This window comes from Bos mutus, chromosome 19, assembly GCF_027580195.1.
Source record: "Bos mutus isolate GX-2022 chromosome 19, NWIPB_WYAK_1.1, whole genome shotgun sequence".
Classification (NCBI taxonomy): domain Eukaryota; kingdom Metazoa; phylum Chordata; class Mammalia; order Artiodactyla; family Bovidae; genus Bos; species Bos mutus.
This window is the reverse complement of record NC_091635.1, coordinates 24,157,053-24,278,830: the sequence shown is the minus strand read 5'-3', so window position 1 is coordinate 24,278,830 and position 121,778 is coordinate 24,157,053. Positions and strand designations below refer to the sequence as shown.

At 44.3% G+C, this 121,778-nt stretch overlaps 1 protein-coding gene and 1 non-coding gene across 2 annotated transcripts; one reads left to right on the top strand and one right to left on the bottom strand.

The window, feature by feature from the left end:
- Nucleotides 1-40,338: 40,338 nt before the first annotated feature.
- On the top strand, nucleotides 40,339-113,950 carry B4GALNT2 (beta-1,4-N-acetyl-galactosaminyltransferase 2 (SID blood group)). The gene is made up of 11 exons (XM_005890348.3): nucleotides 40,339-40,419; nucleotides 74,374-74,574; nucleotides 75,904-76,041; nucleotides 95,449-95,555; nucleotides 96,704-96,741; nucleotides 101,063-101,243; nucleotides 102,218-102,304; nucleotides 109,849-110,036; nucleotides 110,789-110,929; nucleotides 112,603-112,822; nucleotides 113,371-113,950. Exons 1-11 carry the CDS (start codon nucleotides 40,403-40,405, stop codon nucleotides 113,574-113,576), a joined length of 1,524 nt encoding a protein of 507 aa, XP_005890410.2. The 5' UTR covers nucleotides 40,339-40,402; the 3' UTR covers nucleotides 113,577-113,950.
- LOC138984004 (small nucleolar RNA SNORA3/SNORA45 family) lies at nucleotides 49,696-49,821 on the bottom strand. Its single transcript, XR_011461365.1, has one exon. It is a non-coding gene; the product is annotated as a small nucleolar RNA SNORA3/SNORA45 family (small nucleolar RNA).
- Nucleotides 113,951-121,778: the final 7,828 nt, after the last annotated feature.

The following is a 121,778-nucleotide window of genomic DNA, read 5'->3' as shown; positions in this document are numbered from 1 at the left end:
TTACTTTCTTCCCATGACGTTCCTTTGTAGACCCCAGAACTGTCTGCCCCAAAGAGGAGGAAGCAGGAAAGCCTTTAGAGATGATACCAGGCCAGTTTAATTAAGCTTCCCACCTGTCCAAACCACAGAAAAGGGTCTCCCAACTTATATTTCTGGCTCTATATGCTTTATTCCAAAATGAAGCAGATAACTTCAGACATCGGCCATTTAGTGATTTAAGGTGAATTTCCAGCAGCAAGCATGCTTTGATATCTGGTTCAAAACTGCCATCAGAATAAAACCCCCCACAGTACCTGAAATGGGATTGTTGCAGTGTTCAGTTTCCTTGGGATCCTGCTCCCATCACACCTGCAGCCCACATCCTTTCCCTCTGGCTGGTTCAGCTCCCAGAAGAGACCAGGAGTGTGGCAAGGGACTGTCAAACCTGGATTCGGCATGGCTGATATTTGCCCAGCAGGAAAATTGTGCAAGTTACGCTACCGGAAAACAAAGGAATATGGTTTGGTGGTTAAGGTTTAGCAGGATAAAGGGCTTGTCTTGGTGGTTCCACCTTTGACCTCTGGGCAAGGTCTTGGGGCAACTCCGCCCCCTGCACATCACCTCCATTTCCCCATCCTTGGTGAGATAACAAGTTAATGTGAAATGCACTTGAGAGATTTGGATGATCTGAAAAGAGTGACTTTTAAAAAACAACTTCTGTGCTCTGATATGTGTGTGAGCTACATATATATTTTTAAGAAAAGACCATCACTTTTAGGATGTATTTTTTAATTCTGTGGAACACATGAAAAAACCAAAATGGTTTGATTCCCTGACTTTGAAGCTGCATCTGACAGTGACACCCAATGGCCCGTGAGGGTCTGGTTGCCTTTTGCGGTTTGGGTTGTGGACTTGGCTCCTCAGAGGGGCCTGGGGAGGAGAGAGCCGTTTTTAGGGACAGGGAGTTTCATCACCTTCTACTCTTTCCTGCGCTCCTCTCGGTCCTTTCTCAGTCTTCTTTTCCTTTACCCTGAGCTCTCCGCTTCTGGGACCGGTGGGGGCTATTCTGTTAAGTTATGCCTCACGATTGGCAGAAGAGACCCCATGTAAAACCCAGAGAACACTGGAGGGGAGCCCTCCAGTTGGTTCTGTGTGTCCATTTTCCCCTGTGCCAAAGACAGGCTGTGAGAGACGCCATCTCTGAATCAAAGCAATAACCATCCTTTGAACCCGTACCTGGGCTGTCTGAGAGGGGGAGAGGTCCTGGGAACTGTATGGGCTAAAAGACCCGGCCCTTCCCTTCTGAGGCTCCTGGGGGATGTGGGGGCGGTACGTGCCAAGGCACAGGGAGCTGAGAAGGGGTCCACTGGCTCCGGTTGCACTTTGGGGAAGGAGAGGGGTTTGGGGCTCCTCCCTGTGAGGCTGCGCTCCATCCCTCGCCCCCACTGCAGAGACAGCACCGCGAGTTCTCTTCAGGCCTGGCAGACTGGCAACGAGGAGGGGCCTCAGTTAACTCTCCAGGGTGCCTTCCCCTCCTCCCACCCCAGACATGCTCTCTGCCACACTGGGAACAGCGGTGCCGCGTAACTACCTCACAGAGCCCCCAGGGACCGCCGAGCTTCTGCCTCTACTCCACCTTCCCTCCTTTCTCTCACTCAAGGGTGGGGGTCCTCCTTCCCCTGAAGTGTTGATGCGGAGATCCTAGAGGCTTTGATGTTCAAAACATGCCTATTTGTTGAAAACCGGTAGGAGGAAAACAGCACAGCCTGCCCCTGTAACTGCAGGAAGATGGAAGAAGGATCCTCGGTGCCAGGGGACATAAAGCCATTTCCCTTCCAAACTCTTGGCGATTTAGAGGCAGGGCTTTTCTCTTGTATTCAGACTTAGGGCAACACCAGCTGAAAACTGCAGTTTCTTTCTTTTGGATACATAAGGCTTCTCTATTGGGGTACAGGACAGGGAGGAGGCCTCATGACTGAAGGTGGATTCAGAGGGTGAGGGCCGGAGCCCCAGCCCTGACCCTCAGCCCTGTGCACCTCCTTGGGGGCACAGTCTGATGGCACCATTACTGGTGCCTTAGTCTGGTTGAATCTGGATGGACGAGACAAAAGAATTTTTTTCTTAAGTGAAATAGCAGGAAGCTCCTCGGGGCATGTGTTTTGAGTAACCACAGATGATGGATGCTACAGTATAAATGGATTAACTACCTCAATCCTCACAGTGAGATTAGAACGAGGGCTGGGACTGGTGAGTGAGGGGGTGGATCCCAGCCAGGAGGAGTGAGCTGAGGCTTGTGCCACAGAAGGTTTGTCCTTGAGGAATAGGCATACCTGCTAGATACTCATTGGTTGGGTTGAGAGGACTGGTCATTAGGCCCCCCTTTCTGCCTTCTTCGGCCTGGGGACCCTTGCTTCACCTCTTCCCTGCAGCCTGCCCTGCTCTCACCTGCCATATCTTGCTGGACCAGAGGGGGCGGAGAGGACGGGCGTCCTGTCTCCTACCAGAGCGGGGCAGCCTCCTGTCTTCTACCGGAGGAGGCTGCCAGGAGGTGTGATGTGGGGCCTGGCCTGGAACCCGCCACTCAGCCCCACAGCCAGGAAGCCTGGGGAAGCCGAAGTTAAGACGTCTTCAACAGGGTTTCTCTGAGATTCTCCACCTCTCTACCCCTTCCCAGTGTTCACAGGGACGGTGGGCTCTGGAGGTGGAGCAGGATCCCTTATCCTGAGAGGCCGAGGGCCTGTCCTCTGGTCGTCAGGAGCCTTTGTAGTCGGGGAGTTCCACTGGGCGATCCCAGCCCCTCCCCACCCTCTAATGGACCTCCTCATAGAAGCCCCATTTCACTTTTGTTTTATCTACCTCTTAGCAAGACAATAGAGAGAAATTAGGTAGTGGCAACTCCACTTGCTTAGATTAGGGGGGGAAAAAGATTTCTTTTTCCAAAGGAAAAAAAATATTACCTTAAAAATACTTTCCAAAAAATTAAAAAAAAAAAAAAGCCAAAAAAAAAAGTTCTTAAGAGGGAGACATTTTCCAGTGACCGCTGGATTGTTTTAATTCCCTAAACATTTCTCTTTTTTTCCCCCACAAATAAGTTTCACTCTTTGGCAATTTTCTGCACCTGGTCTAAGATAATGTGCTATTCTAACAGGTATAGCTTCTGCAGTCTGCCCCCCTGGCTTGCCCCACCCCGCACCTCATTCCTGTCAGTGAGTTCCTGTCTGTGCTCTCCCTGTTGCTTCTCAGCCAGGTGACTTCACTCAGCCCCACGGAACAAAGGCTTTGTGTGTGTGGCGGTGCTGAAGTCTGGACTCACCGTTTCAACCTGTGGAGGGTGGGGGCGAGGGCGGGGGGCACTTGCAACCCTTTTGTGTCAAGTTTCTGTAACCTACTGCAGTGTAAAGGTGTTCAGAATGAATTTCAGCAGATAATGAGTTAGCAGGAGGAATAAACATTCTCTACCACCACTTGAATCCTCCCCTTACTCCAACATGTTGATCCTGATCCCAGGAACCAGAATAAGAGAGTCCCTTCTCCTGAGGCAAAGTGAATCATGTTCAGTCCTGAGACATCACTTAGGAAAGTGGAAAGTGATTTTTATGAAGGCAAAACTTGGTGGGGACTGGAGGGGACTTGTGCCTGTGATTGTGTGACCCTGTTCTGTAACTGCGGCCACTTTGAAAATTGTACTTTGCTGGGGATCGGCCAGCCGTCACCACCAAATTTTGATTGTACCCTTTCTCCCACTCTTTAATCTGCCCTGTGCTTGGTCTGGGAAGATGGGGCGGCTGGCTCAGACTTTTTGGAGTTTGTTCTTTTGCTGGATGAGCACTCCAGTTTTCTTTCCCATGAAAGTTGTTTCTGCTACAAATCACTTGATTCCGCTGTTTCAATTTCAAAATAAAAGGAAACTTATATTGAAAGCTGTGAGAGAGTCTATGTCTCAGGGAGGGTTTGGGGGATCTGGTTGCTGAGATGGTCAGACCTCTGGGGGTGGAGTCTTGCTTTCCAGGGACCAGAGTCACTCAGATTTGAAGTAGGCATTTTTCTTAAATTTATAGGATAGTAAAACAAGAGTGGCTTTTAAATGATGCCTTGCCCTTTATTCCCTTGGCATGTTGGTATAAGGCCTTCACTATTAAAAATGTTGGGTAACGTCTGCAGAGGAGTTGCAGCTGTTCTTCCTGATACCTACCGTAAGAAAAATGATGCCGATGGCCTTGAGAGGGGAGGGTTCGTGGAAGGGAGCTCAGTCACCATCTACTGTGACCTTGCCCTCTCTTTTTTTCCTTTCTGAAGACTAGATGGGTGGAGGGACACCCTTGTGCAAGACAACCTGGACCCTGACTTGGCTCTCCTGATTCTTGGTCCAGCCTTTTCCTTAAAAGAGGAACAGCTCCCCATTTAAAGTGTCATGTCATTCCAGGTTATCTTGGGCTTCCCTGGTGGCACAGAAGGTAAAGAATCTGCCTGCAATGCAGGAGACTGGGGTTCCATCCCAGGGTTGGAAAGATCTCTTGGAGAAGGGAATGGCTATTCATTCCAGTATTCTTGCCTGGAGAATACCATAGACTGAGGAGCTTGGTGGGCAACAGTCCACAGGGCTGCAAAGAGTTGGACATTACTGAGCGACTAAGCACACAAGCAGGTTATCTTCTGAGTGGACAGATGTGGCTACCCTTAGAAGTCTGGGGTAGAATGAACACACTAAGAACTGTCCCTCCCACTTTTTTAAGCAGCCCCAGATACCGAGCAGATCAGTGAAACCTTGACTTCCACAGGGGACAGTGGGGAGTATTTACTAAGTATACTGACACCACACCTACTCTCGTCCTCTGCATAGTGATTCTGGATGGGGTGGGATGAGGTCACTGGACTAGTTTCAGTGTTGCTGTTATAGTGCCTTCCCAAATAATTGGGTAGATATTGGGGCATGATTCTCAAGCCTTAGGGGAAGCTCTATATAGCAGTGAAAGTGACTGAAAGTCACTCAGTTGTGTCCAACTCTTTGTGACCCCATGGACTGTATAGTCCTTGGAATTCTCTAGGCCAGAATACTGGAGTGGGTAGCCTATCCTTTCTCCAGGGGATCTTCCTGAACCAGGATTTGAACCAGGGTCTCCTGCATTGCAGGCGGATTCTTTACCAACTGAGCTATGAGGGAAGCCCAAGCAGAGTAGTATTTATTTGTTCCCTGACTTGTTTCAGGAATAATTAAGGTAGGAAAGGGAAAAAAAAAAAAAGCTTTAGGGAATTCCTTGGCAGTCGAGTGGTTAGGACTTGGTGCTTTCACTGCCCGGACCCAGGTTCAATCCTTGGTGGTGGAACAAAGATTCTACAAGCCACATGTAGCACAGCCCCACCCTCCCCTGCCAAAAAAGGAATAACTAAGGTGGTTTAACATGGGAACGAAACCCTGTGGATATTTCCTAATGGTGGCTAATACTTGTTGTGATAAATATTGTGCTTGATAAGGCATTAGAGTCTATATGAGGTATTATTTATTTAACTCTGACAACAATCCTAAAGTGAAAGTTATTCCTATCTTATAAATGAAGCAATTGAAGTTTAGAGGTTATGTTACTAGAGTCACATAGACATTTAATTCTAGAAACTATCTTTCATAAGGCTGACTGGCACCTCTGCAAGAGAAGTCTTCATTGCTGACTATGAGACAAGATGAGTTTTACTGGAAAACCTTTTTCTTCTTTTCACCATCCATGTAAGTAATAAACTATACATTTCTTTCTATCTTTGCTGGTCAAATCAGTCAGACCTTGGCCTTGGCCCTTCTTCGTCATGGGTACATGAGTGTGACAAATTTGGTGCCCAGCATGGGGCTCATAAAGTGCCCTTGAAAGAAGACTGGAGGGGGTGGGAGGGAGGTTCAAGAGGGAGGGGCAATATGTATACTTATGGCTGACTCACGTTGTATGGCAGAAACCAACATAACATTGTAAAGCAATTATCTTCCAATTAAAAAAAAAAGACTGGAGTATGTGTGGACAGGATAGAGAATAATATATGTGCCCCAGGATCTGGTAATTCAGTGGTGGGCAAGAGGGTAGAGGTCCTTCTATTCAGGGGCTGCATGCTTCATGGGACAGGACTTCCAGGGACCTGATAGCTGTTGCCACTTGATAAACGTTGAAGGTCAAGCAGCTAGAGGTAGGATTGGTGCTTTCAGGTGTTAAAAGTGAGTTTGAGGCTGAATTAATGGCCACTTAAAACCCAAAGTAAGTGCAGAGCTGCTTATTGGTGCAAGTTGCTCACTCAGCTTTCAGCTATTCCTGTGTTTCCTTGAGAAAGCACCTACTAGAGTTTGGGCAAAAAAGTAAAGAGAGGGAAAAAAGAACAAAAGTAACTTTGCAGGTGAAGGGTCCAACCCATTCACTGTATAAATGTGTAGCTGGTATTGAAATGTGTCACCTATTTGAATTGTGACTGCGTGAAGTATTAGAAAATTCCTCTGGTGTCCAAAATTTTCACTCAATACTGATGTCTTGTTTGGCAAGTTAAATGTCTCCTCCTGAGTGGCCTTGGATGCCTGCCAGTGGTGGCAACCACAACCCTTGAGCCTCATTGAGACGCAGACACGCTTACCAAGTCGTGTCTTGAAACAATGATTTTCTCTGACAGTCAAGAAAAAACTTTTTTTTTTTTTAACGAAACAAGAAACTCTATGTTCCTAATTCTAAACGTAACTCTTGTTAAAAGTTGGTCAGAGTTGGCCTATTCACAGGGGTGGGGGTAGTTACTCCAGGTCTTCATTGCTGCATGCAGGGCTTTCTCTAGTCGCAGTGTATAAGCTTCTGACTGTGAAGCTCTAATGGTGTGATCACTCACCTAGAGCCAGACCTCCTGGAGTGTGAAGTCAAGTGGGCCTTAGGAAGCATCACTATGAACAAAGCTAGTGGAGATGATGGACTTCCAGCTGAGGTATTTCAAATCCTTTGCTGTTAAGGTACTGCACTCAATATGTCAGCAAATTTGGAACACTCAGCAATGGGCAAAGGACTGGAAAAGGTCAGTTTTCATTCCAATCCCAAAGAAAGACATTGCCGAAGAATGTTCAAACTAGTGCACAATTGCACTCATCTCACACACTGGCAAAGTAGTGCTCAAAATTCTCCAAACTAGGTTTCAGTAGTACGTGAACCGAGAAGTTCCAGATTTTCAAGCTGGATTAAGAAAAGACAGAGGAACCAGAGATCAAATTGCCAACATCCGCTGGATCATAGAAAAAGTAAGGTAATTCCACAAAAGCATCTACTTCTGTTTCACTGACTATGCTAAAGCCTTTGACTGTGTGGGTGGATCACAACGAGCTGTGGAAAATTCTTCAAGAGATGGGAATACCAGACCACCTTATCTGCCTCGTGAGAAATCTGTATGCAGGTCAGGAAGCAACAGTTAGAACTGGACATGGAACAGTGGAACATGGAACAACAATTTGGTTCCAAATTGGGAAAGGAGTTCGTCAAGGCTGTATACTGTCACATTGCTTATTTAACTTATATGTAGAGTACATCGTGTGAAACGCTGGGCTGGATGAATCATGAGCTGGAATCAAGATTGCAGGGAGAAATATCAATAACCTCAGAAATGCAGATGACACCACCCTTATGGCAAAAGCGAAGAGGAACTAAAGAGCCTCTTGAAGAAAGTGAAAGAGGAGAGTGAAAAAGCTGGGTTAAAACTCAACATTCAAAAAACGAAGATCATGGCATCTGGTCCCATCCCTTCATGGCAAATAGGTTGGGCAACAATGGAAACAGTGACAGACTTTCTTTTCTTGGGCTCCAAAATCACTGCAGATGGTGACTGCAGCCATGAAATTAAAAGACGCTTGCTCCTTGGAAGAAAAGCTGTGACCAACCAAAAGAGCATATTAAAAAACAGAGACATTATTTTGCCAACAAAAGTCCTTTAGTCAAAACTATAGTTTTTCCAGTAGTCATGTATGGATGTGAGAGGTGGACCATAAAGAAAGCTGAGCATCAAAGAATTGATGCTTTTGACCTGTGGTGTTGGAGAAGGCTCTTGAGGGTCCCTTGGACTGCAGGGAGATCCAACCAATCCATCCTAAAGGAAACCAGTCCTGAATATTCATTAGAAGGACTGATGCTGAAGCTGAAGCTCTAATACTTTGGCCACCTGATATGAAGAACGGACTCATTGGAAAAGACCCTGATGCTGGGAAAGATTGAAGGCAGGAGGAGAAGGGGACGACAGAGGATGAGATGGCTGGATGGCATCACTGACTCAATGGACCTGAGTTTGAGCAAGCTCTGGGAGTTGGTGATGGACAGGGAGGCCTGGTGTGTTGCAGTCCACAGGGTTGCAAAGAGTCAGACACAACTGAGTGAACTGAGGGCATGCAAGCTTCAGTAGTCGCGGCCCCTGGTTTCTGGAGATAGTCTCGGCAGTGGGGCACACAGGCTTAGTTTCCCTACAGCCTGTGGGATCTTCCTGGACCAGGGATCCAACTTGTGTCCCGTGCTTTTGCAGGTGAATTCTTAACCACTGGTACACCAGAGAAGTCCTGGCCTATTCATCTTGCTGTAAATGAGGCCATATTAGTTTCCTTGGATAACTGTAACAATTTACCCCAGAACTGATGGCTTAGAACAAGAAGTCAGCTCAGGCTGTCGCCAGATCTCCTTCTTCCAGAGGCCCTTAGGAACATCTGTCTCATGTCTCTCTTGTAGCTTCTGGTAGTTAATAGCAATCATTGGCCCTCCATGGCTTGAAGACAGATCCCTCCAATCTCTGCCAACATGGTCTTCTCTGTGTCTCTGTTTTTGTGTCTTATAAAGATAATCTTCCCTGGATTTAGGGACCCCCCTCATCTAGGATGATCTCGTGATCCTCTTCAAAGATCCTTATTTCAGTTAAGATCACATTCTAAGGTTTGGGGTGGGCATATGTTTTGTGGGGACACAATGCAACTTGCTATAGAAGCCATACCAGGTGGGTGGGCCCATCTTGTCACTGTAGCCAGTGACAGGCTGGCTACATGGAATTTTTTAATCCTTCTTCCCCTGGAGGTTGATAAGACCACAGTGCCCTTTTGGAAAAAGGCAGCTATGGATCAGGATTCTCAGATGGTGGCACCCTGGTTACTGAAGCATTTGGTGACAGGAGAAAAGTGGCACTTGACTGTTGCCCATGGTTAGAGGATCCTATAACACTAAGAAAAATTAAGCATGGTTGCTGTTCACCCGTCTGCTCCATGGGGAAGCAAAACTGCTTCCTCCCACCTATGGGGGTAACCTGATATAAAATACTCCCTGTGGTCAGGTGCAGTCAGTTCTGCAGAACCGTCCTGCAGTCTGCTCTTACAAAGAGTGGAAGAGGAGGAACATGAGGTTTGGACAAAAGCCCAGTGTCTTAGCTGGGGCTACTATAACAGTTAAGTACCATAGATTGCATGCCTTGCAAACCACAGAAATCTTCTGTGGCTGGGAAGTCCAAGATCAAGTTGCCTACAGATTTTGTGTCTGGTGAGGACCTGCCTTCTGGTTCATAGATGGATGTCTTCCACTGTGTCCTCCCGTCAGATGAAGGGATCTTTATAATGATACTAATCGCGCTCATGAGGACTTCACTCCATGACCTAATCACTGCCCAAAGACTCCTCCTCCAAATACATCACTTGGAAATTAGGTTTCAATATATGGATTTGGGGGACACAAACATTCAATCTATAGCCCCCAATGAAACTAGAGGGATTGGCGCTTTAGCTGTAGTGAAGGAAGAAGCTATACCAGTTGTGTTGGATGAGAAAAAGTAGAAAACATTTGGTTGTCTAATGACTGATGTGGAAGCCTGCCTGGCTGAGGACATGAACACGGGGAAGACCTTGGATGAACATGGAATGGTTTAGGGCAGTTGGTGGGTCTTTACCTCCACAGCGAAACAGTGGCCTACCTCACAGGAGCTTACCTTGTCTGATAAGCATCCGTGGTGCTAGAAGGGGAACCTGTACATTTCCTTAAGGTAACTGTAATTATATGGAAACCATGAGTACCCAGGTGATGAGATAGTCACTCAGGGTCTGACTGGTTTGTTCAGTTGGCACCAATTATCAGGGACAATTAAGTCCAGAAAATTCTTTAACAACTGGGCAACCAGCTCCCCAGAATAGAGGCCTGACACAGGGCAAAGTAAATGCCCTTCAAACTAAAGAGGAGAAAAATGGGTTGAAGATTCGGATGGTAGGACAATATGGACATAGCATTTACACCAGGGAGTTCCCAGACAGGAGATTGGTGACTTGCCCATGAGGGAAATCCTCACTCTCAGGCCAGTAGAAAGCCACAAATGTAAAGATCTGGGCTGTGGCAGGTGAAGATGCCAGGCCAGCTGTGCTGTTTGCTGTGGACAAACAGGAGGGCCGGGAGGGCTGAGAGACCCTGCCGAGGCCTGCGCTGTGCACACTGGGGCTGGTCTGGCGCCTTCACACCACCTGTCTGACCAGACGTCACCCCTTCAAGAACAAATAAGACTGGGGCAGAAGCCAAGCTCCTCTCTTCCCTAAGGAGGGCTGATGGTGCTGGTCAAGGTATGCTGGGGACTTGATGGCAACCAAGGTCACCAAATCTTTTCAGTCCTTTTGGGCACAGAAGTACAAGTCTCTGGTGCCAGGAAATACCCAGGGACATGGCTGGAAAACTACTGCCATTGAATTTGGGACAGACTCTCAGCTTGGACAGTGGACTACTGTAACTCGATGAGTGGGCCCTTTGGGACAATACACACTCAAGTGGCTGTCACTGATACTGCTGCTGACCACAAAGGAGGTTCCCAACGGGAAATGCCACAGCTGGAAAAGTGGTAGTGGAGCAAGTCCACAGTCTTGTTCTCAACAGGCTTCCCAGCCTACTCTTACGACTGAACCAACATACAATGCTGGGGGGTGGGGGTTGGGGGGCAGGGAAGGACAGGATGTCACTAGACCAAGAAGCTAATGGAGGCAGAGATGTTTAAAAAGTGTTATCACCTTATAATAACCCTGTGTGGCCAGTGAAAAAGTCATTGGTTACTGATATCTTCCTGTGGATCCCTACAAACTGAATGTGGCCCAGTGCCCTATTCTGCAGACTGGAGCAGCTTCATACACTGGAGGCCTCACTAACCCTGGCTCCAGCATCTCTCTGCATCCAGATGATCAGAGACAATTTGCCTTCATGTGACTTAGATTAGAATGTGTCACTGGGCTGCTGCTGCAAGGCAACCTAATCTCTCCCATAACTTGTCTCTGATGGGCAGACCGAGACCTCAAGAGGCTGATGTCTCACCATTACCTGGAGACGTTATTCTGGCAGTAAGGGCTACGGCAGCATACTGACTGCCTTAGGTAAGATGGTTCAGTTTCCGAGTGAACAGGGATGGAATATTAACCTCAGCATGAATTGGGACCAGTAACCTAACCAAAGTCCTTGGAAACTGTTATGGTCTGAACTGTGTCCCTTAAAATTCATCTATCAAAACCCTAACCCCCAGAATTCCCTGGCAGTTCAGTGGTTAGGATTCTGTGCTTTCATTGCTCAAGGCCAGGTTCAATCCCTGGTCAGAGCACTAAGATCCTGCACACGATGCGGTGCAGCCAAAACAAAACAAAGCCCCTGAGCCCCAGGACCTCAGGATTAGATTGTGTTTGGAGAGAGGGGCTTTAAAGAGGTTAAATGAGGGTGTTAGAGTAGGTCCTAATCCAGTCTGCCTAGTATCCTTATAAGAAGAGAAATTTGTAGATAACCAACAAGGACCTACTGTATAACACGGGGAACTCTGCTCCATAGTCTGTAATAACCTAAATGAGAAAAAGAATCAGTTCAGTTCAGTTCAGTCGCTGAGTCGTGTCCAACTCTTTACGACCCCATAAATCGCAGCACGCCAGGCCTCCCTGTCCATCACCAACTCCCGGAGTTCACTCAAACTCATGTCCATCAAGTCGGTGATGCCATCCAGCCATCTCATCCTCTGTCGTCCCCTTCTCCTGCCCCCAATCCTTCCCAGCATCAGAGTCTTTTCCAATGAGTTAACCCTTCGCATGAGGTGGCCAAAGTACTGGAGTTTCGGCTTTAGCATCATTCCTTCCAAAGAACACCCAGGACTGATCTCCTTCAGAATGGACTGGTTGGATCTCCTTGCAGTCCAAGGGACTCTCAAGAGTCTTCTCCAACACCACAGTTCAAAAGCATCAATTCTTCGGCACTCAGCCTTCTTCACAGTCCAACTCTCACATCCATACATGACCACTGGAAAAACCATAGCCTTGACTAGACGGACCTTTGTTGGCAAAGTAATGTCTCTGCTTTTGAATATACTATCTAGGTTGGTCATAACTTTCCTTCTAAGGAGTAAGCGTCTTTTAATTTCATGGCTTCAGTCACCATCTGCAGTGATTTTGGAGCCCCCCAAAATAAAGTCTGACACTGTTTCCACTGTTTCCCCATCTATGTCCCATAAAGTGATGGGACCAGATGCCATGATCTTCGTTTTCTGAATGTTGAGCTTTAAGCCACCTTTTTCACTCTCCTCTTCCACTTTCATCAAGAGGCTTTTGAGTTCCTCCTCACTTTCTGCCATAGGGTGGTGTCATCTGCATATCTGAGGTTATTGATATTTCTCCCGGCAGTCTTGATTCCAGCTTGTGCTCTTCCAGTGCTGTCATTAGGGACATTTATTTCAGCCAAGTCTCTTAAGTATTCATGTTATTAGGGAAGGCCTATGCATAGTAGGAATTTTAAACCTTCATCCTAAGCAATATCTTTATCTGCTTACTCTTTCTTTAAATTCTTTATCAGAAGCACTTGCATGTAAGGAACACCGTATTTGTAAAATCATGATTTGGAAGTCTTACTCATACTCTTCCTGTTTTGTGATGGAGATGCTGTGAGAAAGCAGTGGACTGGTTAATCCATGAGCAGAGAGCCTCACACTCTTGAATCCCTGAGAACCAGCTGCGTGCCTCACTCTCAGGGGCTCAGTTTTCCATCTGGTCTCTCTGGGGGCTTTGAACAGGCCATCAAAGGGCCTTGGAAGAGCACTTGTCGGTGCTGGGGGTCCTGGAACCCACCGTTCTCCTCCCCTGGGGAGGTGGTCAGTTGAGCAGACACCTTCTGGTGCCCATGGCTGTTTCCTACCTGAGGACAGTGATGAACAGGAGCACTTGGGCAGCTGAGGATTCTGGGCTGTGAACTCAGTTTGGACACGGATGTGGAGGTGGAAGGGTGTTCTGGCTTCGCCACGTCTCTAGCTGCTAGAGCCATCCCTGGCCTCTTCCTCCAGTCCCCATGGGGGCTCTGCAGCAGCGCTGTGGAAGCAATTACAATGCTTCATCTCGCTCTCACTCTCTCCATTTAGACGCATCTGACCCTCGGGAAGTTCACAGAAACGGTGGAAGCCAAATAGGTGGCTCAGCAGGAAGAGGATGCAGCAATTAACACACAATCAGATGATTAAAAGGCTCATGAGTCTTAGCAAAATATACTTGAAACAATAAAGGGTACAATACAGTAGAAGAAAGAGAACCCAAGCAAACATCAAAGAGGTCGAAGACACAGCTCTTTCTGCAGTCACCTAGGATAGGCTTTCGGAGAAGGCAATGGCACCCCACTCCAGTACTCTTGCCTGGAAAATCCCATGGACGGAGGAGCCTGTTAGGCTGCAGTCCATGGGATCGCTGAGGGTCGGACACGACTGAGCGACTTCACTTTCACTTTTCACTTTCATGCATTGGAGGAGGAAATGGCAACCCACTCCAGTGTTCTTGCCTGGAGAATCCCAGGGACGGGGGAGCCTGGTGGGCTGCCGTTTATGGTGTCGCACAGAGTTGGACACGACTGAAGCGACTTAGCAGCAGCAGCAGGACAAGCTTTAGTGGGGATTCACAAACAGAAAAATAAGATTAAAAAACTGCAGTGCTATGAACTGCTTCAATATCCTTGCCTCGAGAACCCCATGAACAGTATGAAAAGGCAAAATGGCATGACATAGGAAGATGAGCCCTCCAGGTTGGCAGGTATCCAATATGCTACTGGGGAAGAGCGGAAAAACAGCTCCAGAGAGAATGAAGTGGCCGGGCCAAAGAAGAAACGACACTCAGTTGTGAATATGGCTTGTGGTGAACGTAAAGTCCTGAATATTCATTGGAAGGACTGCTGCTGAAAATGAAACTCCAATGTTTTGGCCACCTGATGTGAAGCGCTGACTCATTGGAAAGGACTCTGATGCTAGGAAAGATTGAAGGCAGGAGGAGAAACGAGGGACACAGGATGAGATGATTAGATGGCATCGCTGACTCAGTGGACATGAGTTAGAGCAAACTCTGGGAGATAGTGAATGACAGGGAAGCCTGAGTCAGACAAACTTAGTGACTGAACAACAAGAACAATGGAAGGATTGTGTCCTCTCAAAATTCGTGCACCGAACCCATAGTGTAATGGTATTGGAGATGAGTCCTTTGGGAGGTAATTAGCTTTAGATGAGTTCATGAGGATGGGGGCCCTAAAGAATGAATTAGTGCTCTTACAAGAAGATACACAAGACTCCCCTGACAGTCCAGGGAAGTGGTTAAGAATCGGAGCTTCCACTGCAGGAGGGATGGGTTTGATCCCTGGTTGGGAAACTAAGATCTCACATCACATGTCATGCTATGCTATGCTATGCTATGCTAAGTCGCTTCATTCGTGTCCGACTCCGTGCGACCCCATAAACGGCAGCCCACCGGGCTCCCCTGTCCCTGGGATTCTCCAGGCAAGAACACTGGAGTGGGTTGCCATTTCCTTCTCCAGTGCATGAAAGTGAAAAGTGAAAAAAGTGACTCCTAGCGAAATGGTGACCAGTCATGGGATTCTCCAGGCAGTTGTGTCTGACTCTCCTCTGCACATGCCATGGGATGAGTCAAAAAAAAAAAGATACATAAGAGAACTTCTAATCTCTCTCTCCTCCATATGAGCACATAGCAAGGACGTGGCAGTCTGCAGGCCAGGCAGAGAGCTCTCACCAGAGCCTGACCATGTTGGTACCCTGATGCCAGATTTTCAGCCCACCAGGCTCCACCCATTTTATGGTATTTTGTCAGTGGGTTGTTCCAGAACCAGGAAAGAGTACTGCTGAGTGAGGGTGCCTAATTTGCCAAAACCTTCCACTATGTATCTCTTCATGGGGCTGGTCCTGATTTATATCCTTTATAATAAAACTGTGGGATGAGTTGAAAAAAAAAAGATAACTAATAAGTTGGAGAAACTGGACAGTATTCTGGATTTAAGAAAATGATAGATAGAAGATTTGTATCTAATGTCATGGTCTTGGATTACTCCAGCACTTTGAGTTTGAGCAGAGAGAGAGCCAGTAAAAGAGACTGGAAAGCAGCTGTCAGGATGTAGGAGGGAAACCTGAAAGATGTCATAGGGTGGAAACCAAAAAAAGAATGGGTATCTAGAAAGAGGGAGTGGCCAACTGTGCTCACAGTTCCCAAGAAGGCAAATAGTATGAGTGTAGAGATGGGACCATCATGGCACCATGACATTCTCAGCAAAGTGTTTACCACCTTAATAACCTTCCTGCTAGGATCTACCTCAGTATTCACAAGATCCTTCCTTTCTTATTCTCCTCCTTGGTCACTTTGGAAGCAGGCATTAAAAATATGCCCTCTGTGCTGGTGGAGAAGATTTGTTAGCCTTCTTCTTGTCTTCAGTGTCAACTAAAATAATAATAATAATGCAGGAGCTACAAATAAGCAAAGAATTTATGTATTTATTTGGGATCTTAAGAATTGCAACTGGAGAGGCACAGATTTGAGTAACTCCAAAAGAAAGTTCCAAGCCACTGGGTTGTTAAAAGTTACCTGGTAAGAATTATGATGGACTCTGATGCAAATATTTGATGAAAATATTTGTCCTCAAGGAATCACAAGTTATTTTAGGGTAAGGGTCTGATAATTATCTTGAGCTTCTGGCACATGTTCAGCATGACTTCATCAGGTCAAAAGGTTAGATTCCATCCAGGCTGAGACGTGCATATGTCACACTTCCCTAGTGGCTTCCTGGCTCAATTGTGGAGAGTGCTCTTAGCAGTACAGAGTCCATTTTGATTTTCCTTTCACAGTAGAAACTTGGGGCATCAGAATCCTTTTACATCTCCTGTCTCTTTCAGTCCAAGTTGGGGTCACCTTGCCAACAATTCTACCACAAATGAATGTTTCCTATGTATTTTATTTCAGGCAGCTTCATGGGCTAAAAGCCATGCAAACATTTCTTTTATGCTTCCTCTTAATATCAAATATTTAAGAACAGACATATCAGGCTTCTGTTGGTTTATAGTTAATCATTCCAGGAACACTTTTGTCTAGCTGAATGAATTTATAGGCACTGCCTTTATCTTCTCAAGGGTCATTTACAAAGAGTGTGATAGCCACACCCTTGATTTTTCTTTGTCCTAAAGCCCTGTGGTAGATTGCAATAATGGCCACAAATTGCTGTATTCACACCCCTTTCATTGTGACTGCCAGTCTTTCCATCAAAAAATAGATCGTGTTTTTCACCCTTTTAATCTAGGTTGGGCCAGGTGGTTTGCTTTGTGCAATGGTACGTTAGCAAAAGTGATGAAAGCAGAGGCTTGGGAAGGGTCTGCCCTCTCACTGAACTTCCAGATGATAAAGAATAGCTTGGTGGATTGGTCTGGAAGGAGAAAAATTGAAAGACTAGAGAGAGGAGGTCTAGAGATACGTGTGAACGGACATGGGAGTGGGCATCATTGTGCATATGTTTTCCATCTGCTGCTGCTAAGTCGCTTCAGTCGTGTCCGACTCTGTGCGACCCCATAGACTGCAGCCCACCAGGCTCCCCCGTCCCTGGGATTCTCCAGGCAAGAACACGGGAGTGGGTTGCCATTTCCTTCTCCAATGCATGGAAGTGAAAAGTGAAAGTGAAGTCGCTCAGTAGTGCCCTACTATTAGCGACCCCATGGACTGGAGCCCACCGGGCTCCTCTGCCCATGGGATTTTCCAGGCAGGAGTACTGGAGTGGGTCACCAGTGCCTTCTCCCATGTTTTCCATCAGTAACCTTAAAAGGGCATCCATCTCAGAGGGGCTCAACAACCGGGTAGATACGCTAACTCATTCAATGGATGTCAGCCAGCCTCTCCTTCCCCACCCTCCAGCCCTGCCCAGTGCATGCCAATGTGCCCATGAGCAGTATAGCTATAATGGCAGGGGTGCAGCTAAGCATGGCCCTGTGCGTGGGCTCCCAACTTCAAGGCTGGTCTACTTTCTGCTGCTGTCTTTTGAGTGTCTGACTGGTCAGCAGCAGAAACAATGGCTAAGCTGTCTCCCATTTCTAGGAGACCAACTTGCCACTCAGAGGCAGGTTGATAACAGCAGACCCTTTCTGCTCTGGAAGGTCCTAACTAGGATCAATGTAAATAGCCGGCATGAGGTTGTTTTCCCTGCCTAGCCCCTTAGTGCTTGCTCAGTGGGCCCAGGTACAAAGCAGCCATAATGGAGACATATTCTTCCCTTCCCAAGGGTGAATTGGCTCCTGCCACTGCTGAGCGCCCAGCCTGCCAAAGCAGACTATACTAACCTCCCCAAATTCCCTGGGAATCAGCTGGCTACCTAGAGGCAAGGTGGATGGACTTCGCTCAACCCTTCCCCATAAGGGAGGGCAGTGCTTTGTCCACATGGGGGTAAGATACATTTGGGTACAAATTTGCCTGCCTGCCCTCAGCACTCCTGCCAGAACCCCCTGCATAGAATGCATCATCCATTACCATGATGCCTCTCATAAAATGTGGAATGGCAATCAGGGGACACTTTTTGTGGTGAAGCAAGTATGATAATCTTTTTTTTTTTTTTTGGTGGGATCCCCATTCTCTGGGTGATGGTTATTCAGCAATGAGTTGTAATTTTGGAGTTCTTGCAGGAGAAGATGAGCGCATGTCCTTCTATTCCGTCATCTTGTATGTCAGGAAATTGGGAAAGGAGTACGTCAAGGTTGTATATTGTCACCCTGCTTATTTAACTTCTATACAGAGTAAATCATGCGAAATGCCAGGCTGGATGAAGCACAAGCTGGAATCAAGACTGCTGGGAGAAATAGCAATAAACTCAGATATGCAGATAACACCACCCTTATAGCAGAAAGTGAAGAAGAACTAAAGAGCCTCTTGATGAAAGTGAAAGAGGAGAGTGAAAAAATTGGCTTAAAACTCAACGTTCAGAAAACTAAGATCATGGCATCTGGTCCCATCACTTCATGGCAGATAGATGGGGAAACAATGGAAACAGTGATAACCTTTATTTTTCAGGGCTCCAAAATCACTGCAGATGGTGACTGCAGCCATGAAATTAAAAGACATTTGCTCCTTGGAAGAAAAGCTATGACCAACCTAGACAGCATATTAAAAACCAAAGATATTATTTTGCCAACAAAGGCCCATCTAGTCAAAGCTATGGCTTTTCCAATAATCATGTATGGATGTGAGAGTTGGACTATAAAGAAAGCTGAGCACCGAAGAATTGATGCTTTTGAACTGTGGTGTTGGAGAAGACTCTTGAGAGTCCCTTGGACTGCAAAGAGATCCAACCAGTCCATCCTAAAGGAGATCAGTCCTGGCTGTTCATTGATAGGACTGATGTTGAAGCTGAAACTCTAATACTTTGGCCACCTGCTGCGAAGAACTGACTCACTGTGAAGTGAAAAAGACTCTTCACTTTCTGCCCATTAGGGTGTTATCATCTGCATATCTGAGGTTGTTGATATTTCTCCTGGCAATCTTGATTCCAGCTTCTGATTCATCCAGTCTATCATTTCACATGATGTACTCTGCATGTAAGTTAAATAAGCAGGGTGACAATATACAGCCTTGTACTCTTTTCCCAATTTTGAACCAGTCAGTTGTTCCATGTATGCTTATGTACATGGACATATATGCACACACACACACATACTTATAACCAAAAGGTAGAGAATACACATTCTTTTTTTTTTAATGTCACACACACACTTACAAAATGGATGCTTTACTGTGCCTTCAAAAATCTCCCAAAAGTCACTATGCTATAGACCACATTCTCTAACCACATTGCAGTGCAGTTAGAATTATACACACACATACACAGGCCAAGAAACCTTATTAATTTGGAAACTGACATATACTTCTAAATAGTGTGTGCCTTAAAGAGGAAATCTCAATGGAAATCTCTAAATATTTAGAAATGAACTATGGTGCAGTTCTGGTTTTTACCAATAAGCTGAACTGTGGAGGGAAAATACCATAAAATGGAAAGATTGTGAAAGAATCTAGGGGTTGGGTAATGGGTGGAAGGTATAGGATAGTAGTTTTAGCTCAAGGCTCACTACTGTGGGGTATATAAACTCACACCTCAGAGCTTGTCCAGATTTCCTCAGAATGAAATCAGGGCAGCACAGACAAGTGAAGGGCTAAGGAAAACAGGTCAACCAACCTGGAGAGTCACTTCTGTCCCCAAGCCTCCAGGAGACTGGTTCAGCTTGTAATTCAGTGATGTCATGAGTGTGCATTTCAGTGACAGCATTCCTCCTTGTTCATTCACTAGGACGTTCACATACCCAAACCCAAGGTCATGGGGGATGGAAAAAGATTATTCAAGAAAATTATTATGTGTAATAGTAAGAGGGCTGCTTCATCCATGAAGCATGCTTCTGCAGTCCATGCTTCCAGGCTGAGGGGAAGAAAATAGCATATATTGGCCACAGGTTTAAAGGATATGCTCATTAGACAGAGGCAAAAAGGGGCCCTGACTTGGGCCAAGCACTTCAGAGGCCCCGCTATGTTTCTCCTGTGAGGGGTGTGGGGTCCTCATGATAGGAGGAGTCTGGGCCGAGGGGATGTATCAACCCAGAGCCCACACATACCCAAGCCACTCTCTAGGTGCCCATGACCCTGGAATTCCATGCCCACTTCCAGGATCTGCACAGGCCTCTCCCACAGGCCTGTGTCACCACCGTCAGCATATACATCCCTAGGCTTACGGAGTGGCCAAGGGTTAGTTCTTTGCAGGATGAGCAGATAGCACGTGAGATGTGAAGGCTTAGTTCATGAAAATTTATGAAAATCTGTGGAAAGATGAAGGAAGTGGTTGGAAGGGGAAGGGACTGGACCGTGGGATGCAAGACCAGGCTAGACCGTGGGAACTGGCTTGCCATGCAATACAGGGATGGCAGAACCCTAAGTTCAAAGTTGAGTTTCCTCTGCTAGTTTGTACCTCTTAATCCTCTTTACCTGTTTTTCCCCTCCCTCATCCTTCCCCCTGTAGTAACCACTACTTTGTCTCAGTATCTGTGTCTGTTTTTGTTATATTAATATTTGTTTGTTTTGCTTTTTAGATTCAACATATAAGTGAAAACATATAGTATTTCTCTTGCTCTGTCTGACTTAGTTCATAATACCCACCAGGTCCATCCATGCTGTTGCAAATGGCAAGATTTCATTCATTTTTATCATTAGTATTTCAACGTATTACCATACAACTGGGCTCAATTCACATGCTAGTAAGGTTATACTCAAAATTCTTCAAGCTAGGCTTTAGCAATATGTGAACTGAGAACTTTCAGATGTACAAGATGGGTTTAGAAAAGGCATAGGAACCAGAGATCAAATTGTCAACATTCGTTAGATCATGGAGAAAGCAAGGGAATTCCAGAAAAGCATCTACTTCTGCTTCATTGACTACGCTAAATCCTTTGACTGCATGGATCACAACAAACTGTGGAAAATTCATAAAGAGATGGGAATACCAGACCACCTTACCTGTCTCCTGAGAAACCTGTATGTAGGTCAAGAAGCAACAGTTAGAACCAGACATGGAACAACTGACTGGTTCAAAATTGGGAAAGGAGTATGACAAGGCTGTATATTGTCACCCTGCTTATTTAACTTACATGCAGAGTACATCATGTGAAATGATAGACTGGATGAATCAGAAGCTGGAATCAAGATTGCCAGGAGAAATATCAACAACCTCAGATATGCAGATGATAATACCCTAATGGCAGAAAGTGAAGAGGACCTAAAGAGCCTCTTGATGAGGGTGAAAGAGGAGGGTGAAAAGCTGGCTTAAAACTCAACATTCAAAAAACTAAGATCGTAGCATCCAGTCCCATCACTGTAATGCAAATAGAAGGGGAAAAGTGGAAGCAGTGACAGATTTTATTTTCCTGGGCTCCAAAATCACTGTGGGTGGTGACTGCAGCCATGAAATTAAAAGATGCTTGTTCCTTGGAAGGAAAGCTATGACAAACCTAGATATCACTTTGTTGACAAAGGACTGTATAATCAGAGCTATGGTTTTTCCAGTAGTCATGTATGGTTGTGAGAGCTGGATCATAAAGAAGGCTGAATGCTGAAGAATTGATGCTTTTGAGTTGTGGTGCTGGAGAAGACTCTTGAGAGTCCTTGGACTGCAAGGAGATCCAACCAGTCAATCCTAAAGGAAATCAGTTCTGAATATTCATTGGAAGGACTGTTGCTGAAGCTGAAGCTCCAATACTTTGGCCACCGGATGTGAAGAGCCAACTCACTGGAAAACACTCTGATGCTGGAAAAGATTGAAGGCAAAAGGAGAAGGAGAAGGGAGCGGCAGAGGGTGAGATGGTTGGATAGCATCATGGACTCATTGGACATGATCTGAGCAAACTCCATGAGATAGTGGAGGACAGAGGAGCCTGGTGTGCGACAGTCCATGGGGACCCAAAGAGTCAGACACGACTTAGCAACTGAACAACAACATAACTGATTTACTTTGATGTTCAGCAGAAACTAACACAACACTGTAAATCAACTATACTCCAGTAAAAATAGAGAAAGAAATACTTGTTCTGAATCAGGTTTACATTAATTTGTCACCTGGGAGTTTCCACAAGTAAGCAGTACAGTCAGTGACAGCTATTAATCAAAGAAATTTACACAGTTGGCTTTATAGAAAAAGGATGAGGTTCAAGGCAGGGCTCAAATTCCAGCCCTGCCTTGAACTAACATTAGACATCTTCCATTAGGGTGATTAGGGTAGGCTCCTCTTCTTGGGTGTTGCATGCATATCCAAGTTCAAATGGCAGTCTTCTCTGGGTGTGATAGGAACTGCGGGGTGCTTTCCAATATCCATTCTACCCCTTTTTCTTCATAGTAGAACCTCAGTTGTATTCAGGATGTCAATAAGTTCGGCTGAAAAAAAACCTCCACATTTTCAAGCCTATCTTAAAGTTATGGGTGGTCGTGTGACACAATTCTGGCCAATAAGATGTCAGTGGAAGACACTGGCTTATTAAGGGGGGAAAACCCCACTGGTAGTTTCCGCTTTGTATACTTGGTCCTTCCTTCCCTACTCCCAGGAATGTGGAATTGATGGCTCCAGCCTTAGCAGCCATTATGTGAGCGGAAGGATGAAGACTCACCCCAGGAATAGCAGAGTGGGAACCAGAGGAATCTGGGTTCCTGGTGATGTGAAGCCATCATTCCAGTTCTGGATTACCTTTCTCTGGATTTCTTATTATACAAGGTAAATAAAACTTTTATTTTGTTCAAGCCACACTTTTGAGAGTCTCTTTTTCTTGCAGAAGATTTCAATTCCCAACAGATTCAATGTATTTTCTGCCTGCTGCCTGGCGTATGGACAGCTTGACTGGGGCTCCAGCAGCTTTCTTGTAAGTGACTGAATGCCAGAAGGGGCTTAAGACCTGGAGGATATGTGTGTAAGCAAAAAAAAAGTATATAAAACACCGAATAATTGGATAGCTGAGCCCTGGTTTGGTAATCACAGATAAAGGGGTATGGTCAGAAGTGCCCAGAACTCTTCCTATGCTTAGATTGGAAGACTAAGGCAAAGCTCCCCTCTGGCTTACTACCCCTGTTTGGTATTTCCATTGCTCTCTTAAAGAATCTGCCTGCAATGTGGGAGACCTAGGTTCGATCCCTGGGTTAGGAAGATCCCCTGTAGAAGGGCTTGGCAACCCACTCCAGTGTTCTTGCCTGGAGAATCCCCATGAACAGAGGTGCCTGGCAGGCTACAGTCTATGGGGTTGCAGAGTTGGGCATGACTGAGCAACTAAACACACACACACACACACATACACTGCTCCCAGGCCTGGGACTGCCACAAGGTACCCAACAAAACTCTATGGTAACCTGAGGCTTACATGATGCCATCTGGTTGAGTGAGACACCTTTGTAAGGTGCTCATAAAAAACTGCAAACAATCTCCACCCACTCCTCACCTGGCCATTTGGGTCTCCAAGGGCCTTCTGAGTTAACTGCAGGATGATGCAAATAAGCAGCTTTCCCAAGGATCACAGGTGGAAAATGTCATCAGTTGTCTTTTGAAGTGGGAAATCATTCTGCTCGCACAACTCTGGACAAGTTGAGAGCCTGTGGGGATACACAGAGCAATGAGTGCATGGTTCCAAGCATGAACAAAAGCCTCCTATGAAGCTTCGGTGGGAACTGTGACTGGTTCACCCAGTGCCATGTTCTCTGTATTTGCTCTAGAAACAGAATGCTGGTTCTAGATGATAAAAAACAGTATACCTAAAACATCTCTGCCCTTTTCTGTCTGAGCTTGTGCATGGGGCAGAACAGAGAACTTAAGTGAATCTCAGCTCTAAGAAACCAAGATATTTCCTTAACATGTGTGGGTGATACAAACAGAACCTGGAGTCACTGATATGTGAAGAGTTAAGGATTTATGAATAATGTGGGTATTTAATGAACTTTCCAAATCTAGGCAATGGCATGAAATTCGTGGGCATGATGGCATGAAGACTCTGTGGCCCCATAATACACCTGGAGGTGGGAGGGAGCTGTGGGCACTTGCTGAAGCATCAGTAACAGTGGGTAATAGAGCCAGACAGAAGAGAACACGGGGGTAACCCCATCATAAAATTTGTGCAGCTTCTAACTACAGCTGGGGCATTATTATTGAGTTGTATGTCAGGAAGAAGAGGAAAACCCTGATATTTATGTGCACTCATGATCTCTGATGAAGGTGAAAGAGGAGAGTGAAAAAGTTGGCTTAAAACTCAACATTCAGAAAACGAACATCATGGTACCTGGTCCCATCACTTCATGGGAAATAGATGGGGAAACAGTGGAAACAGTGTCAGACTTTATTTTTGGGGGGCTCCAAAATCACTGCAGATGGTGACTGCAGCCATGAAATTAAAAGACGCTTACTCCTTGGAAGCAAAGTTATGACCAACCTAGATAGCATATTCAAAAGCAGAGACATTACTTTGCCAACAAAAGTCCGTCTAGTCAAGGCTATGGTTTTTCCAGTGGTCATGTATGGATGTGAGAGTTGGACTGTGAAGAAGGCTGAGCACCGAAGAATTGATGCTTTTGAACTGTGGTGTTGGAGAAGACTCTTGAGAGTCCCTTGGACTGCAAGGAGATCCAACCAGTCCATTCTGAAGGAGATCAGCCCTGGGATTTCTTTGGAAGGAATGACGCTAAAGCTGAAACTCCAGTACTTTGGCCACCTCATGCGAAGAGTTGACTCATTGGAAAAGACTCAGATGCTGGGAGGGATTGGGGGCAGGAGGAGAAGGGGACGACAGAGGATGAGATGGCTGGATGGCATCACTGACTTGATGGACGTGAGTCTGAGTGAACTCTGGGAGTTGGTGATGGACAGGGAGGCCTGGCGTGCTGCGATTCATGGGGTTGCAAAGAGTCAGACACGACTGAGTGACTGAACTGAACTGATGATCTCTGACACAAGGATTATAACCCAAGTTGGTTTTTAAATTCATCCAGCCAAGGCAGTCCCCTTCAGAGCTGGACACTTCAAGCCTAGAAAGGGTACCTATTAATATTTATGAACCCAACTCAATTCTTCTTCACATTTTTTCATGGATGTGCCACAGAGATTAGAGAAAGATCATTAAAAAACTACACTAGCTTGGCATTACAAATATAGAATAATATAGAAATAAAAAATTATAGATGACTTAGCTATGAAATATGACTAAAACTACTGCTGCTGATGTAACTTTAGGGCCAGTGTCAAAGAGATACATAACTCAGAAAATAATAGAAATTGTTGGAAGGCATTTTGGAATTTAATAAAGAGCATTTTACTGTTTTTGGAAGTATAGGAAACTCTGTTAATATTTATGGCCATAAGCATTGAACATTAGGAATCTAAGATCATAAATACCAACCAAAAAAATAAGTGGATACCCATTTATACAAAATTGAAACAAAATTTTGTTACTTTAAGTTCCACATGGCAGTTCCTGGACCAAATTGGTTTGATATTTGAAGAGCTCCCACAAGGTCCAACTGACAGATCCCATCCCAAAATCTGACATGGAAATATGAGATCCTCACAAAAATTCCAAGAGCTGACATGTTTTCTTCGTAGAACCTTTCATTCTTCTTTCACTTCAAAGACAAGAGAAATGGAAGAAGAGTCTTAAGACAGCCTCTGGTGAACAGCTTTGATTTCTAGATTGACCAATTTTGAGGCCCATGACTTTTTTGTGGGGAAGGCACAGCATTATCAAGTTGCAACTGCTACAGCAGTGCTGTGTAACAAACAGCCCCTAACCCAGTGGCATGCAGCAGTGCATATTAGCCATCACACTCATGCTTATGGGTCGGTGGGTCAGCTGGAAATGCTCTTCTCATGTATGTTTCAGTTTTCTGGAACCAGGGCATTTTTTCTCCCATAGTGATGGCAGTGGCACAGAGGAAATGCAAAGTCACGCTACAAAAGGCATAAGGAAGGGTGAATAATTGGGAACAATAATGCAATCTACTATATATGGTATGTTCATCAGCAGTTGAAAAAAGGAGGTGTAAATAACCCAATTCTCTAGACTTAGAATTGTGAGGACACTGCTGGGAGATCGAGAAAGATGAGAGCTGAAAAGCATACATTAGGCTTAGCAACATGCAGGCCACTGGTGATATTAACAAAAGCTAATTTTGTGATATTGTGGAGTGGAATCCACAACGGGGAGATAGAGGCATGTGTGGCAGGTGGAAGAATGGTGGTAATGAGTATAGACAACATTTCAGAGATCTAGCTGTGAAGGGAGGAAGGAGACTAGTAGCTGAAGAACAATCTGAGGAGGATTCTTCTTTTTTAATGAAAGAGGCACAAACATGTTAAATGTTGCCTATAAGGGTCCAGTAGAAAGGGAGAAGTTGGAGATATACGAGGTAGAGGAGGTGACTGATAGGGCAAGGCCTGGAAAAGGGGGCATGGAGGGACCCAGGAAACAGGGGAGACTTGCATTATAGGGAGGAGAAGGGACACCACCAGGTCCCACTCGACTCATAATGAACTTAGAGAAGAAACTGACTCCCCCATCTTTTCCACAGCTGGTGTAGTATGCTCTGACTTCCTTTTCCTGCCATGGAGCATCAGTATTTTGGATCTGTGTGCCCCTCTGGATATTTAGTCCCATACATTTCACCAGAATCAACTCAGTCTTCACTAGATTCCCTCAACATTGTTGCTGTGAAAGCAAGCACCACAAGTTCTAGCCTTGGATCAGAAGGTCCAGAATTGTTTGGAGACTGTACTGGTTGGCTTTTTTGCATCAGCATGACTAAGCCATGGGTTGCCCAGATATTTGGTTAAAGTATTATTCTGCATGTGTCTGTGGAGGTGTTTCTGTATAAGATTAACATCTGAATCAGTAGGTTGAGAAAAACAGATTGCTCTCCCCAATGTGGGTGGGCCTCATCTGATCTGTTGAAGTCCAAAGTAGAACAAAAAGGCTGAGTGAGAGAGAATTCTTTCTATCTTCACACTTGGGAAATCCTTTTCTTGGTCTTTCAGACTCAGTCACTGACCTGAACTATTCCATCAGCCCTCTTGGATCTCCAGCTTTCTGATTAAAGATCTTGGGACGTCTTAGTCTCCATAATCACATGAGCCAATCCCTCATAATAAATCTGTCTATTTAGATATAGATATGTAGATACCCTAGGGGTCTTTTGGTTTTGTTTCTCTGGAGAACTCTGACTAATACCAAATCCTTGGAACATCCCCTCTTAGGAAAAAGGCTTGGCCTGGGGCTGGGAAGAAGTTTAGTGGGAGGATGCTGGGGCCTCTGGTGTGAGAGTAATGTAAGTGGGGGGCACCTGCTCCACTCTCCCCATTAGAGGAGCTGCTGCTTTAGTCTTTCCACCATGAAGACAGTACTCTTAGGAACAGTGGAGGATCATGCGTTTGGGACCTCTGTGACACTGGTGAGTCACTGAAAATTCTGAGAAGCAGGCTCTCTTGGCTTCTGGCAAAGAGATGGCCAATGGCCTTGCTTCTTAAGCCCTTTTAGCCAGGTGTTACCTGAGGCTGAAAAAAAAGTCACAGTCTTCATCTTGATATGACCCTGGAGTTTGCCCAGCTGTTAGATTCACATCCATAGGGTGACACACTAGATGTGGAGTAAAGGACAAAAAGGCACTTATAAGGCTCCACAGTGATCGCTGGGGCTATCAGCATCAGCGGGGTGGAGGTGACAGAAAGCTAATCCAAGAGGCAAGAGATCCAGTTCTGAGTAAAGCTCCAGCTGTGCCCTTCCCTGTGTGTCCTTGAGAAGGTCAGGTCACCTCTCTGGGTCTCAGTTTCTACTCTCTTCTTTTGCCCCATCTTGTCCCTATGATATGTAGAGACTCTTAAATTCTCCATCTTCTACTAATACCCAGAATCAGGCTAAGGGAAGAATATTATTTTGCAGGTGATTCAAAGATAAGTGTGTTCAGTCACTCAGTTGTGTCAGACTCTTTGCTACCCATGGACTGTAGCCCACCAGGCTTCTCTGTCCATGGGGATTCTCCAGGCAAGAATACTGGAGTGGGTTGCCATGCCCTCCTCCAGGGGATCTTCCCAACCCAGGAATTGAACCCAGGTCCCCCACACTGCAGGTAGATTCTTTACTGTCTGAGCCACCAGGGAAGCCCTCAGAGATGACAGGTGTAGCTCATATGTTGGTGGTGGTGGCAGCGGTGTAGCTGGTCTACCAGATGACAGGCCCAGTTCACCGCTTCGTTTGGTGTGTATGCTGCTCCCATGCCCGGGTCTGCTATCAGGTACCCAATAAACCCAGTGATATTACAGGTAACCAGAGGCTTATGCAGTTTTACCTGGTTGAGTGAAGCACCCTTGTAAAGTACTCATAAAAAACTACAAACAAGCTCTACCCACTCTGGCCTGGCCATTTGGGTCTCCATGGGGGCCTCTGAGTTAACTACAGGACCGATACAAATAAGCAGTTTTTCCAGGGGAGTCCAATTACAGGTGAACAATGCCATCAGATATCCTTTAGAGTGGGAGGTACTTCAGATATCCCTCTTCCCACCTCGTGTCACTCAGCCTAAGATGGTAACAACTTCTTACTGCTGCTTACTGCCCAAGGGTTTTACCATCTCATTTTGATTTCTTAACCCTACTCACATCTCTGTAAATAGTTCTCAAGTCAAACCCTTTGGACTGAGTCAACAGTGAAGCTGACATGGACAGATGTATATGATTGTTTAAGGAAATTTAAATAATTTTTATTTATTTATTTTTGACTGAGGAGCAGATTCCCCTGGCTTCTGGCAAAGAGATGACCAATGGCCTTACTTCTTCTCGTCTTATTGCTGCACGGGTGGGGTGGGGTGGCTTTCTCTAATTGCGGCAAACAAGGGCTACTCTCTCGTTGCACTGCATGCACGTCTCATTGTGGTGGCTTTTCTTGTTGCAGAGCACAGTATCTAGAGCATGCAAGCTTCAGTAGTTGAGGCACCTGGGCGTGGGCTCTGTAGTTGTTGCACACGGGCTTAGTTGCCCCTCAGCATAAGGAAGTTTAAATATTAATCAGAGTTTCTCTTAAAGCTTAGGATTCAAATATACTGGATTTATTAATAAAAAGTATGTCTTAGTTGACTTTTCTTGCAATACTGCTGTGTAAAAGCCATCCCAGCAATGCTTACAAGCATTTATTCTCATGCTTGTGGGTCCAAAGATCAACTAGATTTCAGCAGACCTAGACTGGGCTCAATAAGCTTTAGACTGCTTGTCAGCTGGCTTGGCTCCTGGCCATGGGTTCAGTTTGAATCCCCTTCCTGGATTTTCTTCTGGAGTCAAGGCTGAAAAGCCATCTGCTACCTGGGGCATGTTCTTCCAAGGAGAGCTTGCTGGAACTAGGGAGAAAAAGGCAATCCATGCATATTTCAGCCTCTGTTAACATCCCCCAGGCTAAAGCGAATGTTTTGGCTGACCCCAAGTTTCAGCTTGGCTCACCTTGTGGCCATGGCAAGCATGTGATATAAAACTCTAGTACAGGGGAGTAAAGTATTGGAACCCATAGTTCATTCCACTACAAAAAATAAGATTTGTTCCTTGAATATGGAGCTTACACTTGTGATTCCACTAAATTCAATATTAACTTGTAAGTCAGAAAGAGAAAGGCAAATACCATGTGATATCACTTACATGTGGAATATGTAAGTGTCATATAAAATATGACACAAATGCATTTATCATGAAACAGAAATAGAATCAGAGAATAGACAGGTAGTTGCCAAGGGGGAAGGGGGTGGGAGAGGGTTGGATTGGGAGTCTGAGATTAGCAGATGCAAATTGGTATATACGGATATGTCAAGTTGCCTTCCGCCATGACTCAAAAACAATTGTGAGCTTTCCTGGGGCTAACTGGATATTGTAGAATCTGGATACCCAACTATGGCCTAATTACCCAGCTATTATATGAAAGCTTAAAGAGATGGGATGATTCAATCCCACTGATGTGGGGATCTCCTCAAAAGGAGACAGAGACTACACTAAAACAATCCTTAACCCAAGCACTTGCCTTAAGGTTGCCAGACCCAAAAAAAGCATTCCAACTATATGTCCATGGAAAGGAAGGAATAGTCTTGGGAGTGTTAACTCAAAGGTTGAGACCTGTGCCCTAGTCAGTAGGTTACTTACCCAAGAGGCTTGACCCAACCGCCCGAGGCTAGCCTCCCTGCCTTAGAAAATTTGCAGCTATTCCAGTCCTGATAGAAGATGCTTTAAGACTTTCTCTTGAGGACAAACTATTTTTACCAGTCACCATGGGAAACAACTCCTGAATGGGAGAGGGCCATTTATGGATGTCTGATCAAAGAATCCTCAAAAAATCCAGGCTTGACTGTATCCCCTTGTGAGCTTCTTAACCCAGCTACCCTCCTGCTTACCCCAGAGGGCTCTCTCTTCTTTCACTCTTGCTTAGAAACTTTGGACCATTGGACAAAACCCCAAGAGGGATTGTCAGAAGATCCTCTGACCAATCCTGAGGAAATCTCGTACACTGATGGGAGCAGCTTTGTCTTAGATGAAAAAAGGAGAGCAGGATATGCAGTAGTCTCTAACTTCAAGACCATAGAGGCTAAACCTTTACCACCAGGCACTTCAGCCCAATTAGCTGAGCTCATAACCCTGACTTGAGCTTTAGAGCTGGGAAAAGGAAAAAGAGTAGCCATTTACACTGACTCCAAGTGTGCCTTGCTGGTGCTACATGCACATGCTGCTATTTGGAAAGAAAGAGGCCACTTGACCACCTGAGAGTTGGTCAAGAGTTGACCATACTTAATTGAGAGTTCCCAATTAAGTATGATGATCAAATTCTCAGGCTCTTGGAGGCAGTCCATTTGCCTGCTGAGGTTTCAGTCTCCCACTGTAAAGGACAGCAAAAAGGGAGCACGGAAGTGGCACGAGGGAACCAGACAGCCGATGAGGCAGCTAAGAGAGCAACATTACAGAACAGTGACCTAATAGGGGTTACCACCCTAGTTCTGCAGACTGATTTGCCAGAAACTCCTTCAAACACTGAAGGTGAGACTCTTAAAGCTAAGAGCGAGGGCTTTCAAGAAGATCATATGGAGAGGTTCCAAAAGGAGGGGCTCCTTTTTCTGCCTGGGAACCTCCAATGGAAGTCGGTTAACTCCTTATATGCCACCACTCATTTAGGTGACAAGGACCTCCAAAGAGTACTAGAAAGGTCCTTCAGAGGAACAGGCCTCCAAATGACTATAAGGCAAGTGGTCCTCTCTTCTCTCACTTGCCAATTAAACAACCCCAAGGAGCTTGGAGACCCCAGCTGGCCCAGCCTATCCAACAGAATGGTACCTATCCAGGAGAGGACTGACAGATGGACTTCACCCAGATGCCAGTTTCTCAAGGATATAAATACCTACCAGTTATGATAGATACCTTCACAGGATGGACTGAAGGTTTTCCCACCTGGACTGAGAAGGTCAAGGAGGTGGTAAAAAAAACTGCTCCATGAAATCATTCCAAGATTTGGCCTGCCCAGGTCACTACAAAGTGATAATGGGACATCATTTACTTCTAAGGTCACCCACGTGGTCTCTAAAGCATTGGGCATTACTTATTAGCTCCATTGTGCCTGAAGACCTCAGTCTTCAGAAAAAGTAGAAAGAACCAACCACATCTTAAAATCAGAGATAAAAAAGATAACCAAGGAGATCTCCCTCTGGTGCAAGGGGGCTTCAACAATAGCTCTCCTCTACACCCGTAGTGCCCCTAAGGAACAGGTCAGTCTTAGCCATTATGAGATGCTATATGGGAGACCTTTTGTTTATATCAATGACCTCTTCCTAGATCCAGAGACTCAGAACCTCCGATCTTACACCATGGCCACTGGGCAATTCCAAGAAGAAATATGCTTATGGGGTGTCAACAAGGATCCAAAAGAGTCTAAAGGGCCACCACTATATGCTCCAGGGACTCAAGTCCCAATTAAGGCCTGGAAAGGCAGGTCCCCAAAGGCTCAACTCCAGCCCACATGGAAGCGCCTCTACCCTGTGATACTTTCTACCCCCACGGCAGTCAAGGTACCAGGGCCTGACTCCTGGATCTACTGCTCATGAGTCAAACTGTGGAAGAAAGCAGATGAGGACACTCAACATACCTGTGAGCCCCTGGGAGATCTCAGATACCTACTCAGGACTACAGATAACTACACACACCATATGATCTCACTAATATCTAGAATCTAAAAAATAAAACAAACAGGCAAGGAAAACAAAAACAGAGTCATAGATACAGAGAACAAATGGGTGATTGCCAGAGGAGAGGGTTTCAGGGGTGTGTGTGAAATAGGTGAACAGAAAATCTCCAGTTATAAATAAATAAGCCAGGGAATGTAATATACAGCAAAAGGAATGTGGCCAATAACACTGTAATATCCTTGTATGCGGGACAGATGATTTCTACACTTACTGCGGCGAGCATTTCATAATGTATGCAGATGTCAAATCACTATGAAGTGGTGCACCTGAAATTAACGTAACACTGTACATCAACTATATTTCAACTGGGAAAAAGAAATCATTTGACTTCTCCCCTGAGCACCCCTCCTCTTGGCTGACTCACTGGACCAGGATGCAGAGTTGGTTTAATCAACCTTCCAAGAACACTTTTCAGGAGGCACCAGGATCTTCTGGATCCATCTCAGACCCAAATAGATAAGCGCTCGATTGTCAAAGAGAAAGAGTTTGTGTATATAACTGCGTCAATTTTCTGTACAACAGTGATTATCACAAGATTATAAATCACCCACATTTCACTAAAAAAGAAAAAAAAAAAAAAGGGTTTAGCCTTTGGCCCAGTGTCACCAGTGATGGTGGTGCATAGATTGGGCACTGGAAGTGGCTGGAATAACCAAGCACAGAGGAGGTCCAAATGACTTAAGAACTTGCTAATTTATCAAAGAGACTGCCAGAAATGGGCCTACAGATAGGGAGAAGTGGAGGTCTTGTCATGGTGGTAAAATAGCAACCCCGGCCACCATGAAAAAGCCTCATGTCATCCTGGGAGAGGCTACCCTCAGGCTAGCCCAGACAGCATGGAGTAAAATGTGCTCAGACCTGGTCACCTGTCAGGGCTCCAGGTAGACTGGAGGAGCTCTTTCTTCACCTCTCAGGGCAGCAGCAAACACTGCTTGGCTCTGGGTCTAGACACCCAAGGGACCACAGCCAGACTTTGCCATGGGGAACTGGTCTTTAAGCCCCTGGCTAAATTAAGCTGAAAAAGAGCAAACATCCTTACTTAGGTAACTTTCCCTTCCTGCCAACCACAGAGAATGTACGCTGGAACCAAAATCACAGGTCGCAATGTTACTGAACAGAAGTTCTTGTGTCCAATGCACAATGAGGCCAAACTGAGACTTTGGAGTTTGGAGAAAAGAAACATTTATTTCAGGGCCAAGCAAGGAGAAAGAGAAGCTCCTGCTCAAAAACTCTGAACTTCCCAAAGGCGTTCAGGGAAAAGTTTTATAGGCAAAATTTGGAGTGAAGGCTGCAGAATTTGTGACTTCTGATTGGCTGGTGGTGAGGTAACAGGTTGGTGTTATAGGAATTGAGAGGCTGGGACTTGGGACCCGGGACCCTTGGCTGCAGGGCTTACACCTCGGCAAATGTCTCAAGCAACAAAATACAAAGAAACTAAATTATAAGAGAATAAAACTAACAGCATGCATGCTTGGGGAGGTTATGGACAACAAGATATAAAAAGAAAAAAAAAAAAGCAAAACCAAAACACCCAACTGCCACTTCTGAAGAACTGGAAGCAAAAGTAGGGTAATGTGCATGCCTTGCACTCAACACTGCCAAAAGGGTGGGCAAACCATCTAAGCCATCCTCAGGCTTGCACCTAGACACACCCCTACCCTCACCCCAAATAAGGAACCAGGTTGTTCCTTATATGGAAGGAGCAAGGTAACTTGTTATTTGTTTTCGATTCTCCCCTACTACAGCAGGGGCCCCAATAAAGCTTTGCCTGAATTTCTTGTCTGATCTTTTATCAATTTCTATTGATAGGAGAAGGTCAAGAACCCTGGAGGACATCAGAATCTTGGGTTCACTCTGAAGTTACCACCTTCACTTGTTCAGTTCAGTTCAGTTCAGTCGCTCAGTTGTGTCCAACTCTTTGCGACCCCAAGCACACCAGGCTTCCATGTCCATCACCAACCCTGGAGTTTACTCAAACTCATGTCCATTGAGTCGGTGATGCCATCCAACCATCTCATCCTCTGTCATTCCCTTCTCTTCCTGCCTTCAATCTTTCCCAGTATCAGGTCTTTTCCAATGAGTCAGTTCTTCACATCAGGTGGCCAAAGTATTGGAGTTTCAGCTTCAGCATCAGTCCTTCCAATGAACATTCAGGACTAATCTCCTTTAGGAAGGACTGGTTGGATTTCCTTGCAGTTCAAGGGACTCTCAAGAGTCTTCTCCAACACCACAGTTCAAAAGCATCAATTCTTGGCACTCAGCCTTCTTCACAGTCCAACTCTCACATCCATACATGACTACTGGAAAAACCATAGCCTTGACTAGATGGACCTTTGTTGGCAAAGTAATGTCTATGCTTTTAATATGCCCTCTAGGTTGGTCAGAACTTTTCTTTTCCAAGGAGTAAGCGTCTTTTTATTTCATGGCTGCAGTCACCATCTGCATCTTCACTTGGGTGGGGCCTTAGTTCCCTTAGAACTCAAAGATAATTGTTATGTATATTCCCAAGGAGGAACCAGGACTTTGCTCATCCAGCACTACAGTTTCTTGATTGTTCCTCCTTTGTTTTTGCATTCCCTATTTCCTCGTTTGAATCTGTCCTTTGGTACTGAGGGAAGATCAAGAGGCTGAAGACTTTATCCTGCAAATAAGAAACAAGGGCCCTGATGAACTATACTCCAATAAAATAAAATAATTACAAATTAAAAAGTAAAGAAAGAAATCAGATCAGATCAGTCACTCAGTCGTGTCCAACTCTTTGCGACCCCATGGACTGCAGCATGCCAGGCCTCCCTGTCCATCACCAACTCCCAGAGTTCACTCAGACTCACGTCCATCAAGTCAGTGATGCCATCCAGCCATCTCATCCTCTGTCGTCCCCTTCTCCTCCTGCCCCAATCCCTCCCAGCATCAGAGTCTTTTCCAGTGAGTCAACTCTTCGCATGAGGTGGCCAAGTACTGGAGTTTCAGCTTTAGCATCATTCCTTCCAAAGAAATCCCAGGGCTGATCTCCTTCAGAATGGACTGGTTGGATCTCCTTGCAGTCCAAGGGACTCTTAAGAGTCTAAATAGACATTTCTCCAAAGAAGACATACAGATGGCTAACAAACACATGAAAAGATGCTCAATATCACTCATTATCAGAGAAATGCAAATCAAAACCACTATGAGGTACCATTTCACGCCAGTCAGACTGGCTGTGATCCAAAAGTCTACAAGCAATAAATGCTGGAGAGGGTGTGGAGAAAAGGGAACCCTCTTAATGCTGGAGAGGGTGTGGAGAAAAGGGAACCCTCTTACACTGTTGGTGGGAATGCAAACTAGTACAGCCACTATGGAGAACAGTGTGGAGATTCCTTTAAAAACTGGAAATAGAACTGCCTTATGATCCAGCAATCCCACTGCTGGGCATACACACTGAGGAAAAACCAGAAGGAAAGAGACACATGTTCATTGCAGCACTGTTTATAATAGCCAGGACATGGAAGCAACCTAGATGCCCATCAGCAGATGAATGGATAAGAAAGCTGTGGTACATATACACAATGGAGTATTACTCAGCCATTAAAAAGAATACATTTGAATCAGTTCTAATGAGATGGATGAAACTGGAACCTATTATACAGAGTGAAGTAAGCCAGAAAGAAAAACACCAATACAGTATACTAACACATATATATGGAATTTAGAAAGATGGTAAATAATAACCCTGTGTATGAGACAGCAAAAGAGACACTGAAGTATAGATCAGTCTTATGGACTCTGTGGGAGAGGGAGAGGATGGGGAGATTTGGGAGAATGGCATTGAAACATGTATAATATCATGTATGAAACGAGTCGCCAGTCCAGGTTCGATGCACGATACTGGATGCTTGGGGCTGGTGCACTGGGACGACCCAGAGGGAGGGTATGGGGAGGGAGGAGGGAGGAGGGTTCAGGATGGGGAACACAGGTATACCTGTGGCAGATTCATTTCAATATTTGGCAAAACTAATACAATATTATAAAGTTTAAAAAAAAAAAAAAAAAGAGTCTTCTCCAACACCACAGTTCAAAAGCATCAATTCTTTGGCACTCAGCCTTCTTCACAGTCCAAATCTCACATCCATACATGACCACTGGAAAAAACCATAGCCTTGACTAGAAGAACCTTTGTTGGCAAAGTAATGTCTCTGCTTTTGAATATGCTATCTAGGTTGGTCATAACTTTCCTTCCAAGAAGTAAGCGTCTTTTAATTTCATGGCTGCAGTCACCATCTGCACTGATTTTGGAGCCCCAAAAAGTAAAGTCTGACACTGTTTCCACTGTTTCCCCATCTATTTCCCATGAAGTGATGGGACCGGATGCCATGATCTTCGTTTTCTGAATGTTGAGCTTTAAGCCAACTTTTTCACTCTCCACTTTCACTTTCATCAAGAGGCTTTTGAGTTCCTCTTCACTTTCTGCCATAAGGGTGGTGTCATCTGCATATCTGAAGTTATTGATATTTCTCCCGGCAATCTTGATTCCAGCTTGTGTTTCTTCCAGTCCAGCGTTTCTCATGATGTACTCTGCATATAAGTTAAATAAACGGGTGACAATATACAGCCTTGACATACTCCTTTTCCTATTTGGAACCAGTCTGTTGTTCCATGTCCAGTTCTAACTGTTGCTTCCTGACCTACATACAGATTTCTCAAGAGGCAGATCAGGTGGTCTGGTGTTCCCATCTCTTTCAGAATTTTCCACAGTTTATTGTGATCCACACAGTCAAAGGCTTTGGCATAGTCAATAAAGCAGAAATAGATGTTTTTCTGGAACTCTCTTGCTTTTTCCATGATCCAGTGGATGTTGGCAATTTGATCTCTGGTTCCTCTTCCTTTTCTAAAACCAGCTTGAACATCAGGAAGTTCACGGTTCACATATTGCTGAAGCCTGGCTTGAGAATTTTGAGCATTACTTTACTAGCGTGTGAGATGAGCGCAGTTGTTCGGTAGTTTGAGCATTCTTTGGCATTGCCTTTCTTTGGGATTGGAATGAAAACTGACCTTTTCCAGTCCTGTGGCCACTGCTGAGTTTTCCCAATTTGCTGGCATATTGAGTGCAGCACTTTCACAGCATCATCTTTCAGGATTTGGAATAGCTCAACTGGAATTCTATCACCTTCACTAGCTTTGTTCGTAGTGATGCTTTCTAAGGCCCACTAGACTTCACATTCCAGGATGTCTGGCTCTAGGTGAGGGATCACACCATCGTGATTATCTGGGTCGTGAAGATCTTTTTGTACAGTTCTTCTGTGTATTCTTGCCATCTTTTCTTAATATCTTCTGCTTCTGTTAGGTCCATACCATTGCTGTCCTTTATCGAGCCCATCTTTGCATGAAATGTTCCTTTGGCATCTCTGATTTTCTTGAAGAGATCTCTAGTCTTTCCCATTCTGTTGTTAAATGGGGACCCCAAAAGGCTTTTGGGCCCAGGAGGATTCCACAGGGTCCTGCTCAGTTTCCACAATACTTCTGTGAGGCAAGAGTCATGGCTAAATAAACCTGGTCCATTCTCCAAGTCGGGCTTCCCTGGTGGCTTAGGTGGTAAAGAATCTGCCAGCAATGCAGGAGACCTGGGTTCGATCCCTAGGTTGGGAAGATCGCCTGGAGAAGGAAATGGCAACGACTCCAGTATTCTTGCCTGGAGAATTTTATGGACAGAGGAGCCTGGCAGACTACAGTCTATGGGCTTGCCAAAGGTCGGAGGTGACTGAACAACTAACACTTTCACTTTCATGTCTAAGTCAGAAGAGCTCCCTCTTAGACACAACTAGGGGGGCAGGTGCGGTACAGCGCACTGATCTTAGAGATACAACTCCAGGTGCAAGTCTTCACTCAGATGCTGGTACGAAAGTTTGAACAAGTCGTGGAATCTGTCCCAGGCTGGGTCTTCACAACTGCAGAGCAGTACATCATGAGAGTTGAGTAGAATTAAGGAGTACAATGTATGTGAAAGCCCTTGGTAAACAATGGGGTGTTTTTACTTCATGTACCTGCAAGCGGTACAATGTCTTGCTGATTACGCTTGTCCAGGAAATCCTAGAATCCGGTTTACAACTATTGCTGCTAACTGAAGCAAACTGACTGAAACTGCCCACCCTGGCCGGGCACCATAGTAACAATATGCATGGGGTATAAGATAGGAGGTTCTAGAAAGGAACGGGGAACTAATAAGCCACCACCAACCAGAAGAGTTCCATAAAGGTAAAAGGAGACACTATATGCCCTGCCACCTCCCAGAGTCCTTTCTAGCACCCATCTTGGCTGAGCAATGCCTGAGCCAATAGGAAGGACTCTGAGTAGGAATGATTGGCCAAAGACAACCGGGAAACTAACCCCCTTACCAAAAACCAAGACTGCAAGCTGAACACCTGCAAGTTGAGCTGCCAGGCAAAGCAGTTCTTCTGTGTTCCCTTATCCTACTGCTCTCCGCCTGGGCGCCTCTTCCCAATAAAGTTTCTTGCTTTGTCAGCATGTACTGTCTCCTCTGACAATTCATTTCCAAGTGTTAGACAAGAGCCCACTTTCGGGCCCTGGAAGGAGCCCCCTTCCTGCAACGTTGGTAGGAAAAGTTATCTGCAAGAGCCACTCCAGAACTCCCTCCAGCAGAGTTTCTCTTTTTTGCTGGCTGATGAGAAGCTCTGAGCTGACTTTGGGACTCAGCTACACCAAGGCTGTAGATCTCTCTGGTTGTAGATCTCATCCCAGACTTTCTGGGTTTCACTGATTGTCTGGGTTTGATTTTATGTCTGTCTTAAATTCCTTTTTGGAACTTATATGGACAGAAAATCTGTCATTTTGCAATGGCATTACTAATGCCATTGTTTTGTCTAGTTTAAAACAAGGTTATGTTCATGATTTAAATACTTGATCATACTAAAATACAATACAATCACACTTGAGGTGAACTACAGGGAGCCGCCCAGCACCGCACCTGGCTGAAAAGGGATGGGCAAACGCTAATTTCACCTGAAATCCACCAGACTCTTCCAGACACAGGCATTTCGTGGCTGTACAAGAGTGTTAGAGGGACTTGACCAACTTCGCCAGAACAGTTCCGGTGGGGCGGGGATGTGGAGTGCGGAGCGCGGTGGAGGTGGGGCAAGACGGATCTCCGCGAACTCAAATGTGAGCTGCGCCGGAGCTTGTGAGGCTCGCGGACGAGTGGATGGATACCGTTTCAACAGAGCGGAAAGTGAGAGGCCGCGGTGGTAGGGAGCCTAGAGGTGGGCGCGGGGATTTTATTCTTTCTGGTGGAGACGGTGCTCCGTTTACCCACCAAGAAGTGTCACAGAGATTGGGAGTGAGAGATTGGGAGTGACGCGGTGCAAGGACGGGCTCCGACAGCCCGGGGCAGGTGACCTAGGCAGGAGAAAGGAAGTGCGGGCGCCACGGGCAAAAAACGTTGAGTCCACGCGGTTCTCCACGGAGAGAACCCCCTCCCCCCGCCCCACTTTTTTTTTTAATCAACTCGGGCCAACAAGAGGAAGTCTGGCCGGCTTGGGGGCTCCGCGTCCAAGGGAGAGAAACTGCACCACTCATCAGGGGCTTCCGAGTCACCCAGACTCCGTTCAAATACCAGCTCTTCCATTCAACTGATCACCCTACTTCGCCTCAGCTTCCCCGTCCTAAAAGTGGGGCTAATAACTGCACTGGTCTCTTAGGGCTGTTGTGACGAATAAATGGTACCACGTAAATAAAGCGTTTGTGCCTAATATCTATCATAGGCAGGGACTATGTCATTACTGTCACCTTGGGAATTCCTTGGTGGTCCAGTGGTTAGGCGGAGAAGGCAATGGCACTCCACTCCAGTACTCTTTTGCCTGGAAAGTCCCATGGACGGAGCAGCCTGGTAGGCTTCAGTCCATGGGGTCGCTAAGAGTTGGACACGACTGAGCGACTTCCCTTTCACTTCTCACTTTCGTGCATTGGAGAAGGAAATGGCAGCCCACTCCAGTGTTCCTGCCTGGAGAATCCCAGGAATGGGGGAGCCTGGTGGGCTGCTGTCTATGGGGTCGCACAGAGTCGGACACGACTGAAGCGACTTAGCAGCAGCAGCCAGTGTTTAGGACTTTGGAGCTTCCGTTGGAAGGGACATTGAGTTCCATCCCTGATCGAGGATCTAAGATCCTAAAAGGTTCAGTTGTCCCCCTAAAGACCACAAAGATGCTGGCGCCAAGCTGTGCTCAGGACAAGACCCAGGAGATGGGCGGGGGTTGGTGGTGAAGTGGGCGGGTTCGACCCAAGCTCTCGCGGCTTTCTCTACCCCGGGTTGGTGCCTAGGGCTGGACAATCGGCTGGGAGGCTGCCGGGCTCCACCAGCCCAGGGCGTCCGAGGCGGCGGGATTCATGATGACTTCGTTCGGGTGAGTGTCTCTAGAGCAGAGGTCAGTCTTGGCCAGCCAGACGCGCCTTCGGAGAGCGGCCAAGTGCGGGGCCCGCGGACGCCAGGGTCAAGGGAGGGGGCAGCCGGTCTCTAAATTAAGTCCAGTCCGCCGCCTATTTAGGTGGGGCAGCTAGGAGACAGTGCCTGGGGACACTGATGAGAACCCTTGCATATTCTCGACCGCTACGCTCTGGGGAACACTGGTTTTAGAGGTGGAAATGGAAAATTTGACGTGGAGGTTGCTTCTCGAGCCTGGAGTGCGTAGCGCGGTGTTGCCGAGCGTGCGGGAGCGGCCTGGAACCCGAAAGCTCTGAACAGGGCTGGGAGGTGTGGTTCCCCGGGGTGTGGGACCCCGGCGCGGAGACCGCCAGCTCTGGGCAGTCGGAAACTGCGGCTGCGTCCCTTATGGAGCTTCAGAAAACAGCCTGGGGTTTAGGAGTCAGAGATTTTGAAAAGTCGGTTCTCAGGTCCAGGCGACAGTCTCGAGGCAGAGTGTTTATTTTGTGGCTCCGGGTGCTAAATCCTCTAAGGAATAGCGTAATAATTAACAGGGGAAAAAATAGACTTGGAGGGCTCATTTAGTTTTTATAAACCAGGAAGAAGGATCAGAAATACAATTTGTGCCTTTTTATCCCCAAAGTTTACTTTCTTTGTATTTTTAAAAACTAAAACGATCATTTAATGCTAACAAGGAAGGCGTCTTCCGGCAATACAAAAACGTGTTGGTGGGATGATGTTTTATGGGCATTAACATGAAGCGCAGTTTGTAAGCGCTTCAGATGGTAAAGGATCCGCTTGCGATGCGGGAGACCCAGGTTGGATCTCTGGGTGGGGAAGACCCCCTGGAGAAAGGAATGGCTACCTACTCGGTATTCTTGCCTGGGGAATCCCACGGACAGAGGAGCCTCGTCCAGGGGGGTTGCAAGAAATCGGACACAACTGAGTGACTAACACTTTCACGTTCACTTTTGTGGCTGAGCGAAGAGAGGAGGTAGCCCTTTCATCGCAGAAAGACCTCTCCCCTTCCTTAGCCAGAGACTTCCCTCATCCCACATTCCTTGATGAGTGAGAAGGAGCCCTGGCACCAGGCTCCCAACTGGTGCCAAGGAATTTAAAGCTGGCAAGTCCTCAACAAACTTGACTTTCCCTTCACATATGGACCGCTGGAATTGTGAACAAAAGGTCTGGGTTTTGCCTGATATTTTTGCTGTTTATACCTCTGTAATAGTAAGGCTGCTGACTCGTGTGGCCTTGGGGAACTAAAGTTTTTTCCTCAGAAGAAACTATTTCTTTCTTTCTTTTTTTATTTTATTTTTTAACTTTACAATATTGTATTGGTTTTGCCATATATCAACATGAATCCGCCACTATTTAACCTTTGCCTTTTTAGTTTTCTTTTTTATTAAAAAAATACCTGACTCTGAAATAGATATTTCTGATTTTTGTCCCTCTGTGATAGGATAGTTCACTCCAACACACCATGCTACTGCTACTGCTGAGTTGCTTCAGTCGTGTCCGACTCTGTGCAACCCCATAGATGGCAGCGCACCAGGCTCCCCTGTCCCTGGGATTCTCCAGGCAAGAACACTGGAGTGGGTTGCCATTTCCTTCTCCAATGCATGAAAGTGAAAAGTGAAAGTGAACACACCCCACCTACCCAAGAAACAATCGCCATAGTAGCATGCAGTGAAACTCAGTAAATGTTGGTCGGTAAATTCCTTTCATCCACTGTGGAGCACTTATTTGTTATGAATAGGCCCTGTTCTAGATTGTACCACTAGAGTTCACCTCAGCACTCTTTGAAGTGTCATGTCCAAGCTACAGTTGTGGAAATGGAGAATAAAGGTTGTCCAAGGGCTACATTGAAAGGAGCAGGTTGGAATCTAACTCTGAGGATAGTCAGTACTTTTTTGATTTATTCATAGCATTTCATTCCACAAAAGTTTGATAATCTTACCATGTGAGAGGCGTTATACCAGGAACGGGAATACAACTGTCCTGACCTCTTGGGGAAGTTATGACTCTAGCATATTTGACATCATCAGTTGATCATTTTTTAATACCCTTCTCTACAGGACAGAATTATCTTCAGTAATAATATATAATGCCAATGATAATTACTATTGTCTTGCTTTCTTTTCATTTGCAGACAATTAGAAATAAACAGCAATTTTTAAAGATATTCAAATTGGGTAAAATAATTTATATATGAATTAATTCAGTTCAGTTCAGTTCAGTTGCTCAGTCTTGCCCGACTCTTTGTGACCCCATGAATTGCAGCATGCCAGGCCTCCCTGTCTATCACCAACTCCCGGAGTTCACCCAAACTCATGGCCATCGAGTTGGTGATGCCATCCAACCATCTCATCCTCTGTCATCCCCTTCTCCTCCTGCCCCCAATCCCTCCCGGCATCAGAGTCTTTTCCAATGAGTCAACTTTTCGCATGAGGTGGCCAAAGTATTGGAGTTTCACCTTCAGCATCAGTCCTTCCAATGAACACCCAGGGCTGATCTCCTTTAGGATGGACTGGTTGGATCTCCTTGCAGTCCAAGGGACTCTCAAGAGTCTTCTCCAACAACACAGTTCAAAAGCATCAATTCTTCGGCGCTCAGCTTTCTTCACCGTCCAACTCTCACATCCATACATGACCACAGGAAAAACCATAGCCTTGACTAGACGGACCTTTGTTGGCAAAGTAATGTCTCTGCTTTTGAATATGCTATCTAGGTTGGTCATAACTTTCCTTCCAAGGAGTAAGCGTCTTTTAATTTCATGGCTTCAGTCACCATCTGCAGTGATTTTGGAGCCCCCCAAAATAAAATCTGACACTGTTTCCACTGTTTCCCCATCTATTTCCCATGAAGTGATGGGACCAGATGCCATGATCTTAGTTTTGGTAAATTCATACCAAACAAAATATACTTGGCAGTTTGCACTGTTTTTGCTATTTTAAATTTTAAACACAAATGAAAAACTCAAGTGGTCACCACTAAAGATAGAAGTAACCAGAAGCTTGGTTGTATCTTTAAAATCATTGTGCTATTAGTGTCTATTTTACGTCTGTTGCTTAAATGGAGAAATGGGCTTAAGGAATTCTGAATACTTATTCTGATTGAACATTTACTCCTGTGAATCTATGTAGCTGAGCCAGGTATGTGTTGGGAACCAGCTGTGCCTGTGCCTGTGAGTTCTTCAGATTAACTTGCACATAGAATAACTTTTATTAAAGATAAGTAATGTGCTAATTTGAAGCTCATCTGTATTATTATTATCTTATTAAAATTTTTATTGAGGCATAGTTGATGTACAATAAGTTTCAAGTGTGCAACATTTTGTTGTTCAGTTCCTCAGTGGTGTCTGACTCTTTCACACCCCAGGGACTGCAGCATGCCAAGCTTTCCTGTCCTTCACCACCTCCCAGAGCTTGCTGGACTCATGTCCATTGAGTCGGTGACACCATCCAACCATCTTGTCCTTTGTCATCCACTTCTCCTCCTGCCTTCAATCTTTCCCAGCATCAGGGTCTTTTCTATAGTGCTGATGAATTTTAAAGATTATATTCCATTTATATTTATTATAAAATATTGGCTATATTTCCTGTATTGTACTATAAGTCCTTGTAAAAGCTCATCTATATTATCAAGAACCATAGTAATTGTGTAGAACTTAGATCAGCAATTCTTGGTCTTTTTGGTCTCAGGACCCTTTTAATGCTTAGAAATTATTGAGGACCCCAGAGAACTTTTGTTTAGGTGGGTTGTATCTATTCCTATCACCATATTAAAAATTAAAGCTGTGAAAAATCTAAAAATACATAAAGCCACTAAAAATAATAATCATAAACCTATCCAATGGAAACATAACACATTTTAATGAAATAACTGTGATGAGTTGAAGACTCTACTGGGGCTGATGGCTGGATCCACTTCCTAGCTCACTCAAGTGCCTGTTGGCTGGGGACTTTAGTTCCTCCCCACGTGGCTCTGTATGGGCAACTCACAGCAGAGCAGTGGGCTTTTCCAGAGCAGATCCTCTGAGAATGGGTCACCAAGGTGATAGTCACAGAGTCTTTCATTAGCAGTCTCAGAAGTGACCTATGTTGTTTTCATACTGGCCGCCCAGACTCGTGTGGGAAGGGGCTTCTCCCACTCTGTGCTGTTATTGGCCAGGGTGGAAAGGGCTACACAAAGGTGTGACTGCTTGGAAGCTGAGACCATCCAAAGGCCACCCGGGAGACTGGCTACCACGGGACTTCGGTGTTTATTTTCATGAATGAGACTGGCTGTGATTTTTTTCTTTAAAAAAACGTTTTTTAATATTTGTTTTTATTTATTTGGCTGCTGTGGGCCCTAGTTGTGACATTAGAGCTCTTAGTTGTGGTGTGTGGAATCTCATTCCCCCACCAGGGATCAAACTCGGGTCTCCTGCATTGGGAGCTTAGAGTCTTAGCCACGGAACCACCAGGAAAGTCCCTCTTTCTTTCTTATACCTTTGTAAGGTTTTGGTGAAACGTTTATGCTGTTTCGTAAGTTATAGTTTTTGTCCTATTCTTTGGAAGAATAGGAAGTCAACTGAAAATGAAAATTTGGCTTATAGAATTATTCAGAATTTTCTATTTTTCCTTGTGTCAGTTTTTTAAAGCTGCATTCTTCTCTAAGAACTTGCTTATTTTCTCTAAATTTTCAAGTTTAGTGTTACAAAATTACTCATTTATATTCTCTTATTACTTCCGTAATAGCTTTAAGTTTCAAGTGATGCTCCCAACATTCCTGACTTTGGTGATTTGTGCCTGCTCTTGTTTTTATCTCAATTCCTTCCAATGAGCTTATTACTTTTATAAGGGATTCCCTGGTGGCTCAGATGGTAAAGAATCCACCTGCAATGCAGGAGACCCAGGTTCGATCCAGGGAAGATCCCCTGGAGAAGGGAATGGCAACCCACTCCAGTATTCTTGCCTGGAGAATCCCATGGACAGAGGAGTCTGGTGGGCTACAGTACATGGAGGTCACAAAGAGTCCAACTAACACTTTCACTTTTAAAGTAAAACAGCTTTTGGCTTCCATGATACTTTGAAGTACATGTTCCCTATTTCATTATTTTCTGCTCTCATATTTATTATTTTCTTCTTCCTACTTTATTTTGAGCCTAATTTAACTGATCTTTTTCTTATTTCTGAGGTAGATGTTTGACTTCCTGACTCTCAGATTTTCTTCTTTTCTAATAGAGATATTCAAAGGCATAAATTTCTTTGTGAGTATTGTTTTTTAGCTGCTTTCCAGTGGTGTTGATTTGTGGTATTTTCACTGTCATGTAATTCAAACAAATGTTAATTTCCATCGTGATTTTTTCTTTGACCCATGGTTATTTAGAAGTGCATTTCTGAATTTTTAAAAGCAAGGATTTTCTAGTTATCTTTTTATTGTTCACTGCCAACTTAATTGCATTAGGGTTAGAAAATATACTCTATATTACTGAAATTCTTTGAAATTTTGGACACTTGTTTAATGACCCAGCATATGTTCAGTTTTTGTAAATGTTCTGTGTATGTTTGGAAGAAATTCATATTCTGCAGTCATTACATGTAGGGCTTTATATAGTCCATTTATATTGTTTGCTGATTGTCTGCTTCAAATCATCTAAATGCTTATTAATTTTTTGATTACTTTGTTGATCAGGTTAAAGTCTCTCTCACCATAATTGTGAATACATCTGTTTCTCCTTGTAATTCTTTCTGTATTTTGCCTTATATATTTTAAGGGTATGTTATTAGAATAAAGAATTGTTATCTCTTTCTGTGAGCTGAGTATTTTATAACGAGGTATTCCTCTATCTGTGGTTTTGCTTGATATCTCTATATTAATATCAAATGAAGTAGGCTTAACTTGATATTAAGTCAACTTCCTTTAATATTAATATAGAGATAGCAACTTTATCTTGGTTACACTTAGTGTATTTATCTTCCTTTTTACTCTCAACATTTCTATATCATTTTGTTTTGATGTATCTCTTGCAAACCACATATATTTGGATTTCTTCTTTCCATCTAGTCTGATTACCTTAGGTTTTAATTGGAGCATTTAATCAATTTATGTAATTATTGGGTGAGATGGTTAGATAGCATCACTGACTCAATGAACATGAATTTGAGCAAACTTGGGGAGTAGTGGAGGACAGAGAAACCTGGCGTGCTGCAGTCCATGGGGGTCACAAAGAGTTGGACACGACTTAGTGACTGAATAGCAACAATTATTGATAGAGTTGGTTTAAATCTAACATCTCAGTGAGTGCTTTCTATTTGTTCTGCCTGGTCTATATTCTTTTCTCTCTTCTTGTACTTTTGGAATTGATTTTTTTTTTTTATTATCCCATTTTCCTATCTATTAACTTTATTATTTGTATTTTATTTCTGCAGTAGTTACACTATAGATTATAAGGTTCTTGACCTATCAAAGTCTAAAATGTTGTTTTTAAAAATTACTTAATTCTTATTTTATTTATTTTCATTTTTTGGCTGTGCCACGTGGCATGTGGGATCTTAGTTCCCCAATCAGTGATCAAACTCATGTTGCCTACATTGGAAGAGCAGAGTCTTAACCGCTGGACCACCAGGGAAGTCCTTTCTTGGTTTTTCTAATCTTCTTCCCAGGGAAATGTGAAGACCTTAGAACACTTTTAGTCTGTTTACTCCTTTCCTGACTTATATGTCATTACTTTACCCTTTTTTGGTTCTGTTGTGTTTTAAGATTTTCTTATTGTTTCTTACTGTTACTAAACAAAACAGTATTATTTTATATAGTCAGTAGTCATCTAGACTTACCCACTTTTCAGTTTTATTTCTCTTCCTTATTTCTTTATGATCTTCCTTCTGGAGTAATTTACCTTTAGTAGTTATTTTAGTACAAGTATGCTGGTGATCAGTTCCCTCAAATGTTGCTTGTCTAGAAACACCTTTATGGGCACCTTCATTTTTTAATAGTCCTGGTGATATCAAAGATATTTCAGTATCTCTGGCTTCTCATATTGCCGGGGTCCTGCCCCGGTTGGATCCAGGGATTCCCTAGGGAGGATGACGTCGGCGACTGAGAGAAATAGAGAAAGAGATAAGGAAAGAATTTTGCAGTTAAGAAAATAGAGGAGAGAAAAGAGGCTGATATTCCTTGGTTTACGCAGAAAGCCAATAAAGCCCCAGCACGGGACTTGCTCTGTTCACGTAGGCTGCAGGCACCCTCTCGAATAGCTGAAGGTGCCCCACCTTAGGCACCTCCTCCAGTGGGTCTTAGAAGTCCAGGCAGGAAAGTGAATGCAAAGGGCCCCTGCACTCCAGGGAATCAGCCTAAAAGGAAAAGGAAAGAGAAAGAAGGACATGGGGAGCCCAAGCCTGATGAGCATGGCCCACACTTTATTTTCCAAAGTAGTTTTTTTGTTTTGTTTTGTTTTTATTTATTTCTTTGACCGTGTTAGGTCTTAGTTGCAGCATGTGGGATCTACTTCCCTGACCAGGGATCGAACCCCTGGCCCCCTGCTTTGGGAGCATGGAGTCTTAGCCACTGGACCACCAGGGAAATCCCTCCAAAGTAGTTTTTATACCTCAAGTTGTGCATAGAGGATAATGGTTGGGGGGTGGGGGTAGAGTCATGCAAGGTCAGCTGTCCTTGATCCTTATCGAAGCCAGGCTTTCTTTCTGCAAACTTATCATATGCAAAAGCTTTAGGTGATTTACATCATCTTCTGGCCAGGAGGCCTGTTAACATTTTATGACCCTTTCTTCAGAAAACTTATTTTTCTCTAAAGGTGATTATTCTAAAGTCAGGCGCCACCCTCTGAAAGTATTAGATAAAGTTGCATTCCTATAGGGCAAAAGTGTGGTGGGCTATAACAAGAAAAGAATTAACTCAAGGGTCCAAGGTTACAAACATTAAAGCTACTACTTACATTTCTATATACCAACTATATTAATCAATACACTCCCAGGGACACAGTAGGTAAGGGATATGGAAACTTGGCAGCAAGCATTAGCTTAACAAAGAAATCCTCTACTAGTTCTAACAATTTTAACTCTCTGAGAAGCTCTGCATTGTTAGAATATCTTAAGCTTCCCATGCCTCTCGTGGTTGGGAGGCTGTGAGCAATCACATGTGTATCTGCAGGAGTCCGAACAAACCTGTCAAGCAAGCTAGAAAGTCATCAGAGGGGTTTGAATGGAAACACTCCTATTATGCCCAGGAGACTTATTAACTAGAGTTTTAAGTTGATTTTCTTACAGAGAAAGGTGGTCAGGGATAGCCCTCTGTTAATGTCAGAAGAGTTGGTGAAAGTCGTGAAATAGTAAAACAGACAGATTCTGGTTTTGGGGTAGACGCTCAGGTAGATCCGGGGTGGTGGGGGGGGCCCTCGAGCCCTGATCACCTTGCCCGTCAGGGCTCTCCTGCATGACCTTGTCATGGGTGGGAACTCCCGTGCTGGCTCCTGGCACCATATATCCTGTTGGAAAATTAACTAGCAACTTCTTTTAAAGATAATCTTTTATGGCTGCTTTTAAGATTATCTTCTTGTATTTTATTTGTTTTTTGAAAAGCACTTGTTTAATTTTATGCATCTCCCACCATATGGCTTCAAGCTACCACGACAAAAGCCCCACCACACCTTAAATCTCCTCAGCTCTTCTGCTGAAGAATTTGGCCATCTTTGGCTGCTTTGGGAAATTCCCATTCCCCAGAACTTCTGAGTAGCCCAATCGCACCACACCCATGCTAGGGCTCACCCCAGTCTTGTTCTTGGCAGCATTTAACTGTGTCTCCTCACTGACCAAGATCCATGTTTTATCAAGGTTGACAGTTGGGCAGAAGCTCTGGTTCCTCTTTAAGTAGTAATGCCTCACCAATTTTGTGTGACTGGGGAGAGAAGGCAACCATTTTCATTACTTTACTATGATTAAAAAGCTATGTTTATCATCTTCACAGCCCATCTCCCCCATTATAGTGTAAGTTGTTCACTCATGCAAAAGAGTGACATAGCAGGTACTCCACTTTTCAAATAAAACAAATCTTCAAAAAGCCACCAAAGCTATCAAGTGGAAAAGACTAGTTTTTTCATGGAACCAGAGTAAGTCACTAAGAAGGTCAGAGGCAGTGCCAAGACTAGAATTCAGGTCCCTTGATAGCTTCTATAGCTGTTACTCCTGTAACAGAGGTCTCCTAAACCTCCCCCTAGCTTGCGGGCATGCATGGATCTAACAGTTGTGTAGGTCAGTCTGATGCATGTCACTAACCTAGTGACTGTGTCGTGAGGGCCACAGCCAGTGACTAAGGTCAGCAGTTACTTTTGGAGGACTCCACTGCACTCAGGCAGTAGCTGATACCCAAGAGTGACTCTAGCCCTGATTCTCCTTATGTTTTAATTTTTACTATAATGCTTTTTGGTGTGTATTTATGTTTAATTTTCTTCCTTGTGGCTTAAATAGAACTTCACAAAAGCTCCTTCATTAGTTCTGAAAATTTTCAGTCATTTTTCTTCAAGTATTCCTCTGTCCCAGTCCCTCTTCTCCAGTACTCGAATACTTACTGTTTCCTCTGTGTCTTTGATTCTTTTAGTAATTTGAGATCTTTTGTTCCTATATTATCCATTTTGGCAGTTATTTTATTTTGCTTTTTATTGAAGTATAGTTGATTTACAATGTTTCAGGTATACAGCAAAATGATTCAGTTATACATATACATACATAAAAAAGTAGAGCTGGAAAACCAATAAGGTAGATAAGTGAAGTGAAAGTCGCTCAGTCATGACTGACCCTTTGCAACCCCATGGACTATACCGTTCATGGAATTCTCCAGGTACTGGAGTTGGGTAGCCTTTCCTTTCTCCAGTGGATCTTCCCGACCCAGAAATCGAACCGGGGTCTCCTGCATTGCAGGCAGATTCTTTACCAACTGAGCTATCAGAGAAATCCCAAGGTAGATAAACTGGTATACTAAGAATGTCATAGCAAGCTCTGTGAGAATGTTTGGAGGTAGTGTTGTAGGAAGTGGGGAGGGGCCCTACAGGACCCCAAGAGTGGGCTCTTGTCTAACACTCAGAAAAGAATTGTCCAAGGAGACACGTGCTGACCAAGCAAGAGATTTTATTGGAAAGGGCACCCGGGTGGAGAGCAGTAGGGTAAGGGAACCCAGGAGAACTGCTCTGCTGCGTGGCTCACAATGTCGGGTTTTATGGTGATGGGATTAGTTTCCGGGTGGTCTTTGGCCAATCATTCTAATTCAGAGTCTTTCCTGGTGGCGCACGCATCACTCAGCCAAGATGGATGCTAGTGAGAGGGATTCTGGGAAGTGGACGGACACGTGGTGTCTCCTCTAGACCTTTCCCGAACTCTTCCAGTTGGTGATGGCTTATTAGTTCCATATTCCTTATCAGGATCTCCTGTCATAAAACAACTCATGCAAATGGTTACTATGGTGCCTGGCCAGGGTGGGTGGTTTCAATCAGTGTGCTTCCCCTAACAACTCCCCTCTGAGAGACTTTGTACTCAAGATACTTCTTGGGAATTGAGGCGGAGGTCTCTTTCTTCTGTAACTTCTTCCTGCTGTGCATGGGCGTAGGCCTGCCTAGCAGAGCAGAAGTCTCTCTCTACCTGATCTAAGTTGGGGTGTTCCACATCTGAAACCAGCTTCCACCCTTGCAGTAACAGCAATTTAGTTTGAAACTGCTGGAGTCTGCTGGAAATAAACTTTGCAGTCAGTAAATCTAGGGCCTGACGATTTTGTAGGACCATTGCAGCTAGGGAGTCTAACTGGGATTGTAGGCGTTGGAGGGTCCTTGCCGTTTTTTCTATGGATACAGCAGTGTCGGTAGAAAGCTGCTGAAATTTATGTAAAGAAGTTCCCCCCATAGCAACTCCTATCAAATCAGCGGTCAGTCCTAATGCCAGGAAAAAAGGGGTAAGTATTACTGCGCAACATATCCTCTGGTTGGTATATACTGGTGAAGGCAAAGAGGTATTACTCCAGGCCAGATCTATGTGGGGTGTAACATACCCTAGGGAGCAAGTTCCTGACCAAAAAGGTAGTAGGGATAAATAAGCTTTATCCCCAGATATGAAATAGACACCATAACTAGGTTTAAGCTGGGCAGCAAAACGGGTTTGCCAAAGAGGGACAGGATTTCCATCTGCCTTACAACTCGAACATGGCATAATGGAACAGGGGCAGTCTCTTAGTAGCTGGGAGGAGACTGTCACTCCACTTGCTGCAAAACCAGCAGCAGTGAGGGCATTTAGGAAGGGATTCAAGTGTTGTGAGGCATCCTGGGTTCTGTCCTCAAGGTAGAGAGTATTTCGTTTAGGCTCCCACCATAGGGTTAGGTTTTCAGGGGTAGGTACCCCTACAAGGGAATAACAGGGGTCAGAGTTGCCTGCCTGATTTAGAAACCAGGATGAACAGGTGTGGTTCTTTGGTCATCCAGAACAGAACATGGATTTTCGAGAATGCTTAATAGCATCCGAGGAGAGCCTCATGTTCGGGGATAGGTATAGTGTGTCAGTTCTGCCAGAACCTCTAGTTTCCAGACTTTGGCTAAATCGTAATACCCTAGTGAAATTTCTAGGTCCTGGTTTTTCCCATCAGTTTCAACAGTGAAGGTCACCGCACATTGTGAGTTGCCTAGATTTCCCACTGACACCCCTGTCAGGGAGTCGCTTTTTAGACAGACAGGGAAGGTCACTTGGGGAATGTTAGTCAAGAGAGAAAATAAGGGCTCAGGTGGGATTGCAGATGTTACCAAGTGGGTAAAGATAGACAGTTTTTGCTGATACCAAGGCATGAAGTTTTTTTCCCCTTTTTCCCAAAAGGCCATACCGCGACCAGATGGGGTGTGCTGGGTAACAGCATGTAGCTCAGCTGGAAGGGTGGGTCATTGATACCCTGGGATAGGGTGGACATACCCCCAACTTCTGCCATTAATGCAGATCAAGCAGGGGCTGGTTAGGTTGAGTTGAGAAGCAGTGTGGTTTGCAAGTGTATATGCCTCGTTTAGGGAGATATTAATAGCCACACAGAGAGATACGATTAGAAAGAGGAAGAACATCATATGATGCATTTTTACTTATCTGAGGGAGAGTTGATGGGGTTCCGCCTGAACAAGAGTCTGAGATCTTCAACAGGTTCACAGGAATAATTGTCCTCTGGTTTTGGAGTCTTAGTCCCCGTCGCCCCCTCCTGTAGACCATGGGGTTTTATTCTAGAATTGTGGACCCAGGAAGATAGACCCTTCACCTTCACAGCAGTTGAGGTTACTAGAACAACCTGATATGGTCCTGTCCATTTCTCGGACAGCTGGCTTGGACTCCCTTTTTCTTGCCAGGTCTTTACTAATACTTGGTCCCCAGGCTCTACCTGGGGATTTTTCAAGTTTTCCTGTGGTCTATGGAGGATCTGTTCTCCATGTCATTGGAGTTCTTGTTGAAACCTTCCCAGGTCAATTATATGTTTTAAGCGAGTATTGGCATCCTCATCAAAAAACAAATCAGAAGAATGGACGTCCATACATCATTTCATAAGGGCTTAATAATAGTGGCCGTTTGGGGGCTGTCCGTACCCTCATGAGGGCTGTGGGTAGCATATGGATCCACTTATTATGTGTTTCTTGACACAGCTTGGCCAGAGCCCTTTTAAGAGTCTGGTTGGCTCTCTCTACCTTTCCTGAAGCTTGAGGCCTCCGGTTGAGTGAAGGCGGTATTTTATGCCTAAGCATGCGGCCAGGTTCTGGGATATTGTGGCTGTAAATGAGGGCCCTCTGTCACTCTGAAGTGATCGAGGCAACCCAAACCTAGGTACTGTCTCCTTCAGCAGAGCTTTACAGACTTCTGTGGCTCTCTCTGTCTTAGTAGGGAATGCTTCAATCCATCCTGTGAACATGTCAATAAAGTCAATAAAGACTAGCAAATAAGAAAACCCTTGGGTCTTTGGCATGGCTGTAAAAGCCACCTGGCAGTCCTCTCCTGGGTATGATCCCCGATGTTGGACAGGTTTAATTAGAGGAGGTGGCAAGGGTCTGGTTTTGGGGTTATTTCTTAGACAGGTATCACAATTCTGTGTGACCTAACAACCTTAGCCAACTGGGGATGGTAGAGAATAGGCTTGAGCAAGGTTTCCAGATTCTCTCTTCCAAAATGGGTACTTTTATGTAAGGAGTTAATAATTCTCCAAACCTGAGAGTCAGGGAGTATTACCTTGGGCCTGATCAGTCTGAAACCACCCATGTGACCCAATCTCCCAGCCCCGCTCAGCATATCGGGAATGTTCCTCTGGAGTATAATCTGGAGTCAGGGTTTCCTTGGGGAAAAGGGGGCAGATAGTAGTGATAGGGCTAGCTTCCCTAGCAGCTCGTTTTGCCTCCTGATCAGCTTTTCTATTTCCCTGGGCCTCCTCTTCTTGCCCCTTTTGGTGACATTTACAGTGGATGACAGCTAATTTTGCAGGAAGTTTGACTGCCTCCAGGAGCCTGAGAATGAGCTCTTTGTGTTTAATAGGAGAGCTTCGAGCACTGAGCATCCCTCTTTCTTCCCAAATTCCTGCATGGGTGTGCAGGATGAGGAAAGCATACTTAGAGTCCATATACACATTAATCCTCTTTCCTTCCCCTAATTCCAAAGCTCTTGTCAGGGCAAAAAGTTCAGCTTTCTTTTCAGACCCACTTTCCTTAGTTTCTTCTAGGCTCACTACAGCATATCCTGCTTTCCTCTCTCCCTTTTCTACAAAACTACTGCGATCTGTGTACCATTTGTCCTCTGGGTCAGAAAAAGGTGTCTCTGATAGGTCCGGGCGAGAAGAGTATAACTCGTCTATGATTTGCATGCATTGGTGATCTAAAGGGGAAGTAGGGGGATCTGGCAGTAAGGTGGCTGGATTTAAAGTCTGACAGACCCTCAACTTTATTTCTGGAGTGTCAAGGAGGAGGGCTTGGTATTGGGTGATCCTTCCCCCTGTCATCCACCTATCCCCTTTAGTTTCCAAGACTGCTTGCACCTGGTGAGGTGTATACACTGTGGTGGCTGACCCAGGGTCAGCTTAGATGCCTCCTTAACCATAAGAGCGGTGGCCACTACTGCCGGAGGCAAGTGGGCCACCCTCTGGCCACCTCATCTAGTTGTTTTGAGAGATAAGCCACGGGTTGTAATACAGGCCCCATCATTTGTCCTAACATCCCAAGAGCAGTTCCTATCCTTTCAGAAACATAAAGCTTGAAAGGCTTTTCCAGGTTTGGGAGGCCTAAAGCTGGGGCTGTAGTGATAGACTCTTTTAGGGCATTAAAGGCCACCTTGCAGGTCTCATCCCAGTCGAGTGGCTCTTCCTCTTTCCCTCTTAACTTTTCATATAGGGGTTGGGCCAGATTGCCATAATTAGGAATCCAGATCCTGCAAAACCCAGTAATTCCTAAAAATCCTCTAAGCTGTTTTTTTGTTTGGGGATATGGGGTATTTAAGATGAGGGATTTCCTCTGGGGGTCGAGCATTCTTTTTCCTTCCATAATTATAAATCCAAGATATTTTACTTGGGTTAAGTTAATCTGAGCTTTCTTGGGGGGTACTCGATAACCCTTTTCATACAGGAAATTTAGAGTTTTAACAGTGTCCCTTTGAGAGCTGGTAAAGTCTGGACTAGCTATAAGCAAGTCATCCACATATTGTATTAGATTGCTGTTCTTTAAAGTTAATTCCCTTAGTTCCCTCCCCAAAGAAGTCCCGAAAATATGAGGGCTGTCCCTAGACCCTTGTGGTAGTCGAGTCCAGCAGAGTTGTATGGCCTCCCTTGTTTCCAAGTCCCGCCACTCAAAAACAAAGAGTTTTTGGGATTCAGGATGGAGAGGAATGCAGAAGAAGGCATCTTTAAGATCCAAGACTGAGAAGTACTTAGCATTTCCTGGGACTTGGGATAGGAGGGTATACGGATTTAGGACTATGGGGTGGATGGGAACCACAGCTTCATTAACAGCTCTTAGATCCTGGACGAATCAATAAGATCCATCTGGTTTTTTAACAGGCAAGATTGGAGTATTGTAGGGAGACTCACAGGTGATTAGAATTCCAGTATCTCGATATTTGTTAACTAATGGTCTAAGACCTTCAAGAGCTTCTGGTTTTAAGGGATATTGTCTTTTCCAGGGGTAGGGAGCATTTGGCCTCAGAAGAATCTTTACTGGTGGAACATTTATGGCTAGACCAGGGCTGGAGACATCCCACACCTGGGGATTGACCTCATCTAAGAAAGGGACAGACTCCTCCTAGACAGACACTAGGCAAAGGAAATTATCGACTTCTAGCTTTCCCCAAGTCACTCTGGTCTGGAGGCGGCAAAGAAGGTCTCTCCCCAGTAGGGGAGCAGGGCAACCAGGGATGTATAAAAGGGGTGGGTTCCTTGCCAGTTGCCCACCTTACAATCGAGGGGCTTAGTAAAATTTCGGCTTTGGGGTTTTCCATCTACCCCTATCACTGTTTTAGTCTGGGAGTCTAAAGGTCCTAATCGGAAAGGAAGAACAGAGAAGGCAGCCCCCGTGTCTAAAAGAAAGTTCACATCCTTACTTTCTATTTGTAGAGTCACCCAAGGGTCGAGAGGAGTGATCTGGACCTCACCATTCACGGGGGTTTCTTGAGCTGCTGGGCACCATCAGTCCCAGTCGCCCAGGACTAATACAGAGGGAGCAGGTTTAGGGGTCTCCACACGCCTTCCCTTAGGGCGATATGGGCACTCCCTTTTCCAATGCCCATCCTCTTTGCAGTAGGCACACTGGGTGTGTCTCAGCCGCGGTGGATTGTTAAGATCCTTTTTCCTTCCTTGCTCTCCCCTGGACTCTCGAGTAGTGGCAGGATGAATCAAAACCAGGATTTTAGCCTGTTGTTGGGCCAAGGCCTGGGTCTGCCTTTCTATTCTATCTTTTCGGGCTTCCTTTTGCTCCCTTTTTGCTTCGTTCTCCTGGTCCCTGTTCAAAAACACCCTATTTGCCTCCTCCACCAAATCGGAAATTTGGGTCTCTGGTCCTTTTCCTAGTTTTTGTAATTTTCTCCTTATGTCTGGGGCTGCCTGGGTTACGAAGGAATGGGCCAACAGGACTCTTCCTTCCATACTTTTTAGATCTGTCTTGGTAAAGTTTTTAAAGGCTTCTGTGAGTCTGCGCAAAAAAAAAGAGCTGGATTTTAATTTTCTTCCTGTGTAACCTCTTTTATCTTATTATAATTAACAACCTTTTGGACACCCTGGGTCATTCCCTGTAGTAGGCAAGTAATGAGGCGTCTTAAGGATTCCTTTCCTGCCCTTGTATTAGGATCCCAGTCTGGCTCTGTAGAGGGGATTGCCTCTTTGGCAGGCGCCAGACTGACATCTACCCACTTTCTTTCATCAGCCACTTTTCTAGCCTAATCTAGGATTCGATCTTTTTCCTCATCATTACAACAGCGGGTGAGGATGACCATTATATCCCTCCAGGTGAGGGAGAAGTTAAGGCTAAGACACTCAAATTCATCCTTAAATTTTTGGGGGTTCTCGGAATATGAGCCCAGTTGTTCCTTGCATTGGGTAATGTCTTGCATAGAGAACGGAATATGAACGTGCATAGTTCCCCCCTCCCGTCTGGTACCTCTATTAGGGGGCAGATTTTGTCTGAGGATGACCTTTCCTTCTGTGGAGGACAAAGCTTACTTCCTGATCGTAAACCCATGGGGGAGGGGGCATATGGAGGCGGAGCCGAGGCGATGGTGAGTGACTTCCCTTCAGATCCCATGACTTCTGGGCCCAGCCTCCTGACTTCCGGGTCCGAGCTCATGACTCCCGGGTGTGTCTTACCCTCCTTTCCCAGTGACTTCTCTGCTGAAGCAGAGGAGGTCAAGAGAAGGTCAAGGGGATCTTCTGTATCAGACCTTGCTAAAAGGATTTTGGAAGAGCGTTTATCAAATTCCTCAAGCTTATATTTTCCCTTTTTCCCGGAATCCTGGTTCAGTTCAGTTCAGTTCAGTTCAGTCACTCAGTCATGTCCGACTCTTTGCGACCCCATGAATCACAGCACGTCAGGCCTCTCTGTCTATCTCCAACTCCAGGAGTTCACTCAGACTCACGTCCATCGAGTCGGTGATGCCATCAGCCATCTCATCCTCTGTCGTCCCCTTCTCCTCCTGCCCCCAATCCCTCCCAGCATCAGAGTCTTTTCCAATGAGTCAACTCTTCGCATCAGGTGGCCAAAGTACTAGAGTTTCAGCTTTAGCATCAGTCCTTCCAAAGAAATCCCGGGGCTGATCTCCTTCAGAATGGACTGGTTGGATCTCCTTGCAGTCCAAGAGACTCTCAAGAGTCTTCTCCAACAACACAGTTCAAAAGCATCAATTCTTTGGCACTCAGCTTTCTTCACAATCCAACTCTCACATCCATACATGACCACAGGAAAAACCATAGCCTTGACTAGACGAACCTTTGTTGGCAAAGTAATGTCTCTGCTTTTGAATATGCTATCTGGGTTGGTCATAACTTTTCTTCCAAGGAGTAAGCATCTTTTAATTTCATAGCTGCAATCACCATCTGCAGTGATTTTGGAGCCCCCCAAAATAAAGTTTGTCACTGTTTCCACTGTTTCCCCATCTATTTCCCATGAAGTGATGAGACCAGATGCCATGATCTTCGTTTTCTGAATGTTGAGTTTTAAGCCAACTTTTTCACCCTCCTCCTGGTAGAGGGCCATAAAGGCCTGGACATAGGGAACCTCCTTGTATTTACCCTCGTGTTTGCAGTATAGAGTGAGCTGTAAAATGGTGTTGTATCCAAGTGATCCCGACTGCGGCCATTTTTCCCCTCCTTCCAGGGAGTAAGTAGGCCAGTACTGAGTACAGTATTTGATAGGTTTTTTCTTTTTTAGCTCTTCCAGTTGGTGTCCCTCCCAGTGAGCCAAAAGACAACCCAGCAGGGTGTCTAAAGGGAAGCTAGGCTTATTTCCCATTTTAGTGACAGTATAGTTTATATCTCATTCCCAGGGGACAAGTATTGGGGTGGATGCCCCTATATCTGACTCTAGAGAGATTGTAAGCTCTCTCCTGGTCCCAAATTGCCTGATTGTATATGCGCCAAAGGAAATGTTCAGTAGTAAGCACAATCAACGGTGCTGTAGGACTGGTCCCGAAAGGTGAATTAACCCCTAATGATGTGTCTAGGGTGTTAATTTTTACCCAAGACCAGGTGCGACTATACTGAACCCCGTTAATCACTTCCACATGGAAGCACTCAGCCAAATGCTCAATTAAATGGCTGAATTTATAGAAACAGGGCACCCAATGGAGGGCTTCTAACGCCCTATTGTCTCCCCAAGAACACAAAGCACAATTGATGGGGAGCAGAGAGTGTAGCCTCTCAGAAAATCTCTTGCAAAGACCCAGAACTTCAGGTCCGAGTATCAGCAGACAGAGTGAATAAAAATAACTTGGGTCTTCACAGAGAGGAAAAGAGGCCAGGTTGAGAGAAGGAGTGGGAAGAGACAAAAGGTGGAAGAGACAAAAGAGAAAGAGGAAAAAGAAAAAAGGGGTGGCCTTACAGACGTCCCCTGCCACCTACAGATACCCAGGCATTACGGGGCTTTTTCCTGGGCCTCCAGAGAAGGGAGGACTGGAACTTGGCCCTACCAGAAATCAGAACCAGAATTCGAGTTCTCTGCCAAGAGGAGGTGATCAGTCTCCAATCCTCAGCTCAGGCTGAGGCCCTTTGACCAGACTCCTGCGTGCAGGACCGGGGGACTAGAAAAATAGGATGGGATAGGTTGAAAGGAGGGGTGAGATAAAAGGGGGTCAACAAAATCTCTTGTCCTTACCCGGTCAGGGCACCCTGGCCAGTTGTCCGTGTCAGGAGGAGACCAGGGACAAACGAGTCCCAGTTGCAGCTGCTGGGTCAGATCCGTCGGCAGGCGAGCTGGTCCTGGAGTACCCCAAGCGGTCTGGATGTCAGCCTCAGTAAAAATGGGGGTGTCCCTTCGTGGTAGCCAGTTGTTGTAGGAAGGGGGGGACCCCTACAGGGTCCCAAAGGTGGGCTCTCGTTTAACACTCGGGAAAGAATTGTCCGAGGAGACACATGCTGAGCAAGCAAGAGATTTTATTGGAAAGGGCACCCGGGTGGAGAGCAGTAGGGTAAGGGAACCCAGGAGAACTGCTCTGCTGCGTGGCTCACAATGTCGGGTTTTATGGTGATGGGATTAGTTTCCGGGTGGTCTTTGGCCAATCATTCTAATTCAGAGTCTTTCCCTGGTGGTGCACGCATCACTCAGCCAAGATGGATGCTAGTGAGAGGGATTCTGGGAAGTGGACGGACACGTGGTGTCTCCTCTAGACCTTTCCCGAACTCTTCCAGTTGGTGATGGCTTATTAGTTCCATATTCCTTATCAGGATCTCCTGTCATAAAACAACTCATGCAAATGGTTACTATGGTGCCTGGCCAGGGTGGGTGGTTTCAATCAGTGTGCTTCCCCTAACAGTAGTAGATGCAGGTTAGGTTAGAAAACTGTAGCTTGGATATTAGGTTATGAAGGGCCTGTAATAGGCCTCCCAGTTGGCTCTAGTGGTAAAGAACCCAGCTGCTAATGCAGAAGACACAGGAGATGTGGTTCAGTCCCTGGGTTGGGAAGATCCCCTGGAGTAAGAAATGGCAATCATGCCAGTATTCTTGCCTGGAGAATCCCATGGACAGAGGAGCCTGGCGGGCTATAGTCCATGGGGTTGCAAAGAGTCAGACATGACTGAAGTAGCTTAGCACAAGCACTAGCATACATATATATCTATTCTTTTTCAGATTCTTTTCCACTATAGGCTATTACAAGATACTGAATATAGTTCCTTGTGCTGTAGAGTAAATCCTTGCTGTTTACCTATTTTATATATAACAGTGTTTATCTATTAATCCCAGTTCCTAATATATCTGTCCCCCTCCTTGGTAGTTATAGTCTGACCTATCTTCCAGTCTTGTCAAATTCTCTGTGAAATTCATCCACTTAAGCTTTCAGTACTGTTATTTTTTTATTTCTAAAATTCCTGTGTCTTTTTATATTCTCCAATTTTGTGTTTGGGAAGCAAAAGGCAAAGGAGAAAGGGAAGGATATGCCCAAGTGAATGCAGAGTTCCAGAGAACAGCAAAGAGATAAGAAAACCTTCTTAAGTGAACAGTGCAAAGAAATAGAGAAAAACAATAGAATGGAAAAGACTGGAGATCTCTTTGAGAAAATTGGGAGATAACAAGGGAGCATTTCATGCAAAAATGGGCACAATAAAGGACAGAAACAACAAGGACCTAACAGAAGCAGAAGCGATTAAGAAGAGGTGGTAAGGATACACAGAAGAACTATAAAGGTCTTAATGACCTGGATAATCATGATGGTCTGGTCACTCCCTAGAGCCAGACATCCTGGAGTGTGGTGTCAAGTGGGCCTTAGAGAGCATTACTATGTACAAAGCTAGTGGAGGTGATGGAATTCCAGCTGAGCTATTTCAAATCCTAAAAGATGATGCTGTGAAAGTGCTGCACTCAATATGTCAGAAAATTTGGAAAACTCAGCAGTAGCCACAGGACTGGAAAAGGTCAGTTTTCATTCCAATCCCAAAGAAAGGCAATACCAAAGAATGTTCAGACTACCACACAGTTGAACTCATTTTACATGCTAGCAAGGTAATGCTCAAAATCCTTCAAGCTAGGCTTCAGCAGTACGTGAACTGAGAACTTCCAGATGTACAAGCTGGGGTTAGAAAAGGCAAAGGAGGGACTTCCCTGGTGGTCCAGCGGGTAAGACTCTGTGCTCCCAATGCAGGAGGTCATGGTTCAATCTCTGGTTAGGGAACTTGATCCCACATGCTGCAGCTAAGGCCGGGAACAGCCAAATAAATAAATAAAATAAATAAATATTGAAAAAAAAGAAAAGGCAAAGGAACCAGAGACCAAATTGCGAACGTCTGTTGGATCATAGAAAAAAAGGGAATTCAAAAAAAAACTGCTTCTGCTTTACTGACTACCCTAAATCCTTTGACTCTGTGAATCACAACAAACTGTGAAAAGTTCTTAAAGAGATGGGGATACCAGGCCACATTACCTGCCTCCTGAGAAACCTGTATGCTGGTCAAGAAGTAACAGTTAGAACCATCCATGGAACAGCAGACTGGTTCAAAATTAGGAAAGGAGTACATCGAGACTGTATATTGTCACTCTGCTTATTTAACTTATATGTAGAGTACATCATGCAAAATGCTGGGGTGGGTGAAGCACAAGCTGGAATCAAGATTGCTGGGGGAAATATCAAAACATCAGATATGCAGATGATACCACTCTAACGGCAGAAAGTGAAGAGGAACTAAAGAGCCCCTTATGAGGGTGAAAGAGAAAAGTGAAAAAGTTGGCTTAAAATTCAACATTCAGAAAACTAATATCATGGCATCTGGTCCCATCACTTCATGCAAATAGATGGGGGGAAAAATGGAAGCAGTGACAGATTGTATTTTTTTGGGCTCCAGAATCACTTCGGACTATGACTGCAGTCATAAATCTAAAAGACACTTACTCATTGGAAGAAAAGCTGTGACCAACCTAGATAGCATTTTAAAAAGCAGAGGCATCACTTTACCGACAAAGGTCCACATAGTCAAAGCTATTGTTACTGAAATTGCAAGTCCATATGCCTGATGCGGTGAGGCCCATCAATATTCAACATTAGAGTTTGGAATAGAGAAAGGTTTATTACAGATTCATAGAAGGAGATGAATCTGTAATCTGCTCATGCCCTAAGATCCCCAAAGTTACTGAAAGCTTTCAGCAAGTCCCTTTAAAAGCAGAAGGTGAGGGATGGGCGTGGTTAGTTGTTGCAGACTTCTCCGTGTCAGATCCTTTGTTCTTGAGGTCTGGTCGGAGAAGGTAATGGTAACCTACTCCAGTACTCTTGCCTGGAGAATCCCATGGACGGAGGAGCCTGGTAGGCTACAGTCCATGGGGTCTCGAAGAGTCTGACACAACTGAGCGACTTCACTTTCACTTTTCACTTTCATGCATTGGAGAAGGAAATGGCAACCCACTCCAGTATTCTTGCCTGGAGAATCCCAGGGACAGAGGAGCCTGTTGGGCTGCCGTCTATGGGGTCACACAGAGTCAGACACAACTGATGCGACTTAGCAGTAGCAGCAGCAGCAGCATGGTCAGGTAACCATGTTCCTGTAAATCTCTACCAGATAAATGTTATTCTCTGTCCTGACAAGAAAAGACAAAGTCCCAAGGCACAACTTTCACCCCAAAGCCCCAGTCCTGGCTAAGAGGAGGCAGATCTCAGTTGGTAGCTCTTTCAGGGCCAGGCTCCCACATCCTGCCCAACTGTCATCCCTGAGGGAGCCAGGCATCCAACCCAACTGGCCCTCAGTTTGCTCAGGCCACCCAAGTGGGGAGACCAGATCTCTCAGACTGCAACTCACACAAATGGCCACTGCTATTAGGTTGCAGAGACAGAGATGGGGGAGAGGTTCACTGCTGCCTCAAGGGCTGAGCCAAGGCTAGTGGAAGGGGCCTTAGTGAGAGCTCTGGAGCCCTACAGGATGTAGTCCCCAGTCTGTTCCCTGGGCTGGCCAGCTGACCTTCTGGCCCAAGTCTGGGTAAGCTGGAGGCCCACCAGGAGAAGGCCTGAATCTGCCTCTTATGTCAGTCTCCACTGGATGACCACCATACCACCGCCTGTTGACTCAGTCACCTCCCTAGTGATTGACAGGTACTAGTGGGCGGGGCACACTGCAGCCCTGACCAATAGTTGAGCAAGACAACTAACGGTCACTCACTGATGGTTGGTTGCTGTGGTCAGGGCCCACTGAGGCAGGGAGCAATGGCTGAGCAAGACCTGATGCTTAGTAACAGGGGGGAGAGTAATAAGACACAGCAATGGCTACCTGCTAAGGGCTGTGCTCTTCCTGCTCTGTTACAGGAACATCAAGAGCTTCTAAAATCAGGGAGAGAAAACCCTGACATCCCTGTAGAAGAAAAGGCTAGAGCAGGGCTTCTTCGTGGGCCAGAGACTCCTGAGGGCCCCAGTGACCTCCTTAGGGAGTCTGTAAGGTCAGAACTGTTTCATGATAGTATTAAGATGCTAGTTGCCTTTTTCACTATGCTGACTTGGACACTGATGATGCAGGGGCCATGATGGAAAACTGCTGCTGGTACCTTCACTTGAACTGGTGGGAGTTGCATTCTTCCCACCACACCCAGGGGAAACTTTAGAATATCCTTGATGAAATGGTTAAATCAATTGATTTTTTTAAAAATACCAATTTTGAACTTTCCTGGAAGTCCAGTGGTTAAGGCTTTGTAGTTCCAGTGCAAGGGGTGAGGGCTCAATCCCTGGTGGGGGAATGAAGATCCTGCATGTGGCATGAAGAAAAATAAACAATTTAAAAATATATCTTTTGATGAACAGTAAAACATTCCTAAAACAGACTGAAGTGCAGTTGTTGCCTCAAGAAAAAGTGCTTGTGCAATTTGAGCAGGGAGCTGAACTGTCTTTTTTTTTTATAACCACTTTTTAAAATTTATTTTTTAATTGAAGGATAATTGCTTAACAGAATTTTGTTGTTTTCTGCCAAATACCAATATGAATCAGCCACAGGTATACGTATGTCCCCTCCGTATTGAACCTCCCTCCCCACCACACCCTCTAAGTTGTTACAGAGCTCCTGTTTGAGTTCTGAGTCATATAGCAAATTCCCATTGCTTATCTATTTTACATATGGTAATGTAAGTTTCCATGTTACTCTCTATATATCTCACCCACTCCCTCCTCCCCATCCTCGCCATGTCCATAAGTCTGTTCTCTCTGTCTGTTTCTCCATTGCTGCCCTTCTAATAAATTAATCAGTACCATTTTTCTAGATTCCACATATATGTGTTAGTATACAATATTTATCTTTCTCTTTCTGACATGCTTCACTCTGTATAAATAAGCTCTAGGTTCATCCACCTCATTAGAACTGACTCTAATGCATTCCTTTTTATGGCTGAGGAATATTCCATTGCATGTATGTACCACAGCTTCTTTATCCATTCATCTGTTGATGGACATCTAGGTTGCTTCCATGTTCTAGCTATTGTAAATAACGTTGCAATGAACATTGGAGTACACTGTCTTTTTCATTTTGGTTTCCTCAGGGTATATACCTAGTGGTGGGATTGCTGGGTCAAATGGTGATTTTATTCCTAGATTTTTAAAGTGATCTCCACACCGTCTTCCATAGTGGCTGCATCAGTTTACATTCCCACCAACAGTGCAAGAGAATTCCCTTTTCTCCACACCTTCTCCCTCATTTATTATTTGTAGACTTTTTGATTATAACCGTTCTGACTGGTGTGAGGTGATATCTCATTGTAGTTTTGATTTGCAATTCTCTAATAATGAGCAGCGTTGAGCATCTTTTCATGTGTTTGTTAGCCTCTGTATGTCTTTGGAGAAATGTCTGTTTGGTCTTTTTCCCACTTTTTGATTGGGTTGTTTGTTTTTCTGGTATTGACTTGTATGGGCTGCTTGTATATTTTGGAAATTAATCCTTTGTCAGTTGTTTCATTTGCTGTTATTTTCTCCCATTCTAAGAGTTGTCTTCACCTTGTTTATAGTTTCCTTTGCTATGCAAAAGCTTTTAAGTTTAATTAGGTCCCACTTGTTTATTTTTGTTTTTACTTTCATTACTCTAGGAGGTGGATCATAGAGGATCTTGCTTCGATTTATGTCATCAAGTTGAACTAGCTGCTTTTTAATTGAAATATTTTTTTGTTTAAAGAATGAATAAAAATGAAGAATAAGCTGGTTATTCAGACTTCTGTTTTTGGTAGATATCTCTTTTAAAAACAACCAAGTGATCTTGTCCATTTGAAGAAAACACCTGGTAGTACTTGTTATCAATCACAAAATTCAAGCTTTCCAAAAATCAGAACTTTGTAAGACTTATTTCTACTGCAATGAGTTTGAAAGTCTTATTATTTAGAGACCTTTCTGATGAGACTGGTGTCGATATTAATGAATGAATTCTCTGTATTGCATTAAAAATGCAGCATAGCTCAGTGAACCAATATTTTCCATAGGAATGATCAGATCAGATCAGTTCAGTTCAGTCGCTCAGTCGTGTCCGACTCTGTGACCCCATGAATCGCAGCACGCCAGGCCTCCCTGTCCATCACCAACTCCCGGAGTTCACTCAGACTCACGTGCATCAAGTCAGTGATGCCATCCAGCCATCTCATCCTCTGTCGTCCCCTTCTCCTCCTGCCCCCAATCCCTCCAACATCAGAGTCTTTTCCAATGAGTCAACTCTTCGCATGAGGTGGCCAAAGTACTGGAGTTTCAGCTTTAGCATCATTCCTTCAAAGAACACCCAGGGCTGATCTCCTTCAGAATGGACTGGTTGGATCTCCTTGCAGTCCAAGGGACTCTCAAGAGTCTTCTCCAACACCACAGTTCAAAACCATCAATTCTTCGGCACTCAGCCTTCTTCACAGTCCAACTCTCACATCCATACATGACCACTGGAAAAACCATAGCCTTGACTAGACGGACCTTTGTTGGCAAAATAATGTCTCTGCTTTTGAATATGCTATCTAGGTTGGTCATAACTTTCCTTCCAAGGAGTAAGCGTCTTTTAATTTCATGGCTGCAGTCACCATCTGCAGTGATTTTGGAGCCCAGAAAAATAAAATCTGACACTGTTTCCACTGTTTCCCCATCTATTTCCCATGAAGTGATGGGACCGGATGCCATGATCTTTGTTTTCTGAATGTTGAGCTTTAAGCCAACTTTTTCACTCTCCACTTTCACTTTCATCAAGAGGCTTTTTAGTTCCTCTTCACTTTCTGCCATAAGGGTGGTGTCATCTGCATATCTGAGGTTACTGATATTTCTCCCGGCAATCTTGATTCCAGCTTGTGTGTCTTCCAGTCGGGCGTTTCTCATGATGGACTCTGCATAGAAGTTAAATAAACAGGGTGACATATACATATACATATACAGCCTTGACATACTCCTTTTCCTATTTGGAACCAGTCTGTTGTTCCATGTCCAGTTCTAACTGTTGCTTCCTGACCTGCATACAGATTTCTCAAGAGGCAGATCAGGTGGTCTGGTATTCCCATTTCTTTCAGAATTTTCCACAGTTTATTGTGATCCACACAGTCAAAGGCTTTGGCATAGTCAATAAAGCAGAAATAGTGGTTTTTCTGGAACTCACTTGCTTTTCCATGATCCAGCAGATGTTGGCAATTTGATCTCTGGTTCCTCTGCTTTTTCTAAAACATCAGGAAGTTCACAGTTCACATATTGCTGAAGCCTGGCTTGGAGAATTTTGAGCATCACTTTACTAGCATGTGAGATGAATGCAATTGTGCAGTAGTTTGAGCATTCTTTGGCATTGCCTTTCTATGGGATTGGAATGAAAACTGACCTTTTCCAGTTCTGTGGCCACTGCTGAGTTTTCCAAATTTGCTGGCATATTGAGTGCAGCACTTTCACAGCATCATCTTTCAGAATTTGGAATAGCTCAACTGGAATTCTATCACCTTCACTAGCTTTGTTCGTAGTGATGCTTTCCAAGGCCCACTTGACTTCACATTCTAGGATGTCTGGCTCTAGGTCAGTGATCACACCATCATGATTATCTGGGTCGTGAAGATCTTTTTTGTACAGTTCTTCTGTGTATTCTTGCCACCTCTTCTTAATATCTTCTGCTTCTGTCAGGTCCATACCATTTCTGTCCTTTATCGAGCCCATCTTTGCATGAAATGTTCCTTTGGTATCTCTGATTTTCTTGAAGAGATCTCTAGTCTTTCCCATTCTGTTGTTTTCCTCTATTTCTTTGCATCGATTGCTAAAGAAGGCTCTCATCTCTTTTTGCTATTCTTTGGAACTCTGCATTCAGATGTTTATATCTTCCCTTTTCTCCTTTGCTTTTCGCTTCTCTTCTTTTCACAGCTATTTGTAAGGCCTCCCCAGACAGCCATTTTGCTTTTTTGCATTTCTTTTCCATGGGGATGGTCTTGATCCCTGTCTCCTGTACAATGTCACGAACCTCATTCCATAGTTCATCAGGCAGTCAGTCTATCTTGCATGGTGTTATAAAATCAAGTGTAGGTAAAAGATCCATTCAAAGTCCAAATGATACCAATGAAAAAGGTTCATTGATATCGTTTCAGATTCCATGTTGCTGCTAACCTTTACACTACTACTACTTGATTTTTGGCATGGTATCAAAGATGAATATCCACAATTGTCTTTGTTCCACATATATATCTGTATGGGGCTGTATTTTCCTCACATGTTTCAACCAGATAATGTAACAGATAAAATGCAGAAACAATATGAGGATTCATTTTATCCATTAAGCTAAATATTACAGAGATAGGCAAAAATATAAAATGGAGCCATTTTTCTCACTATTTTTTGTTTGGAAAAATGTAATTATTTTTCATAAAAATATGTTATTTGTGTTAGCTTTTAATGGGCTTATTATGTTATTTCTAAATTAATACATACTTTTAAAAACTCCTCAAATTTAATTTCCAAAATGGTAAACATTGACAGATATAACCCACAAAAACAAAAGCTCTTTGGGAGTCCTCAGTAATTTTTAAGATTATAAAGAGGTCCAGGGACTTTCCTGACAGTCCAGTGGTTAACATTTCGCATTTCAGTGCGGGGCGTGTGATCCCTGGTGGAGGCTTTAAGATCCCACATGCTTCATGGCTTAAAAACCCAAAACATTAAAGCAGAAGAAATATTGTAAGAAATTCAATAAAAGCTTTAAAAATGGTCCACATCAAAAACAATTTTTTTTTTTTAAAGAATAGAGATCCTGAGCCCCAGAATACTCAGAACCAGTTATCTGGGCAGTCATCAAATGCCTACTAATATTCCGCCATCCTCTCTTATGGACGGGCGCACACCATCACCTATGAGGGGATTTTCTCGGAAATCAAACCTGGATCTGATCAAGCCTGTTGATCTAACTACAGATTTATAGAAATTTCAGGGAAAAAAGGAACATGGCCCGGGGCGGGGCGGGCGGTGGGCGCTGAAATCAGCACAGTCCAGACGTGGAAAATCCAAATTATGTAGGATAAACAACATGGTTCCTTAAACAAGTATGTTGCTAGGAGGAGATACAGAGGAATGTATATATTAAAAGGAACTGATGAAACATATCAACCAATGTATGGATCTTATTTAGATTCTGCTTTGATTCTATTTTTAATTGGAGTATAATCGATGTACACTGTTGTGTCGCTTTCTGTGTACAGCCACATGAATCAGCTCTATGTATACATATATCCCCTCCTTCTTCAGCCTGCCTCCCACCCCACCCCACCCCACTCCACCCCTCTAGGTTGTCACAGAGCACCAGGCTGAGCTCCCTGTGCTATACAGCAGCTTCCCACTAGCTATTTATTTTATGCATGGTTGTCTGTATATGTCAAATGCCACTCTCTCAGTTGGTCCCACCTTCTTCTTCCACTCTGTGTCCACAAGTCTGTTTTCTGTCTCTGAGTCTCTTCCTGCCCTGCAAATAAGTTCATCAGTATCATTTTTCCAGGTTCCATATATATGCCTTAATATACAATATTTGTTTTTCTCTTTCTGACTTATTTCAGTCTGTACAAAAAAATAAAAAAAGACAGAAGGGAACTCTGTGCACCTTTGATGGTAGTAAAGACTGATTGTTAGATTTTTAGCTGATAATGGTATTGGGTGTCTCTGTGTGTGTAAGAACCTTTATCTGAATCCCCCAAGCTTTAAGCAAAGAAGCAGAACTTCAATGAGAATTGCACAGCAAGAAATTTATTATGAGGAATTAATACAATTTTGGGACGAGTTTCAAAAAAAAAAAATTAGAGAAAAGTCACCAATCATATCGTCACAGGTGAATGAGCTGGAACTGGGAAGAATTCAGAAATATCTGTTTTCTGGAGTACAGCCACAAAGAGAGTTGCTGGAGAAGTATATGAAAGATTGCTTGTTCCTCATGTTTACCACTACTGTGAGTTCTCAGAGAAAGTTCTTATAGTGAACCTGAGGTAGTTGGTCAGCAGGACCAGTTGTTGGGAAGGAGGGCTGGACACAGAACTGAGGGAAAGAGGACCAAGTGGATGGAACTTGCCAGCATCTGCACTGCCTCTGAATCTCATGCAAATTTCTCTGTGGCCATCCCTAACCTGGCATTACACAGGGAAGGGAATTCCAGCTTAGTTCATCTGAGTACAAAACTGCCACATTACCCTTCAAAGATAGAATATTTACTGATGAAATGATATGATGTCAATATTTTCTTCAAAATGATTTGAGAAGTGAGGAAATAGGTGAAGAAACAGATAAATCCATTTTGTCCAGGAGTAGAAGGTAGGTAATGGGTATAATAAAATTCATTTTATCGTTCTTTTTTTGTATGTACTTGGGATTTTTTTCTATAATTAAAAAGTTTTTTTTTAAGTACCCTGATCACCCCTTGCATTTTTCCCTTGGAGTATCATTAACTTTATGGGTTTTATTTTATTTAATATGTTATAGTTAATTATAGTCATTGTTCTTGTTGATGCATCAACTATCTCAAATATGGCTGGTAGAAGACCCTTTAAACTGGCTCCTCTTTCATGGATATAACTGTGGTCTTCTTAGATAGCCTCCTTCCCTTCTGGCATCACAGGATATTCTAGACTTGCTTTGAATTTTCCTTACCCAAAGCCAGAATCAGCCATTTCTGCAAGGGGCTTTGCTTTTTCTTTAGAGGGGAATGCTGTATGTAAACCAAGATCCAGATGTTAGAGGTGCTCATAATTATTAGTGTGGTATCATTTCTTCCAGGTTCTTCCCTTTTTAAAAAAGTTTATGGGAGCATGGTTGATTTACTATGTGTCAGTTTCTACCATGCAGCAACGTGATTCAGTTATACATATTTATATATATATACTTTTTCCTATTTTTTCCACTATGGTTTGTCACAAGATATGGAATATAGTTCCCAGTGCTATAGGGCAGGACCTTGTTTATCCATTCTAATGGTGTATATCTGCTAATCCCAAACTCGCAGTTCTTCCCTCTCTCACCCCCTCCCGTGGCAACCACGTCTGCTCTCTATGCCTGTTTCTGTTTTGTAGATATGTTCATTTGTGTTGTATTTTAGATTATACATATAAGTGATATAATACGGTATGTGTCTTTCTCTTTTTGACTTTGCTTAGTACGATAATCTCTAGGTCCATCCAATTTGCTGCAAATGGCCTTATTTTCTTTTCGTGGCTGAGTAATATTCCATTGTATAAAGGTGTACCAGACCTTTATCCATTCATGGACAGTTAGGTTGCTTCCACGTCTTGGCTATTGTAAATAATGCTACTGTGAACATGGTGCATATATATTTTTGAGTTAGAGCTTTGTGTAGATAAATGCCCAGGAGTGGGATTGCTGGATCGTATGGTAGCTATATTTTTAGTTTCTTTTTCTTTTTTTCCTTTTGACTGTGCTGGGTCTTTGTTGCAGCGTGTGGGCTTCCTCTAGTTGTGTCGTGCAGGCTCAGTAGTTGTGGTGCCTGGGCTGAGTTGCCCAGCACTATGTGGGATCTTAATTCCCCGACCAGGGATCAAACTGAGTCCCCTGCATTGGCTGATTCATGTTGACGTTTGGCAGAAACCAACAAAATTCTGATCACTTATCAATTATCCTTCAATTAAAAAGTAAATAAAATTTTAAAAAAGAATGGATAATTGTGTTAAATGATTTTAAAATCATCTGTCAATATAATCATATTGGGTGTTCTCCTGACCTGAATTTCCACGTGGTGAAATTTATCAATAAACTGTATAATTCTTGGAAGGCAGAGATATTGAATAATATCCTACTAACTGAGAAGGAACTTTGAAACCCAAAACAAAACAGGCAACTGCATGAAGAGCAATTCTGAAGTTTGTTGTGGGTGACTTACACATGGGCAGGAGCTGGCAGATGATCCAGAGGCATTCAAAGCGGCAGAAAAGGGTACAGAAGATTTAAAGGACCAAAGCTGAAAATAAAATCTGACTACTAGGGAGAATCACATCCTTATCAATGGGAAGTGGATGTTTTTCACTCCCTTTGTGTGTGTGGTGGGGGGAGGCTCTCATGACCATTAACCATTCACATCAGCAAAAGGCAGTCTTCCAGTTTTCATGTCAGATGAGGGCCAGGGGAAAACTTGATAGGAAACTCCCCTGGCTTAGGCATGTTTCTTGTGAGTAGGCTAAAGCTCAGTCTTGCAGAAAGGGGAGCAGGTAACAGTTTAAGGAGAAAACATAATATGGAATACAAGGAAAGTCATTTACCCAGAGAATTTTTTTCTCCTCATTTTGTTTTGTTTTATTCAATGACACACCGTTTCATTTCCTGCTAGCAGAAGGAAAAGAACCAAACCCTCAAAAAGACCTAACCCACATCCCTCTGTTGTTCCTGATTTGTTTCTTTCTGTTAGGTTGAAAATTGTGTAATGAACTTAATGACACTGTTATTCTTTAAAAAAAAAAAAAAAAGAAAGAAAAGAGGTAGAATTATGGGCCTAGGATAAAGTCGGAGTGGTTCAGCCACACTATAGGATTGAGTCATCCTTGTTCTCCTAGAAGAACTTCATTAGTGATGAATCTTTCATTTAAGATACCATTATACTCTATTTGCTAATATTTGTTCAGCATACTTACAGCATTATTCTTCAGTACTTATACTTGCATCACTGTAAAACTGGTTTTTGTAAATTGGCATGAAATTGTTTACTTATGAAATAGGGATTTCAGATTTTGTTGAGGCCTTTGACAACTTCCCTGTTTTTTTTTTTTTTTCTCTTTAATGGATCTGTTTAGATCATCTCTTTCATCTAGGTATTCAAGATTTAGGCTTCTTCTTACCTTATTCTATCTTCTCTTCCTTCTCTCCTTTCCTCTATTCTCAGTTCAGGGGGCCAGATTTAGCTGATCTCTGCTTAACCAATTCCTGGGAAAGAAATTCTGGCTGATTGGCCCACCTTAGAGGTGTTCCCCTTTGGTCCAATCAGCCAATGGTCAGGGGAGAATCATGTGATACAACTAGCTCATAGGTGTGACCTCTGTGGGTCAGGCAGGCAAAGAGTCTTAGAGCAGGGAGGTTATTAAGTAGGCAGATATCTCAAAAGTTGTCTCCTCCGTGCTTGGATTTAATAATTATTCCATTTTAGATGTTTTCTAATTTACCACTTTCCATTGGCATTGTTATTAGGTTCTTATTTCTACTTTTCTTAGATTCATTTTGTTATCCATTTTCAAACTTATTTGATTGTTTAATTTATTAATTTTATGTCTTGTGATCAGACATTTGTATTTAAATTCAAAATTTCCACTCAGCATAATTTTAGTGCATTCCATAGTTTTGTATGTAGTATCTTCATTATCTTTATATTTTTGTTCTGATGTTGTCCTTGACTCAAATTGTTGCTTTGGAAAGCTTAAAAAAATTTTTTTTCCATGTTGTGAAAGAGGGGCTTACTATTATTATAGGTTATATTTAAATTGTTTATTTATTTCTATTTGGCTGTGCTGAGTCTTCTTCGCTTCGCGGACTTTTCTCTAGTAGCAGTGAGCAGGGGCTACCGTTCCTTGCAGTGCCTGGGCTTCCCATTGTGGTGGCTTCTCTTGTTGCAGAGCAAAGGCCCTAGGGCACGCGGGCTTCCGTAGTTGTGGCTCTTGGATTCTAGAACGCAGACTCACTAGTTGTGGTGCACGGGCTTAATTGCTCCACAGCATGTGGAATCTTCCCTGACCAGGGATCCAACCGATGTCTCCTACATTAGCAGGCAGATTCTTTACCGCTGAGCCACCAGGGAAGCCCCTATCAGTTACATTTTGATTGCACTTGTCAGTGTGTGGAGTGTATAATCTGAATGATTTCTACTTTATTATGGTTTTCTTTGTGTTCAAACAAGTGGCCAACTTTTGTAAATGTCCTAAAAGCTCTTTAACAGAATACGAGATCTAAAATTTAGCTGCAGACTTCCCTGGTGGTACAGTGGATAGGAATCTGCCTGCCAGTGCAGGGAATGTGGTTTCAACCCCTGGTCCGGGAAGATTCCACATGCCACAGAGCGACTAAGCCCGTGCACCACAACTGTTGAGTCTGTGCTGTTTAGAGTCTAGGACCCGCAACTACTGAGCCTTAGCTCTAGAGCCCATGCCCTGAAACAAGACAAGCCACCACAATGAGAAACTCACACACTGCAGTGAAGACTCGCCACAACTAGAGAAAGCCTTCCCGCAGCAATGAAGACCTAGTGCAACCCAAAATAAACAAAATACATAGATTAAAAAAAAAATTAGTTGCTTTCTTGCTTTATATATTTCTGAGACTTGATTTGTTAGGGAATGAGATGTTAGTGTGTTAGACATGAGAATGTTAGAATCCATGACCACCTTTGGATTTGTAATCTTTCTCCTCCTATATTCTGCCATTCTTTGCTTAAATAATGCTAATATCTAGTGGCTACAGTTCATGACCATTACATGATCTACATCTGTTTTGTAGATCACTCATGTGATCACAGTAAGTGATCCTTTTGGCCCCATTTATTTAATTTTTTTTTTTTTTTTTTTTTGCCTCAAATTCAACTATGTTGACATTAATACTGCAAGCCTTACTCTTCCAATCTCCCTCCTTGGGCTTTAGGACATTCTTTTATTTGTGATCTTTCTGAGTGTCTGTTGCAACTTAATTCTTTTCTCTTTTGCTTATCAGAAATCAGTCATGGTAAGTAGTAGAAGATATAGGTTTAATTGACCTTTTCCCTCCAGTTACTGTTCCCATCTATATTATACAATCAGGTCCTTTTATGTTTCATGTAATCAAGGAAAAAAGATTTACACAGCATTTGCTCTTTTGTGTCCTAACAGCTCTAGATATCTGTGGATCCTCAAGATGTCCGTCTTATTCTTGGCCCTGGGCATTGTGTTATTTATGTTCAGAAGTGTGTACCTGTATTCAGAATTCAGCAGCTACAAAGCACCACTCCTTCAGCCTAGTCCGGCTGCCGGAATGTTGAAGCTTCTCCCTGAGGAACATATCAAGACCCTCTTTACCCACGATGGAATCTGGTGAGACAGCCAGTTATTCCCCCTTGGTCTGACCTCTCCTTCCCTCCTCCTGTGGCTGAGTGTCCTATTGTGCCCACCTTACAGCCAGTTCCCTACCTTCCTGCACCTGTGCTGATTGTGAGTGTGATTCCAAACTACAGGACCAGAAAAGATCTTGGTCTGCAGGGCACAGACTCTGTTCCCTACAACACCCAGCAAAGTCCCTTGTGATTTTGGAGGGCCTGTTTAACCCAAACTACAGGAAAGACATTGCCTTTCTGTCCCTTTGGCCTCCTCTTCAGGTGGGTGGGACTGAGATGCCACTGTGACTCTCAAGTTTAAAGAAGTTTGGAGAGGGCTTCCCTGGTGGCTTAGTGGTAAAGAATCCGCTTGCCAATGCAGGAGACAAGGGTTTGATCTCTGGTTCTAGGAAGATCCCACATACCGCTGAGCAACTAAGCCTGTGCCACAATTACTGAGCCAGTGCTGTAGAGCCTTTGAGCCACAACTAATGAGCCCATGTGCCTAGAGCCTGTGCTCTGCAACAAGAGAAGCCACCGCAATGAGAAGCCCCTGCACCGCAACTAGGGAGTACCTCCCGCTCGCCGCAACTAGAGAAAGCCCGCACAGCAATGAAGACCCAGCAACAACCAAAAATAAATAAATGAAAATTATTTAAAAAAAAAAACATAAAGAAGTTTAAGGAATTCCCTGGCAGCCCAGTGGTTAGGACTTGGAGCTTTCACTGCTGAGCCTGGGTTCAATCCCTGATCAGGGAACAATCATGTGGCTTGTGGGATCTTAAGTAGAAGTTTGGTGCAGGAAATTATTTAAGACAGGGGTGTTTTTTTTTTTTATTACAAAATTTATTTTTATTATTTAAAACAATTTATTGGGGTATAATGACCTACAATGATGTGTTGGTTTCAGGTGTACAGCAAAGTGATTCAGTTATACATGTACATATATTCATTCTTTTTCAGATTCTTTACCCATGTGGGTTATTACAGAATAGTGTGTAGATTTCCCTATGCTATACAGTAGGTCTTTGTTGGTTATCTGTTTTATATACAGTAGTGTGTGTATGTTAATCCCAAGTTCCTATCCATCCTCCGCCACATGTCTGCTTTGGTCACTATAAGTTGGTTTTGAGAGGGGGCCTTCTTATCCCTTCCCCTCGCTGTGTCTTTGGGAATGGCTACTGCTGGGATTCTAGAGTCTCAACCCAACCTGGATGGTGGTTGTGAGATAGGAGAGTCTCGGGGGAACGGCACGGTGGGTTAGACTTCAAGTGCCTGCTCCACCCACCAACCCACCCAGTCTGTGATCTTAGTCCTCATCTTGTTTTAGGCTCTTCCCGAAAAACCAGTGCAAATGTGAAGCCTGGATACATCGGCAAAGATATAACTTTGAAAATGCCTATGACCAGACTGACCTCCCTGCGGTGAAAATGAGGAGACAAGCTGAATTTGAACACTTTCAGAGGAGGTAATGCAGACCCTGGGGGTTCTTGGGCCCTGAGGTGGTGTGGAAGCTCTCCCTGCTCTCTCCTGAGGGTGTAGGGCCACGGAGAGAAGAAAGGCATTCCCACTCTTGCAGGGTCCCTGGAAAGAACTCCTAAGAATAAGCCAAGTAAAGAGAACTGGGGAAATAGTCCTTCAGTGAAGATTTATAAAACTTGGAAATTCCCTGGCAGTCTAGTGGTTAGTACTCGGCACTTTCATTGCTGGGGCCTGGGTTTGATCCTTGGTTGGGGAATGAAGAGGCTACAAGCTACGTTGTGAGGCCAATAACAAGCACACAAACCAAAAAAACCCCAAGACACTTGACATGTCTCAAACATTTCATAATAAAGAAAGAGTGAAGGAAGGAAAAGACTGAAACATCAGTGCAATGTTGCTGGCACAACCTCCATGCACGTGGGCCACCAGAGCCTTTAGTCTCACCACGTTGCACGATCTGATTCATTTATATGTTGAGAATGTACTGTCCCTCTGCTGTGTGCGAAGCCCACAATTAAACTTTTGGGATGTGTTGACCAGGATTGTTGGTTGAAAACAGGAGAAATGGATTCTGGCTGGCTTATGTTAAGAGGGAATCTGTAGGAAAGATGTTGGTACTTTCCCATATCCATAGGTGGTAGGATGACCAGGTTGGGAAATCAAGACCCAGGGGAGCACAGAATGGCTGGGCAGGGTTTCTCTTTTTCCCCTAGGAATCATTTATGAGTTACAGTGGAAAGCGTACTGTAATAAGTAATACCATTTAAGGACTTGAATTCTGGAACAGGCTGGATGGCAAGTTGCTTAACGTCACAGACTTCCGTATCTTCATATGAAAAACTAACAGTTTATTACAGTAATAACAGAGTTTATTACTGTAATAGGTTATTTGTAAGAAAACATGCGAAGAGCTAGCAACTCATACAGGGCCTGACGTACAGAAGCACTGCGAAAATGTTACCTACTGTTTTGCTTGGTTTATTATTAACATTATCATTCTTATAGTTCTTCATGGGCAGTACAGGATACAGTAAGAGGGACTTCCTTGATGATCCAGTGATTAAAACTCCACGCTTCCACTTTAGGGGGCATATGTGTGACCCCTGGTTTGGGAACTAAGACCACATCCTACATGCCATGCAGTTTATCCAAAAAGAAACAAAACACATAAATAACCTAAATAGTAGATTGTTACCAGTGCTATGGGAGGTAAATTAAAATATCATGGTCGATGGCATAAAGTTTAATGGGACAACAAAAGAAGGTTACTTATTGTCTATCATGATCCCCCATGAAAGAGCAGTCCAGAAGGAAGAATTAACAATGTCCAAAGCCAGAGTAGGTTACGTGACAGGAAAACAGGCCTTTCCTGATGGCTGCATGACAGGAAAGCAGGCCAGGACCGTTGTGGCCTAGCGTGTCAAGGGGAGGCTTGAGGCATGAGCCCAGAGAGGCCATTGGTGACAGCCATGGTAAGCCAGCAGGTGCATTTTGCTTTCTGGGTAATGCAAAGCATTGAACAGTTTTTCTTGATTTGTTTGTAATTTATTTTGGCTGCACTGGATCTTCTTGCTGCGTGTAGGCATTCTCTGTCTTCGGTGAGCAGGTTCTATTAGTTGCTCTGACTTCTCCTTGCAGTGCCTTCTTGTTGCGGAGCGCGGGCTCCAGAGCACACGGGCTTCAGTAGTTGCAACTCACAGGCTCAGTAGTTGTGTACAGGGTTAGTTGCACTGCTACGTGTGGAATCTTCCCGGACCAGAGATCCAACCCGTGTCCCCTGCATTGGCAGGTGGATTCATAACCACTGTACCACGAGGGAAATCCTTGAACAGTTTTTAAAATTGGCGACTTATTCTATGAGACAGGTGCATGCTAAGTTGCTTCAGTCGTGTCCGACTCTTTGCGACCCCATGGACTGTAGCCTGCTAGGCTCCACTGTCCATGGGATTCTCCAGGCAAGAATACTGGAGTGGGTTGCCATGCCCTCCTCCAGGGAATCTTCCGGACCCAGGGATTGAACCTGTGTCTCTTACATCTCCTGTGTTGGTAGGTTCTTTACCACCAGCAGCCCATTCTATGCGATACTTTCATATGTAAAATACCACTGTGGCTTTTCTGTGGAGGATAAGCTGGAGGGAAGGTAAAGGGAAGGCAGGGACATCAGTTGAGGTGCTGGGAAGAAGCTAAGCATTTTCTACTGCTGTGACAGTTGTATGTGCCGCTTTGATGACCCCAGGCTTTACTGCTCAGTTAACTGAGCCTAAGTCTTGAATTAAGGAAGGGAAAAGGGGACTCTCGCCCTTGCAGGTTTGATTTCGAGAATGAGCCGCTACCCCAGACTCCATACAAACGGAAGACTCCCCGGAAGACGGAAGAGCAGCAGAAGGGAGTGTTGGCGGTCAGGAAGCCAGCGCAGTGTGCAGGGGATCCTGCTCGGGTTTGAGCCCTGGGCCCCCACGGCTGTGCGGGGAGCGTGGGGCTCAGTGGTTAACATGCTGCCAAGGACCGGCTGCGTCCTCCGTGTCTCAGATCGGCGACCTTGGGCAAGCAGTTTAACTTCCTCTGTGGGGGCCATAGGTACGGGGTGGAATGGTGATAGCACCTCAGGTTGACATTTAGCGCCGAAGAATTGATGCTTTTGAACTGTGGTGTTGGAGAAGACTCTTGAGAGTCCCTTGGACTGCAAGGAGATCCAACCAGTCCATTCTAAAGGAGATCAGCCCTGGGTGTTCTTTGGAAGGAATGATGCTAAAGCTGAAACTACTTTGGCCACCTCATGCGAAGAGTTGACTCATTGGAAAAGACTCAGATGGGGAGGGGATTGGGGCAGGAGGAGAAGGGGACAACAGAGGATGAGATGGCTGGATGGCATCAGTGACTCGATGGACCTGAGTCTGAGTGAACTCCGGGAGTTGGTGATGGACAGGGAGGCCTGGCGTGCTGTGATTCATGGGGTTGCAAAGAGTCCGACACGACTGAGCGACTGAACTGAACTGACTGAAGGTGATCCATGAAAAGCCTGAACAACCTCAGTGAAATTATAAAGGAGATATATATAAAAAGGAGATAAGAAAGGAGATAAGAAAAAGATGTAAATAAACCTATGACATGGTAAGCTCTGGCACATGCAGAATGTGTACCCTGGCCCTGGGCCCCCGTAATACCCTCTGCCTGCCTCCTGCCGGGAAAGCCTGCTATTTGCCTCCTGGTCTCTGTTTGGTGTCACTGTCTGTGAGGTCCCTGTACTCAGGGACTGTTAGCTCCTGGCACAGAGCAGGGCTATCAGGCATCTGTTAGCGGATGGTGGGAGGGGAAACACGTAAGACGGCTCCATCTCTGGGACGGCACAGGGCTGCAGAGAGAGAGAAGTCACAGAGCCCTCAGGAGAGGGCCCCAGGTGTGCGCACAGGGCATAGTTGGGGAAGGGAGAGCAGGAAGGGAGCTTTGAAGAGATTGGAGCCGGTAAACACGGGAACAGGAAGGGATAAGAGGAGGTATTAGTTGGGAGTGTGGGCTCGTCTGGAGGAATCTGGGCAGAAGGAGTCACAGAAGGGACAGATTTCAAACAGGAATGGCCAAGGACTGGCTATGTTCTCACCTTCCCCTCCTTCACCTGTTTGAAATGCCCAGCTCTCTTGGGATTATACCTGGCAATCCAGGTATGAACAAAAATGGCCCGATAATGATAACTGACATGAACTGGGTCTAAGGCCAGTAAGGAAGTAGCTGGATGGGGAGACTCAGTACAGGGCAATGCACTGAGTCAGGCACAAAGGTCAGTCTGGTCTAAAAACATCTCTCACTGAGCTTATAGGATTATAGAGGAGGATAGAGTGTGTTCTCCCCTGGGGTCAAGTGGCTACTCTCTGAGTTATAGCCTCCCTGCACCACCATTATTGGGGTGCATGGAACCCAGCATTGAGTGCACATGGGCAGTCTGTGGCCTGGGGAGTGTTTTCAGCAAATTGCATGGAACTCAAGAGTTCCATCCCCAGCTCAATGATAATAGTAGTCAGAGGGAGGGATGTGGTAGGGTTTAGGAGGGAGGTCTGAGAATTAAAAAAAGAACATTCAGGAAGAAGGTGACATTCAAGCTGGCCTGCCCTCTTCTACTGAACCGATAACCTTGTGTTCTAGTTATTGGAGTTTGGCTCTGGGTTCTCACCCTTCCCAGAAAGGGACTTTACTGATATCTTTGTCCTGGGTTTAGCACAAGGCTGGGCAAGTCAAGGAAGGAATGAATAAGAGGCAAGGGGTGATGTGTGACTCTAGACTGAGCTCTGGATGTGGCTCATTCCTTGAGGGAAGAAAAGTAATTTGGAGGAGGAAGCATCAGGCATTAAATAAGAAAGGGGAAAGAGCTCCCCTCATTTATTTAGTCAAAAAAGCAAGATGCAGAGGGTTTGTACAGTGTGTTACATTTGTGTTTAAACGAGGACGGGGTGTTTCTGTGATTGTGTGTGTGCGGAGACATGTTTATATATGTTGAAGGGAGGAGGATGAACAGTGATGGTGTTTAACAGTGGGCTTTTGATAGTAGCTTGTAGCATTTGCTTATTTCTGTGGTTCAGTAGTCACACTGTGGCTGATTTCAAGCCATGGACAAGACATCACTGGATTCCAGTTATAAAATATCTCCACCATTCAGATACAATAGAGGAAAATAACCTCCAGAGTAGAGATAATAGGAAGATGTAGTAAAATAATTAGGAAGTGGTGAGTTTTGACTGCTTTTCAGCTGTGTCCCATAATTTAATTTTTGTTAATGACTGCGTTTAAAAGCTGGCTTGCAAAATTCCTGAAAATTCAACAGTTGACTGCACTGTGTGGGTGCCGGCTGGCTCTCCCACACCACTGTTACACATGAATATCCATGGCTCGCTGTCCCTTTGTGGTGGGCAAGTGATTTTGCCTCCCAAGCCCTTTTCACACACAGTTTCCAAGCTTCCTGACGGACAGTGGGCTGGGCCACGTCACTGAGGCACCCGCATTCAGTGGCCGGTGTGCTGGCTACCAATTTAGGGGTATCCAAGAGGCCCAACTTGGACACGACTGAGCAACTTCACTTTCGCTCTTCACTTTCATGCATTGGAGAAGGAAATGGCAGCCCACTCCAGTGTTCTTGCCTGGAGAACCCCAGGGATGGGGGAGCCTGGTGGGCTGCCGTCTATGGGGTCGCACAGAGTTCGGACACGACTGAAGCGACTTAGCAGCAGTAGCAGCAGCGGCAGCAAGAGTCTCAACTCTGGGAAAAGTTTTCTGCCATTCAGTCCCCTCAGAAAGAAAGATCCTGCTTGAGGCCAACGGTGTCCTCCTCACCCAAGTCCTTCAAGGGCTCGTTTCCGCCTCCAGTCTGAGGGATTCCCCACCCCCTCCCCCCCCCCCAACCTCAGTTGTAATCACACTCTGGATAAACTACTCTCAGATGCACAAACTCCATTTGCTGTCTCACTGTTCCTTTCCACACTGCTGACAGTCCAGTGGCTTCTTGCTGGAATGAGGCAGGTCTGGAACTTGTGGGATGGATAGGACTCAGCCCTGGGTTTTTAATGTATCAATACAGGCGTAAGCCAAGCTATCAGAATTTGGGTACTGCATTCCAGTAGATATCAGCTGAGTGGGACCAGCCAACTCTCAGGCCGGGAGCCTGGACAAAGACACTCTAAGGGCCTACCCAGATCCTCCTAGCCCTGTTCGTAGCAAAACACACCAATTAACAAACATTGCTTCCACATTCTCTGTTTCACACACTCTCTTCCTCTGAGTTTCATTTGTCTCTCTCAGCTCAGCAAGTACAAACTTATCTGGCCAAGATCAGGTTCCCCAAAGACTTTCTGTCCCAGCACACCGAGGGGAATAGGGGACTTTACAGCTCTTTGGTAACAGCAAGTAGAGACTTTTCTGGGGGTGTTGTGGGGGAGCTGGGTAATAGAAAAGATGTTATTCCATATAATTTTTATATCATTAGATAAGCACACATAATCACATACTTATGTGTGTGCATACCTATATAAATGTATACTACTGGCGTTTTATGTATATATATATTTTTTTATTTTTAGTTGCACTGGATCTTTGTTGCTTTGTGCGGGCTTTCTCTAGTTGCAGTTCAGTTCATTTCAGTTCAGTTGCTCAGTCCTGTCTGACTCTGCAACCACATGGACTGCAGCATGCCAGGCCTCCCTGTCCATCACCAGCTCCCAGAGCTTACTCAAACTCATGTCCATTGAGTCACTGATGCCATCCAACTATCTTATCCTCTGTCATCCCCTTCTCCTCCTGCCTTCAATCTTTCCCAGCATTAAGGTCTTTTCCAATGAGTCAGTTCTTCGCATCAGGTGGCCAAAGTATTGGAGTTTCAGCTTCAGCATCAGTCCTTCCAATGAATATTCAGGACTGATTTCCTTTAGGATGGATTGGTTAGATCTAGCAGTTCAAGGGACTCTCAAGAGTCTTCTCCAACACCACAGTTCAAAAGCATCAATCTTCGGTGCTCAGCTTTCTTCATGGTCCAACTCTTAACATGCATACATGACTACTGGAAAAACCATAGCTTTGACTATATGGACCTTTGTCAGCAAAGTAATGTCTCTGCTTTTTAATATGCTGTCTAGGTTGGTCATAACTTTTCTTCCAAGGAGCAAGCATCTTTTAATTTCATGGCTGCAGTCACTATCTGCAGTGATTTTGGAGCCCAAGAAAAGAAAGTCTGTCATTGTTTCCATTGTTTCCCCATCTATTTGCCATGAAATGATGGGACCACATGCCATGATCTTCATTTCTTGCATGTAGAGTTGTAAGCCAACTTTTTCACTCTCCTCTTTCACTTTCATCAAGAGGCTCTTTAGTTCTTCACTTTCTGCCATAAGGGTGGTGTCATCTGCATATCTGAGGTTATTGATATTTCTCCCAGAAATCTTGATTCCAGCTTGTGCTTCCAGACCAGTGTTTCTCATGATGTACTCTGCATATAAATTGAATAATCAGGGTGACAATATACATCCTTGACATATTCCTTTCCCAATTTGGAACCAGTCCATTCCATGTCCGGTTCTAGCTATTGCTGCTTGACCTGCATACAGATTTCTCAGGAGGCAAGTAAGGTGGTCTAATATTCCCATCTCCTGAAGAATTTTCCAGTTTGTTGTGATCCACACAGTCAAAGGCTTTGGCATAGTTAATAAAGCAGAAGTAGATGTTTTTCTGGAACTCCCTTGCTTTTTCTGTGATCCAGCGGATGTTGACAATTTGATCTCTGGTTCCTCTGCCTTTTCTAAATCCAGCTTGAACATCTGGAAGTTCTCTGTTTACGTACTGTTGAAGCCTGGCTTGGAGAAGTTTGAGCATTACTCTGCCAACGTGTGAGATGAGTGCAATTGTGCTGTAGTTTGAACTTGCTTTGGCATTGCCTTTGGATTGGAATGAAAACTGACCTTTTCCAGTCCTGTGGCCACTGCTGAGTTTTCCAGATTTGCTAGTAGCAGTGAGTGGGGGCTACTCTTGGTTGCGGTGGGCAGGCTTCTCACTGCAGTGGCTTCTCTTGTTGCAGAGCACAGGCTCTAGGTGCCCGGACTTCATCAGTTACAGGTCTAGGGCCTAGTTGTATATTTTTAATGTAATTAGTACCATAGGAACAAATCACTCTGAAATTTGCTTTTTCCTTCAATGAGTTTTTTTCCATTTGAAACAGGAAGTTTATTTAAAAGATAAGATTTTTTGACTTCCCTGATGATCCAGTGGTTAAAAATCTGTCTGCCAGTGCAGGGGGCGTGCATTCGATCCCTGGTCTAGGTAGCTTCCACATGCCACAGGGCAACTAAGCCCAGGCACCATAATGCAGCAAAGACCCAGCACAGCCATAAATAAATAAAAACAAACAACAAGAGGTTTGACTTGGTGGAAAACTATCCAAGATTCATTTCTTTTCTAGTAATTCATCCTTCCTTAAATACAGATTGCTCTACCTGTAACAGCTATGTATAAAAGAATTATAAAATTATCCTTGGTTTTACGATGATAAATGAAAAACATTAAAATTCTCCAATAGAGGGACTTCCCTGCTGGTCCAGCAGTTAAGAATCCACCTTGCAATGCAGGGGACATGAGTTTAATCCCTGGTGAGGGACTAAGATCCTACACGCTGCAGAGAAGCTAAGCTTGCTTGCCATAACTGCTGAGCCTGTGCACCGCAACTAGAGAGTCCATGTCCATGCGCCCCAACAAAGATCCTGCATGATAAACTAAGACCTGACGCAGCCAAATCAATGAAATTAAAAAATAAAATTCTCCAATAGATCAAAGTATGCAACGACTTTTATCTTGTTGTGTTAAACATTGAAAGCAAAATAACTTACTGAATATAAAGACAAGAGCTGAGTGAGCCTGCTGCTAGTGGAGAAAGGGATATTTTCACATAACCAGTATTCCCCCATCCCACCTCCATTTGATGTTGATCAAAACATACTATTGGCTATTTAGTTTTAAAAAAATTGAACACGTGGGAATTCCTTGGGTGGTCCAGTGGTTAGGGCTTCATATTTCCACTAAAGTGGCCTAGGTGCCATCTCTGGTAGGGGAACTAAGATCCCACAATCCCCTCATTTCAACAATAAACAAACAAGCAAACAAATAAATAAATAAGCATGTGCACACACACCAGGAATGGGGAAGGGGAAAATGAAAGAATAAAGAAAACAATACTGTAGTGATCAGGAGGTGGTAGAACCAAATTGGAGTTTTTCTGATTTCTGCGATGGCTCCTTGATCTGGAGGAACAAAGCAGCAGGTTTCCTTTCTAGTGGACAGCCCCTGTCTGCTACTGGGACGCTTCAGTGGCATCTCCAGCCTCTATGTCCAGCTGTGTGTGTCTTTCTCATTGATTGGCTGCCCATCAAATGAGAGTCTGATCTGCCTCGTGGGCAAACCCTGCCGGTCACGTAAACTTCCACTGGCTTGCTGAGTGGTGTGTGCCTCTTCATCTCAAATGGCCCGCTGCCTTCAAACCCTGTGATTGCCAGTTCTCAGTTTTGACTCCTTCCTTTGGATTTTTGTGGGTCAGCTCTGAGTCTCCTGTTGCTGCTTCACAAAAGAGGAGGTGAGAAGCACCAGGAGACACTGATATGTTTTTAAGAGTTATCTATACATCTAGTTTGTTCTTTTTAATTGCTATACAGCTATGAGTAAGAATGCATTGAATTTTATTAAGCCATTCCCCTATTGAAAGAGACTCTGATTTTTATAAAATTTTTATGATTACAATTTCATAATTTATAATATTACATTGCACTTACATTCTTTCCTTCATTTATTAAGATGTGTATAAGGATGTTCATTTCAGACAGTGCTGAAACAAATCTCCTTATATGCATGTCCTATTGTTGACAACTGCAGGTTTCTCCCCCTACCTATAACATCTGAATTGCTCGACCACAGGATATGCTGATTTCTGCTTTTAGTAAATATGGCCAGATTGCCTTCAAGAGGACCTACATTAATTGACACTTTTATGAAGAGTCGGTAAATGTAGTGCCTTATTTATATATATGCTTGTGGCTAAGTCACTTCAGTCATGTCTGACTCTTTGCGACCCTATGGACTGTAGCCCGCTAGGCACCTCTGTCCATAGGATTCTCTAGGCAAGAATACTGGAGTGGGTTGCCGTGCCGTCCTTCGGGGGAACTTCCCAGCCCGGGGATGGAACCCATGTCTCTTAAGTCTCATGCATTGGCAAGCGGGTTCTCTACCACTAGCGCTACCTGAGACGCCCTGTTTATATATATACCCTCTACCTAATCAACACTCGTTATTATCAAATTTTAAAACTTCAAGGAAAAGGTGCTGGTTTTTATTTATTCATTTGACTCACCATCTCCATAATGTGCCTGCTCAGTAGTTGCTGCTTTCGAGTTTAATTACCCCACAGCATGGGTTCTTAGTTCCCTGACTAGGGATTGAACCCATATCCTGTGCAGATTCTTAACCACTGGACCATCAGGGAAGTCCTCTTTTTTTTTAATTAATTAATTAATTTATTTAGGGCTGTGCTGGGACTTTGTTGCTTTGTGTGGGATTTTCTCTAGTTACAGCTAGTGCAGACTACTCTTTGTTGCAATGCACGGGTGGCTTCTCTTGTTGCGTAGTTGTGGCCTACAGGTTCAGACAGGTTCAGCAGTTGCGGCTCACAGGTTCAGTTGCCCCGCAGCACGTGGAATCTTCCCAGACCAGGGATGGACCTTCTGTTCCCTGTGTTGGTCGGCAGATTCTTATCTACTGCACCACCAGGGGAGCCTGCCTTGTTGTTTTCTTCAAGTTTCATTTCCGTGACTAATGTTGAAGCTGAATGTGTTCCATATATTTACTGGCCATTTGTATTTCTTCTTCTGTTAATTACCTATTTCTGTCTCTTTCACCTTTTAAATTTTGGCTTTTTCATGTTCTCATAAATACTTAAGTAGTCTAATCTTTCTTCCGGGTAATCTTGATGATTTCCATGTTTAAGTGGATCCCTGAAGCCTCCATTTCAACTGTATTACCTTAGTCCCTCAAATAGTCAATATCACTGGGTTGTCCTATATCCTTGACTGAAGGTTGTGTTATGTCCTTGACAAGAAAACCATCTGAAAATTGTCATTGTGTTTGCTCTGAACATATTGAGACATCATCAACTCCGAGATAAAGTTTGTTACATATTTTATTTTTTAGTTCAGTGTCAGGAAGTTTGACCCCATTCAGTTGATCTGCTTTGCCCTTTTGATAATAAATCCAGCACATTGATTGTCAATTACTTTGTACCCTGGCTACCAGGAAATTTGATGTGACTTTAGTATTTCCAAAAAAAAACTGGCTTGACTGATATGACCTAATCATTTTTTTCTTTTTCATTTGTTGTGATTTTTTTTAATTTTTAAAAAAAACTTATTTATTTTGGCTGTGCTGGGTCTTCGTGGCTGCACGTGGGCTTTCTCTGGTTGTGGAGGGCAGGGGATAGGCTCTCTAGTTGCAGCGCACGGGCTTTTCATTGTGGTTTCTCTTGTGAAGCGCAGGCTCTAGGCGCGTGGGCTCAGTAGTTGCGGCACAGGGGCTTAGTTGCTCCAAGGCATGTGGGATTTTCCCGGATCAGGGATGGAAAATGTGTCCCCCTGCATTGGCAGGTGGTTTTTTTGGGACCCTGTGGACTGTAGCCAACCAGGCTCCTCTGTTCATGAAGTTCTCCAGGCCTGAGCAGGTTGCCATTTCCTCCTCCGAGGGATCTTCCCGACCCTGGGATCGAAAGGATAAATAAACGTTCTCACTCTGGGTGTTGTTGGAATTTATGCCTGGAACTGCTGTACTTGCCTGGTGGTCATGACAGAAGAAAGTCTTCAGGCAAAGCTGACACCATCAAGGGGTAACTAGCAGGTATTCAACCTAGAAATTTGGCTATCTCACCAGAAGACTAACCAAACTGATCACACGGATCACAGCCTTGCCTAACTCAGTGAAACTATGAGCCATGCCGTGCAGGGTCACCCAAGATGGATGGGTCATGGTGGACAGCTCTGACAAAATGTGGTCCACTGGAGAAGGGAAAGGTAAGCCATTTTAGCATTTGTGCCTTGAGAACCCCATGAACAGTATGAAAAGGCAAAAAGGTATGACACTGAAAGATGAACCCCCTAGGTTGGTAGGTGTCCAATATGCTACTGGAAGAGAGCAGAGAAATAGCTCCAGAAGGAATGAAGAGGCTGAGCCAAAGCAGAAACAGTCCCAATTGTGGATATAACTAGTGGTGAAAGTAAAGTCCAATTGCTATAAAGAACAGTATTGCATAGGAACCTGGAAGGTTAGGTCCATGAATCAAGGTAAACTGGACATGGTCAAACAGGAGATAGCAAGAGTGAACATCGACATTTTAGCAATCAGTGAACTAAAATGGACAGGAATGGGTGAAAATAATTCAGATGACCATTATATCTACTACCGTGGGCAAGAATCCCTTAGAAGAAATGGAGTAGCCCTCATAGTCAACAAAAGAGAAATGTAGTACTTGGTTGCCATCTCAAAAATGAGAGAATGATCTCTGTTTGTTTCCAAGGCAAACCATTCAATATCACAGCAATCCAAGTCTATGCCCCAACCACTAATGCTGAAGAAGCTGAAGTTAAACAGTTCTATGAAGACCTACAAGGCCTTCTAGAATTAACACCCCCCAAAAATGTCCTTTTCATCATAGGGGACTGGAATTTGAAAGTAGGATACCTGGATAACAGGCAAAGTCAACAGATATCTAGAGTAACAGGCAGGTTTGGCCTTGGAGTACAAAATGAACCAGGGCAAAGGCTAACAGAATTGAAGATGTAGCTCAGATCATGAACTCCTTATTACAAAATTCAGACTTCAGTAGAAGAAAGTAGGGAAAACCACTAGACCGTTCAGATACGACCTAAATCAAACCCCTTACAATTATGCAGTGGAAGTGGCAGATTCAAGGGATTAGATCTCACAGGTGCCTGAAGAACTGTGGATGGAGTTTCACAACACTGTACAGGAGGCAGTGATCAAAACCATCTCCAAGAAAAAAGAAATGCAAAAAGGCAAAATGGTTGTCTGAGGAGGCCTTACAAATAGCTAAGAAAAGATGAGAAGTGAAAGGCAAAGGAGAAAAGAAAAGATACACCCATCTGAATGCACAGTTCTAAAGAATAGCAAGGAGAGATAAGAAAGCCTTCTTAAGTGAACAATGCAAAGAAATAGAGAAAAACAATAGAATGGGAAAGACTAGAGATCTCTTCAAGAAAATTAGAGATACCAAAGGAACATTTCATGCAAAGATGGGCACAATAAAGGACAGAAATGGGTATGGACCTAACAGAAGCAGAAGATATTAAGAAGAGGTGGCAAGAACACACAGAAGAACTGTACAAAAAAGATCTTCATGACCCAGATAACCACGATGGTGTAATCACTCACCTAGCGTCAGACACCTTGGGAGTGTGAAGTCAAGTGGGCCTTAGGAAGCATCACTACAAACAAAGCTAGTGGAGGTGATGGAATTCCAGTTGAGCTATTTCAAATCCTAAAAGATGGTGCTTTGAAAGTGCTGCACTTAGGGGCCTTGTTCACTGAAACTTGGTCTCCCCATGTCGCTCTGTCTCCCAAATTCTGGCTGAGTCTCCATCTGGAGCGCAGAACCTGCCATGCTTGCTAATTATGCCTGGGCTTCTAAGATCCGACCGGGGAGGCCTCAGTGTCTCCTCTCCTTCAGGAGAACAGAAGGACGCCGCAGCCTACAAAGAAGGCCGCAGTACAGTACACAAAAGGCAATGGACCCGACTACCCAACACCAGCCTATGACTGCTTCCGAAACAATGCGGGAGGAAGAAGAATACAAGGTCCTGATGTCCTTGTCCCTCATCACCACTCCAGCTGCAAGCCCTCATCTATAGGATCCCCCGACTCCTCATGGAAGAAGGCACAGTCCTCGAGGCACAAGCCTGTTCTGTTCTGTCTCCCCTCGCCGGTTGAGGATTAAAGCCACCTTTCTATTTCCTCCAAAAAAAAAAAAAGAAAGTGCTGCACTCAGTATGCCTGCAAATTTGGAAAACTCAGCAGTGGCCACAGGGCTGGAAAAGGTCAGTTTTCATTCCAGTCCCAAAGAAAGGCAATGTCAAAGAATGTTTAAATTACCGTACAACTGCACTCATTCCACATGCTAGCAAAGTAATGTTCAAAATTCTTCAAGCTAGGCTTCAACAGTATGTGAACTGAGAACTAACAGATGTACAAACTGAATTTAGAAAAGGCAGGAGAACCAGACATCAAATTGACAACATCTGTTGGATCATAGATAAAGCAAGAGAATTCCAGAAAAACATCTACTTCTGCTTCATTGAGTATACTAAAGCCTTTGACTGTGTGGATCACAACAAACTGTGGAAAATTCTGAAAGAGATGGGAATACCAGACCATCTTGCCTGCCTCCCAAGAAACTTGTATGCAGGCCAAGAAGCAACAATTAGAACCGGACAAATGGAACAACGGACTGGTTCCAAATTGGGAAAGGAGTATGTCAAGGCTGTATATTACCACCCTGTTTATTTAACTTATAGGCAGAGTACATCATGCAAAATGAAGCACAAGCTGAAATCAAGATTGCTGAGAGAAGTACCAATAACCTCAGATAGGCATATGACACCACCCTAATGGCAGAAAGCCAGGAGGAATTAAAGAGCCTCTTGATGAAGGTGAAAGAGAAGAGAGAAAAAGTTGCTTTAAAACTTAACATTAAAAAAACTAAGATCATGGCATCTAGTCCCATCACTTAATTGAAAATAGATGGGGAAACAATGGAAACAGTGACAGACTTTCTTTTCTTGGGCTCCAAAATCACTGCAGATAGTGACTGCAGCCATGAAATTAAAAGATGCTTGCTCCTTGGAAGAAAAGTTATGACTAACCTAGACAGCATATTAAAAAGCAGAGACATCACTTTGCCAACAAAGGTCTGTTTAGTCAAAGCTATGGTTTTTCCAGCAGTCATGTATGGATGTGAGAGTTGGACTATAAAGAAAGCTGAGCACCAAAGAACTGATGCTTTTGAACTGTGGTGTGGAGAAGACTCTTGAGAGTCCCTTGGACTGCAAGGAGATCCAACCAGTCCATCCTAAAGGAAATCAGTCCTGAATATTCATTGGAAGGACTGATGCTGAAGCTGAAACTCCAATACTTTGGCCACCTGATGCAAAGAGCTGACTCATTGGAAAACACCTTGATGCTGGGAGAGACTGAAGGCAGGAGGAGAAGGGGAGCACAAGATGAGATGGTTAGATCGCATCACCAACTCAGCGGACATGAGTTTGGGTAAACTCCGGGAGTTGGTGATGGACTGGGAGGCCTGGCGTGCTGTGGTTCATGGGGTCGCAAAGAGTCAGACACAACTGAGTGACTGAAAACAACAACAGCAACAGAAGACCCCTGTCTGCCGATGGTCCTGTCTTCACTTCACGAAATACACACCAGGCAACAAAGAAGAAAGGAGCTTGAAAGAGCAGCAGTGTGGGAAAAAAGAAGTAGTAGTCCTATCTACATGTTCCCTCATACCATACAAGGGAAGGGTGTTCCCGTCCTGCGCCTGAGAAGAGAGAGTGTTTCATGTGGACAGTCCCTCTCACTCAGCTCCCTCTGTCCCCTCAATTCTCTCCCCTTTTCCCTCTTGGAGGACACACAGTCCAGTGTATCCCAGCCCCTTCCTGAGAAACTTCAGCCCTGGACAAAGGAAAGGCAGGTTCTGCTCCTTCCAGTCCTGAGGCAGGGAGTGTCAGCACTCCCCCTGTATCCCCTGCACATCCTGTCTGCCCTCATGGACCTTCCCTTCCACAGCGACAGTTCTTTACCTCACACACCTGCACCCTCCCACTGAGACCTGCTCTTCTGTGGAGGCGTGCTGGCCTCCTGGAGCAGGACAAAAACGGGCAGTGGTCGGGAATGAACAGCTCTGGGGGTGGCCCTCAGTTGATGGTGGGTAGGAGTTAGTGGCACCCCACTCCAGTACTCTTGCCTGGAAAATCCCATGGACGCAGGAGCCTGGTAGGCTGCAGTCCATGGGGTCGCGAAGAGTCAGACACGACTGAGCAACTTCACTTTCACTCTTCACTTTCATACATTGGAGAAGGAAATGGCAACCCACTCCAGTGTTCTTGCCTGGAGAATCCCAGGGACAGGGGAGCCTGGTGGGCTGCAGTCTATGGGGTCGCACAGAGTCGGACATGACTGAAGCGACTTAGCAGCAGCAGCAGGAGTTAGTGGATAAATACCCCAGCTGTCTCATTCGTGGTTAGGAGAACTCTGAGACAAGTTCTGTTCAGGACTGAACCCAACTGCTCGCAGCAGTCCCATGAGCTCATAGTTCACCCTTGTGGGCTTCCTCCCCTCACCCTGCCTCTGCCTAGGCTTCTTAGAATTGTCACCCAATAACACTATGTCCTCAAAAGCTGCTCGGCGTCTGCTTCCTGGAGAACTCAAGTTCTTTGTTCTGCTTTATTTATTTTTATTTTATTTTGAATATTTGTATTTATTTATTTGGCTGAGTGAAGTCTTAGTTGCCACGTGTGGGATTCTTTTTTTTTTTTTTTTTAGTAGCATTCCCTGCTGCTGCTACTGCTGCTGAGTTGCTTCAGTCATGTCCGACTCTGTGCGATCCCATAGACGGCAGCCCACCAGGCTCCCCCGTCCCTGGGATTCTTCGAAAGTGAAGTCGCTCAGTCGTGTCTGACTCTTTGCGACCCCATGGACTGCAGCCTACCAGGCTCCATGGGATTTTCCAGGCAACAGTACTGGAGAGGGTTGCCATTGCCTTCTCCGACCAGGCATCAAACCCAGACCCCTTGCCTGCATTGGTAATGAGGAGTCTTAGCCACTGGACCACCAGCTAAGTCCCTGTTCTGTTTTTGAAAAAACCCAGACATTTCAGGATGTGGTCAAATAATTGCCAGTAATATTCCCCTCTGTGCAGTCTTTGATGAAATTAGGGTCTTAGAGTGTGGTTTGACAAGGTGAGAAAAAGAAGTGGGTTCCCCAATTTTCTCACACTCTACTAGCTTTTACTGCTAGTTTGGAGTCTCCTGTTCTTTTCTTTTCCTTTTTTTTTTTAAATTTAAAAGCATTTAAAAAAAGTCAAATAATATGTGTATACTGTTTCAAGGCAAATGATACTAAAAGACCTAACCCCGCTCCCTACTTCCCAGTCCTACTCCTCAGAGGCCACTATCCTCATCTAACATTTCGAGCTGTTTCCTCTGGAATTATCACCATATTTCTAAGTAAAATGCTTATACTGTTAACTCCAAATTTCTCAACATTAGACATTATCCATTTTGCTTGTTATAGTAGATGAACATAGTTCAGTTCTTGATTTCTCCTCTTGTACACTTTCACACTCTGTGTAATTTTTGGTTAATTCAACATTTAATATTTCCATTTTATGACTGAATGACTGTGCCTCCCAGTTAAGCCATATGTTGTTGTTTGTTGTTCAGTCGATAAGTCATGTCAGACTCTTTGTGACCCCGTGGACTGCTCTCCTGTCCTTCACTATCTCCTAGAGTTTGCTTAGATTTGTGTCCGTCGAGTGGGTGATGCTGTCTAACCACCTCATCCTCTGTCATCCCCTTCTCCTCCTGCCTTCAGTCTTTCCCAGCATCAAGGTCTTTTCCAGTGAGTCAGCTCCTCACATCAGATGACCAAAGTATTGGAGCTTCAGCATCAGTCCTTCCAATGAATATTCAGGGTTGATTTCCTTTAGGATGGACTGGTTTGATTTCATCCTTGCAGTCCAAGAGATTCTCAACAGTCTTCTCCAGCACCACAGTTTGAAAGAATCAATTCTTCAGCTCTCAGCCTTCTTTGTGGTTGAACTCTCACATCTGTACATGACTACAGGAAAATGTGTGTGTGTGTGTGTGTGTGTATGCGCGCACGCGTGTGCTTAGTCACTCAGTCATGTCTGACTCTTTGTGACCCCATGGACTGTAGCCCACCCAGCTCCTCTGTCCATGGGGATTCTCTAGGCAAGAATACTGGAGTGAGTTGCCATGCCCTCCTTCAAGGGATTGAATGTTATGCTTTAAGCCAGCTTTTTCACTCTTCTGATCTTTCACCTTCATCAACTCTGTAGTTTCTCTTCACTTTCTGCCTTTATAGTGGTATCATCTGCTTATCGGAGGTTGTTGTACTATATTACATTTCCTTTCTTACATTTCCTTTTGTATGTAATGCTTCGGTTTGCCTGGAATTAACTGTCTCATTCTTTCATTTGTTTAGTTTTCTTTCTATTTACTACTAATTCTACGACTACTTCCTCCTTTCTTAATCCTATTTGTGGTTGAGAATATTTCTTTTATACCAAAGGTAGCATTCTATATGGGCTGCCTTGGTTTCTCAGGAGTCTTCCCTGGTGGCTCAGATGGTAAAGAATCAGCCTGCAATGCAGGAGATCTGGGTTTGATCCTTGGGTTGGGAAGGTCCCCTGGAGAAGGAAATGGGGAACCATTCCAGTATTCTTGCCTGGAGAATGCCATGGACCGTGGAGCCTAGCTGGCTACAGTCCTTGGGGTCGCAAAGAGTCGGACACAACTGAGGACCTAACACACACACACAGCCCTCTATACAGATGGGTTTCCCTGCTGGCTCAGTGATAAAGAATCCTCATGCAATGCAGGAGACCCGGGTTCTATCCATGGATTGGGAAGATCCCCTGGAGAAGGAAATGGCAGCCCACTCCAGTATTCTTGCTTGGGAAATCCCATGGAGAGAGGAGCCTGGTGGGCTACAGTCCATGAAGTCACAAAGGAGTCAGACATGACTTAGGGGCTAAACAACAACAATATCCTTCTATACATATACAAGTTTCTCTTACTATCTGAATGTAGACAGTTTCTATGAAATTTTTCATAAAATGAAATGGTGTAAAGCGAAGAAACAATTACCTCTGGACGCATCTTGCTAATGGAATGCACAAAATAAATTGAGATAAAGCACAGATGCCAAAGCTACAGTAGCTTGATGCTGAGATGCTGCGTGTAGTTCCCAGGAAAGGAGCCTGGTGGTGCCACTCTTACTGCCTGGGATGCCTGCTGCCTCAGTAATTTTTGTTGTTCAGCCACGCAGTCGTGTCCAACTCTTTGCGACCCCATGGACTGCAGCATGCCAGGCCTCCCTGTCCCTCACCATCTCCTGAAGTTTGCCCAAGTTCGTGTTCACTGGATCGGTGATGATGCCTCAGTAAGAGCCGCAGATGCTGAGTGCTGTCGTATTATTATTCTGCCGTTCTTGGTGGCATGTGGAATTTTAGTTCCCCAACTAGGGGTTGAACCTGGACCATCGGCAGTTTGAGAGCGCTAACCAGTGGACCACCAAGGAATTCCCCTTCACTTTTTTTGTTTTGTTCTGTTTTGGCTGTGCTGGTTCTTCATTGCTACATGGGCTTTTCTCTAGTTGCGGTGAGTGGGGGCTACTCTCTACATGCGGTGCGTGGGGTTCTTATTGCGGTGGCATGGGCTCTAGGGAGTGTGAACTCAGTAGTTGGGGCACATGGGCTTAGTTGCCCTATGGCACGTGGACCAGGTGTTAAATGCGAGTCCCCTGCACTGACAGGCAGATTCTTTACCCCCAGGAAGGTCCTGCTAGTTGTGGTTTTGATTTTGAATGTGCTTTGTTGTAATCTGCTTCAATTCTTTGTAGAGTTAGAGGTTGGCGAGAGGAGCAGGAATAAAGGGGCGAGAGAATGGAGGGCAGATTGGGACCATCTATGAATGATTCCTCCCCACTGGCAGCACAAAGCTCTGGGTACAGATATCACTTTAAGAACTAACCAGGGACAGGTGTCAAGGCAGCTGCTAATGGTTTTGTTTCCCTACAGAGAAGGGCTGCCTCGCCCACCACCCCTGCTGGCTCAGGCCAACCTCCCCTTTGGGTACCCGGTCCACGGAGTGGAGGTGATGCCCCTGCACACAATTCCCATCCCGGGTAGGTACCGCTCCACTCAGAAGACTGAAACAACTTTCTTCTTATTCCTTCTCAAGCGAAAGGTGGGAGCAGAAGGCAACAGTCGTTCATGCTGTGTATCCAGCACAGTGCACAAAGCTTGACATGACTTCATTTAATGTTGGTCTCACTCTTTCCATCACTGGGAATCACCCTTAGTAGCTGTGACCTCCATGGGGATCTGAGATAACATAGAAGAGGACAGAAACCTAGGTGCCTTGAGGAACCTTAGGGTGTAGTGGGCTGCTCGGTGTCCTCCAGCATCAAAGCATGAGCCCGCCTCCACGGAGTGCATAGGAAAAGGATGTCTATGCCAGTTAAAACTCCCTTCCACGACTGGTTTTTACACACTCTTCTAGTTAGTTCAGCGTCACTTCTCTGTGAGGTAAATATTATTTTGCTAACTTCACAGATGAGTTTAGTAAGTTATCTAAGAGGGCATAGGGAGGATATGTTTGAATTAGAGCTTGAATTAGTCATAAGAACAGAGATAGATGCTAAAGTGAAAAACATTTGGGATAAATTGCTAGTGTTTTTGAATAGTCATTTAAAAAGGATTTGCCAATTCGCATAGCTCTTTTTCTTTCATTGTGGATAAATACACATAACATAAAATTTACGATTTTACCCATTTTTAAATGTCCAGTTCTGTAGCATTAAGTATATTTACATTGTTCTACAACCAGCATCCATCTCTAGAACGTTTCACCCTCCCAACTGAAACTCTGTATCCATGTAACATTAACTCCCTTTTGCCCCTCAGCCCCTGGCAACCACCATTCTATTTTCTGTCTCTCTGAATTTGACTATTTAGGGGAACTCATATATGGATGATTCATTATTTATCTATTGCTTTCTTCTCTTCAGTACCAGAGATATCTGGAAGGGACTGGATTAATTCACAGCACCCATCCAAAACTGACGGTGGGCAGCAGAGGCTTTAGCACCACCAGAGTTTGAGGAGGACCATGGGACACCATCTGATGGAGCCCTGGGAAGGGGGGGTGGCCAGCAAACACCCTGGGTAGGTGACACTTGAGATGACTCCAGAGGGACATGTAGGAGTCAGACAGGAAGGTGAGGGCATCCTCTCAAATGGTGTTGATTGTCCTTTTCCTTGTATCCTCCAGGTCTCCAGTTTGAAGGACCAGACGCTCCCATCTATAAGGTAAGAGTCCCCTTCCCAGCTTCCTTTAGCTCTTGGCATTCTGTGCTTGGCTCACTACCTATGCTTGCTTCCCCCAGTGGTGGCTGGTCTCAGATTTTGACAGAACCTCTATCCTGATTAAATATTAGACATGAGTCCATGGTGGGGAGTGGGGGAAGGGTACCTATAGAAGTCATGAATTTTCCAGCCATGGGATGGCTGAAGTTCCAGGGAGGACTTCCAAAGAAGTGACCACCAAGGCTCCTGCTGGTTTCAGCTCAAGGGAAGCTGCTGCCACAGCTGGGCTGTGTTGCCTCTGTTTGGATCAGCACCAGCAAGGTGGATGCTCTGGGCCTGTCCTTCTTTCGCTACTTAACACAGCTCCAAATTAAGGTCTCTGCAAGTATGTCTGAGGGGTGGGATGCAAATTGCATTCAGAACCCTAACTGAAAAGGAGTCTGGGAAGTGTAGTTTTAGTTGTCCCAAGCAGAGGCTGGAATGGGCGGTGAGGGAGCTGCTCTGTTCTCCAGAGGACACCTCTGCCCACCTCGCTCCCAAGTACCCTCACCCCCCTCCTCCCTCCCCCACCTTTGTCACTTTCTACTGTTACTTTCTTCATGGCTCTTATCATCCCCGAAGTACTTTATATGTGTCATGATATGCTTATTGCCACTCGTCCCCACTAGAACGCAAGCTTTTTGAAGGCAGGAAGTCAGTCTGCTCTTTTCCCGGGACCTGTAGTTTGGATCTCAGAGTATCTGTTGATTGACTAAAGCATTTTTAGCAGGAATGACATTATCCAGGTTGTTGTTGATCAGTGGCTCAATCATGTCCAACTCTTTGTGACCCCGTGGACCACAGCACACCAGGCTTCCCTGTTCTTCACTATCTCCCAGAGTTTGCACGAACTCATGTCTATTGAGTCGATGGTGCAATCCAACCATCTCTTCCTCTGTCGTCCCCTCCTCCTCCTGCCTTCAATCTTTCCCAGCATCAGGCTCTTTTCCAATGACTTGGCTCTTGGCATCAGGTGGCTAAAGTATTGGAGTGTCATCTTCAGCATCAGTCCTTCCAATGAATATTCAGGACTGATTTCCTTTAGGATTGACTGGTTTTATCTCCTTGCAGTCCAAGGGACTCTCAAGAGTCTTCTCCAACACCACAGTTCAAAAGCATCAATTCTTCAGCATTCATCATTCTTTACAGTCCAACTCTCATATCCATACATGACTATGGAAAAACCATAGCTTTGAAAATACAGACCTTTGTAGGCAAAGTGGTGTCTCTGCCTTTTCATATGCTGTCTAGATCTGTCATAGCTTTTCTTCCAAGGAGCAAGCGTCTTTTAATTTAATGGCTGCAGTCACCATCTGCACTGATTTTGGAGCACAAGAGAATAAAATCTGTCACTGTTTCCATTATTTCCCCCTCTATTTGCCATGAAGGGATGGGATCGGATCCCATGATCTTCATTTTTTGAATGTTGAGTTTTAATCCAGCTTTTTCACTCTCCTCTTTCACTTTCAAGAAGCTCTTTAATTCCTCTTCACTTTCTGCCATTAGGGTGGTGTCATCTGCATATCAGAGGCTGTTGATATTTCTCCTGGCAATCTTGATACCAGCTTGAGCTTCATTCAGCCTGGCATTTCACATAATGTACTCTGCATATAAGTTATCCAAGTTACTTTTCCTAAAGATAACTGGCTGTTGCAGAAGACAAAAAGGCAAGGGAAGAGAATAGCAGTGGGGATGAAGGGAAGTAAATGGATTTTATCTACATGTTGAAGGTGGACCCAAAAGGACTCACTCATTGATTGACTGCAGGTGTCGGGGAAACAGCAGGACAGGAGTGACTTCTGTTGGGGACTTGAACAGCTGAGTGGGTAAAGGTTCTATTCACAAGGCAGGGAAAACCATGGATGGGGTGGAAAACAGGTTTATCGAAAACAATCAATAGATCAAGTTTTGAAGATCTTGAAACTTCCTAGCAGAGCAATCAGCCAGGCAGCTGGATCTCAGAGAGATAGGAGCTAAAGATGTGCATCTTCAAAGCATCAGCATATGAATGGTATTAAAGCCAACGCCTCTAGTGAGAAAGGTTCAGTTCAGTTTTGTTCAGTCGCTCAGTCGTGTCCAACTCTCTGCGACCCCATGGACTGCAGCACGCCAGGCCTCCCTGTCCATCACCAACTCCCAGAGTTTACTCAAACTCATCTCCATTGAGTCAGTGATGCCATCCAAGCATCTCATCCTCTGTTGTCCCCTTTTCCTCCTGCCCTCAATCTTTTCCAGTATCAGGGTCTTTTCAAATGTCAGTTCTTTGCATCAGGTGGCCAAAGTATTGGAGTATCAGTTTCAACATTAGTCCTTCCAATGAACACCCAGGACTGATCTCCTTTAGGATGGACTGGTTGGATCTCCTTGCAGTCCAAGGGACTCTCAAGAGTCTTCTCCAACACCACAGTTCAAAAACATCAATTCTTTGGCACTCAACTTTCTTTATAGCCCACCTCTCACATCCATACATGACTACTGGAAAAACCATAGCCTTGACTAGGTGGACCTTTGTTGACAAAGTAATGCCTCTGCTTTTTAATATGCTATCTAGGTTGATCATAACTTTTCTTCCAAGGAGTAAGCGTCTTTTAATTTCGTGGCTGCAATCACCATCTGCAGTGATGTTGGAGCCCCCCCCACACACAAAAAAAAGTCAGCCACTGTTTCCACTGTTTCCCCATCTATTTCCCATGAAGTGATGGAACCAGATGCCATGATCTTAGTTTTCTGAATGTTGAGCCTTAAGCCAACCTTTTCACTCTCCTCTTTCACTTTCATCAAGAGGCTTTTTAGTTCCTCTTCACTTTCTGCAATAAGGGTGGTGTCATCTGCATATCTGAGGTTATTGATATTTCTCCCAGCAATCTTTTTTTTTAGATTTAATATAAATTTATTTATTTTAATTGGAGGCTAATTACTTTACAATATTGTATTGGTTTTGCCATACAACAACATGAATCCGCCACGGGTGTACATGTATTCCCCTTTCCCAGCAATCTTGATTCCAGCTTATGCTTCCTCCACCCCAGCTTTTCTCATTGATGTACTCTGCATATAAGTTAAATAAGCAGGGTGACAATATACAGCCTTGACGTACTCCTTTTCCTGTTTGGAACCAGTCTGTTGTTCCATGTCTAGTTCTAACTGTTGCTTCCTGACCTGCATACAGGTTTCTGAAGAGGCAGGTCAGGTGGTCTGGTATTCCCATCTCTTTCAGAATTTTCCACAGTTTATTGTGATCCACACAAAGGCTTTGGCATAGTCAATAAAGCAGAAATAGATGTTTTTCTGGAGCTCTCTTGCTTTTTTGATGATCCAGCGGATATTGGCAATTTGATCTCTGGTTCCTCTGCTTTTTCTAAAACCAGCTTGAACATCAGGAAGTTCACGGTTCACGTATTGCTGAAGCCTGGCTTGGAGAATTTTAAGCACTACTTTACTAGTGTGTGAGACGAGTGCAATTGTGCGGTAGTTTGAGCATTCCTTGGCATTGCCTTTCTTTGGCATTGGAATGAAAACTGAACTTTTCCAGTCCTGTGGCCACTGCTGAGTTTTCCAAATTTGCTGGCATACTGAGTGCAGCACTTTCACAGCATCATCTTTTAGGATTTGAAATAGCTCAACTGGAATAAGAAAGGTTAAGAAGGGAAAAGGACTCAGAACCAAGCCCTGAAAAACTCTCTTTGGAGGTCTGATGGATGAGGAGGAATTGGCAAACGGAATTCAAGGAGCCGCCAGCAGGGGTAGGAAGAAGTCTTTAAGGATTGTATCCTGAGCCTTCCCTGGTGGCCCAGTGGTTAAGAATCTGCCTTGCGATACAAGGGACACGTGTTTGATCCCTGGTCTGGGAAGATCCCACATGCCTCGGGGCAGCTAAGCCCTGTGCACCACAACTCCTGAGCCCGTGCTCCACAACAAGAGAAGCCGCTGCAGTGGGAAGCCCACCCGTGGCAAGGAAGAGTAGCCCCCACTTGCTGTACCTGGAGAAAGCCCACACACGGCAACAAAGACCCAGCACAGGCAAAAATAATTACAATAAAAATAAACTAGTAAAAAAAATGGTATCCTGCACGGCAAGAGTTAAGAATATTTCAGAAATTTCCCTTGAACACACCAGGTCTTAGGACTATCTTCCTTACTGAAGCTGAGGCAGTAACTCCTGCAGAGTTACTCTACATTTCAGGGGCACTATCTATCCTCTCATCCTTATGTGCTCTGCCCCCTGCTGGCCATCCTGGGTATATGCTGTTCTTTGCACTTAGTCTTGCTGTCTCATCCACCCTAGGTCACCCTGAAAGCTTCTCTGGGGACACTGAACACCCTCGCTGACACCCCAGACAGTGTGGTGCAGGGCCGAGGCCAGAAGCAGCTGACCGTTTTGACCAGTAGCCGGAAGGTTTTGAATTTCATCCTCCAGCACGTGACATACACCAGCACAGAGTACCAGCACCACAGGGTGGATGTGGGTGAGAGCCTCTCCTTGGATGACAAAATGCTTAGGGACCCAGAAAAACACCACCAGCCCTCGAAGTCTTCCTCCTCCCAGAAGCCTGCCTCCCTAGCTCCTATTTCTAACTCTAAACACTGAACTTTCCAATTACTGTCTTCAGTAATATCCCCCCACTGCCATTGACCCCACAGGACAGGCAAATGGCCGCTCGTCTCTCCATGAAGGCAGATCATTCGTGCTGTGTGCCCAGCTCTGTTCCTCATTCTCGGCAGCGAGCAGAGCTGAAGATTTCAGCTGCAGTAGAGAGGGTGCAGTCTGTGCCCCAGTGTCTTGTCCTGGGCACTCACCAGAAAGTAGGGTGTGAGGAAACCTGCAGTTGGGAGGGCAGTAGCTTTGTCTTTCTCCTCCCATCCCAGCCCCAGAATTCCTTAGTGTCTGCTGACACTAAGGGCAGCCCCAATTTCTTTCTGGATGAATTAAAGGCACTCTTTCCCATTTTGAGCAGCTCCACAGGATGCATTCCCAGGACACCCACCCACACACAGAATGAACTGTGGGACAGATTTCCCATGAACACAAACTAGGAAGAGAGTTCCCTCCACCTTCAGGTGTTCAAATGTTTATCACAGAATGACCCTGAGAGGTCAAATGAGGCAGGTCGAGTTTTCCTGGTTTTGTAGATGGTGAAGGAGATGAATGATTTACCCAAGGTATTTCAGATGATAAATAACAAAGTCAAACTTAACCCACCCCTCTGATGCCAAGCCCACTTCACCCTACAGAGCCGCATGGGGAAGAAATGTGAGTTTCAGAGGCACTCAGTGGGTTGCCCCAGGGACACAGCAAGTCAGGAGCTCAAATGCCGTAGACTCCACGCTGTCCTCAATCTCCTCCCACCAATCTCTCATTCCCCCATCTCGTTGGCTTCCTGGGCAGCATGGGGAGTGACCCAGACACAGTACACAACTCTGACCTTATTTCTCCCTCCAGTGAGTCTGGAGTCCAACTCCTCAGTGGCCAAGTTTCCAGTGACCATCCGCTTTCCTGTTATGCCTAAGTTATATGACCCTGGACCAGGTAAGGCCCTTGTTCCTGGGGCTCCATAGTGGGTCCTATAGACTACTGATGAGATTCAGAAGGGATCCTCTCTGAGACAGAGTAGGAGAATAATTATAAAAACAGAGTGGTCCTGGATGAGGAATAGATATATCAATAGCATCAAATTAGAAATCTAGAAATAGACAAGTTGAAATTTTACCATATGATAAAGGTAATTTTTCAAATTAAAGAGGGGAAAAGATGGATTATTCAAGAAATCATGTGGGATAACTGTGTAGCTATATGGAGAATGACAAGTTGAATATATCTCACAGCTCACATCAAGATAAACTCCCAATAGAGAAAATCCTGATTTTTTATAAGTATTCAAAATACAGCTCCCCTGGTGGCTCAGAATCACCTGCCAAGTGGGAGACCCTGGTTTGATCTCTGGGTTGGGCAGATCCCCTGGAGAAGGAAATGGCAACCCACTCCAGTATTCTTGTCTGGGAAATCCCATGGACAGAGGAGCCTTGCAGGCTACAGTCCACGGGGTCCCAATGAGTTAGCAACTAAACAATAACTAGAAAAAAGAAAAAGGAATTTAAAAACAACTTTGGATTATAAGATTTTTCTAAATGTGACACAAAACCCAAAGGCCATAAAAGACTGGAAACATAAAATACATAACAATTTTTAATTGTTTTTCTTCTTTATGGCCTCTGACATGGCTTTCGGGATTTCAGTTCTCTGATCAGGGATCAAATCTCGTCCCTCGGCAGTGACAGCATGGAGTCCTAACCACTGGACTTCCAGGGAATTCCAAATTTTTAATAATTTTTTTGGACAGAAATCTACCATATGCAAAGTCAAAGGACAAACTGGGGGGAAAATACCTTCAACACAAAGTCAAAGATCTAATTTTATTTAAGAGCATTTGTGAGGACTTTACTGGTTGTCCAGCGGTTAAGACTCCATGCTCCCAGCGCAGGGGGTACTGGTTTGACTCCTGGTCAGGGAACTAAGATCCCACATGCTGCACAGTGTGGCCAAAGACATAAATAATTTCTCACTGTAGTCCTATAAAGTAGGTTGTTGTTGTTTCATCTCTGTGTCATGTCCGACTCTTTGTGACCCCATGGACTGCAGCATGCCAGGCTTTTCTGTTCTTCACTATCTCCCGGAGTTTGCTCACTCATGTTCACTGAGTCAGTGATGTTGTGAATCAGTAAGAAAAGAGCAAATAAGAGAAGAATAAGCCAGTTCACAAAAAATTAAATTCAAGAATACTTTCAGTCATTAAAATATATGTTCAGTGTCACACTAAGTGCAAATGAAAACTACATCCATATCAAAAAGTACAGGAGGAGGAGTAGGAAACATTCTTTTAAACTGCCAGTAGGAATGTAAATTGGCACAACCCTTCTGGAGCAACTTAGCAATGTCTGTCAACATTTTAAATGTATATGCACGTTGGGTCAGCGATTCCACTTGTATGAGTTATCCTTTAGATGCTTACATCTGTGTGAAAAGACATTTGTTTGAGGGTGTTTATTGCAGCATTATTTGCAATGACAAAAACCTTAACAATGGTTGTGTGTGTTAGTCGCTCAGACATGTCTGACCCTTTGCCACCCTGTGGGATTCTCCAGGCAAGAGTGCTGGAGTGAGTTGCCATTCCCTTCTCCAGGGGATCTTCTCGACCCAGGGATCGAACCTGAGTCTCCCTTATTGCAAGCAGATTCTTTACCATCTGAGTCACCAGGGGTTAAATCAAGTGTGGTCCATGGGTATAATGAAATGCCATGCAATGACATTCAGAAAGACAGAGGAGGAAAACATGAGCCGGAAGTGTTTTTTATACTGATACAAAATGCTTTCCAAGATGTAAGCAAGGTACAAAAGAGTGAAAAGTAAGCTACTATTTCTGTAAAAAGAAACGGGTAAAAAAGATGACGTAACTGCTTGATTACAGAAAAATAAACAAGAAGTTAGTAATACCTGGTAAACTCCTGGGGAGGAACCAAAATGTTGGGGACAGAGATGGGAAGAAGTATTTTCATGGTATAACTTTCAGTATATTTGGAATTTTGAGCTAGTTGGCATTTTTGACAATATTTCCTATATATTCAAAATATAACATATTCAGATAGATTCTATTAAAAATATAACTTATTTAAAAGCAATAGGATTAAATATCTACGGAGAGGAATTTACAGTATGTGCTTAACATCATCATAACTATCTCAAAAATAAAAGAAATCAGCACAAGAAGTTCACAAAAAAGATTTTTTGGCTTCAGATTTGTCTTAAAGGTGAAGTATTACCCATAAAATGGAAATCTCCACAGTCCTATTTCCCTCCCTTCTTCCAACAGTCATGGTCTTTCTTTTCCTGGTTTCTGTACATGTTTAATATGTAGATGTTTAATATGTAGATTTCTATTCCTACACACATGTGCACACACAGAGCATACAGTATGGTATACTGCATTTTTGAACTTTTCATAAAACTTATCACATTGTATAGCATAAAATTCTAGTTTCTGGCCTTTCATCAGTCCGTGGCTTGTCTTTTGGTTTTGCTTCTGGGGTCTTTTGTGTTATAAAACTTTATCCTTTAATAAAATTGATTCATTCTTTTTTTCTAGCTTTTGCTTTTTTGCCTTAATTCAAGAAATTCTTCCCTACATTGAAGCCATAAACATATGCTCCTGCATTTTTTTTCAAAAGTTACATATGCTTGTTTCTCACATTTAGATACTTAATCCAACTAGAAGTTGTGTTTATGCGTGGCATGTGATAGGGACCTAATATTTTACACATGGAGAGCCTACTGTCCCACCACCATGGACCAAGTGGTCTCGCCTTGTCGCGCTTGAACAGCCAGCCACTCACACACACAGCTTTTTGTATGCAGGGGTTTGAACCAGCCTTTGTTGGGGCACATTGATCTGTATCCTGGGGCTCATTTTACACATTTCCATATGCTTTATAACAGGTTTTCTATCCAGTGCAGATAAATTCTGTGTTGCAGGATGACTGTACTTCATTTAGTGAAATCTTCTTAGCTCTTCTTGGTCATTTACTTTTTCATTAGAGTTTTAGCATCAGCTCATCAAGATCCTCCAAAATGCGTTGAGATTTTGATTAGAATTTTCTAAAATTTGTTGATTAATTAGAGATGAATTGAAAGTTTTATGAAGTTGAATATTCACAACCATGAATCTGCTATATCTCTCCATGTGACACTCTCCATGTCATAGTCTCTTCATAGGTTCTTCGGTAATTTATTGTGTAGTCTTATTTGTAAAGGAATTGTACGTTTTATTGGATTTGGTCTTAGGTAGTTTATATTTTATTTTATTTTACTTTTATAAATTGGATTTTGTTCTACATTTTAACTGATGTTAGTATATAGGACATTAGTGATTTTTGAATGTTGGACTTAATAGGCATCCTTCTTGCACACATATTAGTGACTTTTTTTTAAACATATAGAGTCTGTTAAACAAATGATTTTTATCTCTTCCTTTACAATTCTTATCATTTGTTTCTTTTTCTTAATGCGTTTTGGTAAAATCTTCAGTACAGTGTTGAATAACAGCAGTGGTAGCACACACTTTCACTTGTTCCTGACTTTAAGAACATTCTAGTGTTACGCCACTATTCTCGTTTGCTGGGCAGGAGTGTGGTAGATGTGTCAGGGTAAGAAAGTTTCCTTCTTTCCTTCTGTTTCTAAGAATTTTTCTATTTCTGCTTTGTATTTCCTTGCTGAGAGTTTTCATATTTATATGAATAAGTATTGAATTTTATCAAATAAATTGTCTGCACCCAGTGAAATAACTTTTCTCCTTTAACTGGGTTCATGAAGTGACTTACCTTGATTTTCTGCTGTTGAAATTGTTCTTGCATTTTCGGGATTAACTCATCTTGATTGCAGTGTGTTATTTGATTAAATGCTGAATTAAATTTGTTGCTATTTTTATAGATGATTCTTATATCTGTATTCAAAACTGAGACTGTCTTTTTCTATAATGTCCTTGCTCAGTTTTGTTATCGATATTATACAAGTCTCATAAGACAAGTTAGATGCCTTTCCTTTTTTCACTGTTTGCTGAAATTAATTGAATTATAATAAAATAGGAATGTCTCTTGGGGTTTTATTAAAACTTGTCTGTCCTTTTTTTTTTTTTTTTTTTTTGGTCCAAGTTTTGGTTGCAGTGGGAATGTGAATGGGAAAGAGTGAGAGAAAGGGAAGAAATTTAAAACTAACAGCTCTACTGCTTCAATGGTTATTGATCTGTATGTACATTGAGTCAATTTTTAAAATGTTTCTATAAAGTTGTCTTAAAGTTATTGTATATTTGTATATACGTAAATTGTATATTTTGAGTTGTTCATAGAATTCTCTTACGCTTGTTAAAAATTTTTTTTAGTATCTTAAGTCATGTCTCCCTTCTGATTCTTTGTATATATCTTAAATAATTTTAAGTTGGTTTCATATCTAAATATTCTCATTTTTATGCCTGTTTTGTTTCATATTTTCTTTTTCATTTATGTGATTCTGTGGTTTATCACTTTGAAGATTTTAAACATTCTCACTTTAAGTCCCTTTCAGATTCGTCTATTGTTTGTCTATCTAGAGTGGATTCTTCTAGCACAGGGTGGATTTGCCGGCTGTTGTTCTTTCCAACTAGTTTTCTTTGAATGTCTTGGGATTTTTGCTGGTGGCTCATCTTGAATACAAGTCTTTACAAGCTTGTTTTGTTTTCTCCTCTCTCCCTCTTTCTCTCTCCTGATTCCTTCCCATCTCACAGCTTTACAGTTGCCCCAGATTCTCAGTCTATCATTATATACTACAATCTTGGGGTCCCTGTCCCCTAGTGATATGAGCATCACCGAAGAGCCAGTTGCTGGGCCTGAGGGTGGCTTGGCACAGGACATGGCTGTGTGAGGTGGTGTCATCTCTGAACCCAGAGGTGTGTTTGGGGATGATGGCTCTCTGAGGTTCCTTGCCCAGCGGGTAGTATGTCGTGAGAGCTGGAGGGAGTGCAGCCTGGTTCCAGTCCATGGTTTCTAGCAAAAACCCTGGTTGTGGACCCACATACTTCATGAGACACTTTTATTCCATTAACACTCAAACTCTGCCTCCCAGACTCTGCTGTTCTGACCCCAGATTGCAGCAGACTCAGCTCCAGCTCTGCTCACTGCGTTTGATTCCTGTTCCTTGGAAGAAATGTCATCTGTTTTTGAACATGGCTCTGTCTTTGCATATTTCTTTATCATTGCTCTGTGTTTGGAACAATAAAGAATCTCAAAGCAGAATGCTATACCACCCACCTGGCCAGGAGTCTCCCACCTGGACTGCCTCCTGTGGTAACTCAGGCTCCTGATTCTCTCTTTACTGTAATGAAAGAACCAAACTTGTCACGTGGCCTGAGAAGAGAAAAGGTAGGGCTTTCATTCAACACGCTCTTGAACATGATTTACATGCCTCTTTCTGTTACTGAGCCCTTTCCACATTCTCGGACCATACCATACCATACCATAGAAATGAATATCACTTCCACAAGACTCTTCAGCATGCAAAGCCTTTTATTCACAGAGATAGTTTGTACATGAGAGAGAAGGCAGGGAAAATGCCAGCTTCTCGGGTAAAATGGGTGAATTGCTTTTATAGCAAAAGGGATGGTTTGTCTCATGATCACTGATAATTTCCAGAAATCATCAAATTCCTCAGATCAGCAGCAGGTGGCTGCATGATGGCTGTCAGGAATAGAGAGTGTTTCTGTGCAGGGGAAGAAATGCATGAGAATTTTCTGTAAGGAAGCCCAAGAACAGATGTGGTTAAAATTTACAGTTGAGCTTCCTGTCTTGTGGCAACTATACTATACTATACTCAGAAGTGGACCAGAAGTAACGTTAATCTTTTATTTCTGTGATCTTGGTTTCTCCCCCCAGGACTTGGACCCCAAGGGCCTTTGTTCTTTAGTTTGCAAGGCTTGTTCTGCCCAAGGCCAGTCTTTTTCTGAAGTGACTGTACTATTGTCTTCCTGTCTTACTTCCACTCACTCCCAAAGACTCAGGAGGAGCTGGGTAATGGTGCAATAGAATGACCTCTGACTTCTGTCATTCTGAGAAAGTGGCTCTGCAGTGGGGTTCTGTTGCACTCACGCACAAACAGCTGGTGGGGTGTGACTTTGAGCATGTGTTAACTCCAGCTGATCCCACCCCCCAAGACGACCCAGCTGTCTATCAGCTGGCATGGCTCCATTCTGTGGCTAGATCTTCTAAACACACCAGCAGCTACGGTTGTTTGACCCAAGGGTCATTTCCACAGAAAGGCTGTCCTTTCTCTAACTGTTTCTATAAATCACACAACCTGGTCTACCCGCTTCCGATCTCCAAGTGGACCTGTTTCCACTTACATCTTCCAGAGGATAAAGATCAGGCAAGTTTCTCCGTAGGACTGCAGCTGATAACAGGGCAGGTCCAAGTCCTTTAGAGCTTTCCTCCTCTTCCTGGGACCTGTGACTCTACATAGCGAATCCCCTGATGGGCAAGGGTCTATGCATCTCAACTCCTAGCATGAAAGCAGGATGCAAGCCCAGTACAGACAGACAAGCATAAAATGAAACGTCCAGGTAGATAGTAGGAAACAGCAGAATGGAACCAACCGAACCAGGAAAGAGACTTTAGAATAGAACACAGACAAAATTTAAACAAATCATTATCGTTGTTTTTCAGTCGCTAAGTTATGTTTGACACTTTGCAACCCCATGAACTGCAACACGCCAGGCTTTCCTGTCCTTTACCATCTCCTGGAATTTGCTCAAACTCACGTCCATCGAGTCGGTGATGCCATCCAACCATCTCGTCCTCTGTTGCCCTCTTCTCCTCCTGCCCTCAATCTTTCCCAGCATCAGGGTCTTTTCCAGTGACTTGGCTCTTAGCATCATGTTGCCAAAGTATTGGAGCTTCAGCATCAGTCCTTCCAATGAATATTCAGGGTTGATTTCTTTTAGGATTGACTGGTTTGATGTCCTTACAGTCCAAGGAGGACTCTCAAGAGTCTTCTCCAACACCACAATTTGAAAGCATCAATTCTTTGGTGCTCAACCTTCTTTATGGTCCAGCTCTCACATCTGTACATGACTACTGGAAAAACCACAGCTGTGACTATACAGATCTTTGTTGGCAAAGTGAAGTCTCTGCTTTTTAATACACTGTCTAGGTTTGTCATAGCTTTTCTTCCAAGGAGCAAGTGTCTTTTAATTTCATGCAGTCACTGTCTGCAGTGATTTTGGAGCCCAAGACTGTTTGCACTTTTCCCCCATCTATTTGCCCCCATCTATTTGAAGCGATGGAACCAGATGCCATGAAAAACAAATAGGGTATGTTTAAATATATTCTTCTAATCCAACTATAATGAACTCTTATTAAGCACTGACTATATACAAGAGGCCTGAGGTCCACAAACACTTGAGAGGTCATGATATAGAGAAACCCTCAGAACGACACAAGTCAAGACAGTGAGGCTTCCCAAAGACAGAACTCTGATGTCTACCCTTTCTTGCTCAGAGAGGAAGCTCAGAAACCTGGTGTCCATTGCCACCAAAACTTTCCTCCGTCCCCACAAGCTCATGACCATGCTCCAGAGCATTCGTGAGTATTATCCAGACTTGACCGTGATCGTGGCTGATGACAGCAAGGAGCCCCTGAAAATTAATGACAGCCATGTGGAGTATTACACCATGCCCTATGGCAAGGTATGTCCCTCCCGGGTGGGGAGACACTTGAATCCTGGGACAAGAGGGCCTCAGTCAGAGTCAGGTCCTTACCCCGGAGGGGCCAGCTTCAGTAGACTTTGCTAGGCAGCAAGATCCTGGCATGGGAGGGTGTGGAATTCTCCTCTGAGTCCTTTTGCTGACTTCAAATTCACAGAGAAATCAGGTCACTTTCCCTTTTCTGCATTAACAGGGTGGTTAATCCACCTTTTCTCACGTGTGGTTTAGAAATTGATTGCGATCCTTCTGAGTGACTTGCAGTGTCTGACAGTCTAGTTTCCTGGCTTGCAGGTCCAAGAGCAGAGAAACCGCTCATCCCTATCATTTCACCCTCTCTGATGCATCTCCTCCACTCACCTTCCTTCAAAGAAAGGAGGAGGTGGACATGATACACACCAGAGTGCCCCTTCCCCCGCAACAGCTTCCAGGCTCCATGAGGGGAAAGGGCTTGAGAGCCCCAGAGCCTCTGTCAGGTGAAAAGAGACTTCCGTCAGTCCATATGGGCCACAGGGCCAAGGAAGGACTCTCTCACCTTTCTTGGCCTCAGTCTTTGACCCAGAGAGCCCCTGTCCTTTTCCCAGTGTCTCTGAGGCATGGACTCCCTTTAACCTAGAGGTTCCCGATCACTGTTCGGGGTACAGTGCAGTGTGGCTCTTGGGAACTAAGAAAGCTGCCAGGTGACGCTGATAGGTAGCAGGGCAGGCCACCACCATCTAACCTCACTCTACTCACAGGGTTGGTTTGCTGGTAGGAACCTGGCCATATCTCAGGTCACCACCAAATACGTTCTCTGGGTGGACGATGACTTTCTCTTCAATGACAAGACCAAGATTGAGGTGCTGGTGGATGTCCTAGAGAAGACCGAACTGGATGTGGTAAGGGAGAGCTGCTGGTTCTATCTCCTCTGTATGACAAGCCAGAGGGGAAGGGAAGGAGAAGGGCAGAGAGGGAAGTGTTCAGGGGAGGAGGTGGGTGGGGAAGAGGAGGGGAGGGGCCAGTGCAGGAGGAGATGAGGGGCCGCTGGGGCTGAGACCTTCACATGGGAGTCAGATGTGTGAGTTCTGCTTCTGCCTCCATTCTTACTTTTCTTTGAGCAAATTACACCAACCCCCATCCCCAAACGCACCATTGTTCCGTCTTTGAAATGTCATGTTTATGCATCACTTCTAACTTCCTCCCTGCCGTGGTGGGAGAAGGCAAGCAGGGCTCTGGTTCTGTCACACACCCTTACAAACATGGAAATGGCACAAAGCTGTGAAAGCACGTGGAGCCTTAATGAGAGTAAAAAAAAAATAACAAAAACATCAAAAATCCATTCACATACAGGAAAGAGAAGAAAAATGTAATAATACTGCATTGTATCTTGAAATTTGCAGAGATAACTGTACTGTGTAGAGATGATGGATCTGTTAATTAGCTTGAGTGTGGTGATCTTTTCGCAATGTATACATCTATCAAAACATCAAGATGTATAACCTCAAAATATACAATTTTAATATGTCAAAGAAAAAGCTGTTAAAAAGAAAGAAAATGAAGATGTATAACCTCAAAATATACAATTTTAATATGTCAAAGAAAAAGCTGTTAAAAAGAAAGAAAATGGATAAGAAGTAGCACAGTGACCATGGTTATCCCTTACTCCAAGGGGACAGTCCCCAGAGCGTCTGGCTTGACTACCATGTCTCTAGAGACCCAATCACAGTAGCGTAAATGACATAGAAGGTGCAGTTCCTGCCCCTGTAATGAGAGCTGGTGCTGGACTCTCCTTCCAGAGGCATCCTGGACCAGCTCCATTCCCCATTGTTCGTCCATTTTTGTTGTCCTTGGCTGTATGGTCAGAAGAAATGGGGAAAGAGGGGAATTGAAAGACAAGCAGTTTTCTTTTAAGAGTGTGATATTTATAAAAGTAGCAAGCATCTGTTCTAAATCACATCCTTTCAGCCAGGACTTAGACACATGGTCAAAACTTGCAAGGGAAGTGGGAAATTTTCAGCTTTAGTGGGATAGTAGCTAGATCTTAATTTAGTCCATCAACGCTCAGTCCATTTACTAAGAGGAGGAGAGAAAGAACAGGGGACAGTAGACCGCTGTGTCCCTCTGGGTGATTATGATGGTTCAGGAACAGATACACTTGCTTGTCCTGTTTTGCTTAGGCTCCAACATAGAGATGCACTCATCTCCCATGAGTGCAGGGACAGGCAGCGCAGAGAGGTGAGCCAAGAACAGAGAATGGGAGGAAGGAGCTTGAGACATACGGCTGGCTGCAGGAAGTCCATATAGGGACCCCTGCATATGCAGGCTGCCTCTCACCTGCACCCAAACACTGCTTCTGGTACCAGAAGGGACTGAGCCACGTGGAAAGAGTGAGCTTGCAGGAGGGTAAGCACAGCAGAGGTGTCTGCCCTTTGGACTTGGTGTAGGCCTAGTCTGAAGGGTAGATAAAGGGTGTAATTCTTGTCATAACAGGTTCAATCCAGTAAGGCTTCCTGGCAGGGGCTACATGGATATCGTCTGTTCTCTAATGCAGATTTCTCTGCCCACTGGCTAGGTAGGTGGCAGTGTGCTTGGAAATATGTTCCAGTTTAAGCTGTTCCTGGAGCACAGTAAGAACGGGGACTGTCTCCATCGGCGGACAGGATCTTTCGGGCCCCTGGACGGCTTCCCCAACTGCGTGGTGACCAGCGGCGTTGTTAACTTCTTCCTGGCCCACACAGAGCGGCTCCAAAGAGTTGGCTTTGACCCCCGCCTGCAGCGAGTGGCTCACTCAGGTGGGGAGGCTGGGAGAGTGAAGAGGGAGCTGGGCTGTGGACTGACCTCAGAAGTCTGCTCTCCCCCGGGGAGGGAGGGAGGGCGGGCCGTGTGCCACAGATCAGGCAGCTTACCCGTTCTCCCCAAATTGGGGAGCCCACAGTTTCCCCTGCCTCCCTCCACTCTCTCTGCCTTCTTGCCTCCCACAGGCTGTTCCTACCTCTCTGAGATACCCTTCCCCTTCCTCTCCCTACAGCTCTGGCCCCTACCTCCTGCTGCACTGCATTTCCAGACTTCCTTTCCTCTGTAACTGCAGCTGGTGAACTTCCTGGCTTAAACTGCCCTCAGTCCTGGAGTCCACAGCTCCGTCCAGTTGGAAGCTAATCTTTCTATCCATATCACTGTCTGTCCTTCCAACTCATTAGTCTGGGCAGATGGCTCCACATGGGTGGAACCACCCCAAGGGTGTAAACTGTGTCCCCTGACTCTCCTTCTGGAGCTGCAATAGGGCCCTGGGTCTGTGGCTTGAAGGTCACATTTCCTTCTCATGCTTCCCCTCTCTTGGCAGAGTTCTTTATTGATGGGCTTGGGAGTCTGCTCGTGGGGTCCTGCTCAGATGTGATTATAGGTCACCAGCCGCATTCTCCAGTGGAGGACCCAGAGCTGGCAGCCCTGGAGAAGACCTACCGCATATACCGGGCCAACACCAATGATAAGATCCAGTTCAAGCTAGCTCTCCACTACTTCAAGAACCACCTCCAATGTGCCACATAAAGATGCCTGGACTTCGGCAAAGTGCTAGGTCTGGCTCAGTTACTGTAGGTCATTAGAAATGGACCAATCACTGATCAGGACAATGGCAACTATATTAATAATAATTATTGTTTGATGTCTTACCATTTGTGAATCACTGTACACACCTGATGTGAAGAGCTGACTCGTTTGAAAAGGCCCCAACGCTGGGAAAGATTGAAGGCAGGAAGAGAAGGGGACGACAGAGGATGAGATGGTTAGATGGCACCACCAACTCAATGGACATGAGTTTGGGTAAACTGTGGAAGTCGGTGATGGACTGGGAGGCCTGGTGTGCTGCAGTTCATGGGCTCGCAAAGAGTTGGACACAACTGAGTGACTGAACTGAACTGAACTGTACAACTGAACTGTACATATAATGGTGGTGGTGGTGGTTTAGGCAATAAGTCATGTCCAGCTTTTGAATCACATTATCTCATGCAAAAGAGCACATGATGGATTGGTATCCTTGATCAAAAGGATCAAAAGGATTGGTATCCTTCTGGGTCCTTGAGGGTTATTTGGTGGGTATTACATCACAGATCATCTCTAGCGTCAACTGTCATCCACAAATTTTTATTTGGTCATACTTTGTGGACTCAAATAATGTGAATAACCCAGAGTCCTTACCTTGAGGAAGTGGCAGTCTGGTTCAGTTCATTCCACTAGTAGCATTGGGCAGCCAGGCTCAGAGGATCAGAATGGGGAGAACTTACAAGGGCCCATGCAGGTGAGGAGGGCTCTGTGGAGTCAGCTTACCTGGAGTCCAGCACATGGATGGGATCCAGGAAAGTGGAGGGCAGAGATCACTGGGTAGTCCACTCACTGCTGGAATAAAGCTTTCCCTGGCATTAGATACTTACCATAAAGACACATTCCAGAATGCTTGGGATTGAACTTGGACCTTGTACTTTGTAAGCGCTGTGGCCAAGCCACTAAATTCCAGTTGCTTACTACTCAAGACTGCCGTCGTCTGCAGAATGGAGCCATGGTGATGACGCGGGTTTTCTCTGTCACCTTGGGAGTCAGTGGATTCTCCCACTGCTGCGCTGCCTTTTTGTTTCCACTCTTTCCTACTGAAGACAGCCACGGTAGTTCAAAATCTCTGAAAAATGTGTGAGATGTTAATTCATGAAAAACGTTTTGGTTCTCAAATAATTTTTAAAAATACTGCATGCTCTATCTCCCTCTTTGACAGTCACAATTCATATTAGTATATTCAAGGCTCTGAGAAGTCCTGCTGTGAAGAAATTGACTTAACGTCAATTCAGTATTTCTCAGATATGGATACAGACTGGCCATCATTTTTTTTGTTCTCCTGAACACAAATAAAGCACATACCTCATTCCATTGTATATGTCATAATGATTCTGTTGCAAAAGTTTTATAACTTTAACTAATGTACATAACCATTTAGTACAATAATATATGTATTTTGTGTATAATACCATAGCTATAAAGGGAGACGATGTTGGCTTGGTCTATTCAGTACTGTCCTTAGACACAGGCAAGATGAGCCCCTGCCTGTGCTTTAGAGAACTCTGCATATCACAGACACATGTATTTATTTTAAAAACCAAACAAACTCACGAAGAGATCAGATTTGTGGTTACCAGAGGCAGGTGGTAGAGGAAGGGAAAATTGGATGAAGGTGGTCAGAAGGTATAGACTTCCAGTTATCAGATAAATAAGTACGAGGGCTGTAGTGTACAGCATGAGAAATATAAGTAACGCGGCTGTGTGTTATATATGAAAATGGTTAAGAGAGTAAATCCTAAGAGTTCTCATCACAAGAAAAAACATTATTTTTCTATTTCTTTAATTTTGTATCTATATGAAAAGGTAGATATTCACTACACTTCTGGTGATAATCATTTCATGATATATGGGAGTCCAGTCATTATGCTCTACATTTTAAACTTAAACAGTTGTAGTTGATGTTTTTGTTCAGTCACTCAGTTGTGTCCGACTCCTTGCCACCCCATAAACTGCAGCACACCAGGCTTCCCAGTCCCTTACTATCTCCTGGAGTTTGCACAAATTCATGTCCATTGGGTTGGTGATGCCATCCAATCATCTCATCCTCTGTTGTCCCCTTCTCCTCCTGCCTACAATCTTTTCCAGAATCAGGTCTTTTCCAATGACTTGGCTCTTTGGAGCCAAGTATCAGGTGGCCAAAGTACTGGAGCTTCAGCTTCGGCATCAGTCCTTCAATGAATGTTCAAGGTCGACTTCCTTTAGGATTGATTGTTTTGGTCTCCTTGCAGTCCAAGGGACTCTCAAGAGTCTTCTCCAGCACTACAATTCAAAAGCATTAATTCTTCAGCACTCAGCCTTCTTTATGGTCCAACTCTCACATCCATACATGACTAGACGAAAAACCATAGCTTTGATTATGTGGATCTTTGTCAGCAAAGTAATGTCTCTGCTTTTTAATATGCCTGATTGTGTTTGTCTTAGCTTTTCTTCCAAGGAGCAAGTGTCTAATTTCATGGCTCTCTCACCGTCTGCAGTAATTTTGGAGCCCAAGAAAACAAAGTCTGTCATTGTTTCCATTGTTTCCCCTTCTGTTTGCCATGAAGTGATGGGACCAGATGCCATGATCTTAGTTTTTCACTGTTGAGTTTTAAGCCAGCTTTTTCACTCTCCTCTCACTTTCATCAAGAGGCTCTTTAGTTCCTCTTTACTTTCTGCCATAAGGGTGGTGTCATCTGCCTATCTGAGGTTATGGATATTTCTCTTGGAAACCTGGATTTCAGCTTATGCTTCATCCAGCCTGGCATTTTGCATGATGTACTCTGCATGTAAGTTAAGTAAGCAGGGTGACAATATACAGCCTTCACATAATCCTTTCCCAATTTGGAACCAGTACGTTGTTCCATGTCCGGTTCTAATTGTTGCTTCTTGTCCTGCATACAGGTTTCTCAGGAGGCAGGTAAGTTGGTCTGGTATTCCCATCTCTATAAGAATCTTCCACAGTTTGCTGTGATCCACACAAAGGCTTTAGTGTAGTCAATGAAACAGAAGTAGATATTTTGCTAGAGTTCTCTTGCTTTTTCTGTGATTCAGTGGATTTTGGTAATTTGATCTCTGGTTCCTTTGCCTTTTCTAAATCCAGCTTGTACATCTGGAAGTTCTGTGTTCACAGACTGCTGAAGCCTAGCTTGAAGGATTTTGAGCAATACCTTATTAACATGTGAACTGAGGGCAATTGTGAAGTAGTTTGAACATTCTTTGGCATTGTCCTTCTTTGAGATTGGCATGAAAACTGACCTTTTCCAATCCTGTAGCCACTGCTGAGTTTTCCAAATTTGCTGGCATGTTGAGTGCAACACTTTAACAGCATCTTTTAGGATTTGAGATAGCTCAGGTAGAATTCCATCACCTCCACTAGCTTTGATCATAGTGATGCTTCCTAAAGCCCACTTGACTTCACACTCCAAGATGTCTGGTTCTAGGTGCATGATCATTCTATCGTGGTTATCCGGCAGCCCTGGGATTTCTTTGGAAGGAATGATGCTAAGGCTGAAACTCCAGTACTTTGGCCACCTCATGCGAAGAGTTGACTCATTGGAAAAGACCCTGATGCTGGGAGGGATTGGGGGCAGAAGGAGAAGGGGACGACAGAGGATGAGATGGCTGGATGGATGGCTCAATGGACATGAGTCTGAGTGAACTCCGGGAGTTGGTGATGGACAGGGAGGCCTGGTGTGTTGCGATTCATGGGGTCGCAAAGAGTCAGACACGACTGAGCGACTGATCTGATCTGAAGAGATCTTAAGGAACTTGTATAGTTCCTCTGTGTATTCTTGCCACCTCTTTTTATTATCTTCTGGTTCTGTGAGGTCCATATCATTTCTGTCCTTTATTGTGCCCATCTTTGCATGAAATGTTCTCTTGGTATCTCTAATTTTCTTGAAGAGATCTCTAGTCTTTCCCATTCTATTGTTTTCCTGTATTTCTTTGCGTTGTTCACTGAGGAAGGCTTTCTTATCTCTTTGCTATTCCTTGGAACTCTGCATTCAGATGGATATCTTTTTCTCCTTTGCCTTTTATTTCTCTTCTTTTCTCAGCTATGCATAAGGCCTCCTCAGACAACTGTTTTGCCTTTTTGTGTTTCTTTTTCTTGGGGATGGTTTTGATCACCACCTTCTGTATGATGTTATGAACCTCCGTCCATAGTTCTTCATGCAATCTATCAGATCTAATTCCTTGAATCTATTTGTCACTTCCACTGTATAATTGTAAGAAATTTGATTTGGGTCATACCTGAATGGCCTAGTGGTTTTCCCTGCTTTCTTCAACTTATACAGTGGTGTTGGTCAGTTATATCTCAATAAAACTGAAGGAAAAGAACAAGCACATGTGTTTACTCAGGATGAGCATCTCTGTCACTCAGGATCTAGTGCTCAGCACCAGGACAGCATAACCTGTTTCCCTAAATATCTCCTCTGAGACTAGACACTGTCCAGGCCCCAGAGAGATGCTTCTCTATTCCTCTTGCCCTGTGTTCTCAAAACAAAAGACAGAGGCATCCAAATGCACTGAAAGTCTGTGGACAGTGCTTTGAAATGTAGGTATGATTTGAGCAGCAAAGTGCTTAGGTAAAAGAAAAAGACACATTTTTAAATTTGTCAAATTCTTCCTCTCAAAATAAATAACAATAAAGTCTTGCTCACTACCTAGTGTGTATTTTCTTGCCTTTCAATGCATGGTTACAAAAGTACTAGAAAATTAGTGTGCTGTTCACAATTGCATGTGTGGCTTAAGAACATTTAAAAATAGTAAGCAATTTTTATTATTCTTTAATTTTTATACATGTGGTTCTAGCTGTATCATACCTAAGTTTTCAAAACTTAAATCTAACTATAAAAACCACAGCTTTACCATATTTAGGATTTTGCCTTTTAAAGATAAATTTGTCAAGGTAAGAGGATAGTGAAAGTCACTCAGTCACGTCCGACTCTTTGCAACCCCATGGACTATACAGTCCATGAAATTCTCCAGGCCAGAATACTGGAGTTATGCTTTTCCCTTCTCCATGAGATCTTCCCAACCCAGGGATCAAACCCAGGTCTCCCACAATGCAGGCAGATTCTTTACCAGCTGAGCCACAAGGGAAGACAAGAATACTGGAGTGGGTATCCTATCCCTTCTCCAGCAGATCTTCTTGACCCAGGAATTGAGCCAGGGTCTCCTGCATTGCAGGCAGATTCTTTACCAACTGAGCTATCTGGGAAACATTTACTTTAACAGTTTGCTAGCTTCAGTTATTACAGCTTTTATATGTATAAAAATAATTAAAATATACATTAAATATTTAAATATTGAGACATATTTAATTTGTCCCAGGCCTGATTCCCCACCCCCACCCAAAAAAAGTCTGTCTTCCTCATGAATTGCTTGCAGCATGGCATGTGGGGTCTTAGTTCCCTGATCAGGGATCAAAACTTTGTCCCCTGCAGTGGAAGCATGGAGTCTTAACCAATGGACCACCAGGTAGGTCTCTTGCATTCTTGATACAGGGAGATGGAGGTCATGGCAACTGTAGCATCTTTCAACACCCTCCAGCAGGGACTGTTGTGATGTGTGGCAGTTACCATCAGTAGGTTCCAGGAAAATCTTCCCTGCTCCCAAGATCTGGAACTGTCTACTCCAGCCAAGACTCCAAGAGAGTTCTTAAAATGGAGGATGTTTGCTTAAACCATGAGCCAGTTCTCCAAGAAAATTTCTCTAGGAATAGATCAAATTCCCAGAGAGTGTGTGACTCCACATCACGGTCTTACTATATTAGACCAAGAGAAGCTGAACCACTACCCAAGCCAATTGTCTCTCTTGGAATGTGAATTGGATCTGAAACCATCAAGTGGGTGGCTGGACAGCAGAGTGCTCCCATATGCTATTCGGACTGGGGAGCAGAAAAGGCTAGTCTGCAATGAGAAAAGGAATTCAACATAAGCACAAAGAGAAGCTGAAATGAGAGACTTCTGGCAGCCTTCTGGTTCTTTCCTGAGGTCTGGCTATGGTCCTGCCCTGGGGTTTTGTGAAACACTATATCCTTATAATTCTCCTTTTTTTCTTAATTTGAGTTGGTTCCTGTGACTTACAAGCAAAGTGTTCTAAATAATACAAGTATTCTGTGTATGTGTGTTTTCAAAACAGGCATAAATAAAATGTTTTCTCTTTTGGGTAGTTTGGAAGCAAAAATCAGGTCATAGAGAATAACCCCTGCATGGGCCTCCTTCCAGTCTTAAATTTCAGACACAATTTGATCCAAGAGCAGCCTGGATCAAACCAATAACAAAGGTATCCTTTCAGGACAGTGAAGGGCCTCTGCTACTTCCTGCTAAACTACAAATTCCTGGACTGATGGAGATGCTCACGTGCTAAGTTGCTTCAGTCGTATCTGATGCTTTGCGACCCTGTGGACTGTAGCTCCTCTATCCATGGGATTCCCCAGTCAAGAATACTAGAGTGGGTTGCCATGTCCTCCTCCAGGGGATCTTCCTGACCCAGGGACTGAACCTGTGTCTCTTAGGTCTCATTCAGTGGCAGGTGGGTTCTTTACCACTAGCGCCACCTGCAAAGCCCAGGGACAAATTGGTGCAAATAATTGTGTGGGCCTCCAGGGGGAGCTCTGGAGTCGCAAAGAGTCGGACACGACTGAGCGACTTCACTTTCACTTTCTAGGGGCAGCGCAGGTCCTGTCCGTTTCCCCTCTGCTTAGTCCCACTCCCCAGCTCTGGAAAGGAAAATTTCTGTTGAGTTTCAGAAAGGAATCCTGTTGGCTACTGGGTTAGTGGCCTTTTTCTTGCATATACGAGGTCTGTCCATTTCATGTGACTGAAGTAGAAATGGGACTGGGGTTTGCCTCCTTTTGGATACTCTCCCTGACTCAGGAAGGTATCTCCCCAACTGTTTTTTTGATTATCGACTGACCAACAATATATACAAGCCACTATAAAGGGTATCTATGAGAATGCATTTGTCTGCATGTACCAGAAACTTGACCCAAACTGTCTTAAACTGTCTCATATATAGTTTGAAGCCCAGAGGTGGAGCAGACCACAGGTTTCCTGTCACTGACAGGAATAGGTGTTAGGGATTCCAAGCCCTGGCAGTGGAGGGGGCGCCTTGCTTAGCCCATCTAGCACCACCCAGGACAATCTACGTTCTTCTAAGAGGAGCCACCTTGGCCATTACCTTCCTGTTCCCCATCTGAGTGGGCATTGGGCAGGGTGACCTTTCTGGGGCCTCCACAGCCATAACTGCCTACTTCCTGCTAGTGCTCTTCACAAGCCCAGGATTGGCCGCAGGAGCTAAAACACACTAGCTGTTATCAGTCAGATGTTTAAGGAAACTTGATTGCCAGTGAGATCTCATTGGCAATTCTTTCTTTTATTTCAGTCCAGACATCTTGTCTAGACATAGTCTTGGAGACTAGGAAATCCATTCTGGTAACCACAGGTCTCCACACGTGGCCTTTGCCGTGATGTTGTCATCTAAGGTACAGAGAGACCGTCTATAATCTCTTCGCCCCCAGGTTTTTCTTCTTCGTGGGTAGAAAATGTTTAAAGCATTGCAGTGTAATAGGCTAGGCTTTTGCTCCAGTTGGTCTCCTGCTAAGTCTTCTGTCTCTGCTCGTGCTTTCTCTTGGGTGGGAGATTTCAGCTTTTCTAGTCCTGAAGGCTCCACATTATAGGACATCCAGTAAACTTGGATTGCAAGCCACTCTTAGCAAAGCCATAGGACACCTGCTTTAAAACAGGCTGCCTCAGCCTAAAACTCCTCTGTCTCATAGGACCATCATGAAGACGGCATGAAACACATGCCAACATCCTGGTTTTTTCCTACCATTTGCCATTATTGATATCCTACAGTCTTGCTAGGCCCATAGTCTGTGTTCCAGACCCCAGCAACAATTTCAGGATCAGCTTCCAAGGAAGTCGCTGCTGTCTACCCCAGTTTTTCTGCTCAAACCTACACCTAATGACCTTCACAGTGTTCTTGTCTATATACAGCTCTTTTTCTTTCTTTTTTTTTTTTTTTTTTTTAAACAGCTCTTTTTCTTAATCCTTTGCCTGGATGCTTCAGCCACCTTTCTGTCCTTCAGCCTCCCTGTTCCAGCTTCAGACAAGTCTACTATATAAAACCTATATCCCTCAAACCTCTTTAAGTTTTACC

Excerpts from the sequence above, each read along its gene's own strand:
- B4GALNT2 (XM_005890348.3), top strand. Across the intron at positions 76,042-95,448 it reads TTTGAACACTTTCAGAGGAG|AGAAGGGCTGCCTCGCCCAC; the intron begins GTAATGCAGACC and ends GTTTCCCTACAG. Across the intron at positions 110,037-110,788 it reads ACACCATGCCCTATGGCAAG|GGTTGGTTTGCTGGTAGGAA; the intron begins GTATGTCCCTCC and ends CTCTACTCACAG.